Source organism: Rhinolophus ferrumequinum, chromosome 10 (genome assembly GCF_004115265.2).
Source record: "Rhinolophus ferrumequinum isolate MPI-CBG mRhiFer1 chromosome 10, mRhiFer1_v1.p, whole genome shotgun sequence".
Classification (NCBI taxonomy): Eukaryota; Metazoa; Chordata; class Mammalia; order Chiroptera; family Rhinolophidae; genus Rhinolophus; species Rhinolophus ferrumequinum.
In genome coordinates this window covers 67,380,997-67,525,175 of record NC_046293.1, presented here as the reverse complement: position 1 = coordinate 67,525,175, position 144,179 = coordinate 67,380,997, and the positions used below count along the sequence as shown (strand labels likewise).

At 40.0% G+C, this 144,179-nt stretch overlaps 1 protein-coding gene across 1 annotated transcript; it reads right to left on the bottom strand.

Annotated features, from left to right (window-relative positions):
• Nucleotides 1–47,146: 47,146 nt before the first annotated feature.
• TPH2 (tryptophan hydroxylase 2) lies at nucleotides 47,147–135,876 on the bottom strand. The gene is made up of 11 exons (XM_033117627.1): nucleotides 135,635–135,876; nucleotides 133,137–133,289; nucleotides 130,371–130,554; nucleotides 130,160–130,260; nucleotides 125,308–125,375; nucleotides 105,673–105,869; nucleotides 101,666–101,801; nucleotides 85,099–85,225; nucleotides 59,044–59,139; nucleotides 48,586–48,719; nucleotides 47,147–48,457 (listed from the first exon to the last, which is right to left on the bottom strand). The coding sequence occupies exons 1-11, from the start codon at nucleotides 135,737–135,739 to the stop codon at nucleotides 48,283–48,285; spliced, it is 1,476 nt and encodes a 491-aa protein (XP_032973518.1). The 5' UTR covers nucleotides 135,740–135,876; the 3' UTR covers nucleotides 47,147–48,282.
• Between the last annotated feature and the right edge of the window lie 8,303 nt (nucleotides 135,877–144,179).

Below are 144,179 nucleotides of genomic sequence, written 5' to 3'. Positions count from 1 at the left end.
AACAATAGCCCCATTTTCATTTCTAACCTCCTCCCCCACTCTTAATTAGTCCATGCATATTGGGAGGACTGAAGACTCCATGGGATAATACATGCCCCAGAACTAAACCAAAAACCACATTGCATTCCTTTGGCCTCAGAGATGGTTTCACTGTGAGTTTGCAGTCTAAGTATTGAGACTTCTCTGGGAGCTACCAGAAATGATGCTCTCTGCTTCTGGTGGATTTGAGCCTGAAAGGATAAGATGGTGTGGTCACTTTTGCTACCATGAAAGAAAAGCCTGTCTGAGAATGGAGCTGACACAAGAAAAGCAGGGCCGCGGGACAAGGGGACAAACAAGATCCTAATGACACTGTTTGAGTTTCTTGGTCCACATGTGTTTGAAAACTTTATAGTCATGTGGAACAATAAATTCCCTTTTCACTTAAATAATTTAAGTGGGGTTTACTGTAACTTTCAACCATGTGCCTTGCTTATATAGCTTGTAAATTTGTTTTAAAGGCAATTCCAAAAGAGATACTAAAACATATTTTGAACCATGACAGTATAACTGAAATGAAACCTCCCAAAGTGATCACAGTAGAAAAGAACATTCAGATGCATAGATTCCTATGTATTTGGTAAAATGTCAGTCTCAGTTTAATTTTACATCAACTTTAGCTATTCTAAAGGTCAGATATTCTTGCTGCAACCTGGGATATAGGTCCATCCTCGTAGCAAGGTGATTGGGCAGTATTACCAAAAGAGAGGATAAAATGGGTGCCAGACATTTTCTGGCAAAGCAACAGACATTCACTGCAGTTACCTTTGAACAAGTGTGAGCATCATAAGAGTGTATTTTACTTCTTCATTATTTATCAGATTTTAAAATTTTTTAAAGAGGCTTGTGCTTTATAGCAAGAATGTTAACTTAGAATCCATAGACTACAATAGAATTCAGATTGTGCATAAAACCGCTGATAATAAACACAAAATTTGTGTGCCTGACAATATGGAGATTTGGGGGAAGGGAATCTATAGGTTTTATTAGATTCTCACAAGAGTCCATAATGCAAGAAATGGTGAGAAATCGCTGCCTTGCCGACTGTAAGGTGGTTCTGATGCCTACTGAACAAGTTCCAAAGGAAATATATCCAACTTTTGAAATAACTCAGGGTAGAACATGCACAATATACCAATAAGTTAACGGTGGTCATTTCTGGTGATAGGACAAGGGCTAATTTTTCTTCTTTGTATCTTGTCCTCATTGCCTATGATGCGTATGAATTATGTCAGTGTACAAAAGGTTAATTTAAGAAGAAAAATTAATGACATTTATTCCTGGGTCAATCTTAAAACTCCCAGGTCCAACATAGCAGCGAGGCCACTTCAATATTTAAATCAATGGGCAGTACAAAGAGGAAGCATCAAAATTCAAAAGGCATAAACACTCAAAGTAATCAGAAAATTCCATATTCTCTGAACTAAATTTTCGGTTCTCTCTTAAACTCACCAATTGCAAACATTCAAGATATTAAAAAAAAAAAAAAAGTCAGGAAAATGTGAACAACCACTCCTAAATCAATCCTGCTATCAAATTCTATTCTCATTCTAATGCTCCCCCAAGAGCTTTAAAACCTCAGTGGTGAACAGTGTCCTCCAATAAAGTGTACCACTGCACTCAGTGCGAAAAGATTAATAAAACTTAACCAAGGTAATTACTTAAAAGTAGTCTCTATTGGGTGAGTCAGGGTGGAAAAAGACTCATTCCTGCTAGTAATAATTATCCCTGGGTAAATTATTTCCTAACTATGCTCTCCCAAAGGTGCCTTCTTCCAGAAAGCTCTTACAGAGAACCAATAGCCTCTTAGGGTTTATTTTAAGGTCATAATCCATTTGCCAGCCTATATCAACCTAACAATCTTCCTCTCTTTCCTTCTTCTTCTTTTTCAAACCTTTCTAGAATGTGTTTTTCATTCCTCTCCCCTAAGTAAAACATAGCAACAATAATAACAGGTAGCATTAATGGAGTACTTGGTATAATGTCCAGCATATAGAAAGTGCTTTATAGTCATTCATTCTACTTATTCATTGTTTTATTCATTCAATAAATATTTATTGAGTACCCACCACTTGCCAAGCACCATACTAGGTTCTTAGTACATATTAATGATAAAAGCAGATAAAGACTCTGCTCAAATGGAGTTTTTATGGCACAGGGAGATGAGCAAGAGAGAATAAACATATTAAGTAAATTCTAGAATATGCAAGGAGGTGACAATAAAAAGTCACACAGGGTGAGGAGATTGGGAGTGCCATGGGGGGCTGGTACATGGTATTCTGCTAAATGGGGTGGTCAGCACAGGCTTCACTGAGAAGGACGCTTCAAACACAGATGTGAAGGCAAGGAAGTTGGCCACGAAAACACCTGAACGAAGAGCATTCTCGGCAGAGAAAATTGTCAGCACGAAGGCCGTAGAGTGAGGGCATGCATACATGACCTGTTCAAGGAATGAGGAGGCTGCACAGACTGTGGCAGGGTGAGAAGAAAGAGAGCAACGGGTGATGAGGCTAGAGAGGTAAGGAGGGTGCAGACCTTGCCCAGCCTTGCAAGCGTTTGTAAGGACTTTCATTTTCTGAGAGAAATGGAATCCACTGGACGGTGCCAGAAGACTGATATGACCTGACTGACATGTTTAAAGACCTCTCTAGCAAGCTCAAGCTATGTTGACAGTGCTAGAAACAGTGTAGGAAGTGAACTCAGATCAAGGTGACAGCAGTGGGAGTAGTGAGAAGCAGCTGAATTCAAGATATTCATTGTACGCAAGACATAAGTGGATGCGGGGTCCGAGAGAGGGAAAAGGGATGACTTCAGAGGTTTGGGCCTTGGCAACTAAGTAGAGTTGTCATCAGTGAGATGGAGAAGGCTGTGAGTAAATCAGGTGTGAGGGGTAGTTCAGGATTTCAGTTTTGGACATGTTGAGTTGGAGATGTATATTAGCTATCCAGGTGGAGATGTCTAATCAGCAAGCAGATATAAGGACCTACAATCAGGATTACTCCATGTAGCAAAGTTATCATTTAGAATCAATGGATAGATAAAGACCTTCCCAGACAAGAAAAAGCTAAAGGTGTTCCTAATCACCAAACCAGTATTAGAAGGAATGTTAGAGGGACTTCTTTAAGACCAAAAAAAATAAAAAAATTTAAAAAATCAAAATTATGAATAATAAAATGCCAATAACTACATATCTACCAAAAATTACTTTAAATCTAAATGGATTAAATGCTCCAATCAAAAGATAGGGTGGCTGAATGTATAAGAAAATAAGATCCTTATATATGCTTCCTACAAGAGACTCACTTCAGATTGAAAGACACATACAGACTGAAAAAAGATATTTCATGAAAATGAAAACAAACAACAAAAATCTGGGGTAATGATACTTATACCAGACAAAACAGACTTTAAAACAAAGAATACAACAAGAGACAAAGAAGAATCTAGTAATCCCACTTCTGGATATTTATCCAAAGAAACCCAAAACTCTACTTTGAGGGGATGTGCTCATCCATTCACTGCAGCGTTATTTACATAAGCCAAGATACGAAGCCAACCTGGGTGTCCCTGAATGGATGAATGGATAAAGAAGAGGTGGTACATATGTGCAATGGATTACTCTGTGTGAAAAAGAATGAAATCTTGCCATTTGCAACAACATGGATGGACCTAAAGGGTATTGTGCTGAGTGTAATAAGTCAGACAGCAAAAGATAAATGTCATATGATTTCACATATAAGTGGACTCTAAAGAACAAAATAAATAAACAAATGAAACAAAAGCAAACTCATAGATACAGCAAACATTTTTATGGTTGCCAGATGGGAAGGGAGTTGGGGATGGGTGAAAAAGGGGAAGGGATTAAGAAGTCCAAATTGATTGTTATAATACAAAGTACCCATGGGGATGTAGGGTATAGCATAAGGAATACAGTCAATTAGATTGTCACAACTACGAGTATGTATGGTGTCAGAGTGTTATAAGATTATTGGGGTGATAGATGGGAGAGGGTTGAGGACAGGGTGTAAAAGGTGAAGGGCTTAAGAAGTACAAATTGGTAGTTACAAAATAGTCATGGGGATGTAAAGTGCAGCATAGGGAATATAGTCAATAATATGGCAATAGCATAGTACAGTATCAGATGGTTGCTGGACTTATCCTGGTGATTAGTTCTTGAGGTATATAAATGTTGACTAGCTGTGGTGCACACCTGAATCTGATATAATATTGTATGTTAGCTATATTTTAACAAAAAATCTTTTTTAAAGTTTTAAATGCTGCCAATTAAACTATGTCATGCCATCAACTATAAGAAGAATCCCAACGTTAGAAGTGTTACATATTTATCTTAACATCACTACGTGCAGTATTAACATCTTTAAACTGAACTGTAAGAGCCAGAAGAGCAAGGCTGTTCCTCTGTGTACCCGCAGAGCCCGGCGTATAGCACACAACAATCTTTCATTGCATTTAATCAGGTATATGTAAGCGACAGTTAAAACTTTCCCAGTGTGCCAGAGACCCTCGCTCACACTATGATGAATCACAATGAATTAATATCTTATAATGTCACTCTCATAAAATAAGTTCAGCGGAAATTTCAATCAAGCACATAAGCAGATTCCTCTTTATTAGAGGTATAAAGCCCAAAGCATGAAGTATCCTCATCCCCGATACCCATTTGTAAAAAAGCGTAATCTCATTAGATAAATCCTAATAACGATCTGGAGCAATAGGCATCAATTCCCTGAGTGTTGTATGTAGAACCAAGAAGCTGAGCAATCTGCCAAATTCATCATGGTTGCTGTTTGTATATGAACTGCTAGGGTTGGGGGCCGTTTCTGCCTCTCTCATTGTATTTCTGCTCTGTCCACAAGGATAACTTCTGCCTATGCTTCCACCACTGTCCACTCCCTAACTAGCTACATTCCACCTTCCCACACCAGAAGGAATAAAAGCTACCAGAGAGTAGTGAGAGATTGAGACAGACCCTGGATCCATTTCACAAGTTGACAGGGTCACTACAGTGGAATTAGAGACCTTCATTCTTATTTAATAGCTGGGTGCATCTGCCTGCAGATCAACCATCAGGTGAGAGGGAGCTGCGGGTCTGTTCTTAGGTCTCCAGGTCTAAGTCTGGCACTCCAGCAATTGTTAGGCAGGACCAGGAGGCACCTACTCAGATGTTATTTTTCTATTTAAATATAGTCCTAAAAATAAGGGAGAAACAACTTCTTGCATCTAAGCCATTAAACATCAAAAGAAACTTCATAGATGACAGATGACTGATAGATAGATAGATGATAGAGATAGATAGATGATAGATAGTAGATAGATAGATAGATAGATAGATAGATAGATATATGATAGATCGATAGATGATAGATAGATAGATAGACAGATAGATATATGATAGATAGATAGATAGGTAGATATATAGTGGATAGATCAGATAGATGATAGATACGCTACATCGCATCGCTTAGCTCGATGATAGATCGACCGACTCGCTAAGCTGATTGATATTGATAATAGATCGCATAGATAGATAGATCTATAGATAGATAGATCGCTAGATTAGCTTGCTCGCTAGCTAGCTAGAGGATAGATCGATAGCTAGCATACCTAGCTCGCTCGCTCGCTCGCTGCTCGCTGCCGTCGCTCGCTGCTTGCTCGCTCGCTCTCGCTCGCTCGCTCGCTCGCTCGCTCGCTCGCTCGCTCGCTCGCTCGCTCTCGCTGGCTCGCTCGCTCGCTCGCTCGCTCCTCGCTCAGCTCGCTCGCTCGCTCGCTCCTCGCTGCTCGCTCGCTCGCTCGCTCGCTTGCTCGCTCGCTGCTCGCTCGCTCGCTCGCTCGCTCGCTCGGTCGCTCTCGCTGGTCGCTCGCTCGCTCGCGCTCGCTCGCTCGCTCGCTCGCTCGCTCGCTCGCTCGCTCGCTCGCTAGCTCGCTCGCTTTTGTTTGTGGTGAAACATGGAATAAGATAAAAAAAAAAACCCTAGAATATTAGAGAACTACTCGGAAAGTATGTCTTCTTCAGTGAGTACAGATTTGTGTCAAACGTTATTGTTCTGTCTTAGATTTTCTTGGCGATTTTGCTATATATCATTAACTCTACATCATCTGCAGAGATAAAATTTAAACAAAGCATGTCATACCACTTTACAGAGATATACAGGACTTTATCTTCCCTAGGATCCTGGACTTCTAGAGATGGAAAAATGGGTCATTAAATCCACTCCAAGCATTTAATAGATAAGGAAATGAAGATCTAAGGATTGTCGCTGACTTGCCTAGTGCATTTAGCCACTGATTTAGAAGCTGATGAATTAGGCAAATATGCTTTACTAAAGAGCCCCAGACACATAGCCTGATCAGAATTAAAAAATAGAATGAGAAAGAATTTTTCCTCTTTTGTTATCTGTGTGAGGGGAGGGTGTATTGTGGGAGAATGGGGAAAAAAACCATAGAGTACAGACAAATGGAATGCTAGCAGGGCCACTTGAAATACTGCCCAAAGAAACATTCTAAGAGACCGGGAGGCCCATGTAGCTATTGTTTAATAAAACCAGCTTGATGTTTCAATATAAAAGCAAGTATAGCTGAAAGTGAGGAAAGCATCTCGTTAAAAACCACTCTTAAATCCCACTTTTCAGGCTCAATCAGAATATCAAAGAAAACAGCACATTTTTTCATTTATAAACAATCATATTCTTTTGCAGCCATCCTTGATTTATTTTGAAAGTCCCTAAGTATTTCCATGTGCCAACTTTTTCAGGTACGTATCCATATTCTGATTCTTCACATGCATACATTCAAATATCTATCTAAATATACAAAGGATTATTGCCATATTGTGTTCTAAAACTGGAAAAGTGTAATGATGCAAATTTTAGTGCTTTTGTTTTAAAGGCTGCTATGTTTATATGAATATCTACATGAATAAATGGCTTATCTTTCTGAAAAAAAATATTTTAATCCCTCAGGTAAACTCCTCTTAACAGAATCAACTTAATTTCATTTGACATTGTCATTTCCAGAACTGCAAATTCAATGAATGCAGCAGGTTCTGATCTTGGTTTTTAACAGATGGCCTCACAATATGACAGTAATAGCATCTGACATGTGTTATTTCAATGATCTCTTTCACTCTTGGAAAAGTTATGGAAGCATTAGATCCCGTGTGTTCCTTCAGATTGTTATTTCTGGCACGTTTTTCTTGGCATATGTTGTGATGAACCATTCATAACAAATTAAATTTTCATTAAGGTAAAAAAAAAAACTTTATAATACATAAGCCTACAATTTGTCTCAGTTCCCAAGGTAACATATTCTGGGTAAAGGGGCCATTTCTACAAATAATCAAGTGTGGTGCTGGTGTACATTTAGTTTTTAAGAAGTAGCTGTTTTGCTAACGATGAGGGGAAGAAAGGCAGGTGGGAAAAGCCTGGAATCCCAGGATGGAAAAGAAAGGAGATATCTGAAAGATCTGTGGCCTTGCTCACATAGCATTTTGCAGGAACACAAAAATCATCAGAGCCCAGGAAACCCATTCAAAAAAGGCTAAGCCGCATGACACCACTTGAATGGAACCACATGAGCTGGATATAAAGACCCGCCGGAGCAGGCAGAATTCCTGTACCTCTAAGGTAGAACTGATTGTAGCTGTAATTAACAGTTTCCTCTAACTGTGGCAATGGAATTTTCCTGAAGGACTCAGTGGTTTTACTCACTGGCGGGTTTAGTAAAAACAGGATTTCAGGCAGCGCAGTGCTTTCAACTCAAAGTAGCTAAATCTAGTTAAAGCAGAAACATCAATGATTTTCATGGAGCGTGCATCAGAGAAATGTCTGAGCATCATAAACCACTGCTGATTGCTTCTTTCAGAAGCAAGCTGCAACTAAATGGGGGCCAGAGGAGGCGGGAAAGCTAGTCTAGGCCTCTCTCTTCCTGAGCTGGCACTTAAATCCCATATAATTTCCTTCCTATAATAATATATTCAAGCCTACCTAATAACTGGCAGACTATTTCATTTTCAATGTACACTAGAAAATACTGGCCACCATGTGGGAAAGAATTTAATTCTTTACCTGGCCTCGAACCTTTAGCACAATCTTCACTTGATGATATTTCAGAAACTGCACAAGAGAAATTCTCTTCCTCCATAAGCTTTTGACTATAATGTACTTCATTAAGCTCTTTTCAATATTTCTTTCTACTGAAAATTGAACTCAGTTCAGAAAGAGAATACACAAGTGTGTAACTAGAAGTCCAAAACAGTGTAGAATACACAAACAGGTTTACTATTAAATATCTTATTATAATAACAAGTATACAAATATTACCCATGCTTGTGAAACAAACACTTTATACTTTACCAATCTAGTTCCAGATAGGCACCTGAGGATAAAGGAAAACTGAAAAATAAATAAATAAACAAGTGACTACAATGAGAAAAGGGAGTTTGGCAAGCGTTTTCTCTGCTTGACCACTTACTAAAAAGAAGAGAAACAAGGCTGAAAGAGCCCGTGAAAGAGTGGTAGTAACAAGCCTGTCACTCGATTAAAGAGCAGCAGCAAAATATTTCAATAGAAAGGGAAGTCCTCAGAGATGTATGTGCATGACATTCAATTCGTCATAGATGCTATCAAAGAACTGCCCGAAAGCAGGGTTTGTGAAGGAAACATGTCATGCGAGCATCTGAGGGAATCAAAGAAAGTACACACTTAAGAAGCATCTGTGATGGGAAAAGCAGCACATCCTTGGAATCAGCAGGATGTGCAAGGGCTGAGAACAGAGTTCTATTATGAGAAAGTGTCCTGGAGACCCTCTGTAACACTCCAGCCCTCAGTTGCTTAAATCCCTTGGAAGATGTAAAGCTTCTTTGGACCATGTCCAAAATGAAATCGCCTTTGGTCAAACTTGGAACTATAGTAAATAGTTCTATAGCAAATGCTCACTGTATTCACTTGAAAACTTATATGTGAAAAATGGTATGACATTACCTTCTCATGAGGTTATTTTGTATAAGATATGTTCACTTACAGAGCAAATCAACCATTAGTTTAAATAGAACAATAATTCTTCTTTCTTGAAGTAGATGTGAGTAAGAAACTCTGATTGGCCTTCTGAGATGTTGAAGCGTTGATAAAATAAAATTGAGATAAAATAGGTACTTTTTTCCAAAGAACCATTTTAAACTAAATACAAAGAAAATCTCAATTAATTTAGAAAAGCAGAATTTGAACAGACTTCATTTTCTAACCACAATGTAATAAAGAAGTCACTAACAAAGCCAGAACCACTTAGATATTTTAAAATAACCCTTAATCAAATTTGGATAAAAAAAGAAATAAGAAATATGGTAGACTTTTGAAGGGAAACCACCAAAAAGTAAAAATGACCATCTTAGCAGGCTCAAACAAAAATGCTATCAATTTTTTAAAGAAATAATAAGTGAACTAAGCATTCAATGTAAGAAATTAGAGAAGAACTTTTCCAAAATTGAGTTCTGATTCTCCCGAACTTAATCCTTTACCTTCATAAGCATCTCAGTAGATGTCACCCACCTGTACCCAGCAGCTTCAGCCAGATCTATGTGACATCCTAGATTCTGCTCTTTCCTTGTTGACAGTAACTCAATTATCCTTCCATTGCCACCTCCACATACCAGGACCCATCATCTCTCACTTGGACCACAGCCATGACTCTTCCACTCTTGCCCGTCTAAAAGCCAATCTCCAAAGCCATTTTTGGAATAGTAAATAGATTTTATCATTGCGACTAACACTATTGAATGATGTTGCATGCATATTAAAATCCAATTTCTTACCAAGATCTTTCCTCAAAGACTGTAGACTAGGACCTGTGAACAGAAGTTGAACCACAAACATGTTTTGTTTGCCCTAAAGAGTATTTCAAAAGATTTTTAACTCACTGCCAATATTTGGGGGGGGGGGGGGGAAGGAGATCACCAATTAAAAATTGAAATTCCTGAGTTTTCTTGAAAAATTGAAAACTATGTCTAAACTGCTCCCATTTTCCTCATGATAAATAATAACTACAATTCCTACTACCCCATCTTGTCACCAGACCCTAGTCTGCACATCAATAGTTGTTTATCATCAAGCATAGTCATAAATATTTTTCTATAGGTTAGTATGTTTTAGTAAATGAGAAAATGAAATCTGGACTGAGAGAACCACATGTTTTTCACACCTGGAGCATTGAGATAGAATGTCTGCCTGTTTTTCAGTAACACACCAGACTCTTCCAAATCTCAAATACTTGAGAATATTTGGCATCACATAGAAAAATAAAATATCCATTATAAAAAACTTTCACTTTTCATCTGAGTCAATAAATGCCTAAAAGGAAGGAAGGGAGGGGAAAAAGGGAGGAGGGCAAGATGGGGAAGGAGCATGGACAGGGAGGGAAAAAGAGGTTAAGCATATAGCATGACATAGAAAATAGAAAACTCTTATGGCTAATGCAAGGGTGCTTCATACAATATAACAATACAATGACATCTCTGGATAGTATATACATATTGATATGTACTCATTTGCCTTTCCGCATGTAGGTTGCTGGGGAGAAAATGGTCCTACCATCTCCACATTTCAACCTCCTGGAGGATGAGGATGATATTATCTTAGACCCCACCCAATCCATTTGTAGCTTCTTTCGAAAGCTCCCTAGACACAAAGCCGAAAGAAATGATAATAACAATACATTGTTCTTAGACAGAATTCTTCATGAAATAGTTGAAAGAAATTTTACAATAAAAATTACATGTATTCTTATGTCTCCATACAGTAAGTACATTAAAAGCTTTTATCTGCAATTCAGAAAGGATGAATAAAGGTGTTAGTGACTTGTCCATGCTGTTTCTGGCTAATTTCAGGTGACTCTCTATAATTACTTGGGCTTTTCAGGTGGCTTTTGGAATTTCTCCTCCTCTATCGCAGCAGAGAGCTTCTATTGTCTTCCCCACTCCTGCTGCAGGGCTAATAGGTCTGTGATAGTAAGCTGCAGGGTGTCACTAGCCTCTTCCCAGCCCATCGGCTCCCCTCTCATCCAAAAAAGAGCTTCAGAGCCGTTGGCTAGAAGTTTTCCATTTGATTTTTTTCCTGATTCTTCTTTTTTTTTCAGTTTGCATGCTCTGGTTTTCCTGAACTAAGGCTGTACATAGGAAAATTTAACTGGAACCCAAGATACAATTTGATCCATTTAAGCATCCCTGTATTTGAGGCCATTTTAGGCAAAAATCAGATTTTCAACAAATCTCAAATACAGTAAACAAAGTGTAAATTACCAGTCAGCCATGTTTTCAACTCAAGTGAGATAGGAGACGTATTGAAATTTTAGATCCTCTCCTTTTCAGTCAATCCATGTAAATAAAATTCCAGTCAGTTCTATCATATTGGAAACAGAATAAACCTAGAAGTCAAGAAGGCTGAATTTTAAACCCAACTCTGCCGTAACTTACTACTTCAAGTGGAAATAGCATCGACAGTGCTGACACCGAGGAACTTACTTAATTTCTCTGACCAATCTGTAAAATAAAGATAAAACTATTTATTTCACGGGGTCGTACAAGAACCGGATGGATTTGCTTATAAAAAACAATTAACAGGTGGCATTCAATAATATTAGTCTTCTTCCCTGTAAAATGAAGGGGTTGAATGAATTAGGTGAGCTTTAAGACCCCTTCTGATGCTATCATTTTATGTTTCTATTATTTTTTTCCTAGGTACTAGAAATTGTTTACCAGTCTGGTTCCCTCTCTTAGCCTCCAAGCTGCAGAGCTGAAAATATTTAACTTCCACCTCTAGACTCAAAATGGCTCCAGGCTCTGTGATTCTTATGACCGAACCTCTACATTGTACCCAATTTTCGTGAACTGATTTTCTGCCTTGTACCATATTCCTCTGGGATTTGAATCCCATTTTTTCCCTCCCGTTCTTCTCATGACATGGAGGCCAGTCCCTGGGCCCTACTGCATGGCATGGTCAGTACTGCCTGCTGTGAGTCCTCCCTGCACCAACCACCAACCACCCGACTGCTTGGACACTCACTGCCTGCCTGCGGCCAGTTTGAGAGCCGTAAACCACCAGCCAGGACATCTGTCTGCAGACCACTGCCAGGCCTCCCAGATACCAGCTCTCCACCTGCCAGGCTGTCTCACAGTGTTTGCTGTGTGGAAGCCAGCCCTGTTCTCTCCTGCCCAGCTGAGCTAACCCACTTGTGGGTCCTGTACTGTCAGCCAAAACCTGGACTTAACATTGTCTTGAACACTGACATTAATGCAAGGATAAAATATTGCTTCATATTTCTGAAAAGAATGCATGTTCCTTACACATTTAAGATGAAATGTTTTATTCTCTATATGTAGTCTATGTTGAAGTCTACTTTTTATCATCTAATTTGCTCTTTTCATTAATTTGCATTTTATGAAGGTAAAACACATATTCAGAAAAGTGCACAAAACAGAAGTGCAAAGCTCAAAGCAGTATCACAGAACAAACATACCCATGTAACCTACAACCAGGTGAAGAAACAAAACATCAACACCCTGAAGGCTCCCTCATGCCCCCTTTGGATCACTAAATTTCACTTCCCGACCAAGACAACTGCTATCCCAAGTTCTAAACACACAGTTCAGTTTTGCCTAGTTTTGAATTCTATATAAGTAGAATATGACATTATATAGTCTCTTTAGTCAGCCTTCTTTTGCTCAACTTTATGAGGTTAATCCATGTTGTTTGTGTGGCTGTAATTTGTTCATTTTTCTTTTTCTTTTTTTTTGTTTTGTTTTTGATTTTTTGGTTGAGTAATCGCACCTTTAACCTGTAAAGCTATTTTTGTTTCTTTTTTTCCTTCCTCCTTTACATCCTCTGGTCTTACTCTCCCTTCCTTCAGTAGTTCTTTCCTTCCTTTCTTTCCCTTTCTTCCTTCCTCCTTCCCTATCCACCCCCCTCTTTCTTTTTTTAATTAAATTTATTGAGGTGACAGTTAGTAAAATGACATAGGTTTCAAGTGTACAATTCTATAATACATCATCTATACATCACCTTTTGTGCTCACCACCCAGAGTCAGTTCCCCTTCCATCACCATATATTTGACCCCCTTTACTCTCTTGTACCATCCACCCACACCCCTTACCCTCTGGTAACCACTGAACTGTTGTTTGTGTCTATGAGTTTTTGTTTCTTCATTTGTTTGTCTTGTTCCTTTGTTGCCTTCAGTTTTATATTCCACATATCAGTGAAATCATATGGTTCTCGACTTTTCTGTCTGACTTATTTCGTTGAGCATAATAATCTCTGGGTCCATACGTGTTGTCACCAATGGCAGTATTTCATCTTTTCTTATGGCAGAATAGTATTCCATTGTGTATATATACATACCACATCTTCTTTATCCAATCATCTATCAAAGGACACTGAAGTTTCCATGTCTTGGCCACCGTAAATAAAGCTGCAATGAACATCGGAGCACATATATCTTACAAATAAATGTTTTCAGATTTTTGGGTATATACTCAAGAGAGGGATTGCTGGGTTATATAGTAATTCTAGTCTTAATTTTTTGAGGAAACTCCACACCATCTTCCATAGCGGCTGCACAAATCTACATTCCCACCAACAGTGTATGAGGGTTCCTTTTTCTGCACAGTCTCTCCAACACTCGTTATTGTTTGTCTTGTTGATGATAGCCATTCTAACTGGGGTGATGTGATATCTCATTGTGGTTTTGATTTGCATTTCTCTAATAGCTGGTGAAGTTGAGTATTTTTCATATATCTATTGGCTGTTTGTATGTCTTCTTGGGAGATGTTTCTGTTCATGTCTTCTGCCCATTTTTTAATTGGACTGTTTGTCTTTTTGTTGTTGAGTTGTATGAGTCCCTTGTCAATTTTGGATATTAGCCCCTTATCGGAGACATTGTTTGCAAATATCTTCTCCCATTTTGTTGGTTGCCTCTTTATTTTGTCGATGGTTCCTTTTGCTGTGCAGAAGCTTTTTAGTTTGATATAGTCCCATTCATTTATTTTAGCTTTTACTTCCCTTGCCTTTGAGATCAAATTCATAAAATGCTTTTTGAACCCAAGGCCCATAATTTCAGTTACTATGTTTTTTCTATGCAATTTGTTTTAGGTCTTATGTTTGGGGTTTTGATCCATTTTGAGTTAATTTTAGCATATGGTGACAACAGTCCAGTTTCATTCTTTTACATGTGGCTTTCCAATTTTCCCAGCACCATTTATTGAAGAGCCTTTCTTTTTCCATGGTATGTTTCTGGCTCTTTTGTCTAAAATTATCTGTCCGTATTTATGTGGGTTTATTTCTGGGTTTTCAATTCTATTCCATTGGTCTGTGTGTATGTTTTTCTGCCAGTCACATGCTGTTTCGATTATTATTGCTCTACAATACAAGCCGAGGCCAGGGAGTGTGATACCTCCAGCCTTATTCTTTTTTCTTAGGATTACTGTGGCTATTTGGGGTCTTTTGCAGTTCCATACAAATCTGATGATTTTTTGTTCTATTTCTTTAAAAAACGCCATTGGGCTTTTGATGGGGATTGCATTAAATCTGTATATTGCTTTGGGTAATATGGCCATTTTAACTATGTTGATTCTTCCAATCCATGAGCACGGAATGTCTTTCCATTTCTTTGTGTTTTCTTCAATTTCTTTTAAAAATGTCATAGTTCAGGATATAGGTCTTTCACATCCTTGGTTAAGTATATTCCTAGGTATTTTATTCTTTTTGCTGCAATCGCAAAAGGAATTGGGTTTTTTTTTATTTTTCTGAGATTTCATTGTTAATATATAGGAATTCAAAGGACTTTTGTACATTGATTTTGTAGCCAGCAACTTTACTGCATTCGTTGATTGTTTCTCATAGCTTTTTGTGGAGTCTTTAGGGTTTTCTATATATAGCATCATGTCATCTGCAAAGAGTGACAATTTAACTTCTTCATTCCCAATTTGGATGCCTTTTATTTCTTTCTCTTGCCTGATTGCTCTGGCGAGGACTTCCAGTACTGTGTTGAATAACAGTGGTATAGTGGACAACCCCGTCTTGTTCCTGAATGTAGACCGAAGGCCTTCAGTTTTTAATTATGATATTAGCTGAGGGTTTGTCATATATGGCCTTTAATTCGTTTTCATTATTATAAAAAATCCCATTTAAAAAAAAAATTTCCATTCTATTAACCTACTATGACACATACATTCATTCTACTCATGATAGTCATTTGGGTTTTTTCTTGGTTTGGGCTATAACTAATAATATTGTTATGAATATTCTTAGACATGTTATTTAGAGCATGTGTCCTTCTCTTTCTGTTCAGAAAATACTTATTGAGTTAAAGGGTATACAGATCTTCAGCTTTAGGAGGCAATACCAAACTGGTTTTCAAAGCGGTTGAACTAACTGACATGCCTACCATCAGGTGTAAGGATTCCTGCTGCTCTGCATGGTTATCAACCCTTGGCATTTTTTAAGTGTTTGGAATTTTAATATTCTGATTAGAGAGTAAGTAGTATTGTCTCATAGCTTTAATTTGCATTTTCTGATTATTAATCATGTTGAGCACCTTTCCATATGTTCATTGTTTATTTATATGCCCTCCTTTTAAAGTGCCTGCGCAAATCTCTTGAAAAATTTCTATTATCTCCTTTTTTCTTATCTTCCTCTTCTTTATAGGAGATCTTTATATATTCTGAACAAGACTATCTCTCTCTCTCTCCAGGAAAGGTGCTTTTCCCCAAATTGGCTTCTGTAGCAACAATTGCAACTAGCCAGTCCCCTTGACAGCACGACTCTTTGCAACGTTGTTGTAACTGGAAGGGTAAAGGGACTTAGGAAAGTCAAGGTCCTCATGGGCCAGCAACTCTCTTGATTTTCAGATTTTAAAAACTGAATCTCAGCGGTGAGGGATGTACCCAGAGTGACAGCATTAGGAACAGAATGAAGAACAGAACCTCAGCTACTGCCTCTAGCCCTTCCTCCAAGATTCTTTCCAACTGAAGTCTGAAGAAGAGCCAATAAATCAACAATGCACAGCTGCCATCCTCTGTGTAATCTTTCTGGATTGTAATAAAAAGGTACGAAAATGTACTGGACATCACTTTTATAACCTAGAGGGAGGTGGCTTTATATGTGCAGCAATGTAATTGGAAAATGGAGCTTGAAGGTCCACTTGCATACGACTTTATTTAAGATCAAGAAAGGATCAGTCATTCACATCAAAAAGTGGAGGGTATGTGGAAAGAGTCAGAGTATGCCATGCTATATCCTTGGCATCCTGTTAATTTTTTGTACTGAAAATACCTTTTCCCACTCTGTGCCTTAACTTTGCATTCTCTTAAAAGTGCCTTTTGATGAACGAAAATCAATTTTAATGTAGTCCAATTTTATATATTTTCCTTTTTAGCTGCTAATTTTGTTGTCGTATTTTAAAAATCTTTTCGTTATGTCAAGGTTACAATATATTCTCCTATAATATGCTTAAGAACTGCACTGTGCATTAGTGTAGCCACTAGCTACATATGGCTATTTAAATTTAAGTTAAATCAACTAAAATTTTTAAGAAATAAAAATTCAGTTTCTCATTCACACTAGAAACATTTCAAAGGCTCAGTAAGCACATGGTCTAGTGGCTACTGTAATAAATAGCACAGTTATGTAATATTTCTGTCATCAGAAAAAGTTCTACTGAATGGTCCTCTTCTAGAAGTTTTATTGTTTATTGTTTTGCTTTTTCATACTTATGCCTATAACTCATCTAAAATGAATTTTTGTGAGATACAGAATATTGTTTTCCATATGGATAAACAATTGACTCAGCTTGATACTTTTCACTAAAAAATAAAATTGAATTTTAATTTATATTCCATAGAATCTATAAATCAATTTGGAAAGAGTTTTCATATTTATTATGTTGAACATTCTAATCCACGAATATAGCACATGCATCAAAATATCTATGTTTTCCTTAATTTTCTCAATGATATTTTATATTTCAAAAAAACTCTTTTGTGAAGAGTTTTTACACATTCATAAGATTTACTTTAGGGTCTTTAATACTATTTGATGCTACAGTATTTTCCTACAATCTATTGGTATTATACAGAAACATGGTCAATTTGAAACAATTTGATGCTGTACCTAGCAATGTTGCTAAACTTATTTTAAAATTCTACACACATGTTCATGTCCATGTGCAAATAGTTCTTATGCTTTTTATTCCTTTTTCATGACATATTGAATTGGTCGTGAATCTGCTAGGGGTCCCCAAGGCATCTCCAGGTTTTATGAGTCATTAGAAGGACTCACAGGGTTCAGCATTTAGTCATACTGAATTATTACAGCAAAACAATGCAAAGCAAATTCAGCAAAGAGGAAAGGCACAAGAACTGAAGTGTGGAGGAAACCAGGAGCAAGCTTCCAAGAGTCCTCTCTCAGTGCAGTCAAATAGGACATGCTAATTCCTCCAGCCTTGAATTGTGAAAACATATATGAAACTCTACCAGTGAAACTCATTAGAGACTCAGTGGCCAGGGTTTTTATTGGGGTCTGGTCATGTAGACACTCTGCCTCGCACATACTAAAATTCCATATTTCTAGAAGGAAAGCAAGTAGTCAGTATAAACCATGTTGTTTGTACGAAAGGCTTAGACCCAGTGAGTCACTCTTTTCAGTTATAGAATGCTGGAAATGCTCCTGAAATTCAACTTTCCAGATACCAGCCAAGGACCAACCTTTCAAGTAGGATTTTCTAAGTATAACAGCCTCAAGCCTGCTATTAACTCTTTTGTACAATGACTGAATAATAATATCTCTGGGTTTTTTTTCTATATCCTTATCAGGATTTATTATTGTTATGCTAGCTTCATAAATCAATAGAAAGTATTCTCTCCATTTCTTTTATCTGAAAGAGTTTGTATAAGATTGACACTATTACTTATTATCTTCTGGGATAAACTAGTGAAGTCATCTGAGCTGGAGTTTTATTTGTGAGAAAGTTTTTAATTATGGATTCAATTTATTTCATAGTTATAGGATTATTCAGATTTTGTATTTCATCTTATATTGGTTTTAGTAAGATTTGTTCTAGGATTTGGAACATTATCATTATCTCAGTTATAGACGAATAAAATGAGGCAAATACTTTCCCAAAACTGCATAGCCTGTAAGTAGTAACACTGGGATTTGCCTATAAATTCAAGTCCAGAGGACTTGTACAAAACCATCATTCTGCATAGCTTCTTAAAAGCATGTTGTATATAGAGGCGCTTCATAGAAAACCTATAAACTCTAAGTTTAAATAATCAGAATCTCCTAGGCCTGGTGTTATCCAGATAAAAGTCTGATGTATTTCAGTATATTTCATGACATCATTTTAGGTCACTAGGCAATATTCTAAAACCAGTACATTCCAAACTTGGCAGAGCATTTGAGGTATTTTGTCAAAAATACTGATTACGGGGCTCCATCGCTGGACCACTAAATCTAAATCTCTGGAGGTAGAATCCAGGAATCTATAAATCTTAAAATTCTCCCAGTTGTCATTATATGTAGCCAGACTTGTAAAGCATTTCTCTACAACTAATGAACCTAGAAGTCATTGACTGCTTAGCTCATGTGCTCAGAGTTTTAGCTAAAATAAACATTGTTCCCATCAGGTCAATGGGCAATACTTCTATCCCTGGCCAGTGTGTCTCCCCAAATGCTTGCTGCTCCTCACATAGAAAACCATGTGAGAACAGAGATTACGCCATCCAAACTCATCACCACTACAGGTCTGTATCTCTTTCCATTCTTACGAGGGCATCATCAACCCTGTCAGATTAGAGCCCTACCCTATAATGTCCTTTAACCTTAATTACTTCCTCAATGCCTTTTCTCTAATATAGTCACATTGGGGACCAGAGCTTCAACATATGATTTGGGGAGGGGTGGGCACAACTCAGTCCAAAGCAGCTATAATCAAAACAACATCAATCGCACAAAAATTACAATAGCTAATCATTATTTTGTGGTTATATATGCCAGTCAAGTGCTTTATTTGCAACATCTTAGTTAATCCTCTGGCATCCTACCACATGACCACCATTACTGTCCACTTTTTACATGTAAGAAACAGATCCCCCATAGGATTAAATCATAAAAATCGGAACATGTCTTTCTCTCTCTATTAAATTTTCCAGTGGCTTCCCATTATTCTTAAAATTGTATCCAAACACTTTACCATGGAGTACAAGGCCTTCCTCAACTGGCACCTGCCACTCTTCCTTTGCTCCCAGTGTACCTTAGCTACACTGGGCCTCTTGGGCCTCTTTCCGTCCCTCAACCCCACCAGCCTCCTCAAGGCTTTCACACTTACATTTCTCACTATGTAGATCGCTCTTTTCACGGGTCTCTGCAGGCTTGACTGCTTTGTGATCTCAGTCTTAAATGAAATACATTTTCTTAGACCGGACAACGTTCTCTAATGTTGCCCCTCCCAATTAGCCCCCAACGCAATGGCCTGTTACTTTCTTTAGAATGTCATTGCAAATTATTTTATTTCATTATTCTTTAATTTATTTTCTTATATTTTTGGTGGCCTAACAGTCCTTATTAGCATGTAAGCATCATATGAATAGAGGCCTTCTCTTTCTTTTTCATCTCTTTATCCCCAATGCCTAGAACCTGGCACATAATGGCACCAAATTACATTGAATAAATGCATGAGTTGATGAATGAATGACTTGTCCATGATCATACAGTTAAGTAAATGGCAAATCCTAGATTCCAAACTATTTATTCTCATTTTAAACCCTTCAAAGCAATGCCTCAAAGAATTTATTCCAAAATTATACATCAAACTTAAAAACAAGACATAGATTAATTCCTAGGAGAATTGGATTCAACAATAATTATAACTACAATTTATTAAGGGCCCAACCCTGCGCTACGCACTACACTAAGTGCTTTCCAAGCACTGTATGATTAATCATCAAAAACAATCTATAAAGATACTTTCATTATCCTCATTTTGCACTGAGGAAATTGAGGCTCACAGAGGTTGAGTAATTTACCCAAGTCACACCTAATAGGTGAACCCAGCTCCATCCGTCTCTAGATTTTAAATTATCACACCCCATACCATAAAATTTGAGTTGTTTTTTAAAAAAAAGTGTTACATTGTATATATTTCCTGATCTAAATATATTAGCTTGACACTTTAAAAATAGATTTTAAACAATTTGTCAAAAAATAATATGTAGAGATTTTCTGGTCAAGACGGCAGAGTAGGTAAAAACTGTGCTTATCTCCTCTCATGATCACATCAAAATTACAACCAAACTACAAAACAACCATCATTGAGAACAACTAAGTCTTGCTGGACTGAAGCCCTACAACTAGGGACATGCAGAAGAGGCCACTTCGAGACTGGTAGGAGGGGCAGAGACATGGAATGGGCTAATCCCACACCAGTGCCTGCCCATTAAAAATGGGGAGGGATATCTTGGTTGCGGAGCTTCCCTGGAGAAACGAGTAGTACCAGTGCTGCACAAGGCTCCCCAGACCAGGGTTCCAGTGCCAGGGAGAGAAGTCCCCATAATTTCTAGTTACGAAAACCTGTGGAGTTGTGGCTGAGTGAGGTAGAGAGCAGTTGCACTCCCAGGTGCTCCTCCTGGAGGGCCCTCGCATGAATTTACTTGATGATGGACTCACTCTGAACTCCAACTCTGGGGCAGCAGCTTGAAAAGTGCCAGGTACATATGGGGAGGAACTGATGTGTCTGGCTTTAGAGTGAGGGCTGGAGGGGCAGCTTTCTCTCAAAAGGAGGAACTGGCAGAAGCCATTGTTTCTTTGTTGCGCCCTCCCTCTTCTCAGCATGCACAGGGTTAGTTCATTCACCTGGCCCTGGGGATTCTGAGACCATGCCCCACCCAACATTTGGGCACACCCAAGTCATTTTCAGTGGCTTTTTCATATAAACCGCCTGCCTTGGCTAATGCTGAAGACTTTCCTAAAATCTCTCAAATGTTCACAAAACCCAAACAAGCAGCATCTGGCTTAAGTATTTCCTTTACCTCTGGCTGAGCAGCCCTAATCCTGGCACTAACAACAGCCTGCCTTAGTTTGCGGATTGGCCTTTCAAGGCACCTCAAAGCACAGCGAAGGCAGTGGCCATATGTGGACTGCTTTGTGGCTCATGCCAGGTGGCCCTGGGCAAGGCACAAGCTGCAGCCATACTTGGCCAGCAGCACATCCTCTTCCAGGTGACCCTGGGATTGTCACGCCCAATGACCAGCTTCAAACTGAGCTACAGCATCACCTGGCTGCCTCCAAAGATGACACACTCAAAGGACACAGCGGGCAGGCACGAGAGCCCTGCTAAAGCAAACCCTGCTCTGTAGGGTCAGCCCCTCCACAACAGCTCCTTCACTGTAGTAAGGGCCAGTCCTCACAACCAATGAGCCTGAGGGTCAATCCTTCCTATTGATGTGCAAACAGAAACCAAAGCTCACTGTAAAAGGACATACACAACACACACAAGGGACACACCTGGAGCACCCGGCTCTAGTGACCAGGGAGACTGTGCAACTGGGCCTCACAAGACACCTACTACATAAGACCACTCTGCTATGACCAGGAGACATAGCAGCCCTACCTAATATATAGAAACAAGCACAGGGAGGCAACCAAAATGGGGAGACAAAGAAACATGTCCCAAATAAAAGAACATGACAAAACTTCAGGAAAAGAACTAAACAAAATGGAGACAAGCAACCTACCAGATGCGCAGTTCAAAACATTGGTTATAAGGATGATTAATGATCTCAGGGAGAACTTTTATAGAGAGATAAAAAAAATAAAAATGGAGAAAGAAAGCATAAAAAAAACAGTCAGAAATAAAGACTACAATAACTGAAATGAAGAATACATTACAGGGAATCAATAATAAAATAGATGACGCAGAGGATTGAATCAGTGATCTAGAAGATAAGGTAGAGTAAAACATCAAAACAGAACAGCAAAAAGACAAAAGAATGCCAAAAAAATGAGGACAGTTTAAGGGGCCTTTGGGACAATATCAAGCCAACCAACATTCACTTCAAAGGGGTACCAGAAGGAGAAGAGAGGAAGCAAAGAATGGAAAACCTATTTGAAGAAATAATGACTGAATATGTTCCTAACCTGGTGAAGGAAATAGATATACAAGCCCGGGAAGCACAGAGAATCCCAAATAAGATAAACCCAAAGAGGCCCACACCAAGACACATCATAATTAAAATGCAAGAGGTTAAAGACAAAGAAAAAAATCTTAAAAACACAAGGGAAAAGCAGTTAGTTAACTATAAGGGAGCTCCCATAAGACTGTCAGCTCATTTCTCAACAGAAATTTTGCAGGCCAGAAGGGATTGGCAAGAAATATTCAGTGATGAAAAACAAGAAATTACAACCAAGACTATTCTACTTCTAAGTCTAATCTAAGCTACCACCGACTACACCAGCAAAGCTACATTTAGAATCAAGGACAGAGAAGACCTTCCCGACAAGAAAAAAAAAAAAAAAAAAAAAAAGTTGAAGAGCTCCTCACTACCAAACCAATATTACAAAGAATCTTAGAGGATTTCTTTAAGAAGATGAAGAAAAAAAGATCAAAAATATAAATAATAAAATGACAATGACTACATATCTATCAACAATTACTTTTAAAAAATGGATTAAATGCTCCAATCACGACATAGGGTGAATAAATGGATAAGAAAACAAAAGCCTTACATATTCTGCCTACAAGAGACTCATTTCAGATCAAAAGACACATAAAAACAATGAAAGTAAAGGGATGGAAAGTTATTTCATGAAAATGAAAAAAAAGAAAAGAAACTGGGTAGCAATACTTAAACCAGACAAAATAGACTTTAAAACAAAGAGTATAATAAAAAACAAAGAAGGACCTAGTAATTCCATTTCTGGGTATTTATCCAAAGAAACCAAACATGCTACTTTTCAAGGGATGTACTCATCCATACGTCATTGCAGAATTACTTACAATAGCCAAAATATGAAGCCAACCTGGGTGTCCCTGAATGGATGAATGGATAAAGAACAGGTGGTATATACACACAATGGAATATTACTCAGCCATTAGAAAGAAAGAAATCTTACCATATGCAACAACATAGATGGACCTAGAGTGTATTGTGCTGAGTGTAATAAGTCAGGCAGTGAAAGACAAATGTTATATGACTTCACTTATAAATGGAATCTAAAGAACAAAATAAACAAACAATAAAACAGAAACAAATTCATAGATACAGAGAACATTTTGATGGTTGCCAAATGGGAGAGGAGTTGGGGGTTGGTAGAAAAGGGGAAGGGATTAAGAAGTACAAATTGGTTGTTATACAGTAGTCATGGGGATGTAGGGTATAGCATAAGAAATATAGTCAATAATATTGTAATCACTATGTATGGTGTTAGATGGGTACTAGATTTATCACAGTGATAGATGGGAGGGGGCTTGGGGGCAGGGTATAAAGGTGAAGAGATTAAGAAATACAAATTGAGAGTTACAAAATAGTCAATGGGATGTAAAGTAAAGCATAAGGAATATAATCAATAATATGGTAATAACAATGTATAGTGCCAGATGGGTACTAGACTAGTTAGGGAGATCATTTCTTAAATTATATAAATGTCTAACCACTATGCTATATACCTGATGTAATCTACAGCATGGGGAATATAGTCAATAATATTGTGATAGCATAGTACAGTATCAGATGGTTGCTGGACTTATCATGGTGATCACTTCTTCAGGTATACAAATGTTGAATAACTATGGTGTACACCTGAAACTGATATAATATTGTATGTTAGCTATATTTTAATGAAAGTCTTCAAAAAATAGTACGTAAATTTTATCATCACTCCTGACATTGTTCTTATCTTCAATTCTTTCCCCTGCTAGAGAAACAAGATGTTACTTGATGAAGAAATTTTCCCAGCACTAAAACCTAATATGCTATATAGAAGGGCAGTTCCACTACATAGAAATTATAGATGGCAGATGTCCAGGGCTAATTCATTGCCTTTTAAATGAAATAGCAAGAATGTCTTTGAAGGGACATTTATACTACCTAATAAGTAATCTTCCAAAGTGTGCTGTATTGGCGATTATTAACCAGCACAAATTGCTGAGGTTAATTAGTAATGCTAATATGAACCATCTGCATAAACTCCTTCTATTCAAATATTTTTCCTAGTTTTCACTTGAAATGGCTATATACAAACTAAAGGAGGAATTAGAGACTTGCGAAAAGATATCAGACACCAGCATTCTTTAAACATCTCTGGATGCAGAATGCTGACCTAAACATGGGAAAAATCATAGAGACAGTCTCTCTATTTTTTTCTTATCCAAGAGCCTGTCTGTAACAGGCCTGGAAAACCAGCTTTCAACAGAAGCAGACAAGTTATGATCTGCTAGATAAAGGATTCTACAGAGGAAAGAAAAACATTCTAAACATATATAACTGAAATAACCTGCCTAAGCAACTCAAAAATGATGACAAGAAAACAAATTGGTATCAGTTGCTAAACTAGGTAATATTCTGAAGCAACTGAATAAAGCAAAGACTAATTTTGCCACTAAAATGGGAGGAGGGGAGTTTAAGAACTCCCATCAACAGCCTAGATAAATAAATACATAGATAGATAGATAGATAGATATAGATAGATAGATAGATAGATAGATAGATAGATAGATAGATGGATAGATAGATAGATAATCAGCCTAGAATAGCATGTCATTGCAGAGCCAGCACATAAATCTAGTGCACCCATTTTCAGGACTATCAACACATCGAGTGTTACCATCCAAATGGATTGTTCTTTGCATAGTTAAATTTTTCTAAATAAAAACTAATGTTTATCATTCGTCCAAAGCTTTCACTTTTCTCTTCTAAATGGCTGGTGACAGAAGGAACACATTCAGTAATGCAAAAATCCTTCAGCTTCTCTGGAAGAAATCTACAGCCTAGATCCAAATACCTCATTATTTTTCCTTAGTATACAAGCAACGTAAAAATGCATCTTTATCAAAAACAAGAGAAAGATGATGGAAACTTTTCCCAACCTTACCTTTCATCTCCACTTGTTGGTTATCTTCCTAGACGGACAAGGCAGCTTCCCAGCCTCTGGTCAATTCCTCAAGCTATCCATCATGCCTGCCACTGTTAAAGTTTATTCCCTCCTTAAACTGAAATATAAGCATATCTCTTGCCTGCCCAAAGCCTCCAATGATGACTATTTCTACAGAATAAAGTTCAAATTCCCAAGCCGGGCCCATCAGACACTCTCCAATGTGACAATTTCCTTACTCTTCAAACATGTGTCCAGTCAAACCCAACCATGTTTCAGTCACACAATTATACTCAGTTCCCTAAATGAACACTAGAGCTACATATTTCTAGGCCAAGATTTCTCAAACACCAGTGCTCCAACAGGCTTCCCAGAAACAGTTTAAGAAATGATGCTTTGGCCTTTGCCCATGCAGTTCCGTCTGCCTGGAATGCCGTCCTCCACCCCTCCAAAGCCCAGCCTTCTGTGAAGGTCCACATCAAAGTCTGTCTCTGCCACGAACACAAGCATCTGTCTTTTCTCAACACTTACAGAGAATATTGCAGCTCTTTTATTATCATATTATACAATGCATTATAGTTCACGAAAAAAGTTTTGCAGATCATCTCTCCTTAAATTTTCAAAAAAGTCCTGTATTTTCCGTACTATTTTCTTGGGAAGAGAGAAAGTGCTTTTCAGAATCTCAGATAAATCACTTCTATCTGAACCTCATTTTTATCCGTAAAATAGGAATAATAATAACATGATTAAAGAATCACTGAGAATAGTATTATTATTATAACAAGGTACTTATTCCCCAGGACCTTACACAGTTCTCACACAAAGAACACAAACCGATGGACTATAAACAAAATTTGACTGGCATATATATTGAGCTGGGTCTGCAAGAAATTGTTTTAGTTGAGTCAACATTTAAAGATTAGTCGTTCACAGAATATACAGATCAGCTCTCCAGCTTCTCTCTTTCAAAGAAGAGGGAGTGGGGGTTAGGAGGAGGAAAGGCGTAGCATCCTTCTATGACAATAATGCTCTGGAGGTAAGTAGCTGGCGTTTCCTTTGAAGAAGGTATTTGTCTCCAGTGTGTCATAGTCCCTATCCGTCCCTATTGCCTCTCTGACACTAAAACCAAGTGTTTGTCCCCATGTATCATCATACACTGTTGTTTTTCTCATAGCAGAGAAATATATCTCAAATATGGCCCGATCAAAACTGGAAAAATGAAGGATAATCCAAGAGGAACTCATGTTTCAAGAAAACCAGGAAACAGCACAAACTCTGTAGAAGTGAAAACTGTTTTTACACATCTAATATAATCGTCAAAGAAAGTGGATCTGTGCCTTACACCTGATGCTGTGGTCTAAATGTTTGTGTCCCCCCAACATTTATATGTTGAAATCCTCACCCTGAAGGTGCTAATACTAGAGGTGGGGCCTTTGGGAGGTGATTAGGCATGAAGGTGGGGCCTTCATGAATGGGATTCATGCTTTTGAAAGAGGCCCCAGAGAGCATACTTTCCCCTTCTACTATGTGAAGTTACAGTGAGAAGATGGCTATTAATGAGGAAGCTGGTCCTCACCAGACGCTGAATCTGCTGGCATGATTTGGACTTTCTAGCCTTCGGAACTGTGAGAAATAAATGTGGATTATTTATAAGCCACCCTGTCTATGGTATTTTTTATAGCATCCTGAACGAACTAAGACACCTGGGCTGCTTTACTCATTTACATTACCAGCCTGGTCCCTGAAGTCATTTGGATTTGCAACCCCAGATCTAGACTGTGAACTCCATGGAAAGAGAGAGAGAGAGAGAGAGAGAGAGAGAGAGAGATATTTTATTGTTGTTTATTGTCCTATCTTATTGTCCTAGAACAATGCTCGGTACAAAGTAGATCCTCAATATGTGTTTGTTGAACAAACACAATCTAACAGTAAGGGACATAGCTATTTAAAGACAATAACTGAAATTACACAGTGACAAGTGCTATAAAAACAATGGTATATACAGGATACAATGGAAACACAGCAGGCTTTACCTCTTCATGCAACATAACATATAATACAGGTGAGCCAAAAGGTGCAGGTGTCTCCTTGCCCACTCTCCACACTGCTTCCCACATTAAATGTTAGCTTCGATCGTAGGGGTTGGTAAACATTTTCTACAAAGGGCCAGACAGTAAATATTTCAGGCTTTTCAAACCATACTGTCTCTGTCACAACTATCAAACCCTGCCACTGTAGCACAAAAGCAGCCAGAGTCAATATGGAAACAAATGGGCATGGCTATGTCCCAATAAAATTTTATTTACTAGCAGTGAGCCATATAGAGCCCATGGGACATAGTTTGTTACATCTTGTTCTGGAAGATAGGAACTATTTTTATCATCTTTGTAGTGTGTTGAATTAAAGTGAACTATTTGGGGGACTTTATTCTTTTGATTTTGAACTCTGATCTTTGTGGATATATAGAGATAGAGATAGAGATGATAGATAGAGATAGAGATAGAGATAGAGATAGAGATGATAGAGATAGAGGTAGAGATAGTTAATGGTATTCACTTGAAGCAATGGTAACTGACACTGACCACCTCCAGAAAAATGCTGCTGCAGAAATGGAAACAGAATGGGACATGTTTTTTTTACAGCTTCTTAATGGAAACACAAATTTCTGGACTGTAGCAAGTAAAGTCCTGACCTCAGGAGTACTGCTTGATCTTAAAAAGATCCAAGGGACTATCAGTTTAGAAACTCAAATACTTGTTCTGGTGTAGAGAAAGCTGATCTTATTTTCTCTGATGAGAACTCTAGGAATAATATTTACTGAGATTATATTGCTTTCCTCAAATTATAGTTTAGACACCCCGGATAGAAAAAAAAGGATAACAAATGGACACCGTATTATACATACGTGATATTACCTCAGTGAGAAAATAAAGTAGCTCTTCAGATTCAAGGAAAGAAACACCTCCACATAGAAATTAACAGTATTCTTTAGTCTCCTGGTTGTCCTCAATGGGGCTGGAAATACTATTCTGTCAGAAAATTCGGGAAAGTACAGAGAAAGAGGACAGAGAAAATGAAGAGATAGAGTAAATAATGAGGAAGAGAATAGAACTAGGAGGGAAAGAAATAGTAGGAAAAAGAGAAGAGAAAGAGATCAGTGAGACTATGGTAAGGAAGGCAGGTTGTCAAGGATTCCTCCAAGGTCACAGTACATCATCCAGGGTCATGGCTAACCGAAGACTGGTTCACAGTATTTTTAAAAATCTAAAACATAGTACTTCACACAAGTAAAGGTAATTGGCTTAATTCAATTCTATGTGTTAGCTGGCAAACTGGCCCCCTTACACAGAGGGCAAGAAGAGACCAAAGGAAAGAGGCAGACCACTCCAGATCGGTAGATGCCATTTTGAATATGCAAGGGAACTTACTTATGAGGTTTGTCGTGGGCAACCACAAGACGAGTAGATGTCTGTATCTGCCCGCCAGAATCTTAAAAGTTTGCATGGAGGCCTTATGTGGGTTCAGTCACTATTCAGTCCAAATGGTCTCAGTAAACACCCTTCCTCCAAGGCTATGATCTTACAACGCTCCTGCTATGGCAATGGTACATTCCAAGACAGGGGAGGGGCGAGAAGCATCCAATTGCCTAGATCCAGCTTGTGGGTAACCCAAGGTCAGCAGCCATGTCCTCTCGATGACCTCCTCCAACTCTATGAAACAAAAGATCTATTTTAAAATTCCAACCAAATATAAATGATTCAGTGTTACCTTGGTGGTTGGGTCCCTCAGATCTGCTCTGTACTTCTGCCATTTGAAATTTCTATTGTGGGAAGAATCATGCTGCATTTTCCAATGAAAGAAAATGCATGGGCCATACAATAGGCAAGAATTACTAAAACTGCACTGACTGCCATCTAACATGACTTGTTGATTTCAGTGAGTAACTGAGAATATGACTCTTATGAATGTGAAAGGAGTGTATGAGGAACTGTAGAGAAAATTAACTCCCATGTTCCACACTCCAAACCAATGTTGAAACCAAAATGGTGAGATTAATATGTGTTTTCTTTTTTCTGTGATTTTCCCTCCCTGTTCCAAATGGCCACCAAGTGTTTATGTTTCTTGTTAGGGGAGTTCATATTGCCAGCCCCAAGTAGGCATTGCTTAAAGATTATGTATCTTTCTGGATTTTTTTTCCCCTAAAAGTCTAAACTCATTTAGGGGAGCGATGCTAGGTCTGCGGGGGAAGAAGAGAAGGGATACAGTGAATGCTTGGAAGGAGAGCTTCTGCCAAGACTAAGAAAGGGATTGGAATCTGTGGATTCTACAACAAGGAGGTGCCACCAACTAAGGAGATGGCAGGACCCCTGAAAGGAATGACTGCTCAGTGTATGCAGCAGACTGGACAGTAGGTGCCAAGGCACCCAGCCTCACAAAGACCCAAGCTCCGGCTTGTAACAAAATCAGCAGACAGAGAAAAACAATTACTGTGTGGTATCACTTCCGTGTGGAGAGTAGTATGGTGGTTGCCAGGGGCTGGGGTTGGGAGGAATGGGAAGATATTGGTCAAAGGGTACAAACTTCCAGTTATAACATGAATGAGTTTTGAGGATCTAATGTACAGCCCGGTGACTGCAGTTAATAATATTCTATCGTACACTTGGAATTTGTTGAGAGTAGATCTTAAAGCGTCTCACCACCAAAAAAGAAAAGGTAACTATGTGAGGTAACGAATGTGTTAAAATTAACACATTGATTGTGGTAATGGATTGTGGTAAGCATTTCACAATGTATACGTATATCAAATCATCATGTTATACAATTGAAATATATACGATTTTAGCCAACTATACCTCAATAAAGCTCGGGAGGGGGAGAAGCAGCAAAAAAACCTCTCCCCATCCAGGATAGATGTGAGCTTGGGCAAAGATCCATCTGAACCAAAGACATGAGAATCATTCCCAAGTATTATCGTTGTAGGGTTCACATCCTCCTTCCCACCCCACCCCAACCTCACCTTTGCACAATTTGGAGGCAGAGAAAACTTCAATAATTACTGAGATTGAATTTCCAGCCAACATAATGAGATGAAGGCTTGAATCAGATTCAATTTGATTTAGAGAAGTAAAAGAAATGTCTTACACCTAACTGTTGGGGTAGAACAAAATTTATTGCTGCTGTCACACTTTTTAATGAGTCACTTTACTTTGTAGAGTTCAGTCACATCTCACATTAAATGCAAAGTAGAATCATTCTTATTCTCAGCCTCCTCCATTCCCAGGTTATACGCTACAACGTGTCAGGCACTGTTCTCAGCATTTTACTGCAACTCTGTAAAGGAAATGCCATTATTGCCCCCATATTAGAGATGACAAAACTGAGGCACAGAAAGATTAGATAACTTACTAAGGTTCCACATCTTGTAAGCACAAGAACTGGGACTCAAAGGCCGGCAGTCTGGCTACAGAGGCCAGGGTCTCCATCAGCCAGCTGCTCTCCTGGCTCTTCAGGCTGGGTGGGGCCTCACGCTGTCAGACAAGAGCAGTCTAAATCATACAAGAAATTCCATGTGCACTCAATGTCCTGGCATAGCCATATGACAGCAGATGTGGAAACTCTGAACATTAAAACAAAATAAGCCTCAGTGAATAGCTGTTGATGAACTGAATGTTTTCCTTGACAATCTGCAAAAGCAGAAACTTAACGCCTTTTTCTACAACAGTGCCTATTCTAGTGCTTTGAAGTTTTCACAACGGTGTCCTGGGGTCCAACCAGTCCCTTTTTCGAGTTTTCCATAGAAATAAGAGAGCCTTCTCAGCACGTCTCTCTTTCAAGTACTGGGTGTCTTCACACAAGGAAAACACCATTTCTTCCCGGTGCCTGTGAGCCTGGATCTAGCATGCAGTCAAACCTACTGGGAATGTCTGGGCCAGAACACTGTCCCAGGTGGGCAATGGGAAGGGGAAGTGCTTAGTCACTCCCTTGTCTCTGATGTGTCACCCTCCTGCCACTCCAGACCTAACAGGAAGGCCACAGCTTGACAGCTACTTGGGGGAGGAGGGCTGAGGAAAGTGTATAAAAAGGAGCAAAGATCTGATTAAAATCCCCTCGCATGTTCTCAGTCTCATCTTTTTTTTCTTCCAAACACATTTTCAGCAATTATGTTCACCACTTAAATGCCTCCTCTTGTTCATGACTTTGATGATTCTCACATGGGCTGTAGACTGTTTACTCTAATTGTGTTCTTATTAACATTCCCATTTTAAGTGGCTAAAAATAAGACTTTGACCTTCCAAAGTGAATGCCTGTTTATTGCCCTTTCTCGGGGAGAAATTAACTTTGGAAATATCTACAAAGTATGTCCAGAGTGATATGTCCATTCATTTTTCTTCCTATTTGTTTCTTTAAGGTAGAGGCTCCTATATTTTTTTCCAGAAGAGACATCATGCTTAGGATCACTGGGCCCCAAAGAAAATATTACAAGACACTACTGACAAATGGAAAAGGTTTCTGTAGGAGAAGACTACTCTTTCTCACAAACCCACTCATCTATTGCTTTTGGTTTTAGGAAAGAGATCAAATAATGAACATGAAGTATTTTCTAAATATATACCAGCCATTAAAAATGATACCATTTAAGTTCAATTTTTTTCACATAAAGAAAAACTATCATTTGATCATTTTGGTCAGCACGGGGGGTGGGGGTTAAGATAATGCATTCCTCCAACAACAACAACAAAACCTTTAAAATGTGGAACATGAAGAAGCGGGGTAGTGAGGATTTTTTTCTTCCTATACAAGATTAAAATGTATATTTTTAAAAAATTAAATACAAATTAAAACCATCAAAGATCAAAAGATTTATTTGTAAAGACTTGGAATACCTAACACAACATATCCCCTGTGCCTTTATAAATGTGTGTGATAAGTGGTGAGTGTCGGTGCCAAATAATAATTCTATACATTTTATTGATAATTGTCTTCAGCCTGACATATGGAAGGAAACATAATAGTTGCAGGGAATTGCAGCAATATATTTAGCTCCTTTAAACCTCTACTTCAATCACCTTTCATAAAGTAAAAGAAATGAAAGGAACTTTGTAAGATATACAAAGGAAACTAAACTTATTGATATATGCTAGGAGACCCAAACCAATTTCTTTCATCCAGATACACATAATTCTTACTGAAGACCAAGCTCTATTTTTCGGATGAGCCTTCACTCCCCACCCCCACTGGAGTGGGGGAAGAATGACTACCTCTGATCGTGTATCACTATCATTAAAACTAAGGAAATATGCCCAACCACCCCCCTGCACATGAAAGGAAAGAAAAGTAAAAAATAATCATCATCAGCTTCCAAGCACTGACTTTTTATATCTTTTACAGGGATCCATGAATCTTCCAAAATTAATGACAATAGATAAGCTTCCTCAAAGATTTTGCAGGATGCTGCTGGCATGTTTCTGCAAGGTAAAGCGATTTACTTTGCCCTCAGAGGAGGGCGAAAAAGGGAGGGCTTAGAAAAATAAACTAGCTTGAACATAAAATTATAAAGCTGAAGAAATAACATATGAAAGAAACATCCCACCTATTCTCAATTTTAATCATCTCAAAACCTAAAGGAAAATTAAACTTATTTATTTCCCCAACTGAGGCTATTTTGCTGAAATTGCAAAACCAGTCATTTTGCAAAAGAAAGGGAACAAAGAATAAAGATTTTGTGCTATTCAGAGTAAATACTATGGATTAAAGAAGAAAGGAAAGATGAAAATGAAGCTTAGTTGAGAAGAAGTAATTTCAATGAATATGTATTCTCTATTATGTACTTTAATAATAATTAATCATCATCCAAATTATAAAAATTTTCCGATGAAACAACTCATAAATCCATAGCTAGCTTCAGAGGACTAGATTAATCAACAATATTTATATTTAGAAAGTTAAACATTTCTGAGGTAAATATTTCTGCCCCTTAAGAAATAAATACTGATAAAACAGTAAAATTCACTCACTTAAAAAATATTTATTGAAGGTCTACTATTTATTGAATACTTATTGAAGGTCTAGGGTTTTTATATTTTTCAATATTTATTGAATATTTATTGAAGGTATAGACTATTTTTCTAGACACTGCAGATATAGCAGTGAACAAGAAGGTGGAGTAAATCTCAGCTAGAAGGAGTAAGAAGAGAGCTTTCATTCTAGTAAAGAAAGACAAAAAATAAATGATATATGTTTGATGGTGATAAGTACTATAAAAATACAAGGCAGGAAAGGATAATGGGGAGTATTAGGGGTAGCAAGGTTTGGGGAGAGAAAATTAAATAATAAAGCCCTTTCTAAGACGGCAGCATTTGTGCAAAGAACTGAAGGAAGTTAAGGGAGAAAGACATGTTGATATCTGGGCAAAAGCACTTCAGGCAAAGGGAAAAGTGAGTGCAAAGGCCCTGAGGTAGAGGTATCGTTGACTTTTTCAAGGAATATCAAGGAGTGCATCATTTCTGGAGCCATGTGAGGCAGGAGAAAGATGATATCCTAGAGGTAAGGCCTTGGGCTGAAGATCATGTGCCTTCTTTTAGGCAATTGTGAAAATTTTGGCTTCTTTTCCAAGTTGGGAAGCTTTTAGAAGAATTTGAAAAGAATGACATGTCTGACTTATATTTTAACAGGATCACTCTGGTTACCATCAAGAGAAATGGGCAGCATCAGGGGGACTGGATAGAAGTCTTATGGTTACCCAAACAAGATATGATGGTGGCTGGGACCTGAGTGGTAGCAGTGAAGGTGGTGAGAAGTGGTCAGATTTGGCATGGATTTTGAAGGTAGAATCAACAGGATTTACTAGTTAAATGTTAAGGGCTAGTGTGAGAAAGAGGAGTCAAGTGTGATATTGGGGATTTTGGCTAAGTGTAGTCCGTTGAATTATTGATCCTGATTCTTCATGTGTCCAGGCATCAGCATGCTTCTCAAGGTGCGCATTGTCCGTCTTACCATTCATTGACCATGGGGCTCAACCACAGACTTAACTTTGGCCAATGACATGTGTGTAGAAATGATTGTCTGCAAATGGAGCCTAAGCCTTAAGAGATCTTGCACATTGTTTCTTGCCCTCTTAGGCCTCTGCCATCAGTATGAGGAGACTATGTCCTGCCAAGGCTGATTGTTCCAGGAAGATAAGAACAAGTGGAGGAGAGCCGCTCAGGTGACCAACAGGCCTACAATGGGAAGTGGAGCCTTAAGCTCTGATGCCTGAAGCAAAGGTGCCTAGCTGAGGCCAGTCTATATTAGCCAACTCCAAATCAACCTTTAGACATGTGATTAACAATAAATAAGTGTTGTTTTAAGCCCTTGAGAGTGGGGTGATTTGATATGAAGTGATAGCTAACTGATGCACTGAACAAGTCAATAGATAGAGTTGTAGTTACTAAAATAAGGAAGGGTGCAGGAAAAGCAAGTTTAGGGAAGAAAATGTTAGTCTTAGTCTTAAGACTTACTAACTTAGTGTGTCCAAACTTAGTCTTGGACATACTAAGTTTGAGTTTTCCATTAAACTTTAAAATGGAGATTGAACAGGAATTATACATACCAAAGATGAGATCTAGGTGAAAATAGATCTTGGAAGAGTCATGGAAGTTTAGATGGCATTTAAAGCCATAAGATTAATTAAAAGCTTCAAGGAAGTGAATGTATGTAAAGAGTCGATGAAATCCAAGCCTTGGGAAACTTCAATGTGAAGAGGTTGAGGAAATGAGGAAAAACCAGCAAAGGAGACTGAGTAGGAACAGAGATATAGAAGGCCCAAACGAGGGTGGTGCCTGGAAACCTAGTGCATAAAGTGGCGTTCAGAGTAAGTGATCCACTGGCCCAAATGTTGTACTGAAAGGTGAAGGATAAAGACCAAAACCTGCGGTCCTGCAACGTGCAGGCCTAGTGATTCCACTAAGTTTTGGCAGAGTGGTAGGGAGAAAAGCTTTGACTGGGATGAGTTTCAGAGGGTGAGGGGAGAGGAAAAGAATGAGTGTGTACAAATTGTTCTTCAACAAGTTTTGCTCTATAGACAGGAGGAGCAGACAAATGAGGAAGTAAAGTAGCTAGAGGGAGAAATGAGATTTTAAAAGGAGTTATTTAATGCAAGAGAGAATGGCATTTTTATTCACATACTGATAAGAATGATCTGGCAGAAGAGGAAAACTTGATGAAAGAGAGAGGCGGACGATTGATAAAAAGGAGAGAAGACGGATGTATGAGAACTAACGCTAAAAGGCAAGTAGCTTTGGAAGGGAACTTACGAAAACTCTCTTGATTGTTTTTATTTTTCTCAGTGGAATAGGAAGCAAGGTCAGCTGAGAGGATAGAGCAGGAGGTGTGAGGGTTTAAAGAGAGAGAAGTATGAAATAATCCTCTAGGGAGGTGGAAAATTCGATGGACTACATAAGGCCAGCCTGCATAAGGTCCACTGAAGGTGAGTGATCATGAATTTAAAGTGAGACCAATCACACGGTTGGGATGCTTGCTCATGACCACATTCTGTTACACCTATAAAGGAGGGAGATAATTAGATGTATCCAAGGTTGGGGTATTCCCAAACAAAACTTAGACAGCAAGAGAGTGCATCAAGGGAGTTAAGAGTGTCTGGCGGGGAGTGGTCATGTTTGACCATGGAATTTAAGCTGCAAAAGAAAAGAAACGCATATGCACGCGGGGTAAGTGAAAGTGAAAAGATTGAGTACTAGGACCTTTGAAGCTGAGATTACTGAAGGGAGCTGCAAAGATGAAGTGCTGGTGGTGGCAGGAAGTAGTTTTCTGGACAGAACTTATGGAGAGGTTGTTATTGATCACAGCGACAAAGGTGGGATGTGTCTGCAAATGAAGAGCTGCAGGAGGGTGGAGGACGAGAGATGTGGAAGAGGGGAGATGAAGGAAATCAGAAGTCATTGTATCGCAAGAGTCATCTAGGCTCAGGTATTGAAACTGACAAGAATCACATCAAGACAAGAGTTAGCGTGAACTAAAAGATAAAATCTTTCAGACTATCAAATTAAAAGGTTTTGCTTTCTGCAAAAGACTTACCTCACACCTTAACTGAAACCATAGTAAATAGCATTTAAATTGCCCTATAAAACATTTACTAGGGATCTTGGAAGTACAGTAGACCACTCTTAACCAACCCCACTTAACCAACTTGCCAGACTCTCCGATGCTCCCCATCTCCTTGTAAATAAAGCCTTTCCGTTAAAGCCCAGAGCAGTGAGAAAGCCACTGGCACAGACCACTCTCTTGTTCTGCTCCCATCAGTTGAGTTGGGTGCTTGCCAAGCGTCAGCTATGCTTGTTCCCAATCCTGTTTATGCCTCTTACACTTGTTTTCGTAATTGCATAATTGTATAATTTAATAAAATAACATGTAAGTCAGTGAAATGTGAATGCAAAAAGAGAGTTGTGGCTTCTTTGAAAACTGTATTGAATGCTTTAATGAAGATTTTACAAAGGTGACTCACCAAAAATTATGTTGTCAGATTAGATGTGAGTGAGACAATCGTAAAGTATTTTTAAAGAATCATGAAAATGTAGAAGGCATCAGGACTCGGGTTGCCGTGCCCATGTCCTTGGGTTATTGCTCCACTTAAAGAAGCCAAACCAGAACTCATAGACAATAAATTCTGAGTGTGGTTGATGCAAGAAATATGACGCCAAACTCCAGTCAGGGGATCCAGACTCAGAATAACGACAGTGAGTCTAGGGCAAAATATTGGTGAATGAATACAAATTTATATGTAAGTAAAATCCTTAAGGGGTCTTTTAAAAATAACTTTCCGCCTTATTCAGCTTCTTTAATTAACCCTTTTAACTACAGCCCTGATTGTATAAGATTAAAGGGTTTCTGATGTTACTTTAAACTAGACCATAATTTAGGCCAAGCAAACCACAGAGATCAAATGATTCATTCCTAAAGTAAGTCCTTTATAAACATGGAAAAACATTACCTGGTTGAACAGGGCAGTGACTTTGATTTTCACTGCTATTTATGTATAGTCTCTCCATTACGGAAATGGAAATGATGTTATAAGAGTATCAAGGCCATGCAGTTGCCTTGCAGGCTGCTCCTCAATTCCTAAATAAATGACAATCTCCACATTGAAGTTTCCCTTTGATTCCTTTTATAGCAGAATAAGAGTTTTGATGTAATAAATTATGTTGTAACTTTGCATTCATCATTCACTAGTGTCGGCTGCATGCATGGGGTTGTTGAGTAGGTAAATAATTAAACTCACCTGCTGTAGTCCAGAAGGCCATACAACAGCGTGATATAGGAAATATAACGGTGATTATGCTACTGCACATTTTGACCCAGTATTTCTGTCCAAATCCAGAGCATTAGATTGAAACCACCATAATCAGGCTGTCCATCAAATAGAGAGCAACTCTGCAGAGGACCCTAAAAACAGTGTGAACCTTGCTGGGGTAGTAAGGAACAGATGAGACGTATTTAGCATCATAGAAAGGGAAAGCAGTCTTTTTTGAACACTAGGATGGACTCTGTATTTTAAGAAGCAGTAGGAAACTAAAGATTTGCTGCAAAGAGTAAGAAATGTCCTGTTCAAAGGAAGTAACCTTCTAAAATGGAACAAGAACACCATGAGACACACAGAAAAGGATCAAAAAACTTGGACAGTACAAGAGAGAAAACTGGAACCAAACTGTTTGCTCAGTCACATTTAGCTAAGGTTTGTACTCATTCCTTAGTGAGGATGAATTGAAATTCTGGTCTCATTATCATCTTTAAAGTTTACCATATATGATTATACTTATGTTAACCAAATACTAATTCTGCATATTTTCATCTCATCATGTGAATTCAGTCAAAATTAAAGTTCAAAGTTAAAGACCCCTTCCAGCTTTTGTAGGAGCTGTGATTCAAGACTGACCTGTAACCCTATTAACTACTGCAGGCAAAATTCTAGTGCTGATATCATCTCTTTCAGACAAATTCCATGATATGTGCCAGTTACTACAAATTCTTCATACTTATTCACCAAGTGACATTACATCTAGGAATTCAGTCTATAGAAATAGGGTGAACAGACATTTATCCACAAAGATTTAGATACAACCCAAATTAACCACTTTAGAGAAATGGTTAAATTATGGTGCATTTATTCATTACTCTTGGGACTAAAGAAGAAGCAAAATGAGCAATGTGTATATGTGCAGGAGAGAATATTTGTGATTTGGAGAGTCGGCACTGAGTTCTTAACAAGATAGAAATTGTTTCTCTATGGGAGAGAAGCAGCAAGCTCATATGCTTAGTGTTACCATATTTTAGGGACAGCAAGATCAAGTAACTTGTCAAAAGCCGTTCATCTACTAAATGGTAGAGCTGGAATCTGAACCAAGAAGGTCTGATTCCAAAGCAAGGCTATGGTCCGATTCTGACTTAGCTCTGTTTAGACAATGGTCTATATGGGCCTGGAATAGTTTTCGTACTAGAGTACAAAAATCTATTTGGGTTTCTGTCCAGCCCATCTTCTTCCAGAACTGCCTCCCCACCTACAGAAAAGGATCTCTGTGGTCATATTTATATCCCCTTACCCTCCCGCTCTGACCACAGCCACCTGGATCAGGAATAGACAGTTGATCCATACTGGATCAATCAGAGTCTCGTTCCCAAGAATTTGAAATTTGAAATTCAGAGGCAATGAGACTGTCGTTGGCTAAAACAATACCATGCAAAACTCAGGAATTTTAGAGTCACCATATTCTAACCACACAGAATGGTAAGTAGAAAGATTCCCATCTGCAGAGAATAAAAAGATAAAAGAGAGTCCCAGAAGGTGGAATGAAACAGATGTGCAGAGAAGGCCAAGGTGAAGGCAGAAAGAAAATTTTGAAGTCTTTCCAGTTACGAGCTCTAAGTCCCTTTGGGAGGCCTACTACATCCCTGCTCTTGGGTTCCATGAGTCATATGTAATAAACCTCCCGTTGCTTGCCAAGCTAACCCAAATTATACAAATAATACAAAAATAAAAGTCAACAAAGTAAACGTTTAGGAATGGAAAATAAAGCTAAAGTTGATTGATCTTTGATTATAATCCTTACTGAAATGAGGATCCAATTCAGTTCACCTGTGAAATGTCAGTCTTCATGCCTCACGTAAAGGCAAGCCACACATACGCATAACTGCTGTTTGCCTGGGCTGGCGGTCAGAACGAGCATTCAGTTCAAAGTTGTTTAATTTACAACTAAGACGAATAGGAGGCAAGAACAAAGCTCACAGTAAAACTGGATCCAGCTCCTTTTTCCCTTCCCATATTCGAATATTTTTCTAAAAGTGAATTTTCAAAAGAGGACATCACAAAGGAAGCAGATGGTTATTGTAGTAGGAGCATGTAGGAGACACTCCATATTGCCTTTCCCTCTTTCCTTCATTTAACAGGAAGGATTTAAGCACCTCTGGTTATTCCTCACATACATTTCAGCCATCCTATTTATGCAGTGCAATAGATAGACAGATAATTGTACTATTGCACTACAAAACAAGCAGCTGCATGTGGAACAGGATTCAGAAATGGAAACCTTGTCAGTTAGCGTTAGTGAATCATCACACGAAACAAATTGTTCACTTTTTGTTTGGTCCATTAGCTGCAAGGATGAAAGGAATTGCTCTCCTAACACATAATATTCCAATTTCCTATTTTCACTTAGCACTTCCCTTTTCTGCTCCGCAAATAAAATGCATTTATAGTCTGGCCTTAATTTGTTCCCTTTGACCAGAACGTCATTTTCATCAGAGACAAACCTAAGCAATTGCTCTCTGAAATGGAGCGTTGGGAACACAGTACCTCTGACACAGAGGCTGGTTGGACCTGCCTTTTAGTAGATGGACTGGTGACTAGAATATATACGCACCAACCACTCTGCCCTCCATTTCAGTTTTTCTGAGACAGACAGTTGTGGTGGCTCTGAGCCATCTTGCCACAATTCAATGAACTATGAATAGTTTGATTTGCTAGTGTCTTTCTTCCAGAAAGTTGCAACTTTTATGTTGTTTCATTAATTTGAATAGGTTTTTATTACCATTTCATAGATATAAATTTGATGTCCAGAGAGAAATGCAAAACATCTCTGAGGTCACTGAATCGGTGAGTATCCATTGCTTTTGAATTTCCAGGTAGTGATTTAAGGCCATCATGCAAATGACCACAAGCCTACAGATTTACATCTGAATGAGCTTCAGCCGGTTCTACCCAAATTGTCCAATGAAAGTAGGAAAGGTCACAGGAATAAAAACAATGACCCCTAACACTGATATAATGCTTCTTTGGACCATTAAGTTACAATGGTTTCACCATCTAAAAGTATAGGAGAAGCTGCAGATATCAAAGAGCTGATAGATTTAAAAATAAGAGAAGGAAATTAGCATTTGTTAAGTAATTTTTATGGTTAGACATATACATAATATTTAATTTTCATGATAGCTCTTTAAATGAAGTATTCTCATACCCATTTACAGAAAACAAAACTGAAGCTCAGAAAGTATGAATCAGTCTGTAGAGGTCACCCACCTATAAGGAAAAAAAGGAAAATTTGTACCTCTGTTTACATGATTCCAAAGTCCATGTTCTCTTTACTACACTCTGGGAGAGAATTTTTCTTTAAAAGTGCCCAATCCTAATGAAAACCAGATCCTCCTAAGAAATACAGTTAAAAAAAAAAAAAAGAAAAAAGAACAGAAGAAGTCTTATCCACTTATTTAAAGTTTAATTTCCCTTAATATTCTTTTTCCATGAAACAAATTGGAGGTCTACACATCGAATCTCAAATAGTCACCTAGAGTCTAATTAAACACTTTAATTGAACAATTTTGCTGGCCACGTCTCACTGGAAGAAGTCATCCAGTTCCCAGCATTTGAGGAAGATAAACAGGTCAGGCTTCGCATATTACTATGGCACAGACTACACCCAAAAAAACATGTAAATAGTACTTCTTCAGGAAGTTGTGATTTCCCAAACCAAGAGGAAAAATATGAAGAAAGCATGTGTGAAATCCCTGCCTCTCCTCTTCTGCTTTCTTCCTGGGTGCTAGCACTCTTTTGGTGTCAGTGGCAGCAGCAAGAAAATGAGAGCAGGGGAGGAGGAGCCGCTTATTAGCTCACTTGTACCTTTGGAAAGTCGAAAGGTACATTTAGCTTCAGGTACAGCTAAATCCATGACCTTGACCATGTCACTAAGACATTGCCCCTATCTCTCACTCTAGGCCATGCATTCCCTACATGGCTTCCAGAAATTCTAGACTCACACACCACCACTTACCAGTCACAGAAAAAAGCAGCACACCTCTTTCCCAATGGTTCCAGAAAAGTCCAGGGTTTGACCATAACTGGCCCACTTCAGGGCGTGGCCCACCTCGGCACCAATCATCGTAGGCAGCGGCAGGAAATATCTAGTTGACCAAGCCTTGGTCATAAGCCCATCCTTGCAACTGGAAGGTGGAGTGAGGCTCACCCAACGTGTGCACAAAGAATAGGGGAGTGATGAACAGAAGGAAAAGGGTGGTGCAGTTACTGGACAAAGAGGGTGTGGGGACAGAGCCAGGAGTGCAGTTTCCAGGCTCTCGGCCTCACGTGGAAAGGTGCTCGCTCAGGTAGTAAATGGCCATCCACTGTGATTGGATGGCCATCAGCTGTGGCTAGTTGGCCGTCAGCTGTAACCAGTGAGCCATTGGCCACTAATATAACTGCCGTGGCTACGCTAGCAGAAAATGGGGGCTAGCAAGAAGATGGGGGCTGAGCTAGCAAGAGCGGATTGCAGTTAGCAGGGGTTGGTTGGTTGGCAGGCAGAGAAGCGGACGGCAGTTTGCGGATCATGTGGCTCCTGCTTCCTGTGTCTCCAACCCAGCCGCCAGCGAGACTATAGTGGTCTGACTCCCCTATCTATGGCTCCGTGGGTGTTCCTTTTTGGCCTCGCCATATCCTGCGTTCTTGTGTGGGGAGCGGGACCAAAGACCCTCCATGCCACCCTGCATGACAGAGGGGATGGATAGAGCAAACAACAGCTACCAATGTAAGCAAAGTGATAACCTCCCTCAAAGGAAAACAACAAAAAAAAATCTCTGTCCAGGCTAGGTAGGAGTCATGGGGATTTATTTCCTCTGTTCCCAGGCAGAAGCTCAAGAGGCAGACTCTGTCTGGCAATTAGCTGTCAGCTGATCACCAATTCAAATGTGCTGGAGTGGGCCGTGCTGATGGTCTGTACTTGGAGTAATCATTTGGCTGGGTGAATCAAATTACACTTTCCAATGCCACTTCAAATCAGGATTGCTATGTCTGCACTTGTGTTCAGCAGTGTTACCCTGCAAGTTATTTTCTTTGATACTGACTATACGTGAGGAAGGGAGAAAGCTAGGCTTCTTTTTCTTTCTTTCTTTAAATAGGTTTCTTTTAAATTCCGCTTAATAGGAAAGACCAAAAAGTTTTAGAGATTTGTGAGGAGGCTAATTAGGATCCATTCCAACTTAATGGCTAGGCTTTCACATTGAAATGGATAAGGGAACATGTTCTTTCCTTGTAAGGTGGAGATTTTTCTTCCAAGTAACTATCTGGTTTGGGAACCTCATTTTTTCACAATGCCATGTGCGGGGATCAATCAGATGTAATGATCAAAAGGAAGTTTGCCTCCATCAATCCTGATAAACAAATAACTGCTATAGTGGCAAACCTGATGTGTTCTTCACTCCAAATTCACTTGCCAATAATTGGTCTCATCAACGTCTGTGAAGTTAGCTGTTCACTGAAATCGGGCAAGCTGTACATTAGATGTATTCAGTGGTTTGCAAACCTTTGGGAATAATAGACCTACTGAATCAGCATCCTGCTAGTTCCATGGAAATTAACTACTACAAAGTTAGGAGACTGCACGGGATCTGGAAGGAGTGAAGGAGGGACCAGGAAACTCCTACCACCTTCCTATCATTAATATGACCTTTCTCTAGTGAGAGCTAGCTTTGCATCTTTTTTAAAGATTTGATTTTGACAGAAAACGAACTTGATTTCTTTGTGCCATCTAGCTTGCAAATTACCCTCCCACATCTGCCAGATGTTTTTGTTGTTCAATTATGAAAACTATATCCAGACTGGATTATGAGAATGCTGTGTGCAGGCTCCATAACCACAGATGCCCTTGGGTTGCACATCAGGCTCACGGTGATCTTCCCAAAGAAGGAAATACACTTCCAGCTGCTGCGCCAGACCCATCCTTCTTGCAAAGAAGAAATCACAGCAAGTGAACCTTTCTAGGGTATCTGAAATTTACATTTGGGGAGATGAGAGGCAGAGAGAAGAGTGGAGATAGACTTAACTAATTCACTTACTTTTATATGGCCTATTCCTACAGAAATGGCCAGAGTGGACAATGAGCACAGCTATTTAGTTTGCTTGGAGTGATGGAGCTTTTTTTGTCCTGAACTACCCTGTATGTCAGCACCACCGATGTTCACCAAGACGCCTAGTCTCTACTTCATTTTTCTTATGGAGTCAGTATCTGTAAGTCACAAGAAAAAAAATTGCATTTGCTTTCCAGTCTGGCTTTTTGTCCTTAAAAACTGGCCAGAGCGAGTTTAACATGATGTTGTTTTGTCGAAGGAAGCATTAAGTATTTGCCAAGCTACAGGATATAATTGGATATGTGCTCCTCCAGCCAAATGATAATCAACTGAGAGGTACGGGTTATTTCAGTTTCCCCCAGTTTTCATCTGACAGTTCTGACCCACCATTTAACATTGTAACCTACTTAATTACAACTATTTCTAATAATGTCCACCATTTTCCAGCAAGATATTGACTTTGCAGATCCCCCCCCAATATTGCCATGGCCTCCTAATTGGTTTGACTGATTCCACTCTCGTCCTCACCCACATTCCCCAACCCCGCTACAATTCATTTACGCACAGCAGCCGGAGTAACCCCTTAAAAATGTAAATCAGATCTTGTCACTGTCTTGCTTACAGCCCTTCAGGACTTTCTACTGCATTCAGAGTACACCTGACCCCTTCTGGATCCCTGTACTATGCATCCTTGCCCCGCCATGCTATTCTCTTGTTGTTCCTCTCCAGCCTAATGGCAATCTTTCTCTTCCTCAAACACATCAACCTCATTTCTGCCTTAGAGCCTTTGTTTGATCTTGCTGTCCTCTCTTCCAGGAACACTGTCTCCGCACATACCTGGCCACTTCTCATCCCATGGTTCTCCATCAAATGCCATCTTTTCAGAAAGGCCTTCCCTGGCCACCATACTCCCACCTCCATTTTCTTTATCACATTACCCTGATTATTTTCTTCATAACATTTGCCACGATCTCAATCAAATAACCTGATTTCTTGCCTGTATCTCTCCACTAGACTATAACTTCAGAGTAGGCATAAACTTCCTGTCTTATTCCCCACTATACCCTCCGTGTCTAGAATATTGCCTGATACAGTCCCTGCTGTGGTCTAACCCACTGAATGAATGTTTGTGACCTTGAGTCACATTATATAAACGTCACCATTTCATGTTCCAGAACTGGTTTATTTTGAACACACGTAAATCTTGTATTAGAAGAAGCAGTATCCCACTTAATCAAGTATTCCCTTGACTCTTCCCAAAGTATGGCAATCTGCATAAGGATCATTTCCCAAAAGAAGACAATGTCTTGGGAACTGAAAAAGAAGGGGAAAAAAAAAAACAGACACATGAAAACTCTGGGCTGCCTTCTTTTTCATTATAAGTAAGACAAGGTTCATGAGAGTAAGCATCAGCGCTTGATTCTCTACAAGTTGAAAATTAGATCAAATGAATTGGAGGACAACTACATCTTGTGTTAATGTTTTCCTCCTCGAAGGAAGAAAATGAGATGATGTGAGCCATGACTCCATTTGAAAATGAAACTTTGTGTTTCTATTTGCTTCCACGTTAAAGCACACTGTTTTTCATTTTAGACTTTTCATGTTAGTAAATGTTGCAGTACTTTACATTCATTAGGCTCAGGCCCATTTACTATGTGCAAGCAAGACAAGTACAGATATATCATCCCCATAAAACATCATTTCTAAATTACACAATAAATAAATACTAAGCCAGAAACCCAAGTTTCACAACCCTCAGCACTAAAGTAAAAAAAAAAAAAAAAAAAAAAAAAATTTAAAATAAAATTTAAAACAACTTGGGTCAAAGTTCCCTACTCTTAAAAGATAAACTTATGAACAATCTATTATGCTCCTACAATGCCAAATAAACTGATCATCCAAGAATGCACTGGATGCCTGATCCTAACTCACAACAGACAAAAATGCTTCGAGAAGGAGACTGGACTAGTCAGAGGCTGGGAGTCTTTGTCAGTGTGATGGGTATGAAACCTGGTCTTGCTAGGAACCTTGGGTTGATTTCTTATTAGCTGATTACTAAAGTCAGCGGCAAAGTGACAATAAAGTAGTGATTCACAGTGAGACGACAGTGAGCAAGTGTCTTTAAATTTGTAATTGCCCTTGGATCTATTTAATTTAGCTTTGAGTCATGAGGCATAATTGAGATAAATGGTTACACTAAGCAGGTATCAGAGATGACAAGAAACTGGCTGTGATTATTTTTTGTTGTACTGTTTTCATTCGGGGACTTCTTGTGCCAACACTTTTCCTATGATAGCTGTTAAATTTTATAGGATTTTTCCCATTAGTTGTAATGGCATTTGCACGTGAAATGCTCACAACAAATGAAAACCATGATCCCATTGTTTCACACCGTGAAAACCATGGTAACTGCTATTCTGGATGGAGAACAAATCTAAAAAGAATCAAGTACAGTAATTCCTCCTCCTTGTATGATACCTATATAAGCTCTGTGGGAAAGCCTATTCACTTGGCAACTCTAATATTTTTTTAAACAACATAAATTTTTCACATGTTAGAAAACTGAAGATTCCACTATAAGCCAATCAGAAGACAGCTGGAATGTTATTTTTATTGAGGGAATTTGTTTAGAATTAAATATAATTCTTCCTGCAATGCATTTAACTAAGAGGCTCCCTTTTGTGGGCTAGGAGGGAAAAGCTTATTAGCTACTCATGGGTTTTTTTAATGGTGTCTAAACCAACACCAAATTATGGAAACAACACAGAAAGCAGACATTAAGAGTTTCTTAACTAATTTTCTTCTCTGAGAAAATTCAGCAACTAGTTCTAGAAATTTCTGGATTATTTTTCTGGATTAATATGTATAAGTAAATAATTATACAGGACCATCGAGATCTACCAAATCAAAATGTAAGAAACTGTATTTGTAGATCTATAAAACTACTGCAAATACTACTACTTGATCATTCTAGATCCTTTTAATTTGGTTCATCTTATTCATAATTCCACAACCACCAATAATTTTTCAAACCCCTATCTCTTTTACCTAGAATAGTGTTTAAATTGCATGACTCTCACATTCTATCCACCAAATCCTTTCTCAAAAATTCAGTTGTTCTGAGAATTCTGCAGAAATGAAAGATCCCTGATAGCTAAGATAACCAATATTCAAACCTCTGATTTTTCATTTTAATTTTCCCTCTCTGATGAATGTTTTAACTCTTTCTCCGTGTTCTTCCTGAATATATTTAGTCCAAATATTTCTGACGCATCATGTGCCTATATAAGAGTATGAATTAGTTTGAAATTATATGTAATTTCTTATTTAAAGAACATCCTTGAAAATTGCTTCAGTAGATATTTTAGAATTACTAATTTAAACGTCATTTCGTCATCTTTTCCTTCTCTACTTTTTCTTGTCTCCTCTTTCCTCTGCCCCAGATCCTGTACCACCAAAGCAGAATAAGGGGAACAGTATTGTTTGTTAAGGAAATCAGAAGATAAAATTCATTCATTTATTCAGCAGTTTTTTTATTTTTTCACTTAATCACCTGATTATACCTTTTATGACAAGTGTGACCAGAGATTTGTGATGCATCACTTTCATTTGCCCAAATTTGCCCGAACTTTGGGTAAATGGACAGACTTACTGAGATCCAGCTTGGTTTAGGCCTATAAGAAGAAACATCTGTACTGTTGGCAAGCCTTAATCACAAACCAAGTCCTATTTAGTGACAAACATTAGTTTTGATAAGTATTAGTTTCCCTTCTCTGGCTACACATAAATACATATAAACAACTTAAGCTTCTTAGCAATCTAAAAGCAATATGCAATGGGATATAAATGTTGGTGCACAACTAACTGTGCTACTTTGGGCAAATCACTTGACTTCTCTGAAGCTCAATTTCTACATCTTTAAACGCAAAGTTCTATGATTTCATTGTCCTCTAAGAGAAATGGGTTAAACACCTGAGCATAATAATTTACTTTATTCCAGCATAAAATTAATAGTCCCAAGATTTATTCCTCACAGTTTCATCTTTCCTAAAGTCCTTTCTGGAAGTACTTCCTTCCAAAATACTTTGGGAAGCATGCCACAACTCAGTTTCTACAAGGTCAGTGCAACCTATATATTCCATTTATAAAAAGATCTCTTTTCTTACATTGTATAAGTACGCAACCTAAACATCATTCCAACTAGTGTGTTACCTCAACAATTTTTGAAACAGCATATTGAATCTTTTTGTTAATGTAACAGGAAATTCATACAATTCTCGATTTATCTCAAATAATGCTGTGAAAGCACTGATACTATAAAAAATAGAAAGTTTCACTGCTATTTTCATTTTATCTAATGAACACAGAAGAAAGGCTCAGATCTCAGAAAGATAAGGTCATAAGCTAGATTCATAAGAGGTCTATTTGCTACAATTTTTAAATAGATACAGTTTGGTTAAAGACACTAAGCAGGAATGTCAAATGAGTTTAAGACATTGAAACATATTACAGTTTTTTCATACAATGATTGGTTACCTGTCACTGGGTTCTTTATGGTGTTTCACACATTAACACAGTAAGTTACAATTAGGTAGAGATATATATAAGTGCATGCTGACTAGCGAAGCCATGACACAGAAAGCTATTGGTGTTATATGACATTGACTGCTAAGCCCCAAAAGGATCATGCTGGCGATAACACTGGTCCAGGCATCAAATCCCCAGATATTGGTTCATTTTGTTCAGGGCATCACACACTGTGTTCAAATCACTGCGGAGATCCTGCACCACATTTTCAATACTTCTGGTGTCTTTCAGAATTTCAATACTCTGTGTGTAGGGATTGAAGTATACTGAGAAGGGACGGGTAATTGACTTTGCAAAGTCCCTGCAAAATAAACAGAAACAGGAGGATATGCGATGGACCCTCGTTGGGACCAGAGATAGCTAGAAGAAAGAAACAGAGCCAGAAAAATAAGAAGTCATTTTCTCCAGATGGGAGAAAAACAAGTTTACCTCATCTTTTCTTTGGCTTCTTCAAAACTTTCTGAAACAAAGTAGGCTTCCTGGAAGGTGGTGATAAGGCATTCCTGTAAGCAAGTTGTCTTCGGGTCAAAGGCTTTCACACATGCTTTGTCAGAAAGAGCATGCTGCAAAACATACCACAAAACTCGTTAAACTCCGTAGTAAAACTTCCAAAGTGCCATGACGTCACATTTCTACAACATAGCTCAGTAAGTTTACAGATCTGCTCAGATACTACTCTGCTATGAAATATGGAACTCTCCCATATGTGCGGTAAATTAAGTGCTAGGGTTTGGGTTTTGTTTTTGTTTTTTTAAAGTCTGTTAGGTTCTGAGGAGAAAAATGAGATTATTGTATTTTTTTTAATTTAGTATCAGCCCAATTCATACTGAAGAACAAACAATACAAAATTGTATCCCAAAAGAATTGGAATTTTCAATCTATGCCATGAATAGAAGCAGGGAGAGTATTAATACAGTCCTAAATTTATTGCTATAAGCAATGTACTGAAATTTCACTTAAAAAGCAGAAGTAATAATTACCTGTGTGGAGAGGTAATTGGGACTCTGACTAAACTACTTGCGTACTTATTGAGAGACATTTTGAGGCCAAGGGCTGTGTATCCACAGTCTGTATTTGAGAATATTTGCAAAGCATTCATTTACGTTGCACCAAGTACAACAGAGCAGTATACAGCAGATAAATATTTCCAGGTGGGAAAAAAGAGCTAGTATTAATAGTTACAGTTAGGCCAAGAGCAGGCATTAGGAAAACAGGAAAGCCAGTGTAATTACTCTTCAAACAATCAGTAGTAGCTCCATTCAACTCTCTGCAGGACTGACCAGAAAAATAGCAAGGAACAATGAAGGATTGGATTCTTAGGATAAATTCAGTCATGCCAAAAGTTACTGGTCATTTCCTGCCACGTGCTCCCTGCCTACTTGTAGATCCATGGTTCTCAATGGAACGCACAGAAAAATGACTAAGGAGCTCGTGAAGAAATCGCAGGTACCCCGGCCTCAATTTTATTTGGTAGGTCTGGATTGTAAAGGCATCCAAGGTGACTCAGACATAAGTGGTTGTGAACTATATTTTGATCAATACTCTGCTAGATTCTGTCTCTTTCTTAATTTAAAGGGTAAATTAGTTGGGGGAGAGAGAGAAAAGGGGTAGCAAAAGCAGCCCTGAATTGGACGTTCGAAACCTTGGGCTCTAGTCCAGGAGTTGCTGCTGTCTGACTGGACGACCCTAGCAGATCACTTCACCTCCCTGTGCCTCCATTTCCTCAGAGAGGTTTGGGCTAAGTGGTTTCTTTTTTTTTTAAATATTTTTATTAAAATATAGCTAACATAACGTATTATATTAGTTTCAGGTGTACACCATAGTCATTCAACATTTATATACCTAAAGAAGTGATCACCATGATAAGTCCAGCAACCGTCTGACACTGTACCATGCTATCACAGTATTATTGACTATATTCCATATGCTGTACTTTACATCCCCAGAATTATTTTTTTGATACCTGGAAATTTGGACCTCTTATTCCCCTTTGCCTTTTTCCCCCTTTTTTAATTTTTCAATTACAGTTGACAGTCAATATTATTTTATATTAATTTCAGGTGTACAGCCATAGTGTTTAGACTTATATATAATTTAAGAAATGATCCCCCTGACTAGTCTAGTACCCACCTGGCACTATACATAGTTATTACCATGTCATTAATTATAGTCCCTTTGCTTTACATCCCCATGACTATTTTGTAACTACTAATTTGCACTTCTTAATCCCTTCACGCTGCCCACTTACTCCCCTTTTTCACCCTGCCCACCAACTCCCCTTCCATCTATCACCCCAATAAATCTAGTACCCATCTGACACCATACATAGTTGTTACATTTTATTGATTATATTCCTTATGCTTTACATCCCATGACCAATTTTTACTTCTTCATCCCTTCCTCTTTTTAACCCACCTCCAACCCCCCTCCCAGATGGCAACCATCAAAATGTTCTCTGTCTCTAAGAGTTTGTTTCTGTTGTGCTTGTTTATTTTGTTCTTCAGATTCCACATATAAGCGAAACCACATTGCATCTGTCCTTCTCTGTCTGATATACTTCACTCAGCACAATACCTTCCAGGTCCATCCATGCAGCTACAGATGGCAAGAACCCATTCCCTTCCATGGCCGAGCGATATTCCATTGTCTATATGTACCACCTCTTCTTTATCCATTCATCCATCGACAGATACCCAGGCTGCCTCCACATCTTGTAAATAATGCTGCAATGAACATATGGATGCCAGGTACCCTCAAAGTAGCATTTTGGGTTTCTTCGGATAAATACCCAGAAGTGGGATTATAGCTTTTGTTTTTTAGTGTATTTTGTATGGTATAAGTACTGCTACTCCAGATTTTTGTTTGTTTGTTTCTATTTCCATGAAATATCTTCTTCCATACCTTCACTTTTGGTCTGTGTGTGTCTTTCATTCTGAAGTGAGTTTCTCGTAGGCAGCAAATGATGTGAATGTTGATACACTTGTGTGTACCAGAGGTCTCTTAAACTATCCTCATTTTTTTTTATTATTCATTTTTATTTTTGCTGTTATGATTGGGTGTTTTTTGCTACCTTGTCTTCCAAATCACTGATTCGATCCTTTGCTTCTTCTAGTCTGCTCATGATTCCTTCTAGTCATTCTTCATTTCAGTTATTGTATTCTTCTCTCCTGGTTCTTTTTTATGATTTTATGTCCTTTTTTATGCTTGCTGTTTCTTTTTTGAAGTTCTTGCTAAGTTCCTTGAGCATCCTTTTAAACAGGGTTTTGAACTCTGTCTCTGGTAGGTTGCTTGCCTCCATTTCATTTAACTTCTTTTTCTGGAGTTTTCTCCTGTTCTTTCATTTGGGATGTATTTCTTTGTTTCCTCATTTTGGCTGCTTCTCTGTTTGTTTCTATTAGGTAGATCTGCTACCACTCCTAGACTTGGCCAAGTGTCTTAGTGCATTCTCCCAACAATTTCAAAAGACATGTTTTGATTTGCAGCCTTTCATGAAGAACGGTGTGTTTCCCTAGGTTTCAAAATATATTTGCGAACCAAAGGACTGACGTGCAAGAGAAAGGGCACATGGCCCTACCCTATGCGCGATTTGCTTTCTCACAAGTTCCACTGTCTACATCAATGCATATATGAATCAGGGGGCCTCTCAGAGTGAACTCATTGTGTTTTTTTTTTGACGCACAAAATACTTGATAATAAGCAGAAGGTCACTACACCTCCAAATGCATTTGTGGTAGATTCAAAGCAGTGCAGTGAACATCAGGGCATTTTGGTTCCACATGACTAATAATTCTGACCACATTTTTAAAACAACTTCAGCTTCAAGAAACAAACTGTCCTTTTATAAGAGCTGTTGCTCCTCTATAAAGAATAGACCTCCTGTTGATTCACCACAGGTTTCAGAATGAAAAGTTGCTTTCTTTGCAGCCATATACTCTGGGAGCATTTTACTTTAGTATGTTGCTCTTATTGTGCATTTATTCCTCAGGACAAGTGAAAGAAAGGAATGTGAGTGACTCAGTGTCCTTGGTGTTTCTATTCTCTCAGTTCCACATTCAGGAGCATGGACAGAGTCAAAGCAGAACAGGCTGTAAGAACATTTGAACCACCGTTCCCCTGGGGCATTCCTGCTGAGCCAGAGACTTTTCACTGGGTCAAGGACAAATACAAGAAGAGGGTGAAGCTCACCTGCTGGGGTCTGCAATGCTTTGATGGGAAATTAGCAACCTTAGCCGTCATTATGTGTAGAGGATGCCTCCAGAACGTGTGTATGCAATAACAGAGACTGGAATCCGTGTCGTTTTTTAAAATTTTATCATGTAATGACTCCACTGGATACTCAGATGAGCTTGTGTCATCATTTTAACTGGCAAAGTGGATGAGAGTAGACCAAGAAAAATCCCAGAGGACAGGGTGCTCAGCCCCAGATTTCAAGAAAAGTCAGTGGATTTGCAACACATAATTTGAGGCAAGGACCATTAGGCAATGCCTATCACGCTTGTCGCATGTAATATTCAAAGGAAAAACTGTTCTAAACTCTCAAAAATGCAGTCTATCGTCAGGAGCCTGAGATGTCCCTACTGGGGACCTCTCCATCCATGGAGTATGGGACCAGTGCTGCTCCTTGGCTGTTATGAGTATAGGGATCATAATGGTACCCAAGGATTGGCCTGGAGAATGACAAGAGCCTGGAGTTTAGGAAGCAGCCAGTGAGTGAGGTCAACAAATAAAGTGGTGATCACACCTATAAATGGTCTCATTTACCTGACAGGGATCTGTCCTGTGTGAGGACTGCCAGGAACATCCATGCAGCCCATGAGGTCCCCTGTTTCTGAATACTAGAGTGTGGCCCAAGGGATATAAAAAGCATCCATGTCTCCACTGATTCCAAAATCCACTGCTCACTGAAGTGAAGTCCTACCGAGTGTGCTCCTCGACTACGATCCATGTCTCTCTCTAAGTTGCTGGGTTCAGGAAAGCAGCTCTTACGCCCTCTGCTCTACATCTAGAATGGATTCTCTAAACATCAAGCCAAACTGCTTAATGTCCCCAGGGAACTCCGTGGTGAATCCTTCCTGAAGTGCTGTTCAGGTATGCTGACGTCTGCAAGAATTAATCCAACTTTCCGCAGACAGAGGCTTTATAATGCTGACAGGATCTGGCTGATGGTCTATTACTCTCAAGCCATTTTTAAAGTGCAGGAATGCTAGAGAATCACCTTCTCTCAGCTCAAAGGACTGTACTAGATTTATCCATAATGCTAAAGAGAAGGGCGGAAGACTGGGAACCAGGAGACCTGAGTTCTAAATGTAGCTTTCCCAGAGGTGTGATATCACATATGCGTACATGAAAAATCCCCAGATTGGGACACAGTTTCCTCTTCGATAAACTGAAAAGATTGACCTCCATTGACCAATTAGAATTGGTCAATTCTAAAGCTCTTCTTGCAATACAATTTTAACAGGGCCTTCACTCACACCCCCATTCTCCCTCCATACCAGCCAGCATTAATTGACCATAGCAGCCTTTCCCATTGGGCCCGGGTACGGTCTTCCCAACAGAGATGGCCATTACTAAATAATTGGTTTTAGTGCACAAATTAAGACTTACTTGCCATGCTAGCCTTTTAAATTAAAAAGTCTCTTTTCAACATCAAAAATTTGCCAGAACCCAATTGTTACTTAAAGTTCCTATATGACTTTGGGGAAGTTATTCTACCTCTGTAAGCCTATTCCAGTATTCATCTGAAAATTGGGACTATTAATGTGGAAATATGGAAATAATAATAGTATCTGTAACCCAGGGCTGTAGTAAGGATTAAATGAGGTAATGCATGCAAAGCACTTGGCACATAAGAAATGCTCAATATATTAATTTATCGTCGCTAATTTAGTCTCAGGATGATGCTTGGTGTACATATGCATTCAGTCACAGCTTCCACCACTGGTGCAGCCCCTACCCCCCAGGGGTCTAGAACCCACAAGTAAATAAACATGGCCCTAGCTATGAGGCTTCCAGGTCCTACTCTACAACAGTGCCTGCCCTTGGTTCACCCAGTTTAAAATCTTCCTTCTTCTCCCAGCCACCTGCCTTTGCAATGACACTGAGTTATTATCTCAACTATTCCAGATTTAAACCCTGTGAACCTCACCCTCTATATAAGGACTGGTTAAAGTTGGAGAAAAACTCAGGTGTGAAGTCAAGATTATAGGTAATTTGGGCCCTAGATTCTGAATAAAAATTTGCAAACAGCCCTACACTCACAGTGCAATTATCTTTTCCCAAGTCAGAACAACAAATATGTGCATTTGCATACACACATACGTATGTATGTATGTATGTGTGTATGTATTATGCACTTACATGGTAGAAAATTCGCAAACTTAATTGTCTGGTCTCATATGTATATAATATTTTTTAAGTCTCCCTCAAATATTCCTCCTGCTAACCAAACACAAAGTGGCATTGACATCCCTATTGCCAAACTGGATGATGATGGCACCATACTTTTTTTTTTTAATCAGTGATATTGAAAGTTTCATCAGTTTGAATAAGCTGCAGGGACGAGGGAACCAACTAGCTAGTCAAGCAATCTTTCATAAAGACTGAAGACCTGTTTCCAGCTCCCAATGCTCCAGCATTTGCTCAGTCATTACTAAGAGTGATGGAAGGAAAAGAGAGGAGGAAGGGACGCGAGAGCCAGCTGAACAGGGTAAAGGTGTGGGAGCTCAGGAGCAGCGAGTCCTAACTCTAGCCAGGCTGCTGATATACCAGATATCCTCAGAGAACCTACAGTGTCTCGAGTCTCTTCTCTATGGCCAAGCAGTAGTTCTGACCACCTCACTGAGTTGTTGCAAGTGATAGTAAATACAAATGACTGTAATAAATATAAGCCTGTTTTGTGAATGCTGATTAATAGCTATAAAAGAACTGTACAATAAATTCATTGTGCAAGGATATCCTAAAACTAAAGCCAAAAAATAATAATAATTTTTTTGAACCCTCGGCTTCATCAAACCTGAAAAGCAGAACAGACGTATTTATACATAATATTCCAGCAACTACGATGGGGTCTGTGCTAAGGCCATTTACAAAAAAAATAATGTTTACCCTTAAGGAAATAAAGAACTAGACTTTACCAATACCCATGAAAAAGAAGGAGGAATTGCCTGTTGCTTTTGAGATACATTAAGTTTTTCAAATAAGACTCAGCCAATTCGATTAGAAATCATTTGTTTGCCACGTAATATGAACAAACTTCACCGTTGCTTCTCCAAGAGGATTGGATTCAACGAAAATCAATATAAATCACTTTCTTAGAACTTCCTTATGAGAGATTCCAACTTCCTTGAAATCTGAGACCTTCAATTTGGGGTTTTTTGAATAAAATGAATGAATGAATGAATGAATGAATGAATGATAAAATTTTTAAATGAGAGACTTAAATAGTTAGGTCAACTCTGGTAGAAAGAAAAAGTGTGAAAGGAAAGACATATGCTAGACAAACTGTGGATGAATGGCAGTCAATTATCCTATTTTCAACCTTTTTTAAAAGTCAGTTTTCCAGATGACTTAGCTCATTATTAACTTCTCTCCACAGTGATGAAGATATGAAAAGGCCCTACCCAAACACACTTTTGGAATTCCTGAAAGTTCATGACAGGACAGATAAATAGAACAAAAGACAAAGCAACCATTGCTGAAATTTTTTTCTTTTTAAATAATCTTTTTGGTTATCAAATTTATGTTAGCTTTTACAAGCTTTTCCATATTTTGTGTTTCTGTCTTCAAGATAAAAATAAGCTTTGTCAAAAAGTTGTCAAAAAAAAGAAGCATTGTTGTAAAAAGTAAAAAAAAATACATTGGAAAAATGAAAGTTACCCTACAAACTATAGATATACTACATGGAAGTACTTGGTCAGCTCTGAAGTACAACATCCACACTCAGGAAAATCCAGCCTCTTAAAGCGCAAATTTTTAAATGTGTCCTGTTCTAGAAGAGGTGAATTGTGGATATTCAGGTAAAAGTTATAAAGACTACACCAAAACCTCCAACAACTTATCTGGGACCTACATTTGGGCTGCAGTTGGAAGAGCAAAAATTATTTTGCGGCAAGGTTAATTGCATTCAAAATTGTGTGTGTAGACTGGAATTATTATAACGCTATTAATAAAGTTATTCCTACATGGGTCCAGGACTGTCATTTGTTTATTAAAATGAAAGTTAGACAGAAGTGTTCAGAAGTGATGTGAGCGGGCTCTGAAACCCACACAGAGCAGGCCATGGGATGGGATGAAAGAAGGGGTGCTACAGAAAGCGTTTACATCGTGTTATGTATGCTCTGTGAACAATCAGAAAATATTTCTTATGGAAAGAATTTCTGAATTGTAAAAATGGTCCAAAGTAGCAATCATAGGGATGTTGGAGTGCTGAAATTTGAAAACGGAAGAAGGCTAATGACCAGAGGTGATGGACCAGAACAAGAAGATTCACGGCAGACAATGCCCTTCAGTGTACATATTTCTGGCTGATTTCCATTTCCAGACGATTCTGTCCGCACCCATAGGAACGAAAACAACAGATTCACCCCAGTGCTGCCTACACATGCCTCATTAACCAGATCAGAGGACCCTGACGAAAGTTGGGGCAATGAGAGAGATTCGTTTCTTTTGTTTCTGGCGTAATTTATGAACCCTCTGAGGAGAATGTAAATAGATGTAGCTCAAGAGCTACATCATTTTCTGGCTAATTCTTTTTTCGGGGAAATCAAGAAGCACGCTATAGAAGGGAGGGGTCTTTCAGGGATACGACATCAGGCTATTGCTGTGGATTCTGGTCACTGAGCTGAGATTAACTCCAAATGGATTATTTTGTTGAGAATTTAGTAAACAATTCTTACCACATTACATCAGGCTTTTGTTATGTTAAAAATGTTAAATATTATCATCTATTCCAGCCAGGCCTAATTTCAGGCAGCTCCTTAAATGGGCCAGGCTTTGACGAAAGTACACACACTTCTGTCCAATGACTGATCTGGGTATCTCATCCTCTACTCCTTCACCCTTTCCATTCATCAAGAATCAGCTTGGGGGTCGGCCGGATGGCTCAGTTAGTTAGAGCGCAAGCGCTGAACAACAGGGTTGACGGTTCGATTCCCACATAAGCCAGTGAGCTGCGCCCTCCACAACTACATAGATTGAAGACAACGAGCTGCTGCTGAGCTGCCCCAGGGGCAGCCGGATGGCTCTGTTGGTTAGAGAGTAAGTTCTTAACAACAAGGTTGCTGGTTCAATTCCCACATGGGATGGTGGGCTGTGCCCCCTACAACGAAAGATTGAAAACAGCAACTGGACTTGGAGCTGAGCTGCGCCCTCCACAACTAGATTGAAGGACAATGACTTGGAGCTGATGGGTCCTGGAGAAACACACTGTGCCCCAATATTCCCCAATAAAAAAATCTTTTTTTTTAAATATCAGCTTGGGCAGCAGTCTCTAATCAGGAAGCCTTCCCAGGGATGGTCTAATACCTGCGAGACACATTTGCTACACTTTGTTTTTATCTGATTGGTTATCATTTGCATTAGAATATAAACTCCTTAATCACAGGGATCATAGGCCGTGTAGCCTACTGGTTAAAGGCTTGGATTCTGGAGGCTAGACTGCCTGGACTAAGAAGCTCCAGCTGTATGACTTTGGGCAAATTCTTTATTGTCCTTATGCCTCAGTTTTCTCATCTGTGATGATGATATTGTTTATCTCATTGGGTTGTTAGGAGAATTAAGTGGGTTTACATGTCTAAAGCACCTAAAAATAGTAAGGTTTCTTTAAATGTCCATTGAAGTAGCTGTTATTTGTTTCTTATTCTTATTCTTCATCATTATTATTTGTATTTGTATCCCCCAGTGACTGGCACAGTAAACGGCAAATAGAAGTTGTTCAACCAAATGTTTGGGGAATGAATGAATGAAGTCATAAAGTGAGAGGACTTTATAAAATTACAGTCGAATTACATCTTTCAAGAATAGAAATCACCAAAAAGTTCTAATTGTCATATATTTCCCAATTATATAATGATAATCAATACTCAAAATAAAATCCCTAAGATAGTCCATAATCCTGATCTTAATCTAAATAATCAAAGAAAGATTACATTTTCAGAACCATTTCCAGATTATATATCACATCACATTCAAAATTCATCGAAACTTGCTGTAAAAAACTTGGTGTAGATAGTAATTCTTAAGTGACCAGAGTATTGAAATTAGCAGATACCCCAGACCCCTTCTGAATAAATGATCATTTTACAGTATTTTAAGGTAAAAGATAGCATTCCTTAAGCATTACTACACATAATAGATACCTCTCAGACCATATATTTATTTAGGGGAGTTTTTTTTCCCAAATTGTGTATGTCCACAAATGTTTTAACACAAATTAAATTTGAAGAAGTTAAAATGATATCAAATTTCTCTCTAAGAAATAAATGCCGGGGAGTCCATGGGAGCCATAGAGATGACAAAAATGAGAGCAGTCAAGCCACCCTTACAAGGAAATTTAATCAGTAGGATCACTGTTAGCTCATTGCCCACTTTTCAGCACTAAATTTAGGACAGTCATTTGTTGGCCAACATTTGAGCATACATTTGTCATTCCTGTTGATTGTGCACATGGCTGCTCATCCATTTGAGTCACACCACAAACCCAGAAAGGTATGACCCATTTTCAGAAGTGCAAAAAGTTAGGTCAGCACCCACACTGAGGTGCCAAATACTCTGTGTTAAATATTTATGGAATATCTGCAAGTAGAAATGCACAGACAAACAAATCAATATTTTCATGACCTTGAACCAGTTTGCTTGGGAAGGATACTTTCATTCACAGCTTCATACCTTTAATTCTCCAATGGAGGAAAGTAGTCCTGCTCCATATGCTCGCAGCTGCCCTTCTTGCTTGCAAAGGCCAAACTCGATTGTGAAGAAATAGCACTGAAAAAAAAAGAAAAAGAAAGAAAGAATCAACAGACATCCAGTGAACTGGTCAACAAATTCTTCCATAGAATAAAATGGCACCCAAAGTAAAATGGTGCACTGTGCATAATTTCTTCAACAATGTCAATTTAAATACATTTAAATCAAAAATGTTTATTGAAATCTATTTTCTTGCTTAATAATCCCTCCCTAGGTTAAAGGTATACAGAAAAGTTATTAACTATTAAAAGTCTTATGCTTCTTAGATTCAGAAATCCCATGAGTCACATCATATCCCTTGCAATAATTTTAAAAATAGTAAAATGCCAATTTAGAAATGAATGAGTATGTCACAGTGATAATGCCATAAGAATATGCTACAATATTTACCAAGCTGGAGTTCAGTGATATAAATAAGTTCATGCAATGTGAAAAAATAACTTGCAACGTAATAATCCCAAACTGATTTTTGCAGTTTGTTTATTCACTCAATAAATATTTGTTGTGCACCTACTAGGTGCCAATGCTTGGTAAAGAAACAAGAGAGAGACTAAGAAAGCAAGTACATACCTATCAAACTACCAAAACCACAATTTCAATATTATATTTTTAGCGAGATCTTTAATGTCTATCTATGTATACACATGCACATACATATACAATGTACGTGTGTATATATACATATAGATAAATATATATAGTAAGAACCATTTCACTGACTTGCATTTTATCAGCATCAACTACTACAGCTTTCCCAAGATACTAAAGTCTACACTTATTTCTGTTGAGTTTAGGAAACCAACCTAGACAGACAGAAACCTTTGTATCACAAAAAAAAAAAAAAACCTCACAGTGCTCTCGAGAGAGGCTGAAATCACACCATTTTGCTCTGAGAGAAAAGTGAGAAACTGACAATGAGCAATAAAACTTGCATCACATTAACACTTCCCTGTATTCGTGATGATAGAGCCCTGAAGGTGTTGAGAAAGAGAATTTGAACACTCTTGAAAAGGGGCAGAAAATAACACTTATTTCTAGCCCGTGGCAGTTTACTCTATTTTTATTTGGAGATTAAGATACCCCTTGGTTCAGGAGGGTTTTATATTTTTTGACTGTGTGAGGATGATCTGAACTTGCGTGGGCCAATGCCCCAAGGACTGGCCAATCCAGGTCATGGAGGAAAAATGAACCTCCAGAGGAAACATTTCCTTTCCTAGTTCACCTCCCAAGGAAACTAAAATTACAGCCCTTCCTACCCCCATCACCCTGTGCCCACCGACTTCCTTACTCTGTTCTGACTTTCCTTGCTTTTTCCATCACACCACTCTTTTGACATGGTTTTCCATTTCTTTATGTGTGGTATGTACTGTTTGTCATCTGTTTCCCCCCTCGACACTGTAAACTCCATGAGAGCAGGTATCTGTCTGTTCACCTAGAGCAGGGCTTCCCAAGCTCAGTACCACTGACATGTTAGGCCGACCAATTCTCTGTCGGGGGGCTGTCCTGTACGTTATGGAATATTTAGCAGCATTCCTGGCCTCTACTCACTAGATGCCAGTAGAACGCCCCAGGCCAGTTTTAACAACCAAAAATGTCACTAGACATAGAAAAATGTTCCCAGGGGAGCAACATCACTCCTGGTTGAGAACCACTATATAGAATAATGTCTGAAACATAATAAGAGCTCCAAACATAGTTGGTGAATAAATAAATAGTGAATGAAAGAACTATCTCTAAGTTAGGCTTGTTGTCTGGCAGCATGACCTGGAGGTAAGAAACACATAAAGAGGCATGAGCTGTTTGTAATTAGTTATGTGACCACAAGCTCTCTAGCATGTGGTTTTCCTACCCATGACATCCACTCATTCATTCATTTATTCTACAAAGACTCCTTGAGCACCTGTTATACACGTATGCCAGACTACGCCTTAGTCAATAAGGATATACAGTGAACAAGTCCCCGATCCCAGAACGTATATGTACTATACTGAGATGAGACAGGCAATCATAACAACAAAAATCAATACACAGGATAACTTCAAGTCGAATATGCTATACAAACAATAAAACCATGTAATGGTAATATTAAGCAGAATGTATGGCTATTTTAGATAGAGAGGTAAGGGAAGATCTCTCTGAGGGAGTAATATTTAAGCTACAATCTGCTTGAAGATCTAGGGGAAAGAGTGTTCCCAGCAGAGGATGTGCAAAGGCCCTGAGGCAGGAATATATTTGTCTTTCCAAGGAAAAAGGGCAGTCATTGAAAAGTTTTAGGCCAGAGACAAACATGTTCTGATTTAGTTTTCAAAAAAATCATGCTGGTGCTGAATAAAGAATAGACCATAGAGAGGCAATAGTGAAAGCAGAGAGACCCGTCAGAAGGAAGTGGCAGCCAAGAAACAAGAGAGTTGAGTGACTTAGAACATGACTTGGACCAGGGGTAGCGGGGGATTGGGAGAAGTCAACATCAGAGGCCTAATGAGAAAAACCAAAATAAGAGACATGAATCTGTTTTGAAAAATTAAAATATAGCCCTCAAGTCTGTCTTCCACAAAACATTACACAATGCTGGACACAATAAAGAGAAGTGATCACACAGTCCTACAACAGGAAGACCTCCTATTTTACCAAAAGGAAAACTCAAGTTTAAGAAGAGGACGTGATTTACCCAGAACCAGTGTAGATGGTGATATTTAAGAGATCTAGAGCTCAGTATTTTAAAGAGCTTGATATCTGTCACACTTTAAAGTTTCTAGGTAAAAGATTAATAGACATATGATTTTTCCCTTACGATCAAAAAATGGACAAAGAAAAGTATCAAACAGGAAAAGTAGACTCCCATAGCATTTTCTTAGTGTGTCTTCTGCTGATTTCTCTAATTTATATTGCATTTACAGCACATGATGGGAAATCCTTGAAGCCTTAACATTGCATACAGAAGAGTTTGTGGGAAAATGTGCTGTCATGTTCTAAAGCCTCCAAAATACACATATGGAGCCAGTCATGAGAGCGTTTAGGTCAGCCTGTGAAGAGCATCTTTGATTTTCCTTATGCTATATCAGTGTGTACACAAGGCATGGTCATGGTTACAACCTAAATCAAAACAAGCTGAGGGATCCTCTGAGAAAATCTGGTGCTTTATATACACGGTCTGCACTTAGCTTTGGCATCCCATCCTATTTTAAGGGGAATTAAAAGGTCTGTATTAATTCATCTAAAGAGTCAAAGCTAAATCTATCAGTGTATCTCTAGTCCGTGTGCTTCTAGAATCCGGGCAACCTCAGAGGAAAGAGGCCCTGTGCAGACTCCTTCCCACCACTCAGAATGCTCTCTGGCCCCATCTCTCGCCTGGGAGTCCTTCCAGAAACTCTGGCCTTACACAGCTCCATCTGCTCATTCCCTATCTACCTTTCCCTTTGGTTTCCTGTTATCCTCAACCAAGGAAGGTGCCTCAGTGCGGCTTCTATAGCCCACTTTCCCCCGAGAATCAGACCTTTTGCTCTGAAACAGTTTTCTATTTGTAGCTCCATGTGTGGCTAACAGATAAAGAGAAATGGTAAAATGCCCCTGAACCTCAGGGGTGGGCAAAACTTGAATAACGGACTTGCTCAGGATAATTGTCCTCTTTCTGTTTTCAATACCAGTGGAGACCTCAAAAGGCAGAGTGCCCTGGTCACGATCACTAATGGGGATGAGGAGACAACTGCATATTTCCTCTGTCTGGTTTTAAATGCAAAGCCTGCTTACAGATGCACTGGATGACCCCTTGAAGACCTTTCAGAATTCAAGGATAACTAATTGCTTCTGAAATTTTTAAGAAAATATCATTTGTTTTACTCAGAGGATTCTCCAGATGTGGATCTATAATATATTCCCTAGAGATTTACCAACTAAATATCCTACCTATTATTTAAAAAACAAATAAACAATAACAAGAAAAAAAAAAACCCTGAAACTTATAAGAATACCAATAAGAGAATTGCAGATTCTTGGCCGCTAATGTCTTTCAAACAAAAACAAATAATAATACTAAGACTAACACCTCCCAAATTGAAGGGTACTTTTCATCAAAGCTGACATGCATGAATTCCAAATTTTGCACACCACTAATTATATGTAATTATTTATAAATATTTTATTTGAATATAATTGCATATAATCATTAGCTGAAAATCAAAACAGGAATGATAGATCTGACCTCTTCCACAAAATAAAAGCAGAGTCATTTACATACATACAGTCATTAAGCAGAAGAAATTCTGAGTGACAATCTGAAATTCAAACACTGCTAGGGAACAAGCTACAGGACCAGCTCCACAGAATGTGTGCAGAGGAAAATGAGATAGGTCGCCCAATGCTGCCATCTTCAGATCACTACTGGTAGTACACCACTCTTGCCAAAGTTCTAGCCTCCCCAGATGGGCAGTAGTCACAGCTTGCCGGAACAGCGTCGGTGGAGACTGAACACACCAACAAAACACACACTGGTCCCACATGGTGATATACAGAAGCACACGATGTAACAGCCTTCTTATGTTTGGTGTTAGGCACCTGAAGCTCTTGCTAGGGCACATATTCCAGTTAAAGAAATGAACTTTTTTTTTTAAGAACTCTTGATGGAAAAGAAATTTACTGTTCCAAAGGGTCCTTTTGCCTCCCATTTCCCCCACTCTCTGCATCCCAGGAAATAATGCTATCACCTGTTCCTGAGAGTCACGCTATATTCTTCGACTGGATTAAAATAATACACACAAACTTCTGAGGAATCCTATGTGTCCTCTCTTCAAGAAAGGGGCTACACAAGTCATTTAATAAACGCCTGAGTGAGTGAATGAGTGAATGAGTGATATATTTTCTCTACCACCTTCACTAAAAATTTGACCTCTACATACTGGTAGTATATATTTTAACATATTCACACGCATCATTCCACATCTAGAATTCCTTTATCCACATAGCCAGGACACGGGCCCAAAGCAAGAAGCTAGCAAAGAGAGTTTGAAAAAGCCCTAAGATGTACTAAACATAACAAAAAGTCATGTGCTACATTTGGTTTACTTTACATATAAAAGAATCCTTCAGGCCCTCACTCAGATCCTATTTATCCTTATCGGTACACTATGCAAACAAAGTTTACTTATGTAGCTTCCAAGCCCACACCATAAGAAGGGCACAAGAAAAACACACACAAAAGCAGACCTACCAACTCAAAAAGCACAGAAATATAATATTTGGGTAAACAACCCTAAACACATCCATACTTGAACTTGTCACTAAACAACAGAATTTTATGACGATGCTAAAACAACAAGATAATAAAGAGACTTAGCCAGAAGACCTCCCAGTTTAGTAAAGTGGTTCATATACATCTAACTCTAAAATTATCTTGCTACTAACTTGAGACAGAGCAGCTATTATTATTTCCATTGAATAGATGGGAAAATCGAGGCTCCACATGCAAATGATTTGCCCAGATTCCACAGCTCCTGGCTGGGAGAGCTAGGAGTCAAGCTCATTTCCTAAGGTCAAACTCAGCGACAAGTGCACTGTGGGTGCATGACCACTATCAGCCAGTCACACCGGCACAGCAGTTCCTGGCGCTGAAATACTGAAATGCTTCCAGGATGAGCGTACAGAGCTATTCCCCCGACTCCCAAAGTACCTCTGGCCACTCACATGGCCCCAGCCCCCTTCCAGGCTCCATGGCCCCTGCCCTTCCCACCACTACCCTTCATTATCCAGCAAATACAAACTCAATGCCTCTAAAGCTGGGACCTCCAGAACCCTGCTCCACACAAGTCTAACAAGCACCTGTTCAATTTGGTGCCCATGTCATAACAAAAGGATCAATCCCATAAGGAAAGAATGCCGTTCAAAGATGTCCTAACATCAGTTGTCTGTACCTGTGATAAAGTGCAGATGAAAACACATGAAAAGGGTTCTGTATCTCACAGTCTTGCTTTCATGGTATTTTCTCTGACATTTTTCTATCTTAGCTTGAACAGCTGGCATGTGAAAGAATACACTTAATTGTTTAACCATTCCAGGTCACCTTTCCACTCACCCTTCTACCACACATCCCCAGATACTAGAGTTTGACTTTTTGCTACATCAAAACTTAGTTTACAAGCAGCAAGTATCTTCTCACTTTTGGCCAAATTTCCCTTAATGTTGATTAAATTACAAATGATTAATAGAATTGGAACAGGAGTGAATTTTGATAGCTAAACAGAAAGCTTTGGGATAGAAATATTAAGCCAATACAAATCAACAAAAATTGGGAAACAAAAGTGAAAATGGAAGCTGCCTTGCTTAAGCCATCGCTCAAACGGCACAAAACAGGAAACTTTCCACCAGACATCAATTTCTGTGGTTGTTTCTTTGCCCATTTAAACTGCAAAAACTCTCAAGAGTCACACATAAAGCCAGATCCCATTAGGTGCAATGATGACCCCAATGCTCGGTTTGCAGAGCAAGGCTTCCTGACCGGGAAAGCTTCCTGGGATGAGCTTCCAGAGATAGCAGAAGGGGAGAAGTTGGGGGTTGCGGCTTCATTATTTTGCCCTGGGCTAGTTCTGTGTAAAATGAAAGTGTAAGAAATGCTAGAAACTCAGAGCTGGAAGACACTAGTCACCTGCAGTCCCGGAGCGACAGCAGCTCTGTAACCACAGACCCCTCACACCATGTCTTTGAAGTCTCCCCTTGGCCAAAGGAAGCCATGCCTCGGTGTTCCCAGATTTGGGGTCTAGTCACTGCATACATTCCAACTACCACTGTCCAAATGCCTCATGCAAATGTAGCTCCACCTGGGTATCTAGACTCTACCATCAGTCTCTAAATGAAAATCACCATAGCTCTTGGCAAGTCATAACATCATCGAAATACATGTTTTTAAGTTATGCTTATTGAATTCTACTGTGCTAAGCTCTACTTGAGATTACAAAAGTAGCTAAAGATATGCATCTGTGCTCAAGAAAGGTGTCATATGGCTGGGGAGACCAGGCTAATATGAAAATAACAATAATAATAAAACTGCGGTTTTTATCCCACCTACCACACACTTCTCTCTGTCATGAAATTGTAGAGTGCTTGCTGTCTCAGAACATGAAGAATCTGAAGGCTTGTTTTGGACTTTGATGGGTAAATGGACTCTTGACAGGGCTTTGGAAAGAGGGAAAGTTACTGGAAACAATAACATCTAGGGGTTGGCGGAGGGGGTGACTTATAGGAGCCCAAAATATACGTCATATGGAGCTAGAGATAAGTCAAATTATTGAATGTACCAGGTCACAGGCTCCACTTGAACCAGTAGAGACTGTCTCTTCTACCGGTGATTCTCCTCAAACCAAGACAGACAAAAACAACTAGAAAAAAAGAGGAGAGTTGGGATTTGAGTAAAGTCTTGTCAGCTAGAATACAATGACCTGAATTGTGGAAACAGCATATACTGTCTTAGGTTAAGAACAGCCATCAAATGAATTAAAATGTAAAACCTAAGCTCTAAGGAAACATTATGGCAAACCTTGTGGAAAATTGGTCATCAAATATAAGAGGACCATCCGTAGGAGAAAAAAAGTGTCAGCAGAAAACAACTTTTACTGAAGAATACATCGACCTAGGCAATTTTCAGCAGCACTGTTTTAGTCAGGATTTTTCTGTGTGTTTCTTAAAACCATTTCCCATCTCTTTAAGGTTGTTTTTGAGAATAAATGGATAACTTTATTAAAGTGTCTTCTGGCCATTTCAGATTTATTGCCCCTTCTTCAGCTTCTCTAAGAGCATTCTCAATTTCAAAGGAGGCCACATGACTTATTATTTAACATTTCCTAGTTTTTACATCGGGCTTTAATGGTATTATTTTATTTTAAAAGAAACATCCCTCATTCTCTGCTTCCCACTCATGGATTAAGAGGAGTGACAAGCATTCACTTAATTTCAGTGCCACCCAAGCAGTTGGTCCACCCCTAAGTCCCTGACAAGTCCCACTGTAAGACACTCCATCCCCAGGGCTCACGGGCCAGTCACAAAGGCCATATGGTAACACAGTGACAAACCTTCACTGGCACCACTGCCCTAGAATAAAGATCCAGATTTCTTCATACAGCGAAAAAGACCCTTCATGACTTAGCCCCTGACTCCTCCAGACATCTCTCAGTCCTCTTCCCCACTATTGCCGACCCCCCCGGGGAACTATTTGCAATTGCGCAGACTCACTATGCTCTCTTCAGCTTCCCTTCTAGGCCTTTGCACACCACCGTCCCTCTGTCTGGAATGCTCTCGTCACCGCCCACCGCTTTTGCCCACTTCCTGCTTTCTGCCCGGTTAGGTGGTCCTCTTCTCACCCCAGGGGAGCACTGAGGAATCCATACTGAACTTGTCAGTCTTCCTGCCTCTCCCCTCCACCAGCCTCTGAAGTCCCTGAGGTCAGGGACAGTTCCCTGAGTCTGCACAATTGCAAAACGTTCCCTGAGGGGTGGGCAATAGGGAGGAAGAGAACTGAGCGATGAGTCTGGGGGAGGCAGGGGCTAGATCACGGAGGGTCTTTTCTACCATATGAAGAAATCTGGACCTGTTTTTGTTATTGTTGTTTAACGTCTGCTCACCAGCACCTTGCCTCACCTGTCGCAGGTACTCATCAAATATTGAAAGAAGGGAGGAAATGGTTGAGCAAGCAGAGTTTCCCAGTGGGCCAAGCCAACCAGGTCAGTGCCAATCTTCCAGACCAGTCACTACTATCATCAGCAAATTTTCCGATATTACAGGCTTTGAAAAGATGAAAACCCCTCTACTGGAGCCATCCGATCAGTTTCACTTATGGCTTCAGAAATAGATCTGTCCCTGGACCTCTCTCTTGGGCCCCTCAACAACAGCCAATGCTCTCCAAGCCGGTGAGGAATGGGAAGGAGCCGGTCTCCTCGCAGGCCTTCAGGAGCGAGGATGAAGGTTGATTGGCAGCCGTCCTGTGGTTAAGTGCCTTCTGGCCTTCTTCATTCCCACAAACAGCAACTCTGAAAACCCACTGTGGGGACAGAGCCCCAAAAAGCAGTTTCCAGGCTCTCGGCCTCACATAGAAAGGTGCTGGCTCAGGTAGTAAATGGCCATCAACTGTGATCAAATGGCCAGCAGCTGTGGCTAGTTGGCCGTCAGCTGTAACCAGTGAGCCATTGGCCACGAATATAACTGCTGTGGTTACGCTAGCAAAAAAAAGGGGGAGCTAGCAAGAAGATGGGGGCTGAGCCTGCAAGCGGCGCAGTGAGGGTTGAGAATTGTGTTGCTCCTGGTTCCTGTGTCTCCAACCCAGCCGCCAGTGAGAGTATAGTGGTATGACTCCCCTACCTATGGCTCCGTGGGTGTTCCTTTTTGGCCTCACCATGTCCTGCGTTCTTATGTGGGGAGTGGGACCAGAGACCCCGCCGGACACCCCGCACGACACATGGCGAAGTCGGCAGGATCCCCTGCACTACACCCACCGATTGCGACACCTGGATCCTCATCAGAATATGTCAGGGGAAAGTTTCTCAGTTTGCTGTTTCTGAAGGTTGCAGCCAACTGGAGACCAGCCAGGGGAAATGCTAACTGTGCTTCGTCAGGTCTAGAGGATCTGACTGAGATAGATCCAGGCCCTGACGTGCCTCCCAGCCCAGACCGCTCAGAATGAGCAGCTACGAGGAATTGCTCTTGGCACCGTTGCCCAGACCTTCGTTTAACAAATGATGACACCCCACATCAGACAGACACCGTTTTTTCCTGGAGATGAATCTGTGAGATGACCGTCCGTCCAATTCTCTTTTCCACATAATCTGTGGCTCTTTGAAAAGGGTATTATGAATACAAATAGGCTTCTTTTTCATGCCTTCTGGACCTGCAGGTATTTTGAGTTTCACAAATCAAAAGCCGCTTTGATACGCATCGGTGTCACTCCTTGGACCCTAGATGTAGTACATCATCTCCATCTCAGTGCGACATCTCCATAACAAACGAGTCGCACAGTTTCCCTCTTTCTTTAAAGCATTTCCATCTTTTCCCAAATGACCCTTTGATGAACTTATTATGTAACTAGCTACCTTGAAATGAGTAAGCCTTTACTCTGAAGACATGCACACACACACACACACACACACACACACACACACACACACATCATTTTCATGCCAGGTACGTGGATCAGTATTCCCTTTATATACGTGCTTAATCTACTTCGCACAGAAGACCTACTTAAGAAATACGGCCATAGGTGCAGTGCCCAAGAACTGACTTTTATAACCTGAGCGGTTCTGAACCCCTTGAAGGAGAAGAAAACTGATGAGCACTTTCTCTCAGCCGTTCATCCTTTGGCATGCCCTAAAATGTTCTGCATCAAATCACACATTCTCCCCAGATGTGGTGATTTTAAAGGTCAGCTCTTGAATGCTGGTGTGAAAAATGAGGTTTTTACTGACTCCCAAGTAAGCTGTGGGTAGTCACCACTGCCTTTAGAGGGTCATTTTATTTTTATCCCTGCGTTACGAAAAGCAACACCCTCCCAGACATTAGGTCTACAGAGTCGGCACTTTCTCACCTGTTTCCTTCCAGGCAAGAACAGGAATCCTGGAAGATTATTACATGTCTGAAAAGTGACAAGAAAGGTATGTTTAGCGGGGAGAGCCATTCTCACCGCTCCATTGCACTGAGCTGTCTTCGATTTTAGGCTTTTATTAATGAAGTCATGTTTCTTTTCTAGTCACTAACCATCACCACTACCATCATCATCTCTCACACTCAGAATCGACACTACCATCTATATGTGTAAATGGGGCTGAAAAGATTTACCTGTGAATCGGGGTCCCTGTGACAGTGAGGGTCCATAGGTAATTGAACCTCTAGATAGCATTTCAGCTCAGTGGAGCTCCCCTGTCTCTAATAATAATCATTGCCAATTACTGAAACCTACACTATAGCACAGTGCTAAGCACTTCACATCACACTCACACCCCCACAAGGCAGGCACTGTGAAACAACACAACATGGTGGTTTAAACACATTGCCTTTGGCGAGAAAGACCAAGATTCAAAGGCAGGCTCTGCCATTTGTGGGACCTTAGGAAAGTTATTTAGCCTTTCTCGGTCTTAGGCTCCTTGTCTGTTAAATGAAAAAAAATGAAAAGGAATAATATACATTTATGGAATTCTTACTATGTGCCAATGCTAAATCCCCCATTTTACAGATGACAAAACTGAGACTTAGGCTGACTAAGCTGGGCAAGTTTAAGGCTGATAAAGCTGGATAGAAATTGGTTGTGCCTGACCCTCAGTGTCCATGTTATTTGTACTTTACTGCACTGTTTGCTCTCTGCTCTCAGTTACTGAACATGGCAGGCCCTTAGGACGTATGCCATGTCCTTCATGGTTGAACTTGGTATATGTCACGTCTGCCTAGGTTGCCTACAGTCATCTCTCCAGGGCTTGCACTGGGGTAGGTATCTTAATCTCCTCTGTGGCCCCTGGATCAGCCAGGTAACACAGCCCAGGCCTGTTGGGAGCCAGTGAAGAGCACACACTAGCAGCCAGTCATAAAAGGAAGCCAAGTCTTCTGAGCCTTACCAGTGGGAAACAGCACTGCAATTAGCCCAGCTCCAGTGAGGCTGGGTTGGGAATGAAATCCATCGTGTTTATGTTAAAACATTCTATTACAAAGCACAAAACCAAATGCTATATAGCATTGCTTTAAACGACAACAATCTACTTATATTTGATATAGATGCATTATTTGATGGGCACAAAATAAACTTGGTAAGGGATAGTGAGAATTCAGGAGACAGTAAAGAACGGTATGACCTGAAACATCTCTGGTATCTCATGACAAGCTATTTTGCCACACTTACTCTCTGGCTCTGGCAACCAAGAGAACTCGGTGCGCCTGCTACTGTCTAGAATGCCAATCCCTCTGCTCTCCCTCCCTTCCCCTAATTAGCAGAGTCCCATACTCAGTAAAGGAGGGACAGATAGGTGACTGAAGATGAAATTTCACTTCCCAATTCAGGATCGTGTCCCCCATCAACTGAGGGCACCAACGCATCTCCAGCCAATCGTCTCCTTGGTAGTGGCGGTCTGACTGCCAGAGTGGCTGGGTTCTTAAATGGAAGCAGGAATCTGGATGTTTATGTGATAGCCTCCGATGCGTCAATGCAGGCTATTTTTTAAATTTAAGAAAGGCGTAGACTAAATACATATATTTCCCCCACAGACATGAGCCAGAACAGAGGACGCTAATGTACCATCTCTTTAGAGGACAGCATGATCTAAAGAGCCTAAATCCTGCTTCAGGAGCAATAACTGGCCAGGACACCAAACACATGTCTCTGCTATCTCACCTGGTCACACCTTGCCCTGACATCCTAAACTCTTGAGAAGTGCTTCGGTGTACCAGATCGGAACTCAGAAAAACTAACAGTTCACTCTCTGCCGTTCTTTTACTGTATGGTCTTGGGCAAGTCATTTCACTGGTCTGAGCCTCCCTTGATTCATCTATAAAATGGGGATTCCTTTCCTTGTCAGATTTTTATTGGGCACCAAGTGTGTGTACAACACCCCGTGGATACCGGGCTCTGTGTTGGGGGATAACAATATGAGTCCTGCCTGTCTTCAAGTGTCTTTGTGAGACGCAAACACTGCATCAGTGTACAAGCTGTAACTTAGGTAAAGGTTCCATGCTCTGAGATGGTTAAGACCATTGTTATGTTTAAGTCTGACTCATCTGGTCGCAGGGCTCTGATTCTACACAGAAATTCCTTCTGGGTAGGTGACTGTGGATTTAATTACAGGTCAACAGTTCCTAAAACCCAATCTAAGGGTCTTTCCAATATGCATTCAACCCATGAGATGCCAAAATGTCCTAAAGTATTAGCACCTACTCTATCAGTAAGCATATATGACAGCAATTTGAGTCTGATGGGTACTAAACTTATCGGGGTGATCATTTTATAAGTTATATAAATGTCTAATCATCATGTTGTACAGCTGAAACTAATATAATATTGTATGTCAACTGTAATTGAAAGATTTTTTTCAAATTATCAGTTGGACCACTGAGAAAGTCTTCCCCCAGGAAAGCACCTTCGATTATCCATACTGCTCCCTAAACCTGACCTGTGCCCCTGTCTTTGCACTTATCAAGTTATATTTAAATCTCTGTTCACTTATCAGTATCCCTCACTAGACTGTAAGTCCCCAAGAAGCAGGACCACATCTACCTATTTCACACTTGAATTCCCAACTCCTGACACATAGTAGATCCTCAGTAAATATTACCGAGTGAGGAAACAATGGGCCGTAATTGACTCTATCGAAGTTGAGGGAAAGATATTTAGTAGGAATCAGCAACGTCTTGCCTTTGCTAGATCACCTAGGCAAAGAAGCAGAATCCAATGCCCCTTTCCTTGCTGTTTATAGCTTTGACTTTTATCTCAGCGGAACTAAGGCCTCTTAATTATATTTGCAGGAGGAAAAGGTGAACATCCCAAAAAAAAGTTTTTGCGAGAGCTAAATGTTTAAATGTTTCTAAAGTATGCCATCTTAAGGTAGCTCCCCTTGTTTTAGTCCAGAGAGCACGTTTAAACCTTGCTAATTAGACACCAACATAGGACCCCTGTATACAAACGTGGAGACACATCCAAAATGCATCAAAACTAGAGCAAACATTTTCTAGAAGTTTTCCAATAGCTTCTTTGCATAGTTTTATATTAATGCAGCCATCGTTTGGCCAAACTGCAAACACCTGGCTTGAATTCTCAGAATCTTGAACTCATGAGGAGGAGCGGCCAAGATTTGAAACCCCAAATTTATTGCTTTCGTTAGTTATTAAGGGAGTGCTGCATGTATCAACGAACAGCATCACTCCTAATCTGCTTGAAAACTTTAGTCAGGGTTTCATATTTTATGTGATCTCATTGGCACAAACAGTATTTATTCATTTATTTTCCCAAGCTGTTTCCTGTGACTTGTCTTTCTTTATGTTCACTCAAGGGAGGTGTGGTATTAACTCAGGGGAGGCCTCCTCCATCTTCGGGAAGAAGCTTGACACATTTTAGGGGAGGCCTTACCTTTATTATTTATGGTTAAAATACTTCACTTTGCAAGGTAGCATGCTGTCTCCATCTAAAGCCCCTTTGTAATATAAACTGCAGAGTCTGCATTTCAGAAGGGAAAACCTGAGTTGTTGAAAGTTAGAGAATTACCCAAGAGTAGAAATTCTCTCCAGGGGCCTCTCCTGCATTTGAGTCTTACTGATGTGACCACCTAGATATCTAAGAGTAAAATCATGTCAAAGACACTAGCTAGCATTTATTGAACACTTAGCACTGCGCTAAGCAGCTTTACAATGCATTGTCTCATTAATCTCCAATAGCTCTACAAGACTTGATATTATTATTCTCATTTTAAAAATGAAGAAACTAGGGCACAGAGAGGTTAATTAATTTATCCAAGGTTACCCAGCCAATAAGTGAGAGAGCCTTGATGTGAATCCAGGTCATCTGACCCTAACACTTGTACTCTGAATTACACACTACACTGTACTGCCTCGTTAGCAGGTCCATACAGGTACAGGCCCGAGGAAAACCAATAATGTCACATAGAGTAAGGCCCACTCTATTTTATTCCAGCTTTCCCTTTACTCCCTACTGGGATGATTATCTGAGGTCAAGTGCTGTGGGGAAGGATGTTGATGATCTTATTCAAGAAGAGAACAATAAGAGGGGTGAATGTTGATTAGACAAAGGTAGCACTCACCCATAGGGACAAGATTAAGGTAAAATTTGAAGACTGAAGATTAAAAAACATACGGAAGGCAATTTTTTTATTTAAAAGGTTGTATCTACTAACTTTTTTCTCGAAAAAAAAAAGAGGAAAAGCAAATAAAACTTATTAGCTACATATGATGTTTACTAAACCACTTTGCAACTTACCTGAGTGAAAAGTCATAAACTCCATATTTCTTGAGTACTTCCAATATATTCTTTCTTCTGCTGATATAAAAGATAGTTTCTCCTGACAGCACAAGTCTTTGATAAATGGATGAACACCTCGGGACTCCTTTTCACACAGTCGGGACTCCTTTTTACTTAGTTTTTACTTGACTTGGCAAAATAACTTTTCCAAAAAAAACTAGATGGCTATATGCCAAAATGTTAACAGTGTTTATCGCTGCTGTGATGGTGCAAATGATCTTTATATTCTTTTCCTTACGTATCTATTCTTTAAAACTTTTCCACAATGAATGTGTGCCACTTTTGTAATAAGAAAGAGAAACAAAGGTTTTTGTAAAGAATTTTCGGTAAAGGAGTCCCTAAGTCCCCCTACATCAGCCCTCCCTCCAGTGCTCAGGGAATGACTTTTTATCGGCAGTATAAAGACAGACTTGCAGACCCAGGAAAGAATGATGAGGCCCCCTGGGTGATTTATTCCTCCCAGCATTCTTACTTTACCTACTCTGGATGTAAGCCCCTAAATGATAGCATTTCTATTTCCTGGGAAACCTTTCCCTAGTATGAAACCCACCCACCAAAAATATTCCAGAAATGTGCATATGAAACTCTAAGCAAATTACAATATTTCTAAGGGAGCAAAGAGATCTTTAATCACTGTGTGTTCAATCTCATGCCATGTTTCTTATTGTGCTCCCATTCATTGTGGTGGCTCATAATGTACAGTAATACATTTTACATCCACTAAATGTGTCTTGGGTTTTTATATCACAGTTCAGAAGAATAGTTTTGGAAATCCTTTTGACTCCTTTATATGAAAACTACATTTGTGGAATGGGGTAATTAAATTCCTATAGTTCGCTATAACATTACCTCTGCTATTCTAGCTCATTAAAAAATGATCCCAACCTTCTTCTCTCTGCATTTGTTAGAAATGGAATTACACTACAGATATTTCTAATACAAGTATAAGATTTGAGAGTCTACTCCATTGTAATTAAACTAGAAAAGTCCTTCCTTTGTGTTTCTGTGTGGAAATTAAAATGACTGCAAAAATCTTCTGTTCTTGACGAATGCATTCTGGCTTACTTTGAGAAGAAAAAAGTAAGAAGGGTTCTATGTCAGGGCTATCGAATCACAGGAAGAAGTTAGCTCTTCCTGAAAAGAATTAAAGAATTTCAGGTCTTGAAATGATTTTAAAATTATTTAGTCTGTAATAGTGAGATCAAGTACTATCATACCTGGGTGTGATGTAACTAATGGCATGACATACATCGTAAGAGTGTTTCACTGCATTTTGCTCCTCGTGAAGCACTGGATAGAAGAATATCAGCATTTTGAAGAAGACACTTGAGTCACAAGGACATAATATAATTTGTCCCTGAGTACAAGATTAGTAAGTAACAAAGCTGGCATTTATATCATCAAAAAGACAAGAGACAAATATTGGTGAGGATGTGGAGAAAAGAGAACCCTTGTGCTCTGTTGGTGGGAATGTAAAATGGTGCAGCCACTATGGAGAATAGTATGGAGGTTTCTCAAAAAAATAAAAGTAGAACTACCATATGATCGAGTAATTCCACTTCTGGGTATATGTCCAAAGGAAATGAAAACAAGATCTTAAAGAAATCGCTGCACTCCCATGTTTATTGTAGCATTATTCACAATAGCAAGATACAAAACTAACCTGTGTCCATCAATGGACAAAGATGTATAAATGGATATATATATATATATATATATTCCAATGGAACATTATTCAGTCATAAGAAAGTAAGAAACTCAGGAAATTCTACCTTTTGCAGTAACGCAGATGGACCTGGAAGGCATTATGCTAAGTGAAATAAGTCAGACAAAGAAAAACAAATACTGTATGATATTACTTATATGTGGATTCTAAAATGCCAAACTCATAGAAACAGAGACTAGAATGGTGGTGACCAGGGATGGCAGTGGGATGGGTAGAACTGATCAAAGGATTAAAACCTCCAGTTACAAGATAAATAAGTTTTGGGCATCTAATGTACAGCATAGTGGTTATAGTTAATAATGCCATATTAGACACTTGAAAGTTGCTAAGAAAGATCTTAAATGTCTTACCACAAAAAAAGAAATGGAAATTATACGATGTCATGCAGGTGTTAGCTAACTAATCATTTTGCAACATATAAGTGTATTATTGATATATCAGTAAGTTGTACACCTTAAACTTAACGCACTGTTATGTTTCAATTATATTTCAATAAAGCTGGGGGTGGAAAAAGATGTCACTCAAACTCCCTTGGGCTAACTTCAGGTTCAAACCCTTTCCACCACATCACACCACACCACACATTGCCCATCAAATATCCTGACTAACAGCTTCAGCACATGCTGAGAGACCCCCAGCTGCTGACTTGGGGTGCCACTTACTGCATGCATAAAATTAAGTGGGTACAGAGAATGAACAGTTATCAAAGCAGCTCTATTTTGAGTTTCTAAATATCTAAAATATGTTGGTTCTTTTCCTCATCTGCAGTTATATGATGGTTCTCTGAAGCCCCTAGGATACAGTTAAAAATGACAAAGAAAGATTTGAGTTGCCAAAATGTCCAGCTATTCCGGATGGCAAATGGATTTGTTTCTAAACACAGTGGGCAATCTAGAGCTCACTTTTTAATTCCAAGTAATGGCTATGTTCTCATCGTGGTATAAATAGATGGCAAACACTTCATACTGGCAATGATGAATATCACATTTGAAATATATACAAATAGATAGAACAAAATAGCCTTAGCTCCCAAATCAAAGTTCACGGACTACAGCGGGAGTCAAGGAAGTATGGCCCAGCATCACTCCAATAGAAAAAGACCAAGGGAAGGCAGTGGTGAAAACAATGAGAAAGGACAGAAGTGACAGTCTATAGTGCTAGCTAAATAAATGCAGTGTTCCTGGCAAGGCGCTACTACTTTTCTACCTGCATAGAAGACATAAAAGTGAAACTAGTGAGTTGGAGTAGACATTATTAACTTTTAGTTAAGTTACTCTTAGAAATAACACACAAACTGATCATCCACCCAAATATCTCAATTAAAAAATGTATAAATGTGCATTCCTTCCAGTCTTTCGTCAGCTTTGTATCAAATGTTCCGAATAGTTGAACTAGTTCAAAGATGCTACATGGAATAAATAAGCCTGGAGCTTATTAAGTCAGGCTTTCTGTAGATACTAAAATGGTCATTTTAAATGTCATCCATCTTCAGTAGAGCTGGGCATAAGTCTTCTAAAAGCATCCAAAAGTTCCCCACCCCCGGCCAGGTAGGCAAACCCATGAGAGACTGGAGAACAAGCTAATGTCCTCAGCGGGCAGGAAAATATTAATTGGTAATTCATAAACTAAGGTTACCTTTATAATTATACTTCTAATGTGAGTTACAGTCGATTATTAGTTTAAGACTGACTGTATATATTATTACCAGTCTCAGCATGATAAAGTACTGGTTATACCTGGAAATTCAAACACACTTGATTCATGGCTGTCAAAAGCCCCAGTCAATGCAAACTCATTTACTTGTAACAAATAAATTACCGTTTTGATAAAGCATAAATGGAACCCTAGCTTATTAATTTTCTGACAATTCTTTCCTGCAAAAAAAAAAAAAATTTACCTGCTGATCAGGTCTCGCCTCACAATGAATTCCACCCTTTCAGAAAATATTCTAGACTTGTATCTCCTAAACTGTGTGCCTTGGAATATTAATAAAAATAGACTTTTGCAACCATATAATGTGTTTTCTCAATTCTTGAGTTCCATTTTTTCACATTTTAACATTTCCAAAATGGAGCTTTGTCTTACAAACAATGTAAAAAAAATTTTGCTAGCTGAATCTTTTTTCCCCTTTAAAAAAAAAAAAAAAACACTAGTAAATTAAGAGGGTGTTTTACAGTCAATGGCATCTTAAAATGGAGAAACATGGTAAATTTGGAAAAATAATTTTTTATCACTTATGGAGATTTGCTCTGCACATTATCTTATTAAAGGCTCTGAAAAGTCCTACACTTTAAAAACAAATCTGTTTACTTCATTTAACCCACTGTTTCCTAAGTATATTTACCCAAAGATCCCTCTTTTTATAGAACTCATAATAACGTTTCATGAGACTAACATTCTGGGAACACATTCTGGGACAGACTGCTTCTCACCCTTGGCCGAGACGCCTCTCTCATCAGAAAGTGAAGGGAAACATGTTTCGAGGTCGACAGAACTTAGTGGATGACCTAAAACTCTCAGTGCAGGGCAAATTCCAACTGGGCCAGAGGCCGATTTATTCTGCTTGGGAAACATCTGTGATGTATTCATCCTGATTGCTTTCTCCTAGAAGTGATGCACATCTTTGTGTGTTCAAATGCCTTTATGATGTGAGAAATGAATAGACTGAATTGAAGCCATCTGCCTCAGACGATGGGATTCACTGTCTGGTAAGAGGAGCTCCCTTACATTTCCTAACATTTAGAGGAAGAGAAATCAATATTTTTCTAGGACTAGTTCCTAAATTCACCTTATCAGCAAGTTTCTGTTTGTTCATTCCTATAAAATTGAATAAAGAAAGGCATATGGCAAAATAGCAGGCAGCAGGAAAGTGTGAGAGCAGACACACAAAACAGAACCAACGGCATGGCTCTCACAGACACGAGGGTCCATTTTCAGGACCAGAATAAGCCCTAAATAAACTCATTGCACACCATACAATGTGTATCTGATGATACTCTATTAATCCAGTTTTTAGAAAAAGTATCAAATGTGAAAAGAAGGCTAAAAGATGACCAATGTACCTTTTCAAAAACACACTCGAGCATTGTCTAACAGGTCCACCTGCCTAACAGGTCACCTGCTTCTCTTGGACCAGCAGCAACAGCATTACCTGGGAGCTTGTCAGAAACGCCACATCTCAGACCCCATTCCACACCTTCATGAACAGAATCTGCATTTTCACAAGATCCTTAGGTTATTTTATACTACAGTTTGAAAAGCACTGATCGAGGAGCTATAACCTTTGTCTGACTTCCTATTTACTAATGATTAGGGCCCAGGTGCTGTGAGGTAGAAGTTACCTTGTGAAAATTGATCAGCTGCAAGTTATTTTTGTCCACTAGACATGTAAATGATTTCTGCCTGGTAGAAAAGATAAGTTCAAGGTTATGGTTTCTTGCCCTGTAGAACAGAAACCCTGCTGCACCCTTATTCTAGGAATCTTTCTTTCAGTGACGATAAAGTCTTGGTCTCTCAAATTCTTCTTTGAACTAGGTATACCACCCTGCTTTTTGCTCATTCATGAGTTAAATATATCTTTGACATGTGCTCAGCACCAGTGTATGACAGTCATGCCTATATCTCTTAAAAATTATAATTCAAAACCAGTCACCTCTCAACAACGAGATACTTATTTCTAGTGAACACTGTAATACCCATCTTTTCCTAGGAAAAAAAAAATAGCCAGGTGTTCAGCAAAAAGTCATTGAGAATATTCCACATGATATGAAGATGAATGTAAGTTGGGCTGGTCCTCAAAGATGGTATAAAGTTAATCTAACTTTAGACACAAGGGCTGGCAGCGGAGCACCTATAGTTCTGTTTCAGCTTGTAGACATAAATTGTAGCCAAAGAACATTTTGTTTTGCTTTAATTTTTGAATTTGAAGGCCTTCAGGTATAATGTGGATTCTCCAGTTCTCCAGAGGCTCCAATACTCCTTATTATCTTGTATCAGGCTATTTTACACATTTGCTACCTATCTGGCCCCTGGAGGCATTTAAGTTTACAACCCTTAAAGAAGACACTAATCTATTAAATCCACTTAAGCTAGCACTACAGTGGGAAATGGCTGGTCTCTAAATTATAGCACATTCTAAGCAGCCCTTACTGGGAATATTTTTACATATCTATCATGCACAGACCTTGGACGACAATGATGAGTCTGAAAAGAGTGCAGCTGCCAAAACCAGTAGCCTTATTCATTACTCACCAGAGGGCAAATTATTTACATGTATAACAATGCATTTGAAATACATTTACCAAGCAGCACCATCAATTTCTTCAGATACAAAAGAGTTTCATTTAAATGGTTCTCAGGGCGAAGAAACCATTGCCCACATAAAACAGCAGAGATAGCTTCATTATCAAAACTGAGCATTATTAAAATGTCAAAATAAATATCAGGCAGAAATATATAGCAAGGGGAGGCAGTAGCTACAGGCAACAGCCTGGCCTCTCTGAAATCAGACCCAGAAGTTCAAAAGCAGCTCAGGACAAGACGGAGTCTGGCGGCACCAATTCGTCCTAGTGGAAGTTGTTTTGTTCTTTAGATGGATTTGTTGACAGCACATCATAGAAAGTTAAGTATCTGCTTTCACTAGGTGTGACTCTCTTTTTCATCAGTGCTTAAATTTACTACACAAGGAAAAGCAGGCACTATATAAACAGAGTCATTAATAATATAAATGTCATCTAGAGTAAAAGAATATGGCATGTTTCGTTGTTCTGCATAAATAGTGATTTCTGTGGTTTTCCATTTGTCCTCTCTATGGATTTTTCTTCTTTGGCACATTTCATCTCTCATTGTATTCTAGTACTTCTTTTCAGGGGACTCAATGGGAGCCACTTTGAGGAAACCAGCTAACAATTATCTCTGTTTCTCACCTGGACACTAAGGGATCTCACTAACCACCACTATCCCCTCGTCACTGGGTTTTGTACCCCTCCTAGTGAGACCTTAGCTCCGATCTCTTAGTCTTTGCAATTGGGTCATTAAATTGGGTGTCTAGCTTCAGCATTTGGCTTGAGGGTCATTCATATGCATGTCATCCAATAGGTTACTTTTTTCAAGGTTTACTTTGAACTTGTCTGGCTGAAATCTAACTGTGTTTTTGTTTAAGACCATCTTCCAGCAGTTTTCCATTCGCTTTGTTTTTAACTGAGGGACGGGATGTGGTTCTAGAAATCAATGGCAGTTTTAGTATCGTTTCTGGAAAACTCGTCCTACCCTCCTCCCCCTGTGAGTCTATCCTCCTTCATATTCTCTAAAGCACACGTAAAATGCTCTCCAAATTTGTCTTTGGTCTGCAAAATACTGTTCAAAGTAAGTGGACAAACTATAAAACTGGAAAGAATTGGAAATGCAAGGCTTGTGAGACACGAAAAATCAAAGAAAGTTGGGGTGGAGGCTGATGCGATATTTGGAAAGGAGAAATGAGTCGTGCAGGCAAAACAATGGTGAGACACCACCCCTCCACCCCAAATCTCCACTGCATTTAGAAGAGACTCAAAATCTTCTGCATTGAAGTCTTTTGCAAGTTTACACTCTGGGTTTTTTTTAACTGTCAAAGCCACTGCAAGATTCCAGACAGCTCAGCTCCCTTGGGAGACACTTGATTTTCCTAACCTGTCACCAGGCAATTCCAGTATAGAGAAGAAACTCTGTGCTGGCCCAGGGCCCCCCTTCTGAACCCCAGTCTCCAACAGTGAACTCAGAACTCACACACGCTTAGCAGAGTTACCTGAAATCCACTTGTCCTACATATCTGTTCATGTATATCAATAAAAGCTGACTCTAACTTTGGGTGCTCTATAGTTTTGCATACTAGATTGTGAGTTCCTTGAAGCAAATACTACCTTTGAGTCTTTTTCTATCCCTACCTCACAATACCTAAGGTTCTTTAGCCCCTCAAGGAATATCTGTTGACTTGAATATCTGTTGACTTGAACTGGTTTTTTGCAGGAAAGCAGATGCATTCCAGGGAAAGGACAATGAAAAAGGAGGGAGACAGAGAAAGAAATATAATTAATGACCTAATGCTTTCTAACAGATGGAAGTGTTTTTAGCTGTTGGACCTAGAGCAATCCATGACCCAGGGTATTGGAATCATGCTAAGGAATGTAAATTCCGAAAGAAAACTTACTCATCCTACAGGTTTCCTGGCCCTCGTAAAAATAGTTTTCAAGGTATGTGCATTAGTTGGGTTTTTTTTTTTTTTTTTTTGCAAATTTATAAATAGAAACAACAAATGAAGGACCCCTAAAGATGTTCACACCCTACTGCCCGGAACCTGCAAATTTGTTATCTTCACAGATATGATTAAGGGTATGGACTTGAGGTGGGAGATTATCACGAATTATCTATCTAATGTAGTCACATTAGTCCTTAAAAGACCTTTCCCAGCTACAGTCAGTGAGAAAAAGATGTGACAATGGAAGGAATGTCAGAGGGATGTAACACTGCAGACTTGGGAGACAGAGGAAGGGGCCCATGAGACAAGGAATGTGGGCAGCCTCTAGAAGCTAGAAAAAGCAAAGAAACAGATTCTCCCCTAAATCCTCCACAGAGGCGCACACTGCTCTGCCGACACCTTCGTTTTAATCCAGTGAGAACTGTGTTGGACTTCTAACCTTATGAAACTGTAAGATAACAAATTTGTTTTGTTTTAAGCCACGCATAGTTTGTTACGGCAGCAACAGAAAACTAATACAAAAGGCAACCCTGGGCTTCAGCACGACCCTCAAAACTGGTGAGCAAGCATTCCTGCTGAACCCCCAAACCAGAGAGATTTCTTATTCCCGCTGAAACTGTCCCGCTATTCCCCCTTTTCCTTTACCTCTTGGCTGACTTTTTCTCATCTTTGAAAACTGAGCACAAACTTCCTCTCCTCTGAAAAATCTTGGTTTTTATCTATATAGGCTATAAATGTTTAAGTGCGGAACATGTTCTTTGCACATATTAGTTTGAATGATTAATTAATTAATTAATCATTTGATGGATTAATTAATCATTTGATGGAATGTAAAATAAGGGACAACAAAACTGCTTTCTTGTCACTGCTTTTAGGAAAAGAGTAAGATCACTAACTAAGATCCACCTACATTCATATTCATCAAGTCCTACTTTATTCCTTCTTCTCCTCTCTTTGCACACATACACACACACACACAAACACATACACACACATGCACACACACAAACACACAAATACGCATGCACCCACGCACAACCTGGCAGAGTTAAATCCCAGTTCGTAGCTATTCAGAGTCAGAGAAGTAAGCAATACATTCATTCCTATCCAAATGTATGAGTTGTTGTGGGTCAAAGGCTGAAACCAGAAAATTTCAAGGGAAATTTGAAAGGCACAGAAAAGGTTCCAAATGTGGAATTGAAACCCAGATCCAAGATTTGAGAATTAAATAACAGGACTCATGTGTGGTAGTTTTAAAACATGTCTACGAACACTTTGACACTCCTTTCTCCAAAAGGTGAAGGCTAATCCTCCTCTCTTTGAGTGTGGGTTGGAGTGACTCCCTTCTAATGAATAGAATATGGCTAACATGAACAGTATATAATCAAGTCACAAAAGGTATTACGACTTCCTCCCTTCAATCTCTCTCTCTCTCTCCTCTCTCTCTCTTTCTCTCTCTCTCTCTCTCTCTCTCTCTCTCTCTCTCTCTCTCGATCTCATCACTTGCTCTGGGGAAAGCCACCTTCAGACAAGCCCACATCGCGACGGCAACCACAGGAGTGGCCCCGAGCCAGAACACTCAGCTAAATTGTTCCCAAATTCCCAACCACAGAAACTATAAGTGTTCGTAGATGTTCACTGTTTGAAGCTACTAAGTTTTGGGGTTATTTGTTACACAATAATAGATAGTCAATATAAATGAGATATATTCCGTAGGGCAAAAGTTAAAAAGTAAAAAGTCAAGATCCTGATTCAGTCTACAAATATATATTCCTCAGCTCATAATGGTAGATTTTTTTTTATGAGCTAAAATTTTTTAAATCATGTAATTTTATTTAGAAATCCACATCGCCAGCCTCTCTCAAAAACTTGGAGATCTGGCAACACAAAGCCCTGCCTTTCCACCTGGCAGCCATGAGCAGGTAGTAAGCATCAGCCTTCTGCTGTGGAACAGATGTTGCTCTCCAAAAGTTCACCAAAGTCCCCACTACCCCCTATTCATCCCCTCACTGACCCCAACAGCAGGGGTTTTGCACTGCTATTTCTCCTTTAGTAGAGAAATATTTGCCAGTTCCCACATCTCTATCAAAAGTAGGAAACAAAAGATATATAGAAAGGGTGTGTGTCTTAAGAAATCTAGGAGAAAACTTACTTCTTGGTGGGAGTGAAAAATATTCCCACATGTCCGATAAACCATCAATGTGTATCTCTGTCAAACACACACAACTTAAGATCCCACTTTTTCTTCCTCCGGTAGCTTTGCTCATTGAGGCTAACAGACTGGTCCCTGTAGGTAAGTGAGTTTGCTAAACTGCTCTCTCTGACCCTGGGCTCTGTAAATAAGGCACATGAACTTATAAGGTCTAGCTCTCCAGCATCTTAAAGGTAGCCGCCAACATTTCCTCTCATGTTGCTTGTTTTGAGAAGAAACTTGCTGAGACCATAGCATGAAGTAAATCTTTTTCCAGTTTTGTACTTACCATGATTGTTTAGCCTGAGGAGCTTATTGCTAACTCAAGTTGGGTCTTACCATTATCATAGCAACTAATCAAAGAGATGATCTCAAGTACAACCCCACCCCACCCTACCATCAATGCATACCTTTTACTATGACTAATAGTTCTAGGAAATAAACACCAAAACAAAATGAGTCAGCAAACTACAGGCCAAATCTGTCCCACCACCAGCTCTTGTAAATAAAGTTTTATTGGAACACAGCCATTCATTCATTTACATGTTGTCTGTGACTGCTTATATACCACAGTGACTGAGCTGAGTCACTGTGACAGAGACCTTATGACCTGACCTAAAATATCTTCTACCTAGCCAAACCCTGAATGAGAAAGATAAAACACACGTATTTCGATGGTTAATAAGCCAAGAACATACTGTGCTTCAAAAGAACACAACACAGAAAGGGACAGTCACCATGCCCTCTCCAGAACGTCTGCCTTAAAAGTCATAGTTGATAACTCTAAAGCTTCCTTCACCTTCAAATGGACATAAATACAACAGTTAAGTTGAAAATGAACTCACCGTGGCTAGTTTCTGAACGTCTTCATCTGATGCTCCCAGAGATGCCAGGCCTATTTCTTGTGAAAATTGAGCAAACTTTGGATCCGCAAGTAGTGGAACATGTCCCAGGAGTTCGTGACATGTGTCTCTGATAAGAAAACCATCACAAAGAAATGTTTTATGAGAAGCTTTAAACTACCACTGGTTAAAATTCTAAACATAACCTTGTTACTCTAATTAATTACTGTTACCAAATTTCATTAATTCTAAGGCTTTTATCACATCTTAACAGCTCTGAAATCCAATGTACCTTACAGTCAATGGCATCTTAAATTATACGATATATAATATTTTTAATAAAATAAGAGCAGCTATTGTAAAATGTTTACTCTATGCCAAGAATCTGATAAGTGTTTTACTATAACTATTATCTCTTTTAATACTCAAGAGAAACTTAGAGGATTAAAGTAATTTATTAGTGCAAAATCCAAAGGTCAGAAGTGGGTAAACTACAGCCCTAGACCAAATCTGGCCCACTGTCTGTTTTTGTAATAAAGCCAAAATTGAATCCAGCTTGTCATGATTTCTAATCTCTTGCTCTTAACCCTTAAATTGCACTGCATCTCATGTTACACTTTGCCAGACACTGGGAAACAGCAGAGCATCATATTGTCATCATCAAAGTGACATTTCCCAGAGACAATTTATCTGCCTATAACACAAAGAATTCCCTTGAGCCTGCACCTTGGAAGACCCTCCCAGTCCTCTGCTTTCTTAGCCTGAATTAGGTGATAATAGAAGCTTAGACCCTCTCTCATTTGGCTGAACTTCCATTTGGAGCCAGATGACCAGGCAAAGGCAGGTAGGTATGTGTCGCCAACAAGCAAGGCAGATGACTTACTGAGTCATTGCCATGAATCACAACTCTTCCCTGATGCCAAGCTACATTGGAATGCAGTCTCCTATGACTCTCTGGGACTAGATCAAGAGACAGCAATATATTTACTTTCGTGACAAAAACTCATTAGCCTGGTAGTAATGAAAAGCTGTTCTCTGGTTTCACTTGGGCTCCTATGGAGTGTATCACTTTAAATAGGTGCTATGATATAAATGCCAGGTGCTACCACCATTATTACAAGTATAAAGTAGGTTAGGTGGTCATGTGGTTGAAGCCAGTGAATGGTGGTCAAAGGCACAAGATAGATGCCCACATAAAACGGATGGCATTATTCAATCAAAAAATCTTGTTCCCACAACTTCAACCACATCCCCAACCGTGGCCAGCCACTTCATAGACATGTCAGGCTGAAAGGCAGCCAAGTGAGATTTGTGGACATGATCCTAAAAGAAACTCCAAATTCATTCCTTGTCAACTGTGTGCCAATAGCTTTATTTCTTGTACAGAAACGCGATTTGTGGGAAATGATATGTGCTGTTTGTTCCCCAATCACAATGTCGAAAGCAGAGAATCAGACTTACTGAATTTTAGAGGATAAGGTGAATTTCAATGTTATCTAAGCCTCTCATTTTACCTATGAATAAATTGAGGACAGAAGGGGGGGAAGGTAACATATATGAGCTCATATTGTATACTGGATATTGTACTAAATGTTTTCATATCACGTTACTAATTTAATCTTCCCATACAAAGAAGCTCTATTATTCCCATCTGACGAATGGGGAAACTAAAATTTCATAAACTTAAGCATCTTTTCCAAGGTCACTCTGTTCTAAGAGGCAGCGATAAGATTTGAAATCAGGTTCCTCTGCATCAAAGCTATGCTCTTTCTGCTCTGCTGTTTTAACTCGTATTTGTGTAAATGAGAAGAGGGTGTGCCATGGTTTAGGTTGTGAGGAGGAGAGTTCAACTAAGTTGGTTCACACAAATAAAACTGTAGTATGCCATAAGTCTCTTTTCCAGCCAATCAGTGGTCTTCAACCCTCAAATTACTTGAGGAGCCTTTTTTAAAACTGTCCGGGATACACCTGAGCATCTGTATTTTTTAAAAATCTCTGCAGGCGACAATAAGACACAGCCAGGGCGGAGACCCAATGTCATCACTTATAATGCTAGAAGCTCTGCTGACAGGCTTCAAGCAACTAGTTTTTGAAACTAAAGCTGAATGTGACTATGTAATTTTGAGCTGCCCACATTTAATTCCACTACAATTACATCATTGATACTGGAGAATAAAGAAAGGAGGTGACATAAAGGTCACTGGATAGCTAATTATTCCTCCATGTGCATTTGATTCAGTTAAAAGTCTAATTCTTCCACAGTAGGAGTGGGCCCTATAGACTCACTCCTGTGATCCGGTTTTTAAAAGGTCATGCAGTCTGCACCAATGTTGGAATTAGGATCAAGGTGGCCCACCATGGATAAATCTGAATACCCCCATTGTAGTCTATGATGTAAATACTAAAGCACCCCTACTGATCCAGGCAGAAATATGGGACAATAATAATTCCAAAAGTAGACCAGATGTCAAACTCCAGGGAAATACTGAAGATGTTTTTAGCTCATGGTATGAATAAATGAGGTGAGCACTAAAATGATTTTTGTGGCCAACCCGTATTGAATTCTTATTGTGGGTCAGGCACTGTGCTAAGTGCTTCATAAATGTGAGAATAGGAGAGGCTGTGGCTACCATCGTGGTAAATTCTGGATTTACTTTTGAGCTTGTTAAATACTTGATGTAGGCTGCTGCAGAAGACATTCTTCTGTCTACATAGGTCCTAATGGAGTCCGAAAGGTAGAAGGGAAAGTGAAAAGCTGGCCATTACAAAGGAAAGAGGAAGGAAAATACAAGAGATCCAAAGACATTAGGAGTCAATTCTCTATGGTAGAAAAAGGGTTGTCACCTGGATTTTAAGTTAAGGTGTCATTATAAAGCCTGTAACTCGCAGCCAATTTAAGAACCTTTAATAGCATTACAATGACAATGTAATCCAACTATACACAGAAGAGGAAAAAAGAAATTATACATTTGAAAGGAAAAACAATCACACACTACAGCAGCATAAGTTATAGTTTCATTAAGAATGAAAGCCTGAAGCAATGTGTCCAACAGAAGCATCCATGGCACTTCAGGGGTGCCCGTTGCCCTGTTCTAAGTAGAAACGATCGCTCTGTATTGCGCTAGTCTATGCCCTCTCCTCGATCATCCTTCCATCTCCAGGCAGAGGAAACCTGAGGAAGAGCGGCTACTCAGATTGCTGAGCAAGTATAGCTGCAGTACATACAGGAACCCCACTTCTCCTCGAGCCAAGGTTTTAAGCACCTATATTTCAAGACCAGAAAGAAGGTTATTATTCTTTGAGACTTTATCGGAACAACCTCAGAAATAGACACCAGATTATTCTCTATCCCCACGTCTTCAGCTAACACTGTAGGATGTAGACAAAGTCAACGGAAGTAGATCTTTAATATTACTAACCAAAGCAATTAGTTAACTTTGAAAAGTCTACATTTCTTTTGTTTCTTTGAGACTGAAGGACTTAGAAGCTGGGTTGACTAAAGCTCTTCGGGGCTGAAAGAGGTTCCCGACTCCTGGGGGTCCAAGGGAGCAAGCTGAGCCTTCTCTCCAACCTTTGCATCAATTAGGTTCCGTTGGGATGAAAGCATGCCATTTCCCCCGATTTACAAAATGCAATAGCTAGTATGTCCTGCAAGTAAAGTAGCTCCCTACCTTGGGTATGTATGTCATCCATAGCTGGACCCCTGAGTATCTAATTATGAACAGGTTTCCGATGTGAGTCCACAACTCTTGCCTTATTTCACCAGATCGTTCTTAAAAGATTCAATTATTTGTCTATAATTGCACCTGTCAGTACATGCTGCCTCCGATCTCTACATCGGCAAACTTTCCTCTTTTTAACTCACATCCCTTTGATGCATTTTTGCCTGAATAATGCTTTTCAGAGCCCTTTTCACAATAGCGCCCTGTTCACTGGAAATGTAGGACCTTTCAAAACTGTTAACACTGTAAAACATCATGTCTCCTTTTGAAAAAGAAAAAAAATAAAGACAGAAAGAATGAATGAAAAGCTAGAGCTGATATCAGACAGTAAACTTTGGCTGCTCTAAATTGGAATCTTCTCTGATAAGCCCTGTTAGAAGGATTCTAAAGCCTCCCAAAATGGCCTACAAAAGGGCCTGGGCAAAATGCCTCCAGGGAATTCTTAAATCATTCTAAGAAAGTTGCCGTTTTTTCTGCTGCCTGGAGAAATAAGGGTCCCGGTTGTTAAATGCAAATTCAAAACGAGCCTGGCATTTTTTCCCCCTCTTATCCGTTGGCAAAGCCGACTGTTTCACACTACCTGTTGAACAGCTCCTTTTTATTTCTGCTGTAAATTGAAGGCTTTAACAAGCAATGAGCGAGCATCCAACATTTGCTTCCCATCTCAAATCAGCAAATCTGTCTTTCAAACCATATTTCTATAGGTTTTGTTTGTTCTAAATGACACAGAAGCCAATACTTTAGCTAAATCATGAAGAGAAAGAAAGGAAGATGAGTGGGAGGACTGGAGCCCTTGCATTGAGGAAAAGAAGCAGGGGGATGAGCTGGAAAGCAAAATGGGGTGGTGGTGGTTGTTTTTTTCAGCGTTCACACCACATTTGGTGGATAAGAGCCAGTCATCTAGGATAACACGCCGGGAAGCATTGAAAAGACGGTGGCCCAGTTTGTTTTCACTGCACTAAGGAGATGATAATAGGAATTAATTTGGTATAGAAGCAGTTTTTGTTTTTCAGTGCTCGCTCTGGAGCCATATACGGAGTTTCTGTAGTTTAGATTTAAAATGGCATACTGTATAATCTGGCCCAGATTTTCGGCAGCTCTTATGATCATTTCCTCTTCACCTCCTTATCCCAGTGCAGATAAACACACACGTGGCCTTGTTGTCACAAAGCCAAGCCCTGGAAAAAGTCTTCTTTCCTTATTTCCCCCTAGGAATCATAAGAAAGACCACCAATGTTACTCTTCGGCACTATGATTTTTTTGAGATGGGCAGAAGAGACTGTAGTTATCTTTATCGAAATTTAGCTCAAGAAGCATTTACTGTGGGCCTATTATGGGCTGGGTACTATGTTAGGAACTGAGGCTTCAAAGTGAATAAGGCATAATCCTAGTGTAACTCCTACCAAAGTCACATTATGGTTCCATAAAAGTACAGTCAAACAGCAAGCCCTAACATTCCTGACCCAGGGAAAGGAAGTTTCCAGTTCTTACAAGAACCACAGACAAACTGGAGGGGAAACTGTTGATATGTCTCTAGTTCCCCATCTCAGATATTTCTTATTTCTTAAAGAAAGAAGAGGTTTCTACCTCTTTCCCTGCCTCCCCCCAACCCAATTTAAATAAATATTAAGGGGGCAATATCACACAATGGTTAAAAGCATATACTCTGCAGGCAGACCCAAGTCCCTACCCACATTCCTCCATAAGCATATTACTTAGAGCAGTGCTGTGCAATAGGACTTTCTGCAATGAGGGAAGTACTCTATGTATGCATCGCCCAGTATGGTAGTCCCTTGGCAAAGGGGGCTATTGAACAATTAAAATGTGGCTAGTGCTACTGAGGCACTGAATTATAGTTGTATTTAATTTTAATTCATACATTTAAATAGCCATATCTCTGCCACATTGGACAGCCCAGATATATTGTTTTCTCAGCTATAAAATGGAGATTATAAGGGTCTCTATCTCATGGAGTTCTTAAATAATGCAGTAAGATAACACATTAAATGTAATCTCCCAACAAGTTATGCATTAGTAGTCATATTACATTGAGTGGTAATTACACCTAAGTCTATTATATTTCAATAAGTTTTGCTCTTTTGGAATATATTTTATTACTTAAATATGAAGCAGTAAGAGTCTCAAAGACAGAGGTCATGCTATGTTCATCTTTGGTTTCCCAGTGCTTAGAAAAGCATGGCACATAATAGACGTTCAATGACTGCTTTTTGAACTCAACTGAATAGAAGAGTGATGAAGGGGCGTTATTGCTCCATATCTAGGTAAACCCAAGCGAACCCCGATTACAATTTTTCTAATTTCCAGTGTAGCATAAGAGCTTTGGACTAGATCTTAGTTTTACTATTTTCTAGTTGTGTGACTATAGGGAAATGACCTGACCTCTTTGAACCTTGGACTTGCCATCTGTAAAATGGTGACAACGCTGCCTACCTCACAGAGGTGCGTGGGATGGTGCCAGATGAACAGAATGTGTGTGGGAAATGTCAGATCCCGTTTTCCTTCTCTCTCAGGGTGGCTTCCATGCCTGTCAATAGATGTACTAATTCTCTACACAGTAGTGAAGGGTAGGAACCACAGTTATCGCTTCCTGGCCTAAAAATATTCAATCATTTTGAATTTCTTTTGAACTTGCAATTTAAAATGCAAATATTCCTGAAAAAAAAGTTCTCCTAGGTCATCTCAGTCATCCACACCTGGAGGTACATCAATGAGCTTCTCACTGAACACATGGCACTGAGGGAATATAAATTATGAGTCAGGTACAAGTGCCTATGAGTGCTACTTTTAGATTACAGGCGCCATGCAAAGAAGGTGAACCTTTGGGGGTGAAGTAGTGGGAAAAAGGAATTCTGCTTTGAATCTGCTAAAAAAATTTTAATTTAAAAAAATTAAGTAAATATATATTGACATATATTTTTGGTAAAAAATTATATATACATACATATTTATGTATATATGTATACATATATATATGCAGTATATATATATATATATATATATATACACACACACACACACACACACACACACACACACACATGCTTTATTCCAAGTCACTACATTTAACAGCCTAAAAGAATAAAAGCAGGGCTCCAACAGGCACTTAGACACAAATTTGGTTTCAAAATGCACAGGTTTTAAAAAATGTCTAGGGTTGTTGGTTTTGTTTTTATAGAATGTCTATTGTTAGAGTGAGCTCTTGAGACAAAAGTCTCTGTAAAAAGTCTTAGGGGCTACTTTTGCTTTTAGACACTTCACAAAACCCGACATGATATTATGATGGAAAACTTGGGAGTCCCGGTCTAGGCGTGTGGCCTTGAAACTAAGGACACGCTGGAATTTTATGAGGCACATCAGCCTCCACATGAATTTAAGAGGTGCCAAGTCAGAGTGACCTACTTCGTATTTACATAAAGCTTTTTCTCTTCAAAGATCAAAGCCGTTATTTCATCATCCCTCCCACGGGGAGGTTAAGTGGTTTGCCGCCAGTCACACAGAGCTGACAGTGGAGCCTGGATGTCAGGGCATGCAGTCCGTAGGTCCTTCTGCCTGTGGACGTGGACACAGCGCCCTTCTCTCTGCATTTCTACACTGTACTGAGGCACTTTTCCCTTCTTTTTCCAATAAAGTAGGAGATACTGCCTCTTGATAAATGGGGAAGGCTAATGGACGTCCTGTGAAGATCAAAGGAGAGGGAGGGCTTCTCGCAAGCCTGGTAGTTGGACGGGAGACTGGAACGGACAACGACACAACGCTGATCCATCCAATAGGCACACACAGTACTTAGCAGGGCCACCAAATTAAAGTAAGAAAGTGTTACTTTACTATCTCATACAAAACTTATAGTTAGAAAACCAAGAAAGAAGCCATTCAGCTTCAGCACATATAAGTTTTGAGTTTTTCTGTTTAGTGCTACTGTTTAACATAAAACAGTGGTTAATCCCACAAATACCAGCACTACTGCCTGATTTCAAATTCTGACTCCCTCACTTGCCAGCTGTGTGACCTTGGGCAAGTTACTTAACCTTCCAGTGCCTCGGTTTCCTCATCCATAAACTCAGAATAATAATAGTAGGAACTCAAATGGTTGTTGTGAGTATTAAATGAGTTTATCCACATACAAACTTCAAATACTGCCTGGCATATAGTAGTTGATATATACATGTTTGCTGTGACTAGTAAGAAAAAGAAAAATGCTGCTGTTGTTGTTTTTATTGTTATTGAAATGATCTTCGTTAGTGGATGGAAGGGATGACAATATTTTCAGGTGTTAGGGCCACTAACATCTTAACTAGTCCTGGGTGTAGCCCCAACCAAACTTCTCCTGAGGGGGGAGATGGCTGCTACGCTGGGGGTTACAATGCAGGCACAGGAGGCCAGAAGGGATTGCCTTTCAGAGAACATGTCATTTTTGGAGAATCACTGGTAGTAATGCTTCTTTGCAGTCCTGAACAGCAAACGTGAAAATAGCCCTGTGGACGTAGCCAGGTGGCTAAGCAGGAAGTTTGGCACCGGGTTTGGGTGTCCTGTGGGAAAGAGCAAGTCTAAGCTGAACAAAACTCCTAGGAAGGAAGGTTAAAGTCTACGACGCTCTGGCTGATCCTCCTGGCTGTGCCGTGAGACCTTGCTCAGACTTGACTGTAGCCAGGCCCGACACTAAAAACACCCATGATTGCCAGGGTGTAAGTCAGACACGTTCACAAACCCATAATCTCTCAGATGGCAGCAAGGAGGGAAAGCTGGGAAAAGAAAGATCCTATTTTTCCTCTCACTGCAGACCTAGTAAGAGGCATCTGTTGGATTAAGAGAAAAGGACCCAACTTTTCTTATAAATTTGAAAGCCTGAGTCTTTACCTGCTGATATTATCACTTAACAAGTGAGGACTAATGTCTGAGCCACAAGAAAAGGAAATAAATGACATCTTCTGCCAGTTTTAGAGAGGGCTCTGTTCTAATAAGCAAGGGCTCAGCATAAAATTCATTTACTTTACTTAGAAAAGGGAGGAAAAATATGCCAGAAATAATTCACTTTTACTTTTCTTGTAAAATTGAAACACGGTGGCCATTATAAGAACACTCACCTGACTGCCAAACCTTTTTTAAACTTTAAAACAGTTATATTTAAAAATAACATTAATTGCCCCTAAAACGCTCAACTGCGGCAAGAAAGATTTTCCTTAATGCAAAAGCGGTTCGTTGTAGTATGGCAATAAATGTTGCCATATTAGTCACTGGTGTCATGAATTATTTCCTAATGATTGAAAGTTTGCTCTTTGATTTGAAAAGTGACACAGCAGGCACATGTAGAAGAAGACGCATGCACGTTAGTGTGGGCTGATAATCGCTCGTCCTCATGCAGCCCTCAGTGTAGAGCTCCTCGATGGAATAAGCTTATACTCTGCTGGACCAAGTATATTTTTGTTACTAGTATGTTAAGCACACCCCCTGAAAAATAAAACGGAAGGAATATTTTTAAATGTTTTCATTAAAGCATTTTGAAAAAGGGATTTCTGAGGCAAAATTGCACAATTACTTTGGCAATAGCTCTTCTGGAAAGACAGATAGTGCACTGGCTCACCCTCAGAGAATTGATGTCAAAGAATATGACTTTCTACTTTAAATTCCCGGTTGTTTCTCCCTGAGCAATGGAAAAGGGGTTGGGGGCTTGTGCCCTGGGCAATGTTTTATGTTCCAAAGGGTACCCGGTACAGAATCATGAGACATCTGCCACCTGTGGTCTCCAACCAGAAATCTAGAACAGGGTGGATTTGGCCTACACTGAAGAGAACAAGACTGGATGGTCCTATGCAACTAGGAGTAATGCCTTAGAAAATAGGGTCTCTTGCCCCACCTCCTTTATTTCTGAGATCTCAGTCAAGTCCCTACAGCTTCTGAAGGAACACATGAAAGTTGACCCCAGAAGAATATGGTTCCATTAAACTGTGTTTCTTATTAAAGAGGTCTGTATTTCTAAGATACCACCAGCCATCAGGACTACAGATCTGATAGCAAATAGTACACCCAAGCCCATGTGGGCATGCATACTCAGGAAGCTAGTATTCCACACCCACCTTGTACAAAACACAAGTCTGTAGGAACTACGACGATGGGAGACCACAGATCCCTAGAAGGAAGTGCCACGGGAAGACAAGCCAAACGAACTAAAGCAGAGCTAGGAGTGGGGGGATAAACACAACATCGGAAATCTAAAGCACCCTCTGAAAACCAGAAGCTTGATGTCAGAGACCGGACCAGGCCAAACCCGACCAGGGACTGAGGGAAAGATGCCTCCCTCCGACTCACCTCTCTTTCCAGGATGCCGAAGACTTTCCTAAACTGAATCACCAAGCACTCCAGCAAGAAGCTTCTAGAGACAAATTCAGACATGTTCCTACCTCTCTGATCCACTCTCCTCCGTAGGGGAAAAGTACCCTCTCACTTTGGACGTGGACAACATCCCCCACCACCACCATGGACAGCTGTGGCGGTGCTGCTCAGGGCTTCAGCCCACTTTGGATTCAGTTTTCACTTTATAAGCCAGGTTTGGGGACCCACTCCAACCTTAGTCTGGATCTTCTTCCTGCACGGCCTTTCCCAACTGGTCTAGCGTTAATTACAGGCTTCTGAAGGAGAACTGACACATGAACAAACAATTACCACGCAGTATCGTAAGTGCTAACCTAGAAGTAAGGCAAAGTGCTACAGGAATAGCTAACTATGCCTAGAAAAGTCTTCACAGAGAAGGCTGTGACTGAGCTTTAATCCTAGAGATGTAAAGGATTTTACCGGACTCATTCCAAGCAGAATGAACCACCTGTGCAAAAAAGATGGAGTCATGAACCAGCAGTTTCGTGGGGATGGTGAGAGGTCCAGTGTGGCTGGACCATAAGGTTGTAGAGTGGGCAGAAAGAGAAGCAGGTATGGTTTGATGAGATCAAACTTCTTCCCTATATGTAACAGGGAACCAAGAGAAACTAAACAAGGGAATGTGATTCTCAGATTTATGTTGTAGAAAGGAAACAGAGTCTACAGATTGCTTCTAAGAGACAGGAACATAATAATTGGCAGATGGAGCAGCAGTATTAACAAGGCCGGTCAAATTTCTTCTTCTAGAACAGTGCTTCTCACCAAGAGCAATGCTGTGCCTCCCCCACACACACCCACACACACACACACACACACAAAAGGACATTTGGCAATATCCCGAGACATCTTCGGTTGCACATCTGACAGGAGTGGAAGGGTGCTCTTGACATCTAGTGGGTAGAGGTCAGGGATGCTGCTAAACATTCTCCAACTCACAGGACAGCTCCCAAAATACCACTAGTGCCAAGGTGGAGAAATCCTGTCCTAACAGACGATGAGGTGGCCAGGAGATGCAATGTGGCACAGCCCATGATGGACGGCCCAGAGAGGCAAAGGACAGACCAGGAGATCATGGGGCATCTCAGATTTGTGTTCTGCCACTAGCCACAGGCTGGGTGATGCTCACACACCCACGCAACTTGGCACTCTGCATCTTTCCCTTCCATTCCACTGAGTGAGACGGATGCTATTATTGGGATAACCTTGAATTTAACCCAACCGACTTTTTTTTAAAGGAAATCGTTTGCAAACTTCAATACTCAATTAGTGACAAGGTTGCTGGCAATCACAGCTGATCAAAGCATGCAGCTATGCACTGCCTCCGGCGCTACTCAAAGGGAGAAACAGCAAGAATATCTCCTTCCTTCTGGCAACATCAGCACCTTTCAACCCAGGTAAAAGCATGTGGAACAGCAACTCGTCCCACCAAGGAAACCAGGTTCTCCAAGACTTTCTCTAGCGTCCTCCAGGCCAGAAAACTTTCCCCAGGGAATCAATCCAATCTGCCATCACTTTTTAAATCCAAGTCCCATTATTTGGCCATGTTTAGAGAACCCAGAATCTTTAAAATGCAAAATGCAAAAAGCAAGCCAAAGATGTGTGTAAAACCCAATGTGTGTTGAAAGCTGTGATATCAAAATAACGTTCTACCCAGCCTGAAAGGAAAATATAATTCTTTTTTTCAGATTATGTCTTTTTGCTGCTTTCACTCTCCTTTCTACCTGCATCTATCTTCAGGGATCACACTGGTCTCATTAAGCACTGCCTCCACTGCAACAGTTCAGCGATTGAAGGCAGTTATTTGGAAGCAGAGTACAAACACAGTAGCCAAGTTGAACTTCACAAACTGGAGAATCTGCCCTCTTGGTTTTCAATTGAGGAAATGGGATTTCGTTACAAAGACAATGCCTGTGAAAGGGCTTGGGCAGGAAGCAGCACTCCGGTATAGTGTCCCATAGATTCAAACTATGTGGCTGGGAAAGGACTTGGTTGGGGCTTTGCAACACACAGGATTAAAGGGATCTTTACTTAAACCGTTGTCGGCATAGCGTGTTTCGAGAAGGATTCAGTGGAAACTGGTAGCAGTGGTCGCCTCTGGGGAAAACGAAGTGGGTGTAGAGGGAGCCAAAGAGGGAAAGGAAGTCCGTGTTCACAGTATACCCTTCCATAGCTTTGAATTCTGAATCATGTACATGTATTACCTGTCATAAAAGAATAGGAATGATTTTTTTCAAAGAATGGTATAAAACCCACCAATAAGAAAAAGAGCCTGTAAAAACAGCCCCAAGTTAGTGAATCCCAAGTTTCCATCCTCTGAATTAGGCTCCTCTTGTCTGAGTCGTCATAGGAGACAAGTAAGAAGGAAACACTCAAATCTATAGTGGGAGCTTTAAATTCACTTCTGATTTTCCACCCTTATTTCCAAATACAAGGGCTTCTCCATCTGGAGGTCCCAACCATTGGCACCTCAAAGACAATGTGCCCCCAACCCAAATCGTCCTCTTCTCTCCCTCCTCCCTCCAAGCCAGACACTCCACCAATCTTTTCAATCATAATTAAAAATAACTATACATTCAGCTTCCCAATCGAAATACCTGAGAGTTACCTTAGGGACCCGCCCCTCTCCTCACCGTCATCAGAGTCGCCAAATAGTGTTAACTCCATCTCATTGTTTTTCTCAAAAGCTCCCTCTTGTCCTGTCTCACTGAGTTTTCCTAATTCGATGCCTTATAAACAATACACCTTCACTGGAATGTGAGTTTCCTGCCTGGTTTTCCAGCTCTTTCATCCCCCATCATCTTCCTTAAACAAGATGATCCGATCATGCCTAAGAAGCTTGGATAGCTCTTTACTGACTACAGAATTGAGCCCAAAGGACCTAGCTTGGCAAAGAGCCATTTACACTGAGGACTTAAAGAAACATTTCATCACCTAATATGTAACCAATGCATTGGCCATTTGGGTGTAACAAGCCTTGTTCGTCTATGCCACTTGTGTGCCTCCACAACTTTGCATTTGTTGTTTCCTTGACTTCAAAGTTTTCCCTTCCCTCCACACCCTGCCTTGTCCTAAAAAGAAATTCCTACACCCACCCCCCCACCCCCACCCCCCCTCCCGCCCCTCTTTGAACCCCCCCCACACACGCAGTTTATACCTTCTCTGAAAAGCCTTTCAGGATTGCTTCCTCCTCTGTGCTCCTCTGAAACTTTGTATATAGCCCCAGTGTAGCCCTAACCACACTCTTTCATAATTATTTATGTTTCTATCTCCCCTGCCAGAAGGCTGAGCTGCTTTAAAAAAAAAAAAAAAAAAAAAAAAGCTGCTATATTTTATTCATTTTTGAATCCACTGCACCTCCCTGCTAGCATTGCACATAATGTTTGCTGAATGAATTGGCTGAAAGTACATTGGTAAAAATGTAACACATTATCCCCAAATTTTATAGACTACTGTGGCTAAAATCTCATTTCTTTGCCCTCTCTCTCTGCATACCTATTGGCGGGCTATCACAGGTCTCAGGAGGGCCGGTTATTCAAAGGGAACTAACAAAGTGCTTGCTGTTTGTAAACAGGGCCATTTGTAAACCCTCTGGGCCAGATTTAGAGATTGCCTTTCCTTTCTAACTCTTGACAACTTTCCTTTGAGCCCTCACTCCACTCTAAGAAGCATTTCTTTTCCAAATGTCTTGAGCCCTATAAGTAACCTTTGTTTACCCTAAAAACACTTTCAGGGAAGCTGACAGGAGCTTAAAAAACAATGCAGTGGTTCTGCAGGGACCCACCCGGTCAGTGAGCCCCATGCCCACCTAGGAGGGCGGATGGGGCTTCGTAGGCTCAGCTCCAATCTCTGCCCACGTAACTACTTGAATCTCCAAGCGCTCTCTGCTCCCCAGTGAAGACAATGGCAGCCCATTAATCACAAGATTATTCAAGTAAAACAGCATCATAAGCAACCTAATAACCCTAGTGGCCTGAGGAACTGTGGTCTTTTGGGTTCCTGGACCCAATTTCAGTGTGTGGGTGGGGGGTAGTTTTCCCACCAACAAGGAGAAATACTCTGTGACACCACCTAGGGGTCCTATAATTTAACTCAATTCTACCCAGAGAGAGCACCAGATTCCACAGGTGAAGGGCTCAGTGCCATCAGACTGCGCTCCCCCACCCGCTTCAAACCCCAGTGACAAGTCCAGCTTTGTCATCTGGGCTTCCGACCAGCCTACTACAGTGTCAAGGTTACAACAACTCCTGCCTTGGGTTTCAGACACCAGTCGTAAGTCCAGGTTGCTACCTGAGCTTCTGATTGACTGGCTATCCCCAGGTTTGATTAATTTGCTACAGCAGCTCACAGAATTCAGAGAAGCATTTTACTTACTGGATGACTGATTTATTATAAAAGGATGTGAAAAAGGACACAGATGAACATCCAGTTGGAAGAGATACATGGGGCAAGGTATGTGGGATGGGGCGGATAGCTTCCCAGAAGCTCTCTGAAACCATCCTTTTGGTTTTTTATGGAAGCTTCATTACATAGGCCTGATTGATTGAATAATTGGCCATTGGCCATTGATTGAACTCCCTTCCAACCCCTCTTCCTTCCCCAGAGGCCAATAGGGTGAGACTGAAAGTTCCAACTCTCCAATCACAGGGTTGGTTCCCCTGACAGCCAGCTTACACTCTTAGATGACCTGGAGGCTTTCCAAAAGTCACCTCATTAACATAACAAAAGACTACGTTTCCTCTGTCACCAAGGACATTTCAAAGGTTTTAGAAGCTTCCTTCCGGAAATGGGGACAAAGACCAAATACGTGTTTCTTATTATAAATCACAATGTTACAAGTGGGTGACAAATTAGACTGGAGCTAGGCACTCGTTTGAATGGAGTCCAAGGGGGTAAAGACCTCGAGATTGCTCCCAGCTTCCGGGAGCTTCTGCTCTGTTCTCTCCACCTGGAATGTTCCTCCCAGATATAATCACATTCTGAACTCTGCTCAAATGTCACCTCCCAAGAGGTTGCCCTAATGACTCAATTCAAAAAAGGGGCACCCATCACTCTTCATTTCCTCCCCCCGCTTTATTTGTCTTCATAGCACTTTTAGCACATAATAGCACTTGTGCTTGATGCCCTATTACTTATCTATCTGTTTATATGCTGGCTATTGTCTCCCCCAAACCCCCACCTCATTCTTCCAGCGGGGCAGAGACTTTGTCTTGTTCCTGGACAGTCCAACAACACAGCAGTCTCCCAGTAAGTGTTTGGTGTTTTGTTTTGTTTTTTCAAAGCACACAAAGAATTATATTTCAGAGCACTACTCTCAAAGTTTATGATTTCAGGGAAGATTAAAATGTTAAAACATATATATATAGTTACATACATATAACAGATGGATAATAAGGAGAGTAAATGACAGATTTTCTGAGGAAGGACAGATTATGCACAGGGTGGCAAGTGTTTCCCAGAGGAGATGGAACTTGCATCCACCTTGAAGGCAGTGGAAAATTCAGGAAGTTCAGGAAAAGAGCCCCGCGCATTTCACCCCGAGAGACTGTGCAATGCCAGGTGTCATGAGGCCAAATCATTAACATGTGCGGGTTTCCAACTTACCCTCTGCCCTGAGCCCACCCCTGAGCGAGCATTCAGCATCACCGCGTGGCTTCTCTCTGCACTCTTAGACCACCCATTGTCCAAGAGAGAAAGGGAAGAAGTCCCAAAGCTGGAATCTCTGAAGGAAAGCTGACAGAGCCCAAGAAGAATCACAAACCCCATATACATCTAGAGGTGGTGAGTAGGGCTGCAGGAATGTTCAAGAAACTAACACGTCAGGGAGAGCAGAGCACAGAGTTCTGAGTTTGGGGGTGATGAAAGGACGGAAGAAGCAGGGATTGGTACTGCGTGGGTAAGCTCCTTAACATGAGAAGAGCCTCTGCATGGGAGAAGCACGTGTGTCCTAGCTGTGTGTCAATGGTTACTTTGCCCCTCTGTGCCTTCATCGCTTCCTCAGTAAAAACAGAGATCCTAATGGTACCTTTACCACAGGGTGACCATGGGGATTAAATGACTTGATGAGAGCAGCATCTGGCCGGTGGGAATTATCCTTATTATGAGAATTCCATCTTCAACGCAACATTATCCTAACGGTCTCTACGGATCATGGCTTTATGACAATTACACATGGCTTAAGGAGCAATGTCATCAACAGCCTGACCGAAGTGGAAGGTTCAGTGCTGGCATAAATTTAGAGAGGCAAGCGAGACTGTCAAAGGCCCCCATATACCCAGCTGAGCAGTCTGATCTTGCATCGAGCCCTTCTTTCTCCAGGTGAGTGCTGAGCATCTTACCAGCTAGAAGGATGCAATTACTCAGGAGGAAAAGAGGGCCTCCGTCACTTTCAAATAAACGGAGCAGTGACCACTCTACAGTGAGGTAGTCTCCATCCAGCCATGGCTTCCAGGGTGGGTACTCACGGTTCCGGGGTGTAGAGGGGGTCCGAGCCATGCCGGATGTACTGAGTACAGTGGAACACTCTGTAGGCCAGTCCTGCCAGAAAGTCTCGCGGACTCAGATATCCAGCCACCGGCCTCACTGTGAAGCCAGATCGTTCTAAGGAGGCAACAGAAAGAGCCAACTAAATATCACCCTGACAGGACATGAGGGCCCATGACAGGGCTTCCTACCATGTTTCCCCGAAAATGAGACCGGGTCTTATATCAATTTTTGCTCCAAAAGACACATTAAGGCATATTTTCAGGGGATGTCTTATTTTTTCATGTACAACAATCTACATTTGTTCAAATATAGTCATGTCATCTTCTTCTGGAACATCGTCATAACGTACTGAATGCACCCGTCTGGCTGACGATTTTAACTGGGGCTTATTTTCAGGTAGGCCTTATTTTTGGGGAAACACGGTATTATTTATAAGGATATTCTAGAAACAAAGTAATCGAGGTCCTAAAACTCTTGACAATTAAATGACATATACAGTTGACCCTTGATAACGTGGGTTTGAAGTGCCCGGGTCCACTTGTCTGTAGATTTATTTCCATAAGTACAGTCTGCCCTTCCTATGCACAGGTTTCACAACTGCAGATTCGACCAACTGAGGATCAAAACAAGTATGTTCACTTTCCCAGCCACGTTTTCCCAACCTGAATGGAAAGTACTGTGTTCTATCTGCGGTTGGTTGAATCTGGGGATGGGAAGGGCCGACTGCAGAGTTCAGTTATATGCGGATTTTCACTGCGCAGGCAGCCCCTGCATTGCTCTAGGGTCAACTGTACTGTTAGCAGCTATGGCGTCATGCCTTCTACTTACTAAAACACACTGTCCAGTGACGGTTTCCAGGGGGACAACAGATTCATTAAAATGGAAAGAAAGATGAAAAAAATATTTAAGGATTTAAATTCAGAAGCCAAGTTAAAATAAGAAAGCTCAAATACACAGGAGATTGCCATCTAGAGCAATGCTTACCACGCCATTACCTGGTATCTTTCTAGAACACACACACCTAGGAAGGGATGCATTCTTCGTGTGTGCGGTCAGGTAACACACACACAGCTAATTCACTCCCTTGACTAGCATTGTGGAATCAGTTCACACTGCAGCTTTCTACTGTCAGCACCACCTAATTCCTTCATTCTATATTGTTGTTTTCTGTGATGTTATGAAAGCAATCACATCGGTTACTGAAATTTGAAGCGGTACACTAAAGCTCTATATGATTCGTTGGTTTATGGTAAGAGGGAGCAAACTAAGCAGCGTATCATAAAATCTATAAAATCGTTCTACGTTGCTAACTCAGTTAGGCTGTGGACCATCCATGTTCTCAGTTTCAGGGCTTCTTACTGCTTCCTCCCCAGGAAGGCCCAGGAATTTACACGACTGGAGGACTACTCTTCTCTCACATATCAGCCTTATAGAGGCTCATCCTGAAAACCTCAGCTCATTAGGACAGCACCTCGGAATGGTCATAAATGGTTTTTAAAGACAAAAACCAATTAAGTTTATAAAACAAGTCCCTCTGGAGTTTCTGGTGTCTACAAGGAAATCACCCTGTTCTCCGCCTCCTCAGACCCATAATTTTAACAGGATTATGTTCATTCCAAAGCTTTCACTTTGGATTGTTCCCCACCGAATATCAAAAAGATAAGTGCGGGTTCTTCTTTTTCTATTTTATGTCTATTAAACCAGTGTATCCCACGTGTGGGACAGGAGCATTGGTACGCAGAGGAATAGTTTTTATTTTAATAGTTACATATTTTATTTTTATATAAAGTTTTTAAAATATGCATCTATCACATCAAGAACTCTCAATTTGTGGATACCATTGCTTTAAAAGTTTCCTTTTTAAATAAATTAGGTATTTTTAAAGTGATTCAACTAAAAGAAATAAAAACACATATACTGACATTGTGCTTGCTATATGCCAATGAATGACACATAGCAGTTCACCAAGGGTTGTGAGCAACAACAATAAAACAATAATAACAATAATAACAACCAAGACTCTGCTATACTTAATGTGTGCCAAGCAATGACATTAGGGCTATAAGGCATATCGATTAGTTTACCCTCCCAACCCATTGTGAGGTAGATAAAATTGTTATCTTCATTTGTGGGGAAGAAACTGAGGCAGAGGGAGGTTAAGGTAACTCATCTAAAGTCACACAGCTATGAACTCGCAGAGTGGGGACTTAATCCCAGGGCATCCAGAATCCATGCTATACCATACCACCTCTCATAAAAGTGCTAAGTTTGGAGACACATATGGCAAACATTATGAGATGACATTCTAATTACTGGAGTTTGAGAAACAATGAAGCAGAAAGCAACCGCCATATATGAGCAACCAAGCCCATGGTAAATATATAATATGCACATAACTCTGTGGGAAAAGAAGAGGGACATGTCAAAGGCAGGGCCATTAGGGAAAATATAATCTAGTTAAGCAACAGCATAAGGCATTGAGCAAACAGGGGCAGATGAAGCGACACTGACCAGTGGTTCTCCACCCCTTCCCCTCAGAAACAAATATCGTGGATGATGTTTATCCACGGGGCCCTCTCATGGTGCTAGGTGTGGTTCTCAGTGTAACAGTTGTCAGACCACGCCTGTCTCTCTCCTGATACACACATGATCTAGAATGACAGCAGAGTGGGAGAGATCATGATGGATGTTATGATCAGGATTCACAAAGAAAGCAGGACTTGCTCTGAGTCTTGAAGAATGGGTAGAAATTGAAGATGTAGAGAAGATATGCCTTTTCTAACGTGGGGCAGCGTCTAAGCCAAAGTATGAAGAGCCCACAGCAAAGAACAGGGGGATTGTGCAGTGTAGTCCTAGCACGAGACAAATGTGGAAAGCTGGGTCAGGGCCTTGAGTTGAAGCTGAGCAATTCAGAACTTGATAGTACAAATCAGAAATCAGCGAACTACGATCGAGCTTGCCATGAATCTTTGTACGCCCCATGCGCTAAGAATAGTTCTTACATTCTGTAGTGGTCACTTAAAGGTTATATAAGTGCCTACATAGCAGTCTCAATTTTGCCTCTCGGCCAACAAAGCCTAAAATATTTACTATCTGGCCTTTTACAGAAAAAGAATGTTTGCTAACCCCAATAAAAACAAAGGAGAGCCGCTGATAGCTTCTGAGCAGAGATGCCAGAAAGGAAGGAATGCTTTACGGATAGACCTTTATCTGGAAGCAGTGGAGAGGAGAGGAAAGGGGGGAAAGATACAGATGTCAAGGTTGTAAAATGATGGGGACCTCGATTTGGGTGATGGCATTTGAATGGGAAGTAAAGGACAAGTTCACAGTGGGTCACAATGCTAGAAGTGGCAATGCTTCTAATCCTTAGTTGAATAAATGGCCCTCAAAAGATGTCCACGTCCTAAGCCCCCAAACCTGTGAATAGGTTCCCTTATGTGGGAAAATGGACTTTACAGATGTGATTAAGTGAAGGATCTGGAGATGGGGAGATGCTCCTGGATTATTCAGGTGGGGCTGATATAATCACAAGGATCCTTATCAGAGGGAAGCAGGAGGGTCAGACTCAGAGAAGGAACTATGATGATGGAAGCAAGAGTTTAGAATAATGTAAGTAAGGGGCCATGAGCCAAGGAGCACAGGTAGATCTCTAGAAACTGAAAAAGACGAGGAAACACGGTCCTTCAGAAGAAACACAGCCCTGCCACGGCCTTGACTGTAGACGTCTGATCTCCAGAACTGCAAGCGAATCCGTTTGTGCTGTTTGAAGTCGCGAAGTTTGTGGTAATGTGTGGACAGCTGCTCCATCCCCCTGCCCAAAGTCCCTGCCTCCCGAAGGGGACCCCAGATAACTGTTGGTTCAATGCTCTTCTTTTTAAATCAAAAGGAGTTTTTCCTTTTTGGAACAAGGGCCACTGCGGCCACATGTGTCCTTGGAAGGCACACGAGGACGTTGGCCGGGAAGACAGCCTGTGTGAAGCCTTACCTTTCAGAAACATGGAGACGTCTTCCAGTTGCGGCACGTTGTCCTCCCTGTAGCCACAGTATTTAGTCAGCAGAGGGAAGTTTTTCAAATACTCCCGGCAAGCATGAGTGGGATAGAGTTTGGAGAGCTCCCGGAACACAACACCCCAAGTTTTAGTTTCTTCCTCCGTGTACTCCACTCTGGGGATGGGCTGACCACTAGGCAGGAGAGAAAACAAAAGAGTGTCTAGCTCAGAATCTAGCTCTGGGTCGCTGAGTTAAGTATAGTCTCACCTTCATACGTATTACAAGTCAGATTCTTATAAAGTGGGACAACCGAGTGTCTAAAAAAATCCCATTAAGTATTATTTAAAGTTAAGTGCTAACCTTCTAAAGTTGTGTGTCTGTGTTTGGACTTCCCTATAAATGATTTGATTAAGCTACATCGTCACACATCCTTATGAAAATTTCATAAGATTTATATTCTTACACTGAGATCAGTAACAAGTAAGAGTTCTGGGTTGGAAAGAACCAGTTCAGGTAAAAAGCTATGTTCTGAGAGCCTTATCTGCAATCACCCGATAACAGTAATAAACAGATATTTTCTCATGAAAATAAAATCATCTCTGCGTTCTCTTTGTCCCTTGTGGGGCATTCGCCCCAATCCGTAATTTGTTCTTTGTTCAGTGAACAAAATGTCTGGGAAATACTAAAAGACTACGCTAAATGCAAAACTGAGAGCTTTGCAAACTGCAAAATAGGAGCATTTATTACACATCATGCTGAGAGGTGCACACATTAAACCCTCTCCGTTTAGGAGAGGGGTCAGCAAACCCTTTCTGTAAAGGGCCAGGAAGTAAATATTGCAGGCTTGTGTGCCATATAGTCTCTGTGATGACTGTTCAGTTCTGACATTGTATCTTGGAGGCAGCCATAGACAATACAGAAACAAATGAACATAGCCTATGTTCTAATAAAACTTTCTTTACAAAACCAGACAGTGGGCCGGGTTTGGTCCATGAGCAGTAGTGTGCTGACGCCTGGTTTAGACCATTGAGAGGTGGCCCTGGACTGGAGCGATCAGGGAGAGATTCCTGGAGGAGACACACATAAGCTGAGCCTTGTTGGCCAGGTACGATCTGCAAGTTCCCGCACAGAAAGAAAGGTGAGAAAAGAAACGCTGTTCTGAAAGCGGGCAGCAGCCACGAGCAGGGAGCACAACTCCTGAGGTACCCTGGGACCAGTGGACAGAGGGAACAAAGACATGTGCTTTTGCAAACTATTGCTTAAGGGACCCCGAATCTGAATTTAGCCTCGGAATAAAATACCTATTTGGAAAGTGAAAGTCGGGTTTGAGAAGATATCTCACAACACGTTCAACAGCCACATGCAGCACTCCCCTTTGCTGACCCTGGTCACTCATCAGAAAGTCTCCACACACAACATATGGAAGTCCAAATACATACACATACAACTAGGAATTTTGCCCTGGGAATCTAAGTAACCCAGCCTGTAGCCGCAGCCACCACGGGAGCCCAAGTACAGAGACTAACTGTCACTCAGGGTTGCTGCAACAGCAGTGCACTTTCTACAAGCTGAGGCCATTCCAGAGCACCCCCTGGGGTAGTAAAACCAGGAAGGAGGATGAGAGCAAGAGTAGGATAGCAAACAGATTTCCCGCCTCCAACCCTCTATGTACCTCAGTGGTGGTGCCAAAATGCTTTCTTTTTAAAGTTCAGATCCAAATGTGGTTCCCACTGCCCCAAATTATTATTTTTTAATCAACTGCAGTCCACGAGGGATGGGGGAATAACACACATGCAAGAAAGAACCAGAAATTAACATTTGCTTTCTCTCAGTACCAAGACTAGGGCTTATACAAACCAAATTAGAACAAGGTTAGCATTGTTTAAATTTGGCTGTTGATAACAAATAAAAAAAAAACCCACCACCTGACATATAGTTGCTCAGAAGATCAAGGCTGTGAACACTTAGCATCTGTGATGAATTTAGAATGAAAGCTTGAAATGGAAAGACAAAAATAGAAAGGACGTAAAAAAAAATAAATATATAAACGGTCCACCTCCAGTTCCAGAAAATTCAACGCAATCAATATGAGTCAGGTAAGCCAATAAAGCTAATAAGGGTTGTGCCCGGTCGGAAGGTAGAAAAGCGATGAGGCTGAAACAATAAGTGAAATATTGAGCAGCCATTTGAAAAGAATCGTTAGGTCAAACTTTTCCCTTCAATATCAATCTGCAAACATGCAGCATTTCAAAAGGCAGCGGAATGTAGTCAACAGGAAGCAGCAGGAGGAAAACAAGTGTGAGTCGGGGGGGAAAGAACGCGAGACTCAGCTCTGGTTCTTAGTCGTGAATGCCCAGTGTCACAATCTTGATAATATGGGGGGTAGTGGAGATCCTCGTTTGTTTCCACTTGTCTAACTGGCCTGCTCTTTGAGTTAATGGCCGGGCCAGTACAGGATTCTTTCCTTGCTCAGTCACTGGTAAGTCTGCCTCCGATCATTCCAAGGGATTTCTCTCACCACTCTAACCCAGCCACCCACCACCATCCCCACCCCAACCCCATCCCCCCTAACTCTTTAACGGAAATGTTTAAAAATCAGCTTCATCACAAAGTCAAGGCCAGTTCTATCCATTTAATTTCTATTTTAAATCTTCAAATACAGAAAAAATAAGAAACTTCCCTTTTTTTTGTAGTTAATACAAAAAAATTAGTTAATACCTGTATTAACTAATAATAGCTATATAATAATAGCTCATCTTGGAGAGCTTACTATGGTGGCAAACACTTTTCTAAGGTTGTTTTTATACGATTTAACCCATTTGATTTGCACAACTCCGTGAGGTAGACACTATTATTATCCCCATTTTACAGATGAGGAAATTGAGGCTCAGAGAGATTAAGCCATTTGCCTAAAATGATGGTGCCAGGCTCAAGACTGGCTGTAGTCTTAGTTGATTAGTATATACCAATGAAGTAAAAAATGTATTCCAGACACTAACCTATTTTCACATACCAAACTAAAATAAGGTTTATAGGCGTGCGCAGTCATTCATACAAAGAAGATCTCATATACAATCAGATGTAAACATGATGCTACCATATATTTGCAGGTCACATACTTTTGTAGATATTTTCATATTAATTTACTCATTTACCCTTCTCAGTAAGACTGGGATGGTTCTGGGTTCCTCAACAGAATAAGCATGTACTTGGGGAACAGGAATGTACGGGCAGCCATGTATTTTTTTAAAAACTTTGAAATTTGACATTTGGAAAAATAAAAATCATAGTCATGGGAAAAATCAGAATACATTGTACTCTTTTGTACTTGTTATGGGTTGGTGGGTTTCTTGTGAAGTAGATATGAGAAGGATGACAGAGGGGTGTCCTGATCTTTCTAGGGCTCGGGATATACATCCATATATCATTATGCATCTCTCTATGACTACATGTTATAATATGTACATTACAGGTGTCATATTTCAGCATCCTAAAACTCTCTTCTCATTTAAGTACTCCAGATTCTAGAAAAATCCACCAGCAGTTGAAGCCAGCCATCTCCCTGCAGGTGACGTTAAGAGGCAGCAGAAATGGCCCTACCACCAGCAAAGTCCTCTCGTGTCACCCTGCCCACCTAGACCCCACCCCCCAGTCTAACAGGAAACAAGAGATGCACAGTATTGTGGGGAGGCCCGGGTTCGCGGACAGGGCAGGTCCTTTCGCCATCCCTAAGTGACGAGGGCAGGCTGTGCCATGACACTTATTTATAAGGACTGCAGACGCCCACGAGAAGTGAGATCTGGCATCTTGTTTCCCAACTGGACCCTTGCTGAGCAGCAGATGCACAGACGCTCCCTGGTGCTGTCAGCAGAGAGGAAGATTGAGAGAGAGACAGTCCTGGGAGAGGATCTGGAAGCCTAGGAGTAGGACACTCTGTGAGGAAGAAGAGGGGACCCTTGCCATGTGTCCTTTGAAATTTGAGGTTCGCGTGAATGTGGAGCCTGATGCCCAGTGAAATGTAGAGAATTCCATGGGACTCCACACGATCTGCCTGGGAGGAAGATGGGGAAGATTCACCTCCCCAGTTCTGCTCAGTCCTCAGGAGGCAGAAGAATGTTCCAGTGGCTCCTGTCACACCTGATGTAGAAGCACTGAAGCACAGGGGCGTGAGGGGGACCCAAGCCATGGCGTGCCCATCCTGGACAAGGGGTTGGTGGTATGACAACTAATAAAACCAAAGGGAGGCAGGGTGCATCTCTGCAGGGGTGGGGGTGAAGGCAATGCTCCTGCTCCAAGAAACATACACAGAACACTATGCAGAAACCCTTTCAACAGAGACCACCCCATCGGAAAGAATCTCTCTGGCTTGAGGCCTGCCCACCTTTGACTGTCTAAACAGTCCAGTAAAAAGCCCTCAGCCTCCTCCGTCCCTCCTATCAGCCCCAACTCCAGAGGAACTAGGTTCTAGAAGAGGGAAGAAAAAGTGTCTCATCACTAGAGCGTGCATACCCACAAGTGCACACACACTACAAATAACTGAGGGGGAAAGAGGATACACTTCGAATCAAGTTTGAGATTCATCTTTTTTTAAATGAACTGGACTATATCTTAAATACGATAATGAGCCTATACTAATACAAATGAGACTATACTGATAATTGAAAATGACAGGAAATGAGACGTTGCTAAGGAACTAGCTCCCAGCAGGAACATAGGACCCAACACAAGACAGTTGAAAAGAGTGAGTGGGAAAAATAAAATCATTTTGCATAGGTATAAACCCCAACAAGATGAGACTCCTCAATGAACTAATTACATGTAAACATCACGAGATCTCTAGGGAGCGCCTCCATTTATATGGAATTAGTTGCGATCCGGAAATCTCAACAACCACCAAAATTATTATGCACAGATTCCTAATTCACCGGAGAAAAACAGATGTCTCTTTCAGCAGTTTCCATTCAGTGCAGTTTCTGCCCTCTTGCCAAAGGATGCTAAGAGTTTATAAATACGATAGGAAATCAGTGTTCAGTGGAGACATACCAGGAAAACGACTAAAATGGTCACCGTGGGGATTTAGGCTTGACAATGGAAAAATCTCCTGGTGCCCTATGTTACTCAGGGATGACTAAGAACTTTTTTTGAAAATACTGAAGGCTGTAGGAGGCATCTCTCTGCATGTACGTTTAAATTCCATTCTTCTCAGAGGCAGGGGGATGATTCTAAAACACCTGCCTCGTCCCTGCAGAGAGGAAAGAGTAGAAAGTGCATAGACAAACCTAATTGGGGGTAGGTACAGATACAGTTATTCTCTGTAAGTCCTGAGCTTGTTAGAGCAAAGTTGTTTAACAAATACATTTTTGACACTGAAATCCAGGGACATGTACCCCACTGAGGCTGAAATGGTGGGAGTTCTTTAGCCAGAGGAATAAGCAACAATGCTTTCGTTTTATTTAACTATTTGATCTTTCCTCCAGCAGGTCCAACAGCAAGGTATTTTCTTATATATATATATTCTTTTCAATTTGGGGAATTGGAAAACATTTGATCATGGTGCTACATCTTGGCTGCCTCCTGGAGTCCTTGCGGCCAGAATTCCTAAACGTGAGACGCAGTTTCTCTGCTTGTATTACCTTTAGAGGAACTCTAGTGTCTGGTAGCAATTCACTTATTTAGTGGAGGAAGATGTGACAGACTGCAGTTGATAGTGTTTACATCAAAACGGCAAGACCAGCTGAAATACAATGTAGATTGTGTTCTTTGAAAGCTGGATTTCCTCAGTGGCGAGGACTAAGCAGAGCAGAAGGTTAACAGAGAATTGGTTAAGGGGACTGGTGAGTGCGATAGAAATAGTTAGACATGAACTCGTTTTCTGTTTTATTTCATTACATGTTCCTCAGGGCAAGAGATGCCTCACTTATTCAAGAGCTATTTATCTGCCTGGAATAGACTGTCCTGTTCATCTCTGCCTCATCTTTTCTCTCTTTCCCCACCTGAGATCGTTCTCACTTTATTGACACTTCCACCTGGGAGTTGCAGAAGGGAAATGAGAAGAAGTGCACGTAAAATTCCATCAACCTTGCAACACAATAGCAATTAGCAGCTCCTCTAAGGGATTGGATAGGGCCTTTGGAGAAAGATTATGGGAACATGAAGGCAAGAGGTCTCTATCTTTGTTCTTTTTTGACTTATGACATGTATGTGCTACACTCCTCCATGAGCATACCCTGAATTCTGCATTTTTCCCAGGGCGCTATCTACAATTCATCCTCTCTCCTTCCCATCAAGAAAATACGTAAGAATATAGAAGAGTGAGATTGACATTATTCTACTATTATTATAGAATGATCTTGATTTTGATCTAATGTAATTTTTTAGAAAAAAAACATTCATCATTCACAAAATTTACTATTAGTTGTTACCAAGCATTTGTTACACTTCTTATAACTGAGGTGACACAACAGTGCGCAGAAATTTCGATCAGTACTTACAACTCGCTGTAATGTCACCTAGTACTATGCTGGTTGGTACCTTCATGAAATAGTACCACTTGCAGCCAGGCATCTCCTGAGTGGAGCTACATAGTCAGTGAGTGTTCAACAGGAAGATGGCTTATGTCCCTAAGACTGGAAAAAACGTGCCACAAACCAGGAAAAAGAAAAATTCTAAGTGGAGTGGACGGATTCCATTATAGTTACACCAGAAATCAAATGCCATTTTTTCTACTTATTTCCATGAGTCCATGGGGAAATTGTAAGGCTCCCATATTTAATAAAGTTACACTTCAGAATTCAGAGAGTAAAAGACAATAACTGTATGATAAAATACTAGCAGTAATATCCAGGAGAAAAAAACAAGAAGTAAAATTTCCAAAAACATTACTCTGCTAATCTATCCCCCCCTTTACAATGTATACTTGTCAAAGGCAGGGATTTTTGTTTGCTTTGTTCATTTTTATATCTCTGCCACCCAGAGCAGAGCCTGGAATATATAGGTATTCAGTAAATAATATTTGTTGAATAAGTAATCAGGCTAAAACAAGCCACAAATTTAGAGGTTGAGAAAAATTATAGTTGTAAATCAGAAAATCTGACAGCTACGTATTGTCTTATCTCCTTCCTGCCTCAATATGTTTTAATTGCTATGGAAAAAAGCAACTCTAAACACTTTGAGATTTTAACAAGTTTTCTGGTTGCTTCAATTACCCCTATGTACTACTTACTTTACATGTAAAGGTTTCTTTTTGAAAACTTTCTCAACTCACGTTTCCTTGGCATTATCCCCTATAACACTTGTAGCCAAAATTATTACCAGGAAAGAAAGCAGCATATATACGTCCAAAGGGACATGAAAGCCAAACTTAAGTAAACACAGTCCTGTTTCCTTGGCTGGACATCTTCATGAATGAACTTTCAAAGATATTTTCAAAGCCACAGGGCACGACAATTGAATGCTATTTTTCAAAAAGGAAACTCACAGACCACTACGACGACGTAACCACCACATGAGTTATACCAAGATTTCAAATCATTCAAGTGTCTTGATGAGGGTTCATTTACTGAGCAGATTGGGCGACCTGAGTCCGCTAAGCTACACCACAGAATAAACGTCAAGGCACAAATTCATTTTCAGCTAGATCCCCTAGGCCAGTCAGGTAAAGAGCATTTGTAATCACATATTTTATTTGATTTTGCAAATGAGTTTTGTGCATATGAATTTTTGTAAATAAGTCTATGGGCCCTAAGGAACTTTTAGATGGTAGCAAGCAAAAGCGTGAGTTTGTTTTGTTTCTATTGTTAATCTCAGTGCTGCCTTTATTAGAGACATAATGAAAATACACCGCTGCACCCAGGGAGACAGGAGATTTAACTCCTGGAAATTATTTGTTTGTACTTGTCCTGTGCCTCAGGATAGAGCTTCCCACCATTTTCTCACCTTGCAGAAAGCCATCTTCCCATTCCAGAGAAGTGATTTTCTTCTGCCAAAACGACCATGAAATTAAATATCAACAGCAACAATGGGTCTAATATCCATCGATATGTGCAGGATCAACATACACAAGAAGTGGAACTCAAAGAAAGCAATACAAAAAAGAGCTAAAATTCAATAGCAGTCAACAATCTCAGGCCACGGGCAGGAAGAGACCCAGATTAGTCTCCGAGAGCTGCACTTTCAATCCCATACATCTTGTATCTTGACCAACAGGGACCGAATGTTGGTAAATCCCGGGCCCCACCTCTTGCAGCAGTGGAGGAGGACATGCAGTTACCCTACAGTTCATGGCCCTAATAATAGCACCCATTCCTTCATTCATCCATTTAAGTGTAACAACCATATATAATAGTACGTGACATGGATTATGTCATATGATGCTCACTTTATAGGGTGATTAAATGACTGCTAGTGTCCCCATTGTATAGCTAAGGAAACTGAGGCTTAGAGACCTAGTAACCTGTCCAAGATGAATCAGCTAGTAAGTAGCATAGCTAGGACTGATGTAAGAAGGCTAGCTCTAGAGATCCCACTCTTAACCAATGCGCTTACTGCAAGGTACTGAGTACCTAGTATGTATCCTGCACTGAGTTTGGCCTCTTCCCTTCGTTTGAAACTAATTTCCCTCATTTGAAACTGAGGGAAATAAGACAACCACAGAACACTGAGAAGATCAAATGACATGTCATCTGTAAAGAACCTGTGCCAATGCCTAATACCTAATAGGTACTCAAACTAGTCGCTTTCCTTTCTCCAGGTGTATACAAATGAATAAAATTTCATCACTTCCCTGCAGGGACAGAAGTAGGTCTGAAGATGACAAAACAGCACTCTTCTGTATAAATCCATTCATCTCTTGGACAGAATTTGTAGAAGTAATTTTAATCCTTCATGTTCATGGAAATCATTTTAAAGTAAAAATACTCACACCTCATTCCCTGGGAAACACGTTAGTATTTGGTGCAACTTCTGGCCTTGTTAGTAATACCGGGCCATACTGTGTTGATGTTTTCCATAACTATGGGAGCCATGCTATCATCAGACAACATCCCACTGAGGCATTCATGCACATCTAAAAAACCCACCAAGCCCAAAAAAATGAGAAGGAGAAACATTTTCCAAATCAATTTTCCCTTTTGTTTTTCTTTGCAACTCCCAGGCTCCCTTCCTTTCAGTCATTGAGCTGAAAACGTCAGGTAGGAAGAAACATTTGGCATGAAAATGATGCTGCTATAAAGCTCAATGTCTTTTAAATACTCACGAGAACTGTGAGTTTCATATATGCTGAGAATTCAATATAGATCAGAACAACTTTTTAAAAACCCGAGTCATTTAATTCTGGTGTTCTTGTTTTCAACTTGTGTATACCACCTTTGTCAAATGGAAGTTGCTGTGCAGATTTTTTAAAACAGAAAGAAAGGGTGTGGCCTCTTAGGAAGAGAAAGTTATTTAGGTTCTGTAAGAAAGGCACTCTTAGAAACCCCTAATGCGACCTTCCTCAGAAGCTATTCTAGTCATCTGGGAAATGACCCCAGTATTACAAATATTTGCTTTTGTTCTACTTTTCAATTTACCGCTCCATTTCAGAGAAATTAAAACATCAACAACTGGTGTTTACGCAGGAGTCACAAAGTACCCAAACAGCTACATATATCTCAGTTTCATTCAAAACCTGGGAAAGCAAATCAATGGAGGATAATGAAATAGGATAAAATTAGCTCAGTCGGGAAGAAAACATATTGGCCTTCTAAGGTGACTTCTCAAAAAGGCAGAGAAGATAAAAAAATTAAAGCTTGGTCCCATATCACACTAGAGCCCACAATTCGTCAAGGTGACAATCTGCCAATGAAACTGATGAGGAAAATGTCATTAAGGATAAAAACTTCCAACCCCCCAGTTAAGTTCTGTTTCCCTGTTAAGAAAGAAGAACTTTTCCCTTTCATTCTTCTTCCACCTTCTATTTGTTTTGTTTCCAATTAAGATTCGCGTATCTGAAAATAAGTAATATAGCACTTACGACTCCTGTTAGTAATGTATTCCTTTAAGCTACATTCTGAAACCAAGCAGGATCCATAAATCATGCCTCTTCTCGCATGAAATGAGAAATGCTAAGGTCAATGGAAATTTCTGGAAAGGTGGAGAGGTGGAGCCACCCCAGTTATTTTTCTGCACATTGCAATAATTGCAAATGCCTCCTAGGAAAAACTCAGCATTGGTAATCCTCCAGCTCAAACAAAAGCTAAACCGTCACAGCTACCTGGGAGTAGGGAAACCCCAATATGCACAGTACTGGTGCCAAGAAAAAAATTGTGGGGTGTCCTACATTACATTGCAGTGGGCCAGAGAGTGACAGAAAGAGACAAGAATAGTTAACCAGTGAATAGCTGTGCGCCAACCACCCAAAGACTGCTCACATCCTGAACGGAGGTTGGAGCTCTGACTCAACTTCCAAGAGTCCATTAGCCGACCAGCAGATGCCACCACATGCTCCATCTGCATGAATGGTCAGTATTGTTGCCTGTCACCATCAAAAGTAGCACGTGTTTCTTCTGTGCAGACTGTGCACCTATCCTAGAACTGTTCCACTTCACCTTTTCCTGCCCCCCTTATCCGTAACCAAGGTAAATTCTTTTCAAAACAATTTACATCTTTCTTCCCCAAAATGCAATGTACAAAAGCACCTGTTGCCTCTGGGACAGCGGACATGTTGTCTGCTCTGTCTAACCCTGCTGCTGGTGGTTTAGATTTCAGGCCCCAGGACTTGGTCTTTTTCTAGCTAGCATATGGCTCAACAAACCCTTTCTTTCAGAATAGCTTTCTGCCATGAACATTTTTTTGTTTAACACGGGCATCGGGAGGTAAGAGGAAGAGCAGCAAACAGCTCTACCCAATATCTGTCAAACTCAAGGGAGCCTACCTTTGTCTCTGATCATCCATCTCCTTCCTTTTCTTTGTAAACCTATGGCTGACGCCTACTAAGTCATCTAGCAAAAAATGAAACTGAGAAGACCTCCTGAAAAGTGAGATGCTGGCTTGGAAGCCCAATATGTTTATTACAAGGTACATCCATTCCATAAGTATGTATCTATTCAACATCTTAAAATGCATAGCATATCACTGAGTCTCAGTCCCAGAGGGCTTCATTTTAACAACATGTGGTATTTGGGGCTGTGGGAGGGGGAAGGAGAGCGGCAAAGAAATGCCCTTCCCTGCTTTGATGGGCCAAGGAGGTTAGAACCATCACCACTCCATGATAAATGAGAGAATTCTCTCTCTCTCTCTCTCTCTCTCTCTCTCTCTCTCTCTCTCTCTCTCTCTCTCTCTCTCTCTCTCTCTCTCTCTCTCTCTCTCTCTCTCTCTTTCTGATGGAGCTAAGCAGAATATTCCCAAGCTCACCCAAACTGCTGGTGATTGCGTTTTTCAAATATGGTAGTCTCCATTTGGGACTGTTTTGTTTTAGAGTCTTTGTTTAGCTGTGTACCTACCCTCACAGCAAATGAATCACAAAGGGTATAATTTTGTAAATCAAAAAATCAAGAAATAAATAGGTTAGCAACTAGAAAAAGCCAGAGAGAGACAAGTCCCTGCCAATGGTTTTTTTCAAGCCTCAGCCCAGCTGTGTTTATTTCCATCCATTACATATCCGGCAAGGGTCAGGCTTCCAGCTGGGGGAGAAGAGCTCAGGGCCTGAGAGAGGAGATCACAACCACGACACAGGGCTAGGACACGGCGCTGCCAGGCCAGGGCCAGGCAGAGGTCCCCAGTACCCTGCAAGGACAATGCATAGGCTTGAGGTCAGACAGGGCCGGTTTGAGTCCCGGCTTCACGAAGTATTAAGTGTATTAAATACATACAAGAACTATGCATTTCAAATATGCTAAGAATTCTATAAAGAGAATGACTTTTAAAAATTCCAAGTCACTTAGTTCTGTCACTGTTGTTTTCAACTTGTGTATAAAAACACCTATGGCAAGTGGACATGCTACAGCCATTTCCAAAAAAAAAGAAAAAGAAAGAAAGAAAAGATGTGGCTACATAAGCGAAGGAAACAAAGACATTTAGATTCTATAAGAGAGGCACATTTGAAACCCCTGAAAGTGACCTTATTCAGAAACTATTCTGGTCATCTGGGAAATCAACCTAGACTACAAATATTTGCTTTTGTTCTACTCTTCAATTTACTACTCAGTCTCAGAGAAACTAAAGCATTAATAACATGTTTATGCAGATGACAGGATCAACTGTGTCACCTTTAGTAAGTTTCTTAGTCTCTGAACCTCAGTTCCCTCATCTTTAAAATGAGTACAGTAATGGCAGCTATCTCAAATGTGTATTGTGAGGGTAAATGAGAGAACATAAGTAATGTATTTAACATGGTGTCCAGCACGTGGCCAGAATTTAACAAAAGAAGCTCAAAGTACCCAAATAAGCCAGCTGAGAGGTCCACTTATGGTAAACATTTCTACCACCATCAGCCATTCAGGGATGAGTCCAACACAACCCAGCCCCAACCTGTACCCTCTAACCTTAACTGAGACTTACTGACCTGGCAAAGCCTTGGAGAGGGTCACTTTTTCAGACGGAAGAAGCAAGCTGTATGCATGAGTTACATGCAGCTGAAAGGTACACACGTACGTACACACACACACACACACACACACACACTTTTTTGAAAAGCTCCTTTAACACAGCCTACCATGGAACCTGAAATTCCCTAAGTCATTCACTCGTTAAAGTCCTTTACTCGTGAAGTGAACTTAACAAATGATTATATGGAATCAGGGAACCATTAGCGACCTAACATGTGATGGTAACAATCACACTCTCATAGATTCAACACCAGTTGGACCAGTCACCTCTGGGCCCTGTAATCATTGCTAATTGTTAATCCTCCCAGTCATACAAAGTAGATACAGTGCCCATTTTAAGATGAGGGCACTGAGACTCAGAGAGCCGATTTCAGCACGCAGGACTACAGAGCCTGTACCTGGAGCAGGAATTCAAACCCAGTTCTGCCCCACTCCAACGCCTGTCCATTCTGCCACACGTTCTGCTACACCATGTCACCTTGGCGTTCTGTAGGTTAGTTCCACAGGTAATGCCTGCGCACCCATTGTACTTGGGCAGTCAGGGGGGGTCTTGAAGAAATAATATTGAACACAAGTTAAATGTACACGTTAGCCCACCTCCAAGACAGTCCCCACCTCCTGGTATTCATGCCCATGTGTAGTCCCCTCACACAGTGTACAAGGGTTGGGCTATGAAACTAATACAATACACCAGGAGGGGTGGTATGTCATTACTGAGGTTAGGTAGATGCTGCCTTGCTCTTTTTTGGATCACTTTGATGGGGGGAAGCCAGCCGCCATCTCTTGAGGCAGCCCAGTGGAGAGGCCCACAGTGCAAGAAACCGTGGCCTCCTGCCAACATCCATGTGAGTGACCATATTGGAAACAGATCTTCCAGCCCCAGTCAAGCCTTCAGAAGACTGCTTCTCCGGTTAACACTTTGACTTCAGCCTCGTGAGAAACCCTGACCCACAACCACCCAGCTGGACTGCTCCCTGATTCCTGACCCTGAGAAAATTTGTGAGATAACACATGTTTGCGGTTTGGGGCTGTTCAATTTGGGGGGTAATTTGTTATGCGGCAATAAATAATACAGTGGACGAATCAGATGGAATTTGAGGCTTAAAGAAAGTCTAAGCCAAGGGGAGTGGAGGAGGGTGTTAACCAAAAGGTAATAAAGAGATGTGGAGCATGAGTGCAGATAAAAGGAGAAATCAGTTGAAGTGAAAAAATAATGTTATAAAAATATTAGCAAATACTTATATAGCACTTCCTATGTAGTGTTCTAGGTGTTGTTAGTATATTAGCTCATTTAATCCTCATAACAATCCTATAAATCAGTAGTAGTTATCCCCATTTTACAGATAAGAAAAATGAGGCATAGAAGACAAATAACTTGCAGGGTTCCCTCAGCTGGGAAGTGGCAAAGCTGGAATTCACCGCAAGCAATGCAGCTCTAAGTTCTACACTCTTAACCGCTCTATACACTGCCTCTCAGATCGAAAGAGAACTGGAGGGGGTGGTAGATGAAGCTAAAGGGGATCAAATATATGGTGATGGAAGGAGAATTGACTCTGGGTGGTGAACACACAATGGGATTTATAGATGTACACCTGAAATCTATGTAACTTTACTAACAATTGTCACCCCAATAAACTTTAATTTAAAAAATAAATAAATAAAAAATAAATTTAAAAAAAAAGAAAGAAAGGAAGGAAGGAAGGAAGGAAGGAAGGAAGGAAGGAAGGAAGGAAGGAAGGAAAGAAGGAAGGAAGGAAGAAAGAGAACTGGAGAAGGCCCTCCAAGTGGGCCAGGGGTCTGAGCAAACCCCAGGCTTTTGGTCTAGAGTCGTTGATTATTGTTTTGACAAAGACAACATAGTAAAGTACATTGTATAGCAATGCTCTATTGATTTCATTTAATCCTTAAAATACTCCCAGGGGAGAGGCAGAGAGATACTATTATCTCCCCATTTTACAGAGGAGAACACTGAGGTTGAACAATGTTAAGGAACCACTTGGATCTCTGAATCTGAAATCAAATGAGTTTTCTCGGCAAATTAGGGAATTTTTCAATTTTAATTTAAGCAAATTCTGGCATGTTGAAATCCCTTCCTTACCTTACCCACTGACATTTGCTTTTACCTATTTACATTTCAGATTCCATGCACTAAAAAAAATAACTAAATAAAGCAAAGAGGAAGCAGCCCCATGAGAAGAACATGAGGTTCATGTACTACCTTAATTCCAACCAGGAAAAAGGACATTCATAACAAAACACAATCACGGTAATATTCAAAATCAATTTAAGCAAACAAGAATGGCATAATTAAAGTCAGACCTCGGGGCCTCTTGCCAAGAGAGTAAGATGGATTGGAATAACAACCACTACCCCTACCACAAGTATAATTAAATTAAATATGCATGCATATTGTTGAAGAATAATCACTATAATAGCCCCCAAAGAAAAATTTGTTTATTTCTAGTCAATTGAAAAAAATGTGTTACTGATTTTTTTCCCCCAACAATGTAGCAATTGTAAAATGCACAGAAATGCAGCAAAACTAATGCCAAGGTTAAAATACGAAGGTGCCAATGACAGAAAACTGGAGAGTTTCAAAAAACCTTAGAGCTACAACATCACAGTCATAATTTTCTCTTCCTCCACATGCCATCTGCCCTCACACACTTCCATTTCCTCTGAACTGCAAGTCTACAGAGGGAGCCCAAAAGATGTATACATATTTTAAGAAAGGGAAAAAACTGTATTAAAATTGTAATACTCAATATATACCGATAACGAAAGATGAATACAAGTCAACGTGTGTACATTTTTTTGGCACCCCCGGTATGTGCACTCCACATTATCTAGCCATGGGGAACTTCTTTTTCTGTTTACACTAGAATTTCTTTTATTTGGGTTGGGGACGACAGCCTGAGATCCGCATCTCTCACACATAATTTTAGAAACTGTGCCCTGTCAACCCAGAGCGTTCATTCTCAGGTCTTCTATGGAGAATGATATTGGCACTAATGAATGTTTCTTCTGCCGTTATTGGTGAGGCAATTAGGTCTTCCTGACACTCGTGGCCACTCAGCTCAGGCATGTCCGCAGGCGGCAGCGGGCCTCTGGGTAATCAATCATGTTTCTTGGCAGCGCTGTCAATCAGAAACTCACCTGAGTGGCCCTATTGACGGTTCTCAGCTTGCTAACACAGTGCTCACTCCCTCTTCTTTCTCAGGTTCATGGTAATACTGACTTTGAGCCTGCTGTTTTTCATCACAGAGTGGAATTGCTTCATTTTTCTCTGCGTGTGTTGATTCTCCCCCCGCTTTATCCTTTCAACACTATCACAGAAAATACAGTATTCAACATGAATTCCCCAGAGGGCTTCCTGGCTGTGGTTTCAATAGATATTATTCGATATTTCATTTCTTTTCCTTCCCCTTCCTTTAGACACCTCAAACTACATCCTGCCAATCCCAACGATAACCCCAAGACACCAGTACTCCATTTTCGTCTATATTTCTGACCATATATTTGACTTCTCCTTAGTGTCCTAGAAGTCGTAATAAACTATCAACAGGGAATTGAATTGTTCTCCCCATGACAGAACGGTTCCCAATTTTATCACCAAACTATATTTGCAGAGACCTCACATGCTGGATTTTTGGGGACCATCTCAATTTGAAATAATCTGCTTCTCAAACCAGTGGTTCCTAGCTTTGGTTTGGAAAACCAGATCACAGCACGCTGCCAGAAGCCACTCAAAAGAGCTTATTTTAAGTAATTATTGTATTGACATTATTTTTGTTTGCTCACTCAGAAAGCCATCAGCACTACAAAAAGACCTATTTCAATTAGAAACAGCAGCTTTACTTTTTTTTATAAAATACAAGGAAACCTGGTATGGCAAATTAGAAGCGATGAACCACTTGTTTAGTACCTGTGCCCCACCCCCACCAGCACCATAACATAAGTTTGAGCCCCGCCCTCAATGTGCTTGCAAACCCACATGTATTTACACACACAACGGCTAGCCCTTATCCATCCTCAAACTCATATTCATAGAAGCCACCTCTGTGATGACATGAAAGGCATTGAGGAATGACCCTTTTCTCTCTACTTTCCACAATTCCTGGGTTCGTGTTTTCCAGATTTAACCACTCCAGGTAAGCACCTTCCTCACTCCGTCCACTTACAAGAAGCGTCCGGGGCAACTGGCGATCTGTTATCAGTATTTTGGCAGCTTCCCCTCCCCTCCCCCACGCACAAATGGGAATATGATTGCTTTCTACAAAATCTCTCCATAAATAAGGATGATGGTCAGCACCAGAAGCATCAGTGTAAGCAACAGTCTTTAAATGGGAAACCGAAAGAGTTTTCTTCCAAGGATAACTTCCAGGGACATTTGAGCCACCATATTTTTTCAGGTGGCAGCAAAAAAACAATAGTAGTAACATAGCTAAAGAATTAAACAGTGGGTCAACTGGAAACTAAAGACAGCCTGTGGAAAAGGGCAAGGGAGGAGGTTGCAATAATAACACACTTATGACCACAAATCACGTGGCAGACATTGTGCTAAGCACAACCGTGCATTCTCTGTCCTAATCCTCGCTCCCACCCTGTGAGATGGGTCCTGCTGCTAGACTTCTCAAATGAAGAAACAGGCACAGTGATATTGGTCCCCCCGCTAGGAAGCAGTGGACTCCAACCCCAGACTGTCTGACTCCAGAGTTCCAGTTTCTAATTACTTTGTTCTATGTAGTCAGGCTGGACTCTGCACTCTCCAGGGGAGCAGGTTACAATGGCCCTGGATCCCAAACTCTCTTAAATACCTTTTGCTTTGACCCACCAAACAATCTTCAGGTTATAATTTGGCCTGGCTGGTCTCATGACAACAGGGAGAGTTTTGTGAGGTGTGTCAGAGTGGTTTCTCCCCGTAAAATGATGAATGGGAGGTTTCCTGCCTACCTCAGCCTCCTGAACTTTCACTTACCAAGAGTCAGGCCCTCGAGCCTGAGCACACCCCACCTCTGTAAACTGGGGCCAGACCCTGGAAGGCTCTAGCTCCATCCAGCCCTCCTTTGTGCAAAATCTCCACCATTTCCAACCTCCAATTTTTACTTTTTGTTTCCCGTAGACACTAGACCTCAATGCCCTTCTTTAGCCAAGGGAAGGTGGCAAATGCAAACTTGCTAACACTTTGAGAGTCTCAACCTCCATCATTTCATTTCAGTTCTACGCTCTTTTCTTCTCCTCTCCACACTCGTAAATAAGTTTTCATTAAAACCATAAGACTCCCCCTTATCAATGCCCGTTAAAACCGGTTGCCTCGTCTGTACCAGTTCTATTAGCATCACCACAGTATCAGGTTGCCTTTGTGCAGTTTCTGGGCTCTATGAAGAAGTAAGATTTGAGCTAGTCCCTTGATTGCTATGCTAACAAAATCCTTTCTATACCACATACATATTACGTATAGCACCTACATATAAAATACATTTTTATCTATCTTTTGTCTAAAGGAAAAGGCTGTGCCAAGCACTGAGAGTTTACCATGTCCTGACAGGTCACGTCCCAAAGGCAGGGCCTACCCACACCCCTTCTAAGGATCCGTCTGTGCTCTGATGCCACAGGAGGGGTCTGTGAATCAAGGGGAACTAATATGATCCCTCACGACCCCTTATAAGGGCCTGATGTGAAAAGTGAGCTCAGGCCATCAGGGTGCTAGCTTGGCAACTTGACTGGGAAACACTGGAAGAGTCAGGGCTACTGAGCGATGGTGCTGAGGGCCACGAGGTTGGGCTTGGGCCACGACCAGCCATCAGCACACTGACATTGTGAGGGGGCAGAACGTCACAGTAGGTTAAAGAGAGACAAGAAGCCGCATGGAACAGAGGCAATTAGAATGGCTGCAGACACATGTGGAAAAAGCATGTGCCAAGTAGGCCTCGTTTTCAGGGTGATAAACATAGTGGAGAAAGAATGAAGGATGGCTGGGCTTGACAGGACGAAGGGAAGAGAACCAAAGCATCAAATGAAATTAGAAATGAGCAAATCACTGACCCAATCAGAGCTGCAATGTGGAATCCAGGAAGGAAGGAAGGAAGGAAGGAAAGAAGGGAGGGAGGGAGGAAGGGAGGGAGAAGGAAGGGAAGAGAGGGAGGAAGGAAACGCTGACACGTTCTATAATACATACAATGCCCTAAATTCTTACCAAGGACAAGCTTGGCCCACAGGACAGTCCAGGTTCTCACCTAGTCTCAACTAGAAGAAGAAAGACGCTTTCCTATCAGCTATGGATTTACATTTTGTTCTGATGACAAGATTTGGGGGCTGAGCACATACCAGACAAAGTAAAGACAGCGCACAATGGCCTATACGTTTTATTAGTGTGAGCAGAACAGAGGCCTAACGTCCACTCCATTTTTGTAGACATGGCCTGCATTCAACACACCACATTATTGCCTGTCGCAAAGAGCCTGTCATTGCCACTTAACACCATGCACCATGCAGTCCTCATTCCAATCCTGACGTTCTCTTATTTCACCCCAACCCTGACCCAGGATCGGGTATGAAACTCTTCAAAAACACTCCAGTTACAGGAAGTTTCCCTTTCCACATAAAGTGAACACATTTCTTTCTTATTGTGGCTGCTTACGTGAGCACTTCCACCATTCTTGCTGATTCTCTACTTTCATTGGGGATGCTAGACATCGAATGGGGTTACTGAAAATTCAAGTCAAAATTTAAAATTAAAATATATTTTCTGGGCCCTGCAGAGTGTACCACAATGGTTCCTCACCTTAGTCTAAGAGCTGCAAATACAATGGTGAAAAGGTAGCACTTTGGCATGTGGCCTGTAGGTCTCATTCTTTTACAATTATACCCGGATGTCAAATATCAGTGATGGCATTTAAAACCTACGGAGTTGCTGAGTGTTTAAAATGGATCAGTCTGCCTTGTGGAAAAGCTGAAGTGAAGAGAAGACAGGTCTGTTTAACACAGCATATGGTTTTTTTCTAACTAGCCAGCGACAAGTTGCAGGAAAGAGTTATACAGGTACTTACTATTTATAACCCATGGCCACATCCACAAAATACTTTCTTCTCTGTCGGTAGACATTGTCCTTAAATCCCTTCAATACAAAAGAGATTAAGTTATTTAACAGAGTGCCAAAAAATTAGCTGCAGAAGGCCTAAAAGAAAAGCACTGCAAGGTTGATTGAGCGTTCCATTCCAATGTTAATTTTTATCCTTGTATGACCATCTTGATGACACAGGCGGAAGCGAATTGTGCTTACAGTAAAACCTCATTAAATTTGGGCTCTACTAATTTGGAATGGGTGAAAATTCAGGCTAAAGTTTACCTTTCCGCTAAGCAGACAGAATGACTTAGCCAGGCAAATTGATATTAAGAACAGTATGCTTTGGTTTTCAAGTATCATTTACATGTAATTGATCTTAATCACAAATTAATCTTATCTTGGTCATTAAAAGAGGTCCCTGTAACATGGTTATTTGGTAAGTTCACCTACATTTAATTGCTTTGGAGAAATGACAAAGTTATTTATTAAGAGTTCTATCATTCACAATAATTATCAAATCCCCAAACTAATATGAGTGAAAGAGGTTTTGCTGTATTTTATGAGTATAGCCACACAACGCAAAATCGATTTTATCATGCATAGGATAGCAGGATAGCTCCATTCCACTTTGAGTTCCTATGATTCAGATTAATCTTCAGCGGCTTTAAGACTTTTAGCCACCGTCATAACACTTGGGAAATGAAACATCCCGTCTGTCATTCTTCAGTCAAGTGGAATCCTTCCAAGACAACTTCTTGGTTTACTCAAGAATTTCTCCTCTTGTCAACAAACTTTCCATTTTCCTTCCCTTCTAGTACTTTCAGATAATCAATTCTTTCCAGGGCTGTTTCTTCAAACTTCTGGAAGCCCAAAAGGAATTGTTTCAATATAACTTTTTACCACTACAACCCCAAAAGATAACCATGAAGCAGTGGCCACTCAGAGAATGGGGGCCAGGCAAGATGACTAGCGGCTGGGATCCCGGGCTCTGAGAGGAGAGAGGGAACGGGCCCACAGAGGCCCAGCCTATCTCTGCTGCAGTTCAGACACTTCTGTGCAAGGTGGGCTGTGCAAGAGGAAAATTGTTCCTCATAGAAACGTTCCATTCTCTCTTCTGGCTAAAGGAGAACTGGCTTCCAGGTCAGTTCTCTGTACTAGACAGAAATGAAGAACTTCCATTGCCAAAACAGCCTTCCTCTCAGGAATGACAAGAGAATTACTAATAAGGGGAGAGAGAGAGAGAGATCACCCAAACACACTGCAGGAATGAAGGATCCTGTCTTAGTAGCTAGCACTTTCTTCCTTCTGCTCTGAATTGGGAGTTTTTTAACTGGGGCTCATCAGCAGGCTTGCAAGCCTTAAAATGTGTATATACAAAATTTTGTGACCACAGTTACCACATTCACAAATGGGTCTGTGACCTAAACGGGGGTCTCTTGCTGTTGAGGGTATAAATGGTCATGCCAGAGAGTATGAGTTTCGACACTCTCTAGTAATATCAGGCAACCCAGGGTGGTGAAACTGAAGAGATTCAAGCATCGGTATTACTCAAAAAGAGAGCAAGCCGTGACAAAAGGAAAAGAGTCATGCGAAAAGCACAGCATCTGTTCCCCGGTTCCTGCCAAACCGGACACCATGGTAACAGCACCATAGTCTGCTGGGCTTCCTGAAGAATCTCAATTGTCTCTCCTCAGCAAACACCTGCACCTTTTTCAGGCATGTGAGAGAGTGATGTCCTCATCATGCCTCATTAGCCTAGCGTGGTAGTGATTACGCGAACGTTGTGGGCGATGCCAGGCTTCCAGGATGGAACCATGAACTGGCAAAGTAAAGCAGGGCTGCTGGCTACACTGGCTGTTACAGAGACACAGCATTACCTGGCCATCTACTGTGGACTGAAGCCAGGGATGGTTACCAGATAAAGTACAGGACATCCGTGTGATATTTGGGCATACTTATAAGAAAAAATTATTTGTTGCTTATCTGAAATTCAAATTGAAATTCAACTGAGCATCCTACATATGTGCCAAATCTGGCAACCCTGGGGCCAAGAAAGTATCTGTTGCACACCCACCCTTCTTCTCTCGGTTTAAATCAAGGGAAATTGAAGACCAGTCAACAACCTGAAGTGCTCCGCTAAAGGTACGTTGGCACCCGAGTAGCTATCCCAAATAAGTCAGCCCTGATGGAATATTAGAATCAACTGGGGAGCATTAAATATGACTCCAAACCTAGCCACATTCCCAGAGGTTCAAATTTGAACCTCACTGGGCATGAGACCCTGGCCTCGGGGTATTATTAAATTCCCTACAGATTATTTGAATGGAAAGCTAGGGCTGAGAATCACTGACCTAGGATATTAGTTCTCAAACCCTAGATCTCCTGCAAGTCCTTTTAAAATACGGGTTCCAGGTCCATCCCTGAAAGTTCTGATTCAGGTGGCTTCACCTGAGCCTCAAGGTACTGCCCTTTTAACGAGCACCTAGACCACACTTCGTTGGTGGACCTTGAACCACACTTTGAACGATTCCCCCAGTCTAGATCCTTGCTATTCAAAGTGTCGTCCCCAAACCTCCAGAATAAGCCTCAAATGAGAGCTCACTGGAAATGCTCGGAGCTCCCTAAAAATCTCAGGACCCCCATCTGCGTTTTGAAAAGATTCTCCAGGTGATTTCTTTGTCCATTGAAGTTGGTGAGGCACTGACCTAGATAGGTACTGAACCCTCCCTAGGGAGCCTCAGCAGCCTCTTATGTTCCAAGCCCCTTCTGAGCCACCCCAGCACAAGGGGCCATCCTCTCACAATAAGCCCTGTTTCAAAACTGGGATTATTCCCAAGCGCAAAGAGTCCTTAGACAACTTGTTCCATCCTCATCAAATAATAACTTATAAAAACCACCAACTTAACCAATGTCAAGTTTTGCACGATGAACATTTGGTATGCCGATAAAAGAAATATGTGTGGTAAGAAAAAAAAATGAGTGAAGTAGGAGATTGCTAAGTACTTGCAATTATTTCAAGTGGCTACACAGAAAATAAGAGAAGGGATCATAAGGTGGGCGTAATTAGGAGTAATGAAACAAAATTAAGCACAGGACAATGTACGCTGGGTATCGGAATGAATGCCACAGCAAGGTCAGTAGTTCCTGCGGTTGTTCCTTTAAAATGACTGACCCCCTTTCTGGTGAGTAATTTTCAAACTAGACGAAGGGGAGCATTTGGAAATAGGAGGTTAGCGAGAAATCCTTTACTGTGCAGGCACTGACCGGGATGATTTCACACAGCATTTCCATTCCTGGAATTGAGTATTTACTCTTGCCAACATACTTTGCAGTTGTTTTATTAACTAGGCTATACATACGCCACCACTTGGAAGTCAATAAGAATTTTATTTCCACTTTTTACGTAAGGAATTTGAGGCACAGAGGTAGAGGGACTCGCCCAAGGTCATCCTGCAAGTTAATAGCTGGTGTCTGGGCAGTCCTGTTATTGCTAATCTCTTACATTATACTTCCTTGCTAATTCTGACTCCTTTGGAGGTGAGGAAGGGGAAGGAGACAAATGGATGCTTATTAAGTAAGGCACTTTTGAGTATTTTCCTAACGTTCCAGAGCCTTACATGGCAATTTCTGTGAATTATTCTGCAATTGTAGGTGATGATGGCAAATACAACATGCTGCGTCTTTGAGAGAATTCAGCTTTTTAAAATGAATACAATTGAATTATATCTATTTCACCCCTTGTTTGAATGCTATGTTATGAATTAGTTTGACCTGATATGTTATGCCAAATGATCGGTTTGATGGAAAATGTCCTTCACGTGGAAGGTGCCATACTTAAAATAGAGTCCTCACACTGAAGTGTGGGCCTGTTAACACCAGCTCTCAGGTTCTGCTGAGGCAGCTGGTCCCATGGCCACAGTTAGAGAACCACTGCATAGAGAGTATAGTCCCACTATCAGATTTCCTTCATTTAAATACAATGAATATCTGTAAGGCATTACCCTCAGACCACAAAGCCCTCCTGGAAGCGTGACTGATCCGCTTGGGTTTCGCCTTTCTATCCGCCTGTTTTTAGACGAAAGGCACCGGGGGAGGAAATGCTTGTAACGAATGAGTACATTGCTTATTTCTCCCGGAGTGTTACCTGTACTTCATTCTGACCATAAAGAAGTTCCAGGTCTCTTGTGTTAAATAAAAACTGGTGTAAAGGTGGAGGGAGGATAATGGGAAATGCTTACTTACGTATCATATTTCTTTAAAGGTGGTCGTTTTTATTGGCGTGGAGGAGAGATGGTGGTAAATAGATTCCGGGTAGATGTGGGAAGAGATGCGTCTTCCATCACGGCCTTATTCTAAACACCTCTGCCTTTCCATTGAGACTGAAGTCCACTCCATTACTCTACTCCTAACTACCTCCAGTCAAGGAAAATAGCAAGGAGAATTTTATTCTCTCACTGAGCCCCGTAATGCGAAGTTCTCCCTAGTTTCCCAAAGGAGTAATCAATTTCGGTTCATCGTTTTTCCAAGGGTCATCATCTGCAAGTATATTTCAGGCTGTCTAATTCTACAGAAATATTCTTCAAGGTTTAGAATCTACTCCTCCATCCAACCCTTTAAAAAATGAATGCTATGTGGAAACGCCATCTTTCTAACCTGTTTCCAGCCAACACACATTCACAGGGAAGCTTTATCATTTGAAAGTCTGCTCTCAGTGATGGGGCATAAATAATAAATTGCTCTACAATAAAGCATTACAGCACAGAACATGGCACACCGCCTGGCACATGGGCAAAGCTGGAAGAGCATGTGTGGAATGGATTTTACTGGACACTTACTGGGTGATCAGCATCAAGCTCAGACCCATACATGAGAACTCTGTGAGAGCATTTGTCTAATTCAGAGATCTTCCGGGGGAACCAGGGCACATCCTCTAGCTCTGTTGAAAACACAGTGCAGTTTCAAAAATATTAGCGCACAGATTGTGTTTTCCCCTTTGCAACATTTGTCAGATTGCAAAATCACCCGACAAGCAAAAACTGGCCTTGCCTTCTTCCTCTGTCCAAATGTTCTCTGGTGGATTCAGCGTCACAATTGTAGTTTGAAATTTCAGCAACTGAATGAGCTCATTGAATTCTGTTTTGCCACACTCACAGTCCACAAAGATCTCCACCTCTGAACTTCGTCGCCGGGATTTCCTGGACTCGATATGAACCATGTTGACATGTTTTTCCTGTGGAAATATAAGCAATATCTCTAAATCACCTCCAGGGCACAATAAAAGAGATGCCACCAGCTGTTTTCGTTCAACTCTTACACAACAAGGTGCCAAATGCCCACAAAGGAAAAAAAGAAAGTCTCCTCTCTCTTTGGTTGATGAAAACATGGAAATATTTTTAACCAGTGTCTCCATTAATAGGAAGAGACTGTACGTCAGTTTTCCTGTCTCATTAAAAAGGGGGGGGGTCATTAAGGTGTATAATATAAAATATATATTATAAAATATATTATAATCATAAACATCACTATTTCCCAAAGCAGTCCACATCCCACTGGTGGTATGCATGATTATTTTGTGAGAGAGGGGAGCAATTAGTTTATCATATTGTCATATAGTTCCCAGATTTATCTTTTTATTTTTATATGTTTTTCAAAAACATAACTAAAACTCAAACCCTTATTTGATGGTGGTATACATTTTCCACTATAAATTAAAATTCTAAAATAAACAATTTAAAGTTTAAAAATAATCTTTGAAAAAAAATAAGTAAATAGTACAATGGCAGGCAAATGAGGCAGAAATTTGGAAGGTGGTATGAAAATGACTGATGGTTGGGAAACACCTGCCAAAATATAGCCCATTTTGTAGAAAAAGAAAAGGAAGAAAAGCAGCCAAGAGAGGATCTCCGAGGGCCAAGAGAAACCAAAAAACAAACATAAAAACCCTAAATGGGACCACTTAGTAACTCTTCTCCTTCAGCAACCTCCAGGCTAGCTTCATACAAGGATGTTTTGCTACAACTATCACCCCATGATGGATTTTAGGGGTAAAAGACTCCTTACAACAAGGTATTTGAGGGATGGCAGCTTTCAGTTTTCCCAGAGATACAGTCTTCTTTTCCCTTGAGTTAACTGAAGACTGAGTTCTCCTCTCCACCCTAACACACCCCCAAGTAGGAAGATACCCACCCGCCATCACTCAGGAAGGTACACTCTGATCAGCACAATTCCTAGTACAATCCTGCATGGCCTCAGAACGTTCAGCATAGGAGCAGGATAGCTAGTTTCCAGTGCCAGAGTAAGATCAAATCAAATAGCATCCCCTTGTATAAAGAAACTAGTCCTGTGAGAAGGAAAGTAAATGCTCTATTTCTGTTTTGATTAACCTTTACAAGAATGCCACATTTTCTAAATTGACAGATAATAAAGGTAAGATTAATATTAAGTTCAAAGTTCAAGAGTCTTGACTCATATTGGGTCATTTTGGATTTTTAATGTCCTTTGGTTAAAGCAGAGTAGGTATTTTTAGACCAGGGAACTGAGGTCCCGATGGGGTTAGCGGTTTAGCTAAGGCCCCATGACGAGCTGATGGCCGAGGGAAGATTCAGGGCTGCTGACTCCTTCTCCAGGGGTTTTTCCACTGCACCCAGCTGTCTAACTGAATTGGCCTGCCTTTGGGCACTGCATGGAGACAGCGCTGGATGATATAATTGTGTGGAAAATATTTCCTCAGATTTTCATTACCACTGTTTATGGTGCCTGATCCTTTCTTCAAGGTCAAAAGAGAACAAGGAAATATTTGCCAAATGAGGCTGCTAATTCCCCCTCTCTGGTCATCAAAGAGGCATTACAATAACACCTGATATCTGTACACTTTACAAAGCCCATTCACTCATATTACTTCATCACAACAACCTTGTTAGGTAGGAAGTATTATTGCTATTTCACAAATGAAGAAATTGAACCAAGGAAGCAGCTATGATTAGCCAAGCCAGGAGAACACAGGTCTGAGTCCTCCGACTATAATTCCAACCATCTTTCCACTGCACTAGCAGCGCAAGGCACCGTGCAGAGCTGGGCTTCCTACCTTATCTAATCAGCAGCCATCACCTCCAAACAAAATGCATTTGTAATGGAGGGTGCTTGCTGAAGAGTACGGGATCCATCAGGTATATCCTGGCAAGAAGGCAATTGTTTATCTGGACGTTTCTAACCTCACCCTCAACCAGGCTCTTTTTTGACGGTTCAAACCACCAATTTGGGCCTGGGAAAAGGCCACTGCATCTCTATAAGATAAAGAGAGCTAGTCCTACCTTATACATATGGACAGTGACTCATCTTTACAAAAGACATGGGAAGCTCATGAAACAATAAGGCTTAGGGGAATACAGAATGCCTATACTCACGTATCTTATTCTATGCAATAACTGTGCTCCTAGGACATGGGCATGATTCAACTATTAAATCAAAAAAGGCTGCCGGTTCTTGACATTTAAAGATACCCTGTTTGGCTTCTTTTGTGCTTGCATTTCCAGTTGTGAGGCTCACATTTTTTAATTACTGACTTCCTCACCTAGCAAGAGTCGACAGCATTACTTGTAGGCTAACTCTGAATTGATAAAACATATTTCATACAAATCTGCTTATTCCATTGTTTGGCAGACGCCCCTCAGAAAATCTCATGAAGTTTGGTTTCTTTGAACCTTTCAATACATTATCCAGAAATTGATTCAGTAATGTTTCATAACATATGACAGATTTGTAACCAGAAACACAGTTACTTTTAAAGTTATGTGATGATATTTTTACATTCACCTGAAAGAGTTTCAGTGCTTTTACCAATCCACCAACTTCATTTTTCAAGGAGAATACAACCGCGGTCTTGCCACTTTCAGTGGTGGTTTCACTTTTGCTGCTTCCCTTGTTGCCTTTTTTATCATCATGTTTGCCAGAGTTAGCTTTATTTAGCTTCAAGGAGGTAGAAACGGACACAGAAAAATATTAGTTAGGATTCATTTTTACTAGATTTTTTTCTCAAACATTCCATTCATATGCTGGGAGCCCCAGCAATCATATAAACTCAAGAAGTTGCCATGTCAACTCATAACTTTTAATCATAAATATTGGTCTAATTTACTCTGGGAAACTGTTTTCCAGGGCTCTAAAATATCATCCAGTGGTTGAAATGAAAAGGGGATCAGATTTGCTTCATTTTAATAGCAACAAAAATATGACCATCATAAAGTGAAAAAATCTCATATATGAATAATTCCTGCCTCTCTAGATTTATTCACAGCATAAAATTTGATGTTAGCCTAGTTGAATCATATGGAAACTATATTAATTATTAAACATAACAAAAATACGACGAAACATTTTTCACAACAATCACTATAGTTTCAATGAAATCTTAAAAACAAAATATTCCTTTCATTCTGAATTATGCCAGGTCATGCACTGAAATTGATAACCTTACTTTCTGCAATTAGATCCACATTGTCAATGTGAATCTGTCTACAGAAGTTCAGCACAAAGGGATGTATTAAAATAAGGCCATCTGTGTCAGCAGATGATATCTGAAAAGTGGCTGCTAAAATTCAGCCACAAAGAAAAGGAAAGAAAAGAAATTGGATGTGGGGGGTGGGAGATGGGGGAGAGAGGGAGAGAGAAATAACTCGCTAGTCATTAGGATCAAAGAGCAGTTTGGTCCTATTGGCTCAAGACAAAAATGACAAATTCCAGAAACTCGGATCACACTGTCAGATATGCAGAATGAAAAAGCTGGAGACTTTCATTTGACAGACAAAGCAAAATTAGGGTACGTGAAAATGAAGAATCAGGTGGGCAGGGAACTTTCTCCCTGGAGCATAGTGATATAATACAATCACACCAATCCATTACTTTCTCATGAAACTGAGAAATGTACGTTGGATATGGAACCCAGTGAACAGTGATTTACCATTGCCTTCCTCTGATTTCTCTACTGGCTTTATTTTCACGTTAGTATTGCCTTACTCGCTAAATTTATACATCATAAAAAAAATATTTTATTATTTATGACCTAAGGGAGAGAAGAAGCTTATGCAGACATTGGCATTTGATAGTGTGTTTAGTCATTAAAAGCTCAAATGTCTTAGTACTCTCTCCATCTGCCTCCTCCTCACCACCTAACACACGTACCTTACATATTTAAGTAGCATTTTTCTTATATGAAAGGGTCACACATTAACCATAACTCTGACTTTTCTTGTTTTCCTCTAGCAGTTCAGTATGACTTCAAAATTCCTCAATGTAATGTCTTAACAAAATATTCACGGTATTTAAATGTTAAAAAAAAATTTAAGTTTTCAGTCTCATTCCTACAAATTGGTTTAAATAGTTCTATAAAACTTGCCCTGATTACTTTTAGACATTTTTAACAGTAATAATATACCAGTGCAATACAACCCTCTGGAACGTATTTGAAATTATAATATTAAAACAGATGTTTCTGATACAGACTGAATTGTATTTGGTTGATAAAGTCTGATAGAACAGTAATGAAGTATCACTTAATATTTTTAATGACTAGGAATCTGAATACATTTTTCTTTCACTGTCTTTTTTATTAAATCCCATGACTATTACCTCATATCAGAATCTAAAATCCTGCAAAATATTACTTTTTTATTGTTAACATTAAAATATAAAACCTGCCTTAAATATTGAAACAAGTGGTGTATTGCTTTCATTACTCCATCAATTAAACTGGAAAGAAAAATGGGGTAATGAGGGATACAGGAAAGTTTTTTGAAAGGAACGCAGCCATTCTTTTATTCTAATAACCAGCACCTATAGACAAAAATAGAAAACAATTACTTCTTCATTTAAAGATCAGGCTTTGTGGATGGAATAGGGTCTAGGAGACAAAACAATCTTGCAGGAACCATAGAAACCTATTTAATTTCTTCTCCCTGTTCCTACTCATAATAAATGGCCTTTCAAAATTCTCCACACCTATTTTGGTTGTGGATATAAGACACTGGTTCATACAATCTCTTGTCCTTAATGTTCAGGACCTTCTTTGCTTTCTGCTTATAAACTTTGAGGAAGGGAAGTTTAGCTGTAGCGAAGAGTATACTTGCTTTACCTTATGGGGAGAGAAGGAAAACTGGAGGCAGACAGGAGGAAGGCAGAATACACAGGTGATAGAGGAAGGAGTTGAGGTGTTTGTGCTTACTCTACACCAGGTGTCCATACGGCAATATGGCAGGATAAGACGACCACTACCCTAGAAAACACTCTCTAGAGAGTGCTAGCTACTCAGTACTCACTGTTAAGCTGCCAAGTAGCTGTTGCTCTTCGGGCACTGCTGAATCCAGGGAAAGCCCTCTTCTTGCCCAGTATTTACTGGAAAACATCATCATTGCCGGCTGCATGGATCCCGATGTAATTTTCTTTCTCTGCAGCAGAGGGGACTAGAGGGGCAGTGGCAGCCCTGACGGAGACTGAATGAGGAAGGAGCGTGAGAACAGCAGCCGGCTCGGGGCGCTGTCCAGAACCCTGGTGCTGAAGAAAGTGAATCCTCTCCTCCCCAGACTTCTTTATATGAGTGACTGAGGACTGATGGAACGCTGATTAGAAAGAAACTCATTTCAGGCTGCTGATGGCCACGGACAGATTACAGGCCTGAAGCCTCGGGTTATCTGTGCTCATGGTGCGATTTGTTTCATAGGTCGAGTAGCTGTTTGGGCATTGGTGGTGAACAATACATAACAGAGTGTTATTTGTAAAAGAAAACATCAGTCCACTGATGTTAGCTCTCATCTTTCAAACCTGCTACTGGCAACTTAACCTCAGTCTTTAGGTGACTATGAATTCAAAGGTTTTGCGCTCTTTTTCCAAAAGGAGGAAAATAATTTTAGGAAAATCAGCACTGCTGAACTCCTAAGCCACTTTATTTTGCAAATTAGCTTTTACCGATCTGATGTGTGTTGTTCTATGCATGCACTGTGTGTGTGATGGCTTTCATAAAGGGCACTGCTTCCCAATTGTGTGATGCCATTTTGTGGTGTCAATCAGGCAACTGTACTGTGAGGCTTTGATTTAGCCATGTATATACATATATGCGAATATATTTTTATACCCCCCACAGACATAATTGAGACACTAACCCTAGAATCTTCCTCACTAAGCAGGACGGAAAAGGAAACTAAATGTCTATAAATCAGTCATTCCTTTAGTGCTATTGATGTGGTTACTGACTTTTTCCTCTTCACTTGTAACTAGATCAAATCCAACAAATTTGAAATGCATAGATCAATTGATGTACTTATTCAAACTTAAGCAAGTCATAAAAGTCAACATGTCACGGGAATATATTGCCATCCTCCTGAGGGATGAAAGACTCGTGACCAAATTTGCTTGACTACAAAATGAAACAAAACCTGGGGGTGATATTCCTTGTTTATATAGAAAACAAGATGAACATTTTCAAAACAGGAATGGATGAACAAATATTAACCAGACTTTAATTGTTCCTGGGGTCTTGAGAGGAGATAACTATGATCTAAATTTGGAAATATTTGGCTTGCTTTCCTCTAAAAATCACCTCTGACCAGCTAATAGGAAAGCCAAGTTTAAATACATTAACTGAAGTAATGATAATAGTAGCCAATATTACTGATTGCGGAGTATTTGCCAATTTCTATTCTAAGCACTTTTTTAGGTAAAAATGGGATCCACTATCACAATACTTACAAAAAAGTAACCATTATTTACATTTTATATATGGAGAAACTGAGGCACAAAGAATTTAGGTAACTTGCTTAAGGTTCACACAATTAAAGAGTGGCTGAAGCAGTATTTAAATTTGGGCAGTCTGGCTCCAAAATCCATGCTCTCAATTATTACATTGTACAGCCTCTTGAGTATTCCAAACAAGGAAATAACATCCTAAAAAAGGTACACTCAAGAGACCATATATAGATTATTTCAGCTAGAACAGGGTTTGAGATGTGTAATTCAGCAAAGATTTGTTAAGCACTCACTTTGTGTGAGGCACTGAAACTGAATCCTGGGGGTTCACAATGAATGAGATACAGTGCCTACCCTCAAAGAGATCACAGACTAGCTGAAAGAAACATACATGCAAATAAATAAGTGAAACAAAATACTTGTATATTGACTTCTCTACAGAAGACATTAGAAGCACAAGGGACAGAATGTGCAGTGCTGCCTTAGAGGCTTCCAGGAGGTGTTGCCTGAGCTGAATATTTAAAAGTGAGTTTGTGTTTGTCATTTGGAAGGTAATGGGAGATGGTAAGGAGCTTATTTCAGATCAGGAGAATACAAGAAAATACAGGACAGTTTTTGCTCAACAATGATAGAGTATGGTTTGGGGGCAAGGGTGCCCAGTGAGAGATAAAGCTGAAGAGGAAAGCAGGATCCAAATCCTGATAAACCCTGAACAGCATTTGGTGGCTTTGCACTTATCACCTTATCCTGTAAGCGAAAGAAAACAACTGGAAGGGCTTTATGCAAGGCAAGAGCATACCCATATTGGTATGTTAGAAAAATAACACCTCTTTAAGTCCTTTAAGGAGGACTTAAAGACTGCAAGCATAAATCACTTAGGACTTGAAATAGTCTAGCCAGATGATGGCCTGGATTTAGGGTGCGACACCTAACAACACCAAGGACACAATGAAAAGAACAAGAGATGTTAAGAGTACACCTCTACTTGGATGTGGGAGCAGAAAAAAGAGGTTCCAGTGTAATTCCCAAATTTCTGACTTGGAGGATTGGGTTAATGATTGTGTCATTCACTGAACTAAACCACACATAAATAATAACAATTTAAGAGGAACTTTTTAAAGTTGGATTTCTATACATATTGCAAATGACAAGTCAAATGAAGATGTTCAATGAGCATTTGGATATCTGGTTCAAAACCTGAAATGAGACTTAAACTGGATATATAGATTTAGGTATTGCCAAATTACTGAATCTATGTGAGTATAGCTTCACTTACGGAGAATATGTTGTTTGAGACGAGAACCAGAACAGACCCTGGAGAACATCAAATTTAAGAAGCAATTTAAAATTTAAAAAATGAAAATAAGAAAAAAGTTCAGAAAGGTAGGAAAAACAAAGTTAAGTTTCTAGAAGACAAATATAAAACAAGAAAGATAGGATAAAGGACTGATTATTTGGAAATTTGAGTGCTAGGATAAAAAAATTATATTTAAAGAGGAGCATTTATTATTTTTGTACTGGAACTGTAGCCTAATGAAAACGATACTTTAATCTAGGCAGGACAACCAGTTAGAGGGAAGAAAATTGGTAAAATCTTGAATTAGGGTAGTGGCAGTTATGAACACAAAAAGAAAGGAATGTCTATTACATTGTTTTGTACACCTGAATCTAATTTAAAAAATAAGAATCAACAAAGAGTTGGTGGCTCATTGAATTTTACTTAGAAAAAAAAGGTGAAGTCAAAGATGAAGACTAAACTGTCTAGCCTCCATGGCTGGAAATAGTGGGATCTTCACTATTTCCAAAGAAAGAATAAGTTTTGGGGGGAAAAAGAATTTTAGGGGCAGTGAATTCGAGGTGAGTGCAGTACAATCAAATGACTTTAAACAGCATGCAATCATACATGTGGAACTGGAATTTGAGAAATAGATTAGAGCTGGGAATAGAAATATGAGAACAACTCAGTGATGTTAGCTGATGTAGAAAATGAACTTTCCAAGTAAAAGAATACATAGAAGGGGGAAAAGAGAGATTGGAACCCATGCGTACTGTTGGGGGAAATTGTAAATGAAACAGTCAATGTGAACACAGTATGGCAGTTCCTCAAAAAAGTAAAAACAGAAATTACTATATGATATAGCAATCCCACTTCTGGATATATATATAGTGGGGGTGCCAAAAGAATGTATACACATAACTTGTATTTATCTTTTGTTATTGGTATATATTATTACAATTTTAATAGTTTTTTCCTTTCTTAAAATGTGTATACATTTTTTTGGCATCCTCTGTATATATATATCCAAAAGAATTTGAAAACAATCTCAAAGAGATAAGCGTACACCTGTAATAGTATTGTTATTCATAATAGCCAAAATGTTGAAGCAAACCAAGTGTCTGTCCATCAACGTATGAATGGATAAACAAAATGTAGTACATACATACAAATAGAATATTATTCAGCCATAAAAAGGAAGAAAATTCTGATGCATACTACAAAATGGATGAACCTTGAGAACATTATGCTAAGTGAAATAAGCCAGTCACAAAAAGACGAATACTGTATGATTCCATTTATATGCGGGATTTAGAGTAGTCAAAGTCATAAAAACAGAAAATAGAATGGTGGTTGCCAGGGACTGGAGGAAGGAAAAAAATAGAGTACATAGTTTTTGTTTTACAAGATAAAAAGTTCTGGAGATTGGTCGCACAACAGTGTGAATGTATTACAATTAAAGGTAGAATGAAAAAGAGAAGTCATGAGATAAGAAGATGATTGAAGGAAGTGAAACAAGAAAGCTTAAAAAAGATGTAAGAAAAGACGTGTGGTCACTGGTTTCAAATACTATAGAGAAGAAAAAAGGAACGAGGACCAGAGGAAGACTACTAGATTTGGCTATGAAACTGTCATTAATGACCTTAAAGAGTGCCATTTTAGCAGAGAGAGGAAATAAAACCCAGATTATAGGAGTTAAAGAGAGTGTGGCTGCTGAAATATAGGCAACAGGTCTAGATCATTTATATAAGATAGTAAAGGACTATTCCTAATTAATAATGTAGATTTAACTACCGTGTTTCCCCAAAAATAAGACCTAGCTGGACAATCAGCTCTAATGCGTCTTTTGGAGCAAAAATTAATATATGACTGGTCTTATTTTACTATAAGACCAGGTATGATATATGATATATGATATGATATATATATGATATGATATTATGATATATGATATAATATATATAATATACTATACCAGGTCTTATATTAATTTTTGCTCCAAAAGACGCATTAAATGGTCCAGCTAGGTCTTATTTTCGGGGAAACACGGTACTTTTGCTTCCTCCAGAAATCCTATTAAAGCAACAGTATAGAATTTACTTTCCTTTTAAGGCACAAATAATAGCATAAATTGGAGAAATAATAGCAACAAAAAAATTGGAAGCTTGACAGATGAAAGAGTGATCAAAAACTTTGTAGACATAAGAAAACTGAACCTTAAGCTATTAATGAAGAAGACTGAGAGGCAACTTGATTTACACTGTAGAATCCCCTAAAGACTCAAATACTTCCAGAAGTGGAGTCGGGGTGTGGGGTAAACGGAAGAGACTGAAAAGAGTGGTTCAAAGCCTATTTAAGAAGCAGTTAAACAATTTCAAAACTTAACAAAGTTACAGTAATTAAAACAGTGTGATACTGCAAAAGGATAGACATATAAATGGAATAGAATTTGGAGTCCAGAAATACATCCTTACATTTACAGTCAACTGATTTCCAACCAAGAAAATTCAATGGAGAAAAAAAACAACCTTTTTAAAAAATGTTGCTGGGACAACTTGAGATATCTGCCTGAAAAACAATGACACTGAACGCCTACCTTACATCATGCACAAAAATTAACTCAAAATGGGTCATAAACCTAAATGTAAGAGCTAAAACTCTTCAAAGAAAATATGGGAGTATATCTTCATGATCTTGAATTAGGTGGTTATTTCTTAGATATGACACCAAAAGCATAAGCAACCAAAGAAAAAATAGACAAGATTAGTTCAAAATTAGAAACTTTTATGTTTCAAAGGACACCATCAAGAAAACGAAAAGACAACCTACAGGTGGGAGAAAATATCTGTAAATCATGTATCTCATAGGAGACAGTATCTAAAATACATAAGGAACTTTTAGAGCTTGACAATCAAACTAATTTTTAAATGGGCAAAGTATTTGAATAGACCTTTCTCTAAAGAATATATGGGCAATAAGCCCATGAAAGATTCTCAACATAATTAGTCATGAGAAATGCAAATAAAAAAACATGAGATACCACTTCATAAAATACTAGGATGGCTAAAATAAAAAAAGACGTAAGTATTGAAAGTGGAAAAATTGAAACCCTCATACATTGTTGGTGAAATTGAAAAATGGCACAGCCACTTTGGAAAAGTTTGTTAGTTCTTCAAAATACTAACAATGAAGTTACCATATGGCCCAGCAATTTTATTTCTAGGTATACATGAAATGGTGTAGTCATTTTGAAAGAATGTTTGGCAGTTCCTCAGAAAAACCTAGGGTTACCATATAACTCAGCAATGTCACTCTTAAGTATACACTTAAGAAAAATGAAAACATACTTCCACAAAGTTGTATATGAATGTCCACAGCAGCATTATTCATAATAGCCAAAAGTAGAAACAACTCAAATATCAACTGATGAAAAGACAAAATATGGTATATACATAAATAGCAATATAAAGGAATGAAGTGCTAATATGTGTTACAACATGAATAAACCTTGAAAACATTACAAGTGAAAAATGCCAGTCTCAGAAGTCCACATATTGTATGACACCATGTATGTGAAATGTCTGGAAAGGGCAAAAAGAAAGAAAGAGAGAGAGAGAGAGATTAGTGGTTGCCAGGGGCTGGAGGGAGGGGAAGGATGACTACTCATAGGTACCGTGTTTCTTTTGAGGATGATGAAAATATTCTAAAATTAGATATTGGTGCTAGTTGCACAACTCTTGCCAATGTACTAAAAACCACTGAACTATACACCTTAAATAAAAGGGTGAATTTTATGGCATATGAATTATATCTTCATGAAGCTGTTATTTGAAAGGGGGAGTAGTTAAAACCCCATTATTTCCCTCCCTTATTCTACATAGCCAAGCCACTTCCCTTCCTGCCCCCAGGCAGATGAGTGGAGCTTATTCTCTGGAAACGGTAAAATAGAGGTCCTCCTGACAGAAGGGCACCAGCCATAGTTGAGAATTGGGGTATAATCTTGAAAAGAGGGGATTAACTGAATGCATGCACTGGATCCTGAGACTCTCAAATCTTAGGAGGCGAGAGCCAGGCATGTACCTTACAGCCAGGGGGATAAAATGCTCATTGACTAATTTCTCTTGCTCCTAAAAATGCTTAATACAGACATGCATTGTGATTGTTTTTTATTTTTATGATTATTTGCTATATTGACCAAGAGGGTTGACTTGAGAATGCTCAGACTGAATGAAGCAAAATATGAGGTGTATCTTATACTTGGGTTCTCATTATGTTTTTATAACAACTTTCGTAAAGGGAGATTGATAAAAAGCAAACACATTTAAGCCCAATTCGAAGACGATTAAAACTGAAGCACAGGGGTGGCCAGATGGCTCAGCTTGTTAGAGCACAAGCTCTCAACAAGGTTGCCGGTTCAATTCCCACATGGGATGGTGGGCTGCGCCCCCTGCAACTAAGATTGAAAATGGCAACTGGACTTGGAGCTGAGCTGCGCCCTCCACAACCAGATTGAAGGACGACTTGAAGCTGACGGGCCCTGGAGAAACACACTGTTCCCCAGTATTCCCCAATAAAATTAAAAAAAAAAAACTGAAGCACAAAGGGGACAGTGATTTATTTTGGGGTCAGGGAGGCAGTGGCTCAGATGAAAACGGAATACACAGTTCAGATTTGAAATTAAAATTACTTCAGTCAATGGGAAACAAACCGAATGGTGCCCCAGGGCTCTTCCTGTAGTATAGTATGTTTGGGGAGGAAAAACAAACCACAGAGTATTATTAAGATTAAAAAAGATGGCCTGTGGCAGTGTCTGTTTCGTTGTCATATGATAATGATAGCATTTATTAATGCTTAATCATGTCAGGAACCGTATTAAACATTTTATATGTATTCCATTTACTCCTCACAACTGGGGTATTATCCCCACGTATAGGTGAGAAACCGGAGGCTCAGAGAGAATGATTATGGTCCCCAAATTAAGAAGGAACTGAGCCAGGTCTCAAATTCAGACTGGCTGACTCCAAAACCTGTGCCCATAGTTTTAGCTCTTCTGCGTGACATTCATAAATAAGTACAGTGGACATTTTTCTGCAATGAACAATTCCATCAGTTGGACTGAATGTTTTTTCTAACATCTGACTCCCAGAGCTTATAGAATCAACTCTCCATCCATGGCAAGAACATAAAGCATAAGGTGACCCAAGCATCCACACACACCCCTCCTAAGCCACCTTGAATTCCTTGAGGAAACAAATGCCAAGCAAGTTGCACTATATGCCCAGAAGTTCCACCTATCAAGACACCTCATGTTATTTGTGTTTACACAGGTCTGGGGCTCTAAATTGTAACCAAGAAACTTTGACTCAGTGATAGCAGGTAACTAAGAAAACAAAGAGGAAAAAAGCATGCAAATTTTCTAAGGTTTTTAAAAGCCAGTTTGACAAAAAAGACTGTCTACTCTTTTTTCAATTTATGGTGATACTCTCAATGTGAGAATCCTTAAGATAAACTTAGGAAAGAGATTAAAAAGGACCCCCTAAAATATATGGTGATGGGAGGAGAACTGATTCTGGGTGGTGAACACACAATGTGATTTATAGTTGATGTAATACAGAATTGTACACCTGAAACCTATGTAACTTTACTAACAATTGTCACCCCAATAAACTTTAATTTTAAAAAAAGGACACCCTAGGCCAAGACCAGGCCTCTGATGAAATCACTCCACTGTGAAGCTATCAAATGAAATTCTCATCGATACGCCAAAGAATGAAACAGGACCACAATCTTACACAATACACAAAAATCAACTCAAAACGAATTTTAAGACTTGAATGTAAAAAACG

Excerpts from the sequence above, each read along its gene's own strand:
- TPH2 (XM_033117627.1), bottom strand. The coding sequence starts at position 135,739 with ATGCAGCCGGCAATGATGATGTTTTCCAGTAAATACTGGGCAAGAAGA. Across the intron at positions 125,376-130,159 it reads AGCTTGATGCTGATCACCCA|GGATTTAAGGACAATGTCTA; the intron begins GTAAGTGTCCAG and ends TTTGTATTGAAG. Across the intron at positions 59,140-85,098 it reads ACGTTCAGAAACTAGCCACG|TGCTATTTCTTCACAATCGA; the intron begins GTGAGTTCATTT and ends TTTTTTTTTCAG.